At 46.4% G+C, this 143,364-nt stretch overlaps 2 protein-coding genes across 2 annotated transcripts; both read left to right on the forward strand.

The window, feature by feature from the left end:
• The first annotated feature begins 11,971 nt into the window (after positions 1–11,971).
• On the forward strand, positions 11,972–91,401 carry OTOA (otoancorin). Its single transcript, XM_060260942.1, has 28 exons — positions 11,972–12,058; positions 12,848–12,876; positions 12,969–12,999; positions 13,091–13,118; positions 16,086–16,173; positions 16,921–17,052; positions 18,190–18,425; positions 19,867–19,970; positions 22,817–22,923; positions 28,034–28,173; positions 29,623–29,746; positions 29,987–30,202; positions 32,234–32,401; positions 34,595–34,735; positions 35,808–35,863; positions 41,135–41,252; positions 43,937–44,010; positions 44,247–44,382; positions 44,755–44,945; positions 46,736–46,829; positions 55,806–55,929; positions 59,780–59,967; positions 70,324–70,479; positions 71,899–72,041; positions 74,278–74,414; positions 76,115–76,212; positions 85,322–85,514; positions 91,300–91,401. Exons 1-28 carry the CDS (start codon positions 11,977–11,979, stop codon positions 91,365–91,367), a joined length of 3,402 nt encoding a protein of 1,133 aa, XP_060116925.1. The 5' UTR covers positions 11,972–11,976; the 3' UTR covers positions 91,368–91,401.
• An 18,611-nt stretch (positions 91,402–110,012) lies between these two features.
• KDELR2 (KDEL endoplasmic reticulum protein retention receptor 2) lies at positions 110,013–139,418 on the forward strand. The gene is made up of 5 exons (XM_060260484.1): positions 110,013–110,278; positions 115,934–116,034; positions 124,201–124,359; positions 133,245–133,497; positions 138,273–139,418. The coding sequence occupies exons 1-5, from the start codon at positions 110,188–110,190 to the stop codon at positions 138,305–138,307; spliced, it is 639 nt and encodes a 212-aa protein (XP_060116467.1). The 5' UTR covers positions 110,013–110,187; the 3' UTR covers positions 138,308–139,418.
• The last annotated feature ends 3,946 nt before the right edge of the window (positions 139,419–143,364 follow it).

The following is a 143,364-nucleotide window of genomic DNA, read 5'->3' on the forward strand; positions in this document are numbered from 1 at the left end:
CAAGACTATTGCCCAAATCTAGCGTCCAGACCTTACTTCCCTTTAAAAAGAAAGTAGTATGATGAACAGCGACTGCATCCTTTTTACATGGTGTTCCCACCCCATTACAAACTGTTTGTACCCTTTTGCAGCTATAACTGAAAATCTAGTTTCCTACACAGGATCACCTCTCTAAGCAGGGAAGATTTGTAAAAAGACTTTGAGAGAGCTGGTCACAAACAATGGGTGATGCACTTCTTAGGCTGGTCTACAGCAAAAAATTCTCCTAGTATTTTACCCCTTTCAAGAAAGGATATGTGAACTGATTTTAACACTCCCACTTCTGTACACGAAAGAATTCGTGGTCTCATGTTGGAACTCAGTCGTTCGTTTACAAAAGGATGGCAAGAAGCCACAACTGGTGCAGGGAATGACACGAGAGCTGCTTTTGCAGCACTGTGGAACCACCTGCCACTAGATACAAATCAAAATAAGTTTCAGAGGGTAGCCATGTTGATCTGCGGAAGAAACGTTAGATTCAAGTCCAGTAGCACCTAGTAGCCCACAACGAGACTTGGGGGGATGAGCTTTCGACACTCAAGGCTCCGTTGGTCTGATATAACAACGAAGGCAGCTTTGATTCTCAAAAGCTCATACCCTGGAAATCTTGTTAGTTCATTAAGGTGTTACTAGACTGGGAATTGATAGATCACGCCCATAGGCATATGTTACTGATGAAGCTTTGTGGAAGACACTCCCACAAAGTTTTAAAAGTTAGGTGTGATTTCTGTTAGCCCCATAGGTTCAGAAATGGCTCTAGGACTTCATAATGACCTGACACTGTTGCCGGACTTTCGTTTCACAGGGGTTCTGGAATCCGTTCCAGCAGTTCTGCTTCAGCATATCCTCCCCAAAAGTGCCAAGTGGTCCTCTCCTGTCTCCCCAACCCGCAGAATGACAAGGTGGAACGTTGAGGTAGCTATGCTGCTTCAGAGGATAAATAGGGATCACATTTTTAATGCTCCTCTGTGTCAAACCTGAAAAACCAAAACTAGTACATCCAGCTGCAAAGTGTGCTGTGCCAATAGGGCTGCCGGCTCCAGTTTGGGAAATTCCTGGAAATTTGGGGGTGAAGTCTGAGGAGGATGGCAGGGGCCTTCAGCAAGGCATAATGCCATCAAGCCTACCCTCCAGAACAGCCATTTTCTCTGGGGGACTGCTCTCTTTAGTCTAGAGACTATCAGTTGTAATTCTAGATCAGTCATAATTCCAGGAGCTGCCCAGGCCCCTGCCCAGAGGTCACCAACCTTAAGTCCTGCCTATCCACCTATAGAGCATTGAAACTTCCAGGAACTTTGAAAAATGAAAGCTATTCTAGTGTGAAGTTCCTCAGCCCTTTCGACCCCCTCTACACTGTCTGCAGCCTCATTACCCCCAGGCCTTGGGTTCAGGTGACTGATTTGCTTGGGATGGAGCTGGCAAAGTATTATGTTGCAGAGCACAGAGACGGCTCAAATGGTGTGTGTGTGTGCACGCACCTCATAAACCCCCCAGCCCAGGTCTTTATTTTCCAGACATCAGTTGGTTTCACATTCATCCTCTTTCTCCTCCCTGCACCCCTCCCTCCCCTCTCCCCCCCCCCCCCCGCTTTTACTTTTCTCTCAGTATTAGACGACATTCACTTCTGGAGCCCTCCTAGTTCTGCCTTCATCTCCCACATAGAAAGCCAGGTGGAGAACTGGCAAACTTCTCTTTCAGAAAAAAAGCAAACCCAGTAGCAGCTTCCAGGACTCTGCTGACTTTTTGCATGGGGTGAGTTAAAAGAGGTTATCTCTCTTTTCGTCTTTCCATGCTTTACTTGGGGTGTGTTTTATTTTCCCTTTTTAAAAGAAAACGTCTGCTTTTCAGTTTTGTATAACAATTTTTTTTTCTGTTCTGATCAAAGGAAATTGATATCCACAGTCTATACTTGTTAAATACGTGACTAGTGCTTCAGAAGAAAATGATTACTGATAATAATTCATAAAATAATCTGCTTTCTGAAACTCTAGCTGAGGCCCAATCTGCTGTACCAATTTATCTATGATGTAGAGTCAGTGTGTGTCACATTCTCATTTGGCAATTGATTCTTTTTTATATTTATAGCTATAGATATGCAGGAGATAGGAGAAGTACTTTTTTGAATGCATTTGTAGTTATGAAACTACTGACAATGTGGGTTTCATTGTTTCGCATTCTCCAGTTTTATTTAGTGAAAGTTTCCGGAGAATAACAGCTGTTTGTTTTGCTGATGCTGCTGAAAGGGAACTGATTCAGTGTCTCCCGTTTTAGTTTTGACTCTTGACGACAATGAAGAAAGAGGGACTTGACAACATAAAAAGAGACAAACTGATTCCGAGCAGTAACACAGATATCATTTATTCTGCATTGTGCTTCTTTCGGAAGGGGGACAAAAAAAAATTAAATAATGCCTGTAGCCACCGGCCCCTCCACACACACACACATACACACCATGAGCCTGCGTGCAGGAAGGGTGGGATAGAAATTAAACAAATAAATGTCCAAAATAAAAGGATTATTTCAAGTGCACTTTTCAGACACAACCAAAATACAGTGATTGTTTACACGTCTGGTATATAGAAGTAAGATTTACCCAGATATTTCTTATGTGAAGTAATATCTGTCTTCTGTTTGTCACTGAACCCGAGGACTTGCCATTATAACTGTGTATGGACAACTGAAAAGATGAGCTGGTTTTGTTAAGCGGTTAAGAAAATGGGCCCCTAATTCAGCATGTCATGTTGAATCTCAGCTCCATCATGAATTCCCAAGGTGACCTTAAGAAAAACCCCTTCTCTTTCAACCTCCTGTTGCTTCTACCATCTGCCTGCCTTACAAGGTTGTTGTATTATCTATTTATTTCATCTGTATCCTGTGCGTCCACCGTTGGTTCAGGGCAGTCGATACATAGGGTTGTCCCTTCTTCCTTCTCATATTTTTTTTTCCTGGGGAAAATCTAAGTAGTCAGTATTAGACGCTCTTTCTATTAAGAGACCCAGTGTGATGTAGTGGTTAAGAGTGTCAAACTAACGTTTAAAAGGTTTGAACCCCCCCTTGGAAGCTCGCTGGGTGACCCCGGGCCAGTCACACCCTCTCAGCCAAATCTACCTCACAGGGTTCTTGTGAGGATAAGATGGAGGAGAGAAAAATGATGGAAGCCACTTTGGGTCCCCGCTGGGGAGAAAAGCAGAGTATAAATAAAGTAAATAAAAAAAATAAACAGTCAAGCTGGGCCAGGGTGGAGATAGTGGTGCCTGGTGGTCCTAGAAAAGTTTGACTTGCCGTAAGCTTTAAAAAAGACCCTGATTTTGCTAATGGCTGCCACCTATAAATCAGAAATTAACATCTCCTAAAAAGGTTTGAATTCTGGCTTTTATTTTTGAAGAAAATATTGGATTTATATCCCACCCTATACTCTGAATCTCAGAGTCTCAGAGCCGTCACAATCTTCTTTGCCTCCCGCCCCCCACAACAAAACCCTGTGAGGGCTAAGAGAGCTCTCACAGCAGCTGCCCTTTCAAGGACAACCTCTGCCAGAGCTATGGCTGACCCAAGGCCATTCCAGCAGCTGCAAGTGGAGGAGTGGGGAATCAAACCCAGTCCTCCCAGATAAGAGTCTGCACACTTAACCACTACACCAAACTGGCTTTGAAGCTTGAAGGCTGTTTTTTTAATTTTTAAAAAATCAGTTTATTGTAATTTATCACGCTGTCATAAACCACTAAGAATCTGTGATGGACTCATAGACTCATAGAGTTGGGAGGGACCATCTGGGCCACCTAGTCCTGCTCAATGCAGGATCAGCCTACAGCATCCCCGACAAGTCTCCATCCAGCTGCTGCTTTAGGGGGGGGGGAGCTCTGTTGAACAACTCTTCCTGTAAAAAAGTCCTTCCTCATATCCAGCTGGTACCTTCCCACCCTTAATTTAAACACCTTATTATGAGTTAGGTTTCCCAACCCTCCCGCCCTGGCGGGGGACCCCAGGATTTCCACCCTCTTCCCCCGCTCCCCCAAAAAAGGAAGCGGGGGGAGGGGGAAACGGCGCCAGGGAGCATGGAGAGCCGCCCGATCCTGGAGCGGGCGAGGCCACCGTGCCGTGCCGCTGCCGCCCCCTCCCCGCCCACCGCAGCTGCTCCTCCGAGATGGGCCCAGGCTGAGCCCATCTCGGAGGAGCAGCCAAGAGCAGCGCAGGCAAAACCAGAGAAGGGGAGGGTGAGGCAGGCCAGGAGCATGGTGAGCCGCGAATCCGGGCCCTTCTAGGACCCGGACTCGCAGCTCGCCACGCCCCCGGCCCGCCTCCACCCCCCCTCCAATTCCACCCCAGAGGCGGAGCGGGCGAGGCCACCGCGCCGCTGCCGCCTCTTCTCCGCTCACCGTGGCTGCTTCTCCGAGATGGGCTCAGGCTGAGCCCATCTTGGAGGAGCAGCCACGGCGAGCGGAGAAGAGGCAGCAGCGGCGCAGCGGCATTGCCCGCTTCGAGATGGGGCGGCTCGCCGTTTCCCCCCCTCCCCCCTAGCTCCACCCCAGTGTCTCCTGGCTCCACCCCCAAAGTCCCCAGATATTTCTGGGGTTGGACTTGGCAACCCTATTATGAGTCCTCTCTTCAGCTCCCTGCCCTTCTCTAAGTGACAGCCCTTCAAATTCTTATGTAGAGAGCAATCATGTCTTCCCTCAACCTCCTCTTCTCCAGACTGAACATTCCCAAGTCCCTCAGCATCTCCTCACAGGGCTTGGTCTCCAGGCCCCTGATCATCCTCCTCAGTCTCCTTTACACCTGCTCCATTCTGCCCACGTCCTTCTTGAAGGTGAGGCCTCCAGAACTGCACACAGGATGTGGCCTGACCAATGCAGTGTACAGCAGAACTATGACATCTTCTTGGGATCTGGATGTTATGCCTCTGTTGATACATCCCAAGATGGCATTTGCCTTACGTTGTCGCTGCATCACACTGGCTGCTCACGTTTAATTTATGATCCACCCTTACCCCAAGATCTTGTTCACACACACTGCTACCTTTGTGGGAAGTTTTTTAGTGAACTATATGAATGAATAAAATTGTGTGACGTCCACGTGAGACCCATTAAATATGGCAATATCAATAGCAGCAGGCCTTTAGCTGAACTGTGGGCCTCGGCAACTGCCCGATGCCGATTTCAGATGCCAGCCTTGGATCTCCCTGTTCCTCACAGGAACTGGCATTCCTATGCCAGGGATGTTGAAGTTATCTTTCTGTATCCACTGCTATCATTAATCAAGCCTTCTGGGTGCTGAGCATAGTTGTGGGGGTCAGCTCCAAGGGCACTGTTTCTCCTCAAACAGTCCAATGATAAAGCTGGGAATACATTACCACTGCTGCCACATGGAAAATAAGAACATAAGAGAAGCCATGTTGGATCAGGCCAATGGCCCATCCAGTCCAACACTTTGTATCACACAGTGGCCAATATATATATATACACATACACACATACACAGTGGCTAATAGCCACTGATGGACCTCTGCTCCATATTTTTATCCAATCCCCTCTTGAAGCTGGCTATGCTTGTAGCCGCCACCACCTCCTGTGGCAGTGAATTCCACATGTTAATCACCCTTTTGGTGAAGAAGGACTTCCTTTTATCCGTTCTAACCTGACTGCTCAGCAATTTCATTGAATGCCCACGAGTTCTTGTATTGTGAGAAAGGGAGAAAAGGAATTCTTGCTCTGCTTTCTCCATCCCATGCATATTCTTGTAAACCTCTATCATGTCACCCCACAGTCAACGTTTCTCCAAGCTAAAGAGCCCCAAGCGTTTTAACCTTTCTTCATAGGGAAAGTGTTCCAAACCTTTAATCATTCTAGTTGCCCTTTTTTGGACTTTTTCCAATGCTATAATATCCTTTTTGAGGTGTGGTGACCAGAATTGCACACAGTACTCCAAATGAGACTGCACCATTGATTTATACTGGGGGATTATGATACTGGATGATTTGTTTTCAATTCCCTTCCTAATACGGTAATTCCCAGCATGGCATTGGCCTTTTTTATTGCAATTGCACACTGTCTTGACATTTTCAGTGAGTTATCTACCACGACCCCAAGATCTCTTTCTTGGTCAGTCTCTGCCAGTTCACAACCCATCAACTTGTATTTGTAGCTGGGATTCTTGGCCCCAATGTGCATTACTTTGCACTTGGCCACATTAAAATGTAACTTAAATAAAGAAGAATAAAAAGAATTGTAGAGTTATATCCCGCCCTTCTCCCTGAATCAGAGACTCAGAGCGGCTTACAATCTCTTATGTCTTCTCCACCCACAACAGACACCCTGTGAGGTGGGTGAGACTGAGAGGGCTCTCACAGCAGCTGCCGTTTCAAGGACAACCTCTTCCAGAGCTGTGGCTGACCCAAGGCCATTGCAGCAGGTGCAGGTGGAGGAGTGGGCAATCAAACCCAGTTCTCCCGGATAAGAGTCCACACATTTAACCACTACACCAAACTGGCTCTCTCTATGTGTAATAAAAGCTTTCTGTTATTCACCTTCTGGGCTCAGAATCCAATATCAAAAAATCATGGAAAGGGAACTTTATAGGTCTCAATGCAAGATAATTTCTCCTTAAACGATATCCTTTTGTGAGTGAAAATATTCTACTGGCCCTGTGTATTCTGTGAATCAGCACAAGCTCAGAAATTGTTCCTGAATACAGAAATTCAGCACCTGGAGAATTCCCTAAAAAAAAAAAAAAAAGGTTTCTAACTCAGTACTTATGATATTTCCATGGCAGAGGCATCCACAGTGGCAACAGAACCCATGTCATTCTGTGGTGGTTGGTTTTTTGTCCAAAGGGTGTAGTGCTTTCTAAGGCAAAGGGGTTTGCAGTGCTGTATATATCAGACCTTTGCTTGACACCAATTCTAACGTTCCTTTTCAGCCTAGGTTTTTGGAGAGCTTCAAAAACACCTTCCTTCCATGCTGTGGCGGTCTTGGGCTGCCTTTTCTGTTTCCCTTTCCCCCTTGATATATAAGGAAGTGAAGAGAGACAAAAAGACCACTGTGCAGCTTAGATTAATCAGTATTTTCTCTAACCTCTGCCCTTTAACCCCTTTGGATCTGTCCCTAGACTCACAGGCTCTGACCTTGGACCCAACTGGTCATTCCACTGGATTGGCGGAGTTTAGGCTGTGCTCTGTCCCTGGTTGGGCCCCATTCCTTGCTAGATCTGTGACTTTGAAGACTTGGCACCCCTAGCTAAGTTTGACCTTTCAAGCTGTAAATGTCTTGGGTCCAAAGTTCCTAAAGGACTATCTTGACTAGGGCTGCCATCCTCCAGAGAGGGCCTCTAGTTCTCACAGGCGAATAGTTCCCTTGGAGGAAATGGCTGCTTCAGAGGATAAATTCTATGAAACCGCATACCTGCTGAGCTCCCTCTTCTCCCCAAAGTCCACCTCCCCAGGCTCTGCCCCCAAATCTCCAGGAATATCCAAAGCCAGAGTTGGCAACTCTACCATCCACCCTATGGCCAGCCGGGAGAGCCTTTTTGTGGGAACCTGTTGTGTCCTAGGCTCAAATGGGAGAACTGTTACTTTTGGAGGGAACTGTTACTTTTGGAGGGAAGCTGAACAAGCCAAAGCTTGTACTCCACACCAGGGTTCCAGAGAAGGCCTAAGCGTGCCCAATCAGGGGAAGGATTGAAACATAAGTAGCCAATCAACATCTAGGCTCATACTGTACCCTGATAGGCCCTTAGGGCCCTGTAAATAGCCAATCCATGTACATAGTTAAGGACCAATCAGAAGGGGGCAAGAATTGTATAAAGGAGCGGGAAGTTTGAATAGAGCTCAGTCTGTGTGTGTGTTCCTAAAGTAAAGCTTCCTGAAATCACTCTCTGACTCTGGTCTCTTACTGCGCCGACCCCAGTACTTTACAGAACCTACTTTGTCTGGGATACAGTTAGAAGAGACGTAGGGGAGGACTTTCTCAGAAGGCGTGACAAGGGCCTTCTCTGCAGGCATTCCGTCATAATTAGAAGCCATGTCTATTCCAAAAACCCTTTGAATGCAAACCGTACTTGGTGCCCTGGGCTTTTAATGTTGTGTTACAGGTATTTGTATGTATACGTACCTTGCTTTTCTCCTCAATTGAAACCAAATGCAGGCTTATAACATCGTTTCTCCCTCTCATTTTATCCTCACAGCAATGACCTGGTGAGGTAAGTTAGGCTGGGAGAGAATAACTGGTAGCACAGTGAAGTTCTAGGGCAGGGGTGACAAACATGTGGCCCATGGGCCAAATCAGGCCCCCAAGCAACTGGCTGTCATCTGCTTCCTTCTCCCTCTCTCTTGCTTCCTTCTGCATAACAGCTTGCTTTGCAAGGCTTGCTCAATCGCACAGGAGCTACAGAGCAAAACCTCTTATTTTCTCCATTGAATGAGGCTCCTCCCTTGGGGATGAAGGGGAGGAGGCAGAGCTTGCTTTGCTAGGCTCTCTCAATTGCACAGCAAAGCTACTGAGTCTCTCTTCCTTCTATTGGCTGAGGCTCCTCCCCTCCCTGGTCCCCTGGGGAAGGAAGGAAAGAGCCAGAGTTTCCTTTGCCTAGTTCCCTGGATCCCACAAGAGAAATACAAAGAAAGTACCTTTAAGATCGAGTGCTAGTGTTTTAAGCATGTTTTATTTTTAAGTTTTTAAAAAATCTTTAATTGTGTTTATGTCCTTTGTAAAGTTTATATTTCTGCTACCTAATATTAAATAGGAACACACATGGCCCAACCCATTATGGCCCAGCCCAACAAGGTCTCATGTATGTCATATTCGGCCCTCATAACAAATGAGTTTGACACCCCTGTTCTAGGGCATACTTGGGATCTGCACCTCAATCCTCTTGCCTTAGGGCAGGGTTTCCCAAACTTTTCTTTCCCATGGCTCGATTATTTTTACACTTCTCCTTCGTGGCCCACTAAAATTTGGGGGTGGAGCCAGGAGACTTTGGGGGTGGAGCCGGGAGACAGGAATTATGTCATTTCCTGTGGTGTCAAGTACCGAGTGATGTCACTTCCGGGTCACACTGAACCAAAACTCCGCCTTTTCCTGTGATGTCACTTCCAGGGCACTCCCCCAAACCTGCCTCTTCTTTGGAAGTAAATTCATTTTCAGAAAAATCTCTCTGAAACTCATGCTGAGCCAAAATGGGGGTGGAAAGTGGGCAGTCCTCTCTTTTCACCCCCATACCTGCATGAACCTATCTGTTTGTGTATTCTTCTCCAGCTTGCAAGCACTCCTAATGCCCATGTTCAGTTGCCTGCACCACCTATACATCCCTTCCTCAACAGCACCGGCCAGTGTATGCAATTGGGAGTGCTGTTGCCATTGTCATCAGGAATGCCAGCACTATGTACCACCCACACTGGGCCCTGGCAGCTGCCCTACCTCAAAATATGCTGACACATTTAGTAGGCCCTTCCTTCAGCTGCTACTACTGGAACCTGCCTCAAGCTACAACCAAGCTTGCTTGGTTTCAAGAAAATCTTTCAACAGCTATTTTTCATACTTTTCTTTGGTTGAATCACGGGGAAATTGCTGTGAAAGGTAGCAGAGAATTGTATTGCAATTAATGAATTAATTTCAAGTTATATGAAGTTCATATAAGCTTTTCTGCAGTTATCCCAAAAAGGATATTTATGAGGGGCTTGCAGCTTTTTACCGGCTGTGTTTCCCATGCCTTCAAAAGCAATCTGTTGTGCAGATACTTAGCCAGTGAACTACTTTCATCCTTTTTAATATCTACAGGAGGAATTTAATTTTGGTGTCAGACAGCTGTTAAAAGCAGGACCAGTAAAATGGTGCCAAGTTCATAGTACCATCGCTTCCAGTGCTGTTGAGATATACCGCAGTAAACTCCAATAATCTCTTTCTGCCACCTCTTTCGCTGACTCACTCACACAGAAATCTCATAGAAGGCCACCTGGCTACAACTGGGGGCGCCAACTTTTCATTGGCAGAGCTCCTATGCGTGTAGCAACAGTATGAGGAACAGAAAAGTTTCATCCAGTAAAAATGGAAGAAAAGAGAAAGGGAAGGGAAGGGAAGGAAAGGAAAGGAAAGGAAAGGAAAGGAAAGGAAAGGAAAGGAAAGGAAAGGAGAGCCACGTTGGATCAGGCCAGTGGACTATCCAGTCCAAAATTCCCTCAAACAATGCCCAAAAAGCACCAGAATGTCCACCAGTGGGGCCAGGGCACTAGAAGCCCTCCCACTGTTGTTTCCCCCCCTCTCAGCACCAAGAATACAGACAGAGCATCACTTGTAGGGAAAGAAAGAAAGAAAGAAAGAAAGAAAGAAAGAAAGAAAGAAAGAAAGAAAGAAAGAAAGAAAGAAAGAAAGGAAGGAAGGAAGGAAGGAAGGAAGGAAGGAAGGAAGGAAGGAAGGAAGGAAGGGCAAAGAAAAAAAAGCCTTCCTCACCATCAGATGACCCAAGCCAGCAACAATTCTGCCCAGGGGTCATTTGATTAAAAAAAATAGCTACTGGAATGCCCACTCCCCGCCCCTCCTGGCTGAAAACACACACCTTCTTTGCCGCCCAGGCCTCCCGGGGAAATATCCCCAAAAGAACATACCGCAAGGCACATGAAAGCTCATACCTTGAAGAACACTTAATGAGTCTAAAGTGCCAATGGATGCCAGCTTTTCCCTCAAACACTGGGAGCGGGGGAGAAGGAAGGAGAGGCAGCCCAGCTCCTCTCTGCACAACACAGAGACAGGGTGGGACTAGCTTTGCTGGGGACGGGGTTAGCTTTGGCTTTTCTTGTGACCCTGTAGTGAGGCTTCTGTGGCCCAGTACCGGGTCACGACCCTGCAAATGGGATGATGCAGAAATTAACTTGCTTGCTAAAGATTAATCAACATTTATTATGACTGAAAAATCAGCCAACAGTAGTTTACCAGCGCAATTTACATACAAATATAAAATTTATACAAGGATAGAAACTCATCAGTTTATAGGTATCATTAATGACACATAAAAAGTTATTAAAAGGTTTCTACCTTCTTAAGGTCAAAGCCTCAGAACCAAATTTGTCCACCTTAGATTGATCTGCAAGGAGAGATGAATAGAATTTAACAGGTCTTCCTGTGAGCGTGGATAGAACAGGGGTGAGATATGTGGAACAAATGTCCCCATAAAATAGGCAGTATAATAGCAAGCTGTGATCTATGGACAACCGAACAATGGGATTGGGAACGGCAGAGAGTAGAGGCCTGGATTTGTTAAAGCTGCGCTGCGGTAATCACAAACCTCACTGTAAAATTAATAGGGCAAAGGAAGGAAATAAACACAAGCCCATTCATTGTTTGGGAAACAGGATCCTTATGAATGGCATCGATGTACTGTAGAAATCCCCAAGGAAGCTCTGAAAGAGGAGCCCAGCTTGTTTTTCAGAGTGCTGAGGATGGATGGGTCTAATCAACTAAGCCGGTTCCCAAGATCAGATGTTCATCATGTTCAGTCACACTGTTGTTAATGCTACAGACTCCAACTTTCATTATTGCATCATTTGTGAGCCCTACACATAAATGGGGGGCGAGGGGGGGGGGGAGAGAATTGTATGGTTAGCACAAGTTCTAAATGTTTGCCGATGTATTGGTTGAACTGATCGACTGACAAGCTTTTTAGTAGCAATAGACACCCCCTCCCCGCAAAAGAGCAACGACTATTTCTAGCTTCGATCAAATGCAAAAAAAAAAAAGTTTAGGAATAGTTTTAACAGAATGAGTCTATTGATTTTAAAAAGATAATAAATCCAAACTCTGTAGTTACAGGTTTTTTTAAAAAACAACCTGAACATTTTTTGCATCAAGCAAAGCAAATTTATAGATTTAAAATTTCAGAGAAAACTATTCGTTCTCCCTCCCCCATGCCGCTTTTCTAATCCGACTGTTTTAACTTCAGTAACCAAGAGCAGCCATGCCCCCAAGCCTAAGGATATTTCTCTTTTTGATGTTCACAAATCATGCTGAGACTGGAAGTCACCAGGACGTCAGCCAGGGTAAGACGATTTTATTTTCTGAGTTCAGAAATATTGGGGAGGGGGGAGTATATTAAAATCCAGGGATATTAAAATAGTGATACTTAGGTTGGCATTCCCAGGTGGGGGCAGGGGAACCCCCGGTTTGGAGGCCCCCCCACCCCGCTTCAGGATCATCAGAAAGTGGGGGGGGGGGGAATGTCTGCTGGGCATTCCATTATTCCCTATAGAGACCAATTCCCATAGGGTATCAGGGGCTCTGAGGGAGGCTGTATTTTGAGGTAGAGGCACCTAATTTTCAGCATAGCATCCAGTGCCTCTCCCCAAAATACCCTCCCAAGTTTCAAAAGGATTGGACCAGGGGATCCAGTTCTATGAGCCCCAAAAGAAGGTGCCCCTATCCCTCATTATTTCTAAAGGAGGGAAGGCATTAAAAGGTGTGCAGTCCCTTTAAATGTGATGGCCAGAACTCCCTTTGGAGTTCAATGATGCTTGTCACAACCTTGCTCCTGGCTCCACCCCCAGATATTTCTTGAATTGGACTTGGCAACCCTAAACCAGGCCCGACTCTGCTTAGCTTCCAAGATCTGATGAGATCAGCCTAACCTGCTCCATACAAAGACTTAAGATGTACTTGTAATATTGTATTCACAAGCAAATGAGTACAAGTGGCAGTCAATAGGCAGTCCTCAAATCTGCAACCCTCAATTCACTCCAATTTATACAGAACATTATTAGCCCCCCCCCCCAATATATTCCACTTTGTTTTGTGCATTTGTAAGTTGACTTTTGTTTACTTTCCGTCCCTAGATCTGCCTCCACAACTACAAAAGACTGTGGTTAGTGTCCGTATTCAATTATTTTCAAGCCATATTTCATCCTCTTTCTGCTTTTATTATTGCATTGATTTGTCTGTTTGATTTGCTCTTAGGAAGATGTCATTGCCGGAAAGTATCTTAATGGTAATTGCACAATGTTTAGTTTTGGGTTTTTTAAAAAATTCTCCTTAAGTGGTACAAAATTTAACTTTTGGTTATGTCTCTTTTTGTTTAGCTTTCCTGGACATACTTCATTTCCAAAGGTAAATGCATAAAGGGTTCTACATATTAGAGTTAAACAGTAATAAGCAGAAAAGTGTCCTAAGGGCATAGATTTCTCTAAAGCTTGTTATAATAAAAGTCTCCTCATCACACTGTAGCCCACAATGGAATCGGGTTGTCATTGCTGGGCAGGTGTGTGGAGAAACACCATTTTAGGCCTGTGCTTGTCTGGGAGTTGGCTGGAGCAGTCTATTAAACTCTAGGCAAGGCTTTGGCCTAGTCTCATCCTCCTCCCCCCTCCCCTCCTGTCTGGAACCTGCAATTCTGAGGAGGCCTCCTCGAGAGACAGGAAGTCTTTCAGGCTGGTTTCCCAGAAGGAATTGCTGAGCAGTCAGGTTAAAAAGGATAAAAGGAAGTACTTCTAAACCCAAAGGGTGATTAACATGTGGAATTCACTGCCACAGGAGGTGGTGGCGGCTTCAAACATAGCCAGCTTCAAGAGGGGATTGGATAAAAATATGGAGCAGAGGTCCATCAGTGGCTATTAGCCACAGTATATATACATATATGTGTATGTGTGTGTATACACACACACACACACACATACATTGGCCACTGTGTGATACGGAGTGTTGGACTGGATGGGCCATTGGCCTGATCCAACATGGCTTCTCTTATGTTCAAAGGCTGCAGCAGGGTAAACCGGTTCCTGGGTGGGAACTGGGTTTTATGTTGGAGATTTGGGGCAGGAAGCCTTCAGTTTGAGTTTGAGTTCAGTCTTGGAGATCACTTAGTTGAGAAGGTATGGTCAGGCTTGCAACAGCCCAAGTAAGGTGCCTGCCCAGTAGGTCATCTAGTGAGGCCAAATAGTATAATAGAGAGAGAGAAGCGTTTTCTCTTCCTACTATGATTTGTTGCTTCTGTTCACTTTTTAAAAATGCCTGTAAATAGTTGTATGTTGGAAATAAATGTTACGTTTGTTTAGAGTGGATTCCACATAGTTTCCCCAACTGCCTTAGACCACGCTACTGCAAGAGGAGAGTCCAGGGAAGGGGGAAGGCATGCAGTTGGCAAGGGTGCCAATCCTCCAGGGGGTTTCCCAAAGAAGGACTTTGGTCTCTGTGATAACCAGGTGCTGGGTTGGCAGAGAACCTTGAGGCCGGACCTCAGAACTGGCAAGGGGGATTGGAAGCCCTGTTCCTCTCAGTCAGGAACCCCTAAATTGAGCAGGTGATGGCAGCGCACCCAAGTAGCAGGGAAAAGATTAGCTCCCTCCAGGAGTTGGCAACCCAAAAGGGAATTGAAGGGACTGTGTCTGAAGGCCGAATCGGGTTGGGTTCCATTACAAGGTGTCTGAGCCTTCAGAGAGTCCACCAGCAGTCCCCTAACTCACCAGGGCACAACAGCCGCATCCTGCACTGCCTGCTCTTTTGACCTAGGTGGTGGAGGCAGGATGGAGCCTTCTGAGCCCCTTTTGGGCAAAAGCAAGGAGTGACAGCAGCTACGAAGAGGAACTGTCACCTGCAAGTCCAGAATCTGACCACCACATTCTGGAGAATGTCTCAAACAACTCTGAGGCAAAGCTCAATACTTCATATTGCCAGAGAGGATTTTTAAACCTGTAGATAGGATCTGGGCCTCAGTATAAACCCACCCAGGGATGCCAGCCTCCAGGTGGGACCTGGGGGTCCCCCTGGAATTACAGGTCATCTCAGATTACAGAGATCGGGCCCCCTGGAGAAAATGGCTACTTTGGAGGGTGGACTCTAAGGCAGGGGTGGCCAATGGTAGCTCTCCAGATGTTTTTTTGCCTACAACTCCCATCAGCCCCAGCCAGCATGGCCAGTGGCTGGGGCTGATGGGAGTTGTAGGGAAAAACATCTGGAGAGCTACCGTTGGCCACCCCTGCTCTATGGCATTGTGCCCCACTGAGGTCCCTGCCGTCCCCAGGCTCCGCCACCCCCAAATCTTCATGAGTTCCCCAATCTGGATCTGGCAACCCTATTTCCTCATCCCTTGCCAGTGGCTAAAGGGGGACCTGGCAACCCTAGCCTGATCACTGAGGTAAAACTGACATGAATAAGGGCAAAATTTATTTTGAAAGCATACGTATAAACTGAGGTCAATATTAACAATGTGTATTGTTGGGCTCTGCTTTGTACGTACCTCTCCTAAGCAGGCTAATATCAAGCAGGTTAATACCACAACACTCTGCTGCCTCTTAGGTATGTCCCAGGCTCTTTAAAATCCTTCTGTTCTCCTGCAACACTTAGTTCCCTCAACAAAGAAATTGAACCACAGATTTTTTTATCCCCTCAGATATTTGCATTCCTGTCAGCCTGTCTCCAACTCAAACTTTCTGTAGGGTGAGATCAAGGCCTTAGCATCCTAACTTCCCCCCATCAGCATCTAAGTCCACCAGGACAGCTCCTGTAGGAGATTGGCGTCTATGTCTCTTGGACACCTTTCTTAGTTCTACCTGTTGCAACAACTAACAGGTGTTGTCCAATAGACACTATCCATTTTAGGCCCACAACATGCTCATCAAGGTTGTTTGATAACTCTTTGGTGTTAAAGGTGAACAGTATCTAATGATAACAAAACTGCTGAGTTAGCATGAGAATTTCTGGTTGGAATACTAACCACCTTTGTGGGAAGGGCGGGATATAAATCATAAATAAATAAAATAAATAAAAAACACCTTAAAAGCATATTCAGAAACTGAAAAGATTATATTTCTGTTATCTGACAATGATGCTCATGTATCCTATGGCGTCTTTGTTCGCCCTTGCAACTAAGATAAGAGTGATATCGAACGTTGTAACTTCTTGAGGTCGGTCCTTTTGGGAACTTTTAAGACGTTATCTGGGAATTTTTGTGCTTATGTTCTTTTTTGTAATGGTCAATGGCTATATACAATAAAATTTCTGACTAACTATATATTTTATTTTCTATGTGAATAATCTAATATACTATTTTCCTTTTTTGGCCTCTGTTTTCTTCTACAGCACTAATATCTGGACCACAGATATGCTTAACAAAATCATGGCATATTTCCACTCTCGGAATATTGTAATTACTTACAGCAGTTTACAGGTGTGTCTACATATAACAGCATTTTTCCAGGGGTTCAAATCAATTAGTATATCAAACATTACAACAACCTGAAAGATGGATCAGGCTTTTTATCCCCATATTACAGCAAAGGCTGGAGACTGGAGTTAAAGAACAGCATCGCACCCTAGGCTTCCTTCCACTGAGAGTTTGTGAAGGAGTCAAGATCTGAACCCAGGACATCCTGGTGTGGAGCTTGGCCACTTTGCAGAATCAGCTCTATAGCAGCATGTAAAAAAATTGAAAGAAATATTAATAATTTGTTTAAAATGTCTGTATTTCTTTATTACAAAGCTTATAGCCTGCACTTCAGCCCAATCAGGGCTACCGAGGTGGCTTAACAATTAAACATTGTGAAGCTGTGGCATGTGTTGTTAGAAGTAGTTGGAATTAAGACCTAGTGGTTTGGATCTTGCAGATTTGTTCTGCTAATGGATGTGTTTTCCACTAGCCGCCTCTGCATAGGAAGGAATGAACCAAGTGTTCTTGCTGTGCTATTCATTTCAGCTCAGTGTGCACGGGAAACCTGGTGGGTAGGGTTTTTCTGCCCTTTAAGGACTATGAATTTAAGATTGGTGAACAGTGAACTGCATCCCAGGGTTTGAGTATTCACTGCTTGTCATGACCTCGCTTGTCAGTATGGGAATATCAGTAAGTTAGTGTAACCAGTCGTGAACATATAACCTAATATGATATGTCCTCTCCAACATCTCCTTCTTATCTATTCAGGTGTCCATAAGGAATTACTTGGAGAGACTCTTATACCACCCCAAAGTGCTGCTATCAGAGTTCCGTCAGATGGGTCATCAGCATTTTCAAACGGCAATGAAATATCTATTTGAAAGCAAGCAGGTCCACTTGGTGAGTCTGGACCAGGTGTCCCCAGTGTCGTGCCTGGGGGGTGCCATGGCATCCATTGACAGCTTTTCTGGTGCCTGCCAAGTGTTTTTAGGAAGTGGGTGGGGCCACGTAGGGCTTTTGCCTACTTCTGATTGTCTTTTGGAGATTTTATTGCCTGTGCAATTAAAAAAAAATAACATTGGCCACTTTGGCACCAGCTGCCACCATAGTTCAACTATACTGTGTTACTGATCTTAAACTGTGGCTATAATGTTGAGGCTGGCTCCACCTCCTATGGCAGCCATTTTGTTGCTGCACCCACCATGCCACAGGCTCAAAAAGATTGGGGACCTCTGGTCTAGCCCATGAAAAGTGGTAACAAACTGCTGTCTTGGATAATAAGAAGACTAATCCAGATTCTCTTTTGCCTTACTCTTCAGGATCCAACTAACAAGGACAAAAATTGTTTGTCATTGTTTGTCCAAGGTCACCCACTGAGCCATATGAGCATGAGGGTATCCTGGTCTTCTGAGTCCCAGCAGTCAAATAGATGAGAATGAAGATCCTACATCTCATTCCATCCATCCAGTGCAAACCTTCTCCTTTCTTTGGAGAATGTGATCAAACAGCATCTCTTCCCCAATACAGAATACCAATCCTGGCTTTCCTCTGCCCCTTCAATATGGATGATGCTTCAGAAGGGCCCAGGAGGCATTACCTTCATGCCTTCAGAGAGCAGCCATTCAGAAACAGCTGCCTGTGTCATAAGAGGATGCTGGGCTTGCAGTTTTCTGATGTTTTGTGGAGCATGATTGGCCCTGTCCCTGTGGCAGCCATTTTATAATGGTGCCCATTACTCTTATCACAAAAATTTCAAAATTCACAGCAGGCCCAACAAGATTGGGAACCATGAGTATAGTCACTATACTACGCTGCTGCTTTTCACAGCAGCTGACTTCAGATTGTCGTCTCAGAGGCTCTGTTGTATAAATGGGGGGATAGCCTCTAGAAGGGAATTGTGGCTGTATACTGAACACAAACATCTGCCCTGAGCTATGTGAATCTCAAAACAAATGCACTGTATTTCTACATTCATTGGTACCAGTCCTTCCTAAATAATTTTTTTTAAGTACAGTGAAACATATTCTGTGTTTACAGGAATTGGGAAATATAATCCTTGATTTAGCTGGGATAAGAGAGAAGATTTTCCAAAGTCCTGGAGGAAACAGGACTTTGTTCCTTATTACACTGGAGAGGTGCTTTATGACATTGAACCCCATGGAATGTGTGGATATATTAAGCCAAGTCTTGCGAGCTTCTTCCATGTCTTATCTCCAGCTCCATACCATAGCAAGCCTCCCCCAAGATCTTCAGGGAGATGCATTTCGGAACCTGTAAGAATTTCAGCCGCTGATTCTTTTGCTGCATTTGTTGCTCAGGGTATTGAACTCGTTTGTTAAGAGGGCCAGATCTGACATAAATGGGACCATGTCAGGACTTCCCATGTATGTCATAAAACGTAACACCAGGTAGTAGAGATATAAACTTTATAAAGGACACAGACGAACACAAATATATATTTTTAAAAAAACTAAAATAAAACATGCTTCAAGTATTAGCACTCCTGCAATATTGTGGTCAGTATCAAAGCAAACTCTCCCTCCCCTCACTTCCTCCCTAAGAGAGTTGCCTCAACCAATGCGGAAAATACAGGCTTTGCTCTGTAGCTCCTGTGTGATTGAGAAATCCTGGCAAAGCAAACTGTGACACAGAAAGAAGCAAGAGAGAGGGAGAAAGAAGCAGACTTGCTCACAAGCCTGATACCCTCTGGGCCGCATGTTTGACATCCCTGCTTAACAGCACAACCTGGGGGGCGGGGCTGAAAGTGTTCTGGGAGCAGACTTGCTGCTATATGGGTGCCAGAAGCATTTGCGTCGGCATACGACCAGCGCCACCACAGTGAAGGGGAGTTTCATGGGTGGGGGGCCGCCCTAGTGCCGCTCTGTCCGAGAACAGCAGCGCCTGAAGGCTGTGCTCGAGCATAGGCGGAAGTCAGGTGGAGTGCGGCGCTCAGGAGGAGGAGGGGGGTGGAGTTGGGGGTGCGGCCAGGCTTAGGCAGCTTCCTGAGCAGTTTGGGCCATGACGCGCCCCCACCAAAAGGCACAACGTTATGCCTGCAAAAACAGCGGTGTGTCCATAGGCACTCGTTGAAACCAAAAACAAAGGTTGCCTCCGCCGCTGCAGAAGCTTGTAAGCTTGTAAATCCCTTAGGGAGTGGCATGATTGCCTCACCAATCCCCTCGGCCTGGTGAGCCCCCTCCCCGGCGCCCAATTGCGGTCTCCCCCTCCTAGAAATACTTCCGCTCTGCCTCGCACAACTCAGTTGTTAGGGAGAGGAGCGCATGTTGGAAAGCTCTGCCGGCGAGCTCCCTGCCATATGGACTTAGAGCAAGGGACAGGCAAGCACGTTGGTGACAGGTTTTGCACTGCTCCGTAGCTTTGACAGTATCTTTGACTTGCACTGGGGAGAGTGGAATCACCATGGCGACGTGTTCTCTCTCGCTCATCGGGTCACTCTTCCCCCTCCAAGCATAGCGTAACGTCTCCCCTTTGCGAGCTGACTGCGGCCGCCAACGCTGGTTCTGTACTCGAGCGCAGCTACAAGGTGGTTCTCTGGATTGGGCTGCCTGACTTTGTAACATGAGGCCTAGGAAGCCATTCTCGTATCCCTTTTGTTTGTTTTCAAAGACCCTGAAGACTTTTGGCTAAACTAGTGCTAGTGAAAGAAAGGAACAGGAGTAATGCATCTGTCAATTGCCGCTTTTGTCTTTTTAGGTCAACAGTATTCAAAGACCTGTATGACAGAATAACAGCAAATGCACAACGAGCTCTTTATGAATGGATGACACCGATCCTGCAAAAATCCTATAATGCCAGTGGTAGGTTCAACAGAAGTAAACAACGGGGACACACTCGGGTTGGGGTTTTCCTGGGATTAGGGATTGTCCTAGATATCAGCTTCATACAAGGGGTGGATTGATCCTACCCAGCTGGGCAGCCAGGACAAAAATATGAAAGGGAATACTGTGTTCTTCATGTTTAGTGTCCAGCAGTTGGATTCTGTAGGGTGAGATAAAGATCTCTTCAAGCCTTGCTGGTAGCAAAGATGGTGTATAGATGGCATGTACATTATTGGTGTTGGGAGTGGGGAGACCCAAATTCAAATCTCTGCTCTGCCATGATGTTCACTGGATGATGGTGCCTAACCTCTCTCGCAGGGTTCTCAGCCACCCTGCAGAGGGCCAGCTGCTAGGGCTCAGGGCTTCTGGTAGGGCCAGCTGCTGCTAAGCCCTCTACTTGGTCCTTTGCTTGTGCTCCGCCATGCTGCCTGCTACACACTGCCCCATGCCACTAGGGCAAACCTGCATGCGGCAGTGAGCATAGGCAGTGGGAGAGCTCACAAGCAGCCAGCAGAAGGGTATCCAGGCAGGTGGCAGGCATGGTGTGGGGGCCTGGTTGTGGTGGTAGAAGAGGGGGGAGCCCTAGGAACTCTCTGCTCAGGGCATCTCAAATCCTGCAACTGGCCTTGCTCTCAGCAGTTGGGATGAAACTGAGGTTCTTTCCTCCAAACAAACTACCCGTATTGGGCAGTAAAAGTCATCTTAAAATTTACACCTGTTTTATGCATGAGAGGTTTTGTATAAATACCATTAAAATGGGCATTAGTACTGTAAAAGAAACAAACAAAACTGGAAAAATGGTTGAAGAAAATGGGCAGGATGAGAATGCTTGCAGTGAATAGATACGGAAATCAAAAGAAACTTTAAAATAGGACACATTTGTATATCCTAGATTCAACATCACAAGCAAAATTACATTATCCAGCAAAGAGCTCCAAAGCAGAAGCAGTAAACCAACCGATGAAGCAGGGGTTTGGAAATTCCAGTTTTCCTGCTCCCGAAGAAATCAGTACAGTTGTGCTACTGGGGCCAAATCACGCTTTTCCTCCTGCACCCTTTTGTCCATGGAGCTGCCATTTGGCTCTGCTGGGGAAACTGGTGCCTTTCATGAAAGCAGTGAGACTGGCTCCCCTCCCCACCCCCCACGCTAAGACAGGGGTTTCTGCAGGCTCTGTGGATTCTGCAGCTAGGCAGAAAAAATACACCTCATAAATTAACCAGAAGGAAAGGACTGAGTGTACTCCAGGAGGCATGGGGGATCAGTAGAGAGAAAAGTTAAATGGAGGTGACATAGAGCAGAGGTGGCCAATGGTAGCTCTCCAGATGTTTTTTGCCTACAACTCCCATCAGCCTCAGCCATTGGCCATGCTGGCTGGGGCTGATGGGAGTTGTAGGCAAAAAACTTCTGGAGAGCTACACTCGGCCACCCCTGGTTTATACTTTTGCTTTTCTCCCCAAAGGGGGACCCACGTGGCACGGTGAATTATTAATATTGTTCTCCCTCCCACTCCTCCTTTCTAGCCTTCCCACGACCACCTTGTGAGGTAGCTTAGGCTCAGATTCTGTGACTGGCTCAAGGTCATCCAGCGAGCTCCTAGGGGGTAGGGAACATTGGCTCTCCAGATGTTGTTTGCCTACAACTCCCATCAGCCCCTACAACTCCCATCAGCCCCAGCAAAAAAACATCTGAAGAGCTACCATTGGCCACCCCTGACATAGAGGAAACCATGAGGAGATGGCAAAATGAAAGACCCCTCATAGTTTAAAGAATCCTGTAAGGGGGAGACTCCAATATGTGCAGGAACTTCCAGATTGTTTAGGTTTGCCAAGTCCCCCCAGCCACCATTGGGGGCGGGTAGGATTACCACATCCAGGTTGGGAAACTCCTGGAGATTTGAGGACAGAGCCTGGAGAGGACAGGAATCACCCTCTAAAACAGCTGTTTTCTCTAGGGAATTGATCTCTGTAGTTTGGAGACATGTTATAATTATGGGGGATCCCCAGATTCCACCTGGAGGCTGGCATGGGATCCCTGTTATCTTTATTGGTACCCCAACTTAATTCTGTCTAATGACAAACTTCATGACTCACAGTTATCTGTTAAAAAAAAACAGTAAGGAGGGGGGGCAGATAGAGAAAAAGGCAGAGTTTCTACGTTCTTGGGGGACTTAAAATCCTACAAAAGGATATTTGTAATTTTTTAAAATGAAATGCCACAAGCTGGATGGCCCAAGCTCACCGGATCTCTTTCAGAACCTAGGCAGGGTTGGCCCTGGTTAGTACCGGGATGGGAAACCACCAAGGCGATGAAGCCCAGGGTTACAATGTGGAGGCGGGCAACGGCAGACCACCTCTGAATGTTCCTTGCCTCGAAAACCTGATGGGATCACCCGAAGTCGGCTGTGAACGGACACCATTTTCCACCTCCAAGTTAAAAGCAAAAACAAAACTATATACAGCTGCAACCTGATTGCAGTGTACACACACACACACACACACGGGACTCTGTAAACTAACCGAGGGATGCCCCTCCCTGGAAAACTGGCCTGATGCAAACTGAGGGTGCTCATAATCATTGTTACATTGAGAACAGTTGACAGTCAAAGAGGAATGGAGATGGGGTAGTTTGCTTGCTCAGCTTCCAAATAACCTCCAGTACACTGTAGGGACAAATTTATATCAGGAAAGGGGGGGGGGATTTCCCAGTTTCCCTCAACCTCTCCCCAGTCATGACTCTTCATGGGGCCCTAACTTGTTTTGTTCATAAGTACAGTTAACACTGCCTTGCTTGGTGATGAGGTTTTTTATTTTCTGTGGCACCCCAGAGACAGAGAATTCCACCTCGTGGGTCACTGCAGAAAACCTGGGGATTTTGGGAAGGTACATGGTTCACCTCCCATTAGAAGAAATCAGGAAAATTAACTCTAACGAAGTAAGTAAAAAAAAAAGTGTGTCTAAATAATGTTTATGAAATTTATGTTTATGAAGTTTGCAACATCATTGCAACATGGTTTCCAAGAGGGCTGCAAGTTAACCACGTGGATGACAAGTTTGGAACCACATGTTGGGGCAGGGGTGATAGTTACCTTTTAACTTTCATGAGTGCTGAAAGAGTCATCAGGTTCATAGACAGTGACTCGTTGTCCTAAACAGAGTTGCATCCTCCTAAGTACATTGACTTCATTGGACTTACAAAGTATAAACTCTTCTTAGGGCTGTGTGGTCAGTGTCAGTGTGGAGAGAGATAGTGGTTATAGAGTTGGACAAGAATTATCCCCTATAAAGTGATCTCCATTTGTCTGTTTGTCTCTTAGCTCCATGCTCCTTGGAAGAAAATAAGAAAGGGGGGGATGGTGGCGCAGTGGTAGAGCATCTGCTTGGTAAGCAGAAGGTCCCAGGTTCAATCCCTGGCATCTCCAACTAAAAAGGGTCCAGGCAAGTAGGCGTGAAAAACCTCAGCTTGAGACCCTGGAGATCCACTGCCAGTCTGAGTAGACAATACTGACTTTGATGAACCGAGGGTCTGATTCAGTAAAAGGCAGCTTCATATGTTCATATGAGATAGAGACACAAACTCACTCCAGGCAAATGTAATTTTAGGCTGTATCAATAGAAGTATAGTATTCAGATCAAGCAAAGTGATGGTATCGCTTTGCTCTGTATATGCGATCTTGAAGCTATTTACCCTGATGCACAATTAATTTTGCTTGGGGATTTTAATGCTCGTATTGGCACTGGGCGTAATAGCGAATTTTACTATGGTAAGAGGCAGTCGAAAGACCTTGTTGTGAACAGACATGGTCGGTTTTTTAATCGATTGGTTGATAAGTTGGGTCTTTCGATAGTAAATGATAACTCTGAAGGTGATAAATTTGGTGAATTACTTATTTTAGTTGTATGGGGGCCAGTGTGATTGACTATTTATTAATTTCTCCATTTCTTTGGAGTAAGTTGGTTCACTTCGAAGTTGGATCGCTCCCGGAGAGTGACCACCAACCTCTCCTATTTTCCTTTTTGTCTCGAGACCCAATATGTCTCCTGAAATTGAGATTACGACCACTGTACATTTGAGATGGTCAGAGGTACTCCAAAACGAATTACAGCAAGTGCTTGATAGAGATCCACTTCTGGAAATCAAAAGGAAAATTTTGGCTGAAGAAGATGGGGAGGCTACCCTGTCACTTTATGAAGAATTAACTATTACCTGGTAAAGAAAGGCAAACCATTAATTGGAAGTCAACATATTAATAACAAATGGTTTGATAGAGAGTGTACTGATATGAAAAAACAGCTTAGGCATGCCATCAGAACCTATAAACAAAAGGAGGTAATTTTTTTACCTAAATCTTTTTTCGAGCTTCGTAGTAGTTATAAGTCTCTAATTAGGAAGAAAAGAGTCGCCTCACCGACGCAGGGATTCAGGGGTTGGCCTTACAGTGGCTTTCCTCTTTCCTGGAAGGTCGGGGACAAAGGGTTGCAGTTGGGGGGGAGCTGTCCCGGAGGTGCACACTTGACTGTGGTGTACCACAAGGGGCGGTTCTCTCCCCGATGTTATTTAACATCTATATGCAGCCTCTTGCCCAGATTGCCCGAAGGCACGGGCTAGGGTGTCACCAGTACGCTGATGACACCCAGCTCTATCTACTGATGGACGGCCAGCCGACCTGCGCCCCGGAAAATCTAGATCGGGCATTACATGCCGTGGCTGGGTGGCTCAGACTGAGCGGGCTGAAGCTTAATCCTGCGAAGACAGAGGTCCTTTGCTTGGGTCGCCACAGCCCGGGAGGGGGAATCCCCCTGCCAGCCTTTGAGGGTGCGCCGCTGATAGCGGCGGACAGGGTCCGGAGCTTGGGGGTGTTATTGGAGCCTTCTTTAAAGATGGAGGCTCAGATAGCAGCCGCTGCCAAGTCCGCATTTTTTCATCTTAGGCGGGCAAGGCAGTTGGCCCCCTTCCTGGAGCGCGACGACCTAGCAACAATGATCCATGCTACGGTCACCTCGAGGTTAGACTACTGCAATGCCCTCTACATGGGGCTGCCCCTGTCCCGAACTCGGAAATTGCAGCTGGTGCAGAACGCCACGGCCCGGCTGTTATTGGGTCTTCCAAAGTGGGGACACATTCAGCCGGGTCTTTGGACCCTGCACTGGCTTCCAGTGATATACCGAGTCCGGTACAAGGTGCTGGTTATCACCTTTAAAGCCCTATATGGCTTGGGACCTGTCTACCTGAAGGACCGTCTTTCCCCGCATGTTCCCCAGAGAGTACTGAGGTTGGGAACACAAAATCTCCTTACTGTCCCTGGGCCGAAAGAAGCCCGCTTGAAATCCACCAGAGAAAGGGCTTTCTCCGTTATGGCCCCTACATGGTGGAATCAGCTGCCGGAGGAGGTGAGGGCCCTGCGGGACCTTGTTCAGTTCCGCAGGGCCTGTAAGACGACCCTCTTCCGGCTAGCCCATACCTAGCTTGAGAACCTAATGCAACTTGCCAGATTTCCTTTATATATACTTGAATATTTATTAATTTTTAGAGTTTTATCTGTTTTATCTGTTTTAATTGTCTATTCCCTCACATGTTTAAATATTGCTTATTGTTATGTGGGATCTATTGTTGGAAGCTGCCCTGAGCCATTCGTGGGAAGGGCGGGATATAAATTCTAAATAAATAAAATAAAATAAAAAAGCAAAGTCAATAAGAGAATCTTGGCAAGAACTTGCTCTGGCTCTGAACCAGAGAGATATGTCAAAGTTTTGGAGAATTCTAGCAGCCTTAGAAGGGAGGGCTCAGTGTGACTCAGATTCTTATATTTCCAAGCAACAATGGGAGCATTATTTTGTAAATCTGTTTAATGACCTGCTCGAGGATAACACAACAACAAATTGTGTATCCCCCTCCCTGACAACTGGTTTGCCTGAGTGGCCACCTGTAACTCTGTGTGAAATTAGATCTCTTATCTCCTCTATGAGGAGAAATAAAGCCCCAGGTGAAAATTTCACCCCGCCAGATATGTTTAAGGTTTTTCAATCTTGGTGGGCGCCCGCACTAGCCACTCTCTTCACTACTATTGACAAGACTGGAAGATTTCCTAGGGAATGGTCCTCTATTGTGGTCCCAATCTATAAGAAGGATGACCGTTCCAACCTGCAAATTATAGGCCAATAAGCTTGTTAGATGTTGCTGGAAAATTGTATGCTAGACATCTTTTATCCAAATTGGAACCATGGGTCTTTGATAACGAATTGTTAGCACCATATCAAGCAGGATTTAGACAGGGTCATTCCACCCTGGACCATTGTATATTGCTACAACACCTGGTTAACAAATACACAACTTGCCCCTTTAAAAAATTGTTTGTGGCATTTGTTGACCTTAAAGCAGCGTTTGATTCAATCTCGAGAACCTGCCTATGGGCAAAGTTAAGTAAATTGCGCATTGACCCAAGGCTTCTTGCACAGATAATAGGCCTGTATTCCAACACAAGCCTGAGGATCCGATTTGGCCCGTATGGCCAATTGTCCAGCCCAGTTAAAACAACAAAAGGTGTTCGCCAAGGGTGTATTTTAAGCAGCCTGTCGGTCACTTCCAAGTTCCTGTCCTGCATCTCGACCTGTGTTATTAGTGACAGGCTGCTTCGGCGTGCCGCTGCGCCGGCCCCCTGGGTCCCACAACGATGGGACTGATGCCACAGGGACGGGCTCGAAACACTCTATAACCCCTCAAAAGAACAGCAGTCTAGCTCGCTTCCCCCGAGCCCTGCCGCCATAAGCCTCAAGGGGGCTCATTTTGCGGCATCTCCTGGCGGGAGGGTGGCACCCGCACGGGACACATATCAAATGAAAGAGGGGGCGCAGGGCTATCAGAAACAGCCGGCGGAGGGAGTCGGGAGACCACCCCACTGGGGGATCCACACCCCGAAAGTGATGAAGGTGGCGCAGATAGAGCCAACAGAGCAAACAGGACAAAATAAATAGGCTGCATTATGCAGCACAGTTGAGAAAGTGCCTTATCCCATATACTGATGAAGTATATACAGGATTTGAGAACAAAATTGTTTCCGGCGGTGATATTTGGGGTATTTTTGGGGACGTCACAGGAAGTGCTGTGAAGTCACTTCCTGTTTCCGGCAGTGGCATTTGGGGGAAATGATGTCATTTGGGGGAAAGTGATGTCACAGGAAGAGATGTCACTTCCCGTTTCCGGCAGGTGCCGTGGGGGAAATGATGTCATAGGAAGTGGCGTCACTTCCTGTTTCCGGCGGTGGCGTGACATCACCGGAAGCGCCGTCGCCGGAAGTGACGTCACTTCCTGTTTCCGGCTGTGGCGTGACATCACCGGAAGTGCCGTCGCCGGAAGTGACGTCACTTCCTGTTTCCGCCGGTGGCATGACATCGCCGGAAGTGACGTCACCGGAAGTGACGTCACTTCCTGTTTCTGGCGGTGGCATGACATCGCCGGAAGTGACGTCGCCGGAAGTGACGTCACTTCCTGTTTCCTACCTACCCCTACCTTCCCCCCCCCCAAGGTGTCCCTGGCTGGCCTTCAGACATTACGGTCACCCTACCCATGGAGAGCTACCGTTGACCATCCCTGATATAAAGGATGGTGTGGTTTTCTGTGGCCCCAGAAGGTAGGACCAGAATCAAGGGGTTGAAATTAAATCAGAAGAGTTTCTGGCTCAACATTAGGAAGAACTTAATGACCATTAAAGTGGTTCCTCAGTGGAACAGGCTTCCTCAGGAGGTGGTGGGCTCTCTTTCCTTGGAGGTTTTTCAACAGAGGCTAGATGGCCATCTGACAGCAATGCTGATCCTGTGAATTTAGGGGGGGGTGTTTATGAATTTCCTGCATTTGCAGGGCTGTTGGACTAGATAATGATCCTGGAGGTCCCTTCCAACTCTGTGATTTTATGATTCTATGGTTCTAAAAGGCTATACCAGAACTAAAAGTGTTTCATTTGTAGGAATTGTGCTTAATATAAATATGATTATATTTTGTTAATCTCAGTTTCTTGTAACACCCACCTTCCCTTCTCTACGCTAATTAGATGAGGCTGTTCATTGGTTATGACAACGCAACAAAGCAACTAGATACCGTGTATGACATCACACCGGGTGTTGCGCAGGCCTTTTTGGAAAGAATCAGTGCCTCAGGATTTGACATGAGGAACACATCAACTCTCTACAGGCAAGAAGATGTTTGGCACTTTGGGCCAACTCAGACTGTTCTGAAATTGAGCCAAAAAATCCTTCTACACACAAACATCCCGAACTCGCCCCATCCTCCGGCTTCCACAGGCTGGCTCAAAAATTGTATTAATAATCTTAAACTGTTTTATACTGTTTTAATTATTTAATTGATAATAGATTATTGTTAACTGTTTTATTATCTTATTGTTGATGTTGAAATGTTGTTAGCCGCCCTGAGCCTGCCTCGGCAGGGAGGGCGGGATATAAATACGAAATAAATAATTAAAAAGCTACCACTTCCGAAGTGGTAGCAAATTTCTGAACCAACAGCCAGTCTCCCCGTCACCATCTGGAAGCAGCAGGGCGGATGCAAGGTAACCTGACTGCGTGAAAGTGCCAAGCCGCCCCAAGACGCTTCCACCCTTTTCCCCCCCTTAAAAACTGTTGGGAGCTCATGAGCGCTTAACTTGTTTGGGGAAGAAAGAGTGGTCCAGCTTCTGAGGTGCCTCCACATCTGGAGATGCCTGGCCACCTGGCAGACGGGATGCAAATGCTTTGCTGGGGAGTGTGGGGGGGCTCTGGGGCAGCTCTTTTTGAGCCGGCCCAATTTGAGATGCCTCCCAACTGCCCCAAACTGCCCACCTGTTATCACCCACAGTGACCCTAAATGACCTCCAGAACATCAGTTTCAAAATTGAGGGCTGTGGCTTCCTTTAATGAGTTACTCTGTCTTACAATGGATCTTCCTCTTTTTACATATGCTCCTTCCCCAGTATTCAGAAGGCTACACATGAGACATTTGAATAATTTTTGGGGAGAATTTGTATACTGCCTCTCTTGAGTCCATTACTCGTGTCCATATACTGCCTCTCTCAAGTCCATTTTCAACACAGAAAATGGACACAATAGTGAGGTTACTATCCAGCTATAAAAACAGCATAAAGCCACATTCATCAACCTATAATCATATCATTAAAACAAGATGTGACGGACTGTTTAGAGTTAATTCGTAATTCCATTTGAACAGCATGTTACTCAAAGGTTCTCTGTTGAGGCATTAACCCTTGACAGTCTGTCACCCAAGCCTCCAGTTAGAAAGAGGCCATAAAAACAACTTTAAAAAATGGAATCTCTCAGTTAAAACTGGATTACTGTTCTCCAGAGGCATCTAGCCCAGCTCCTGGAAAAGCTTTTTCAAGCTTTTCCTATCACAGGGAGGGAGTCCGCACATGCATACTTCCTAAGTGCATAGACTCTATGCTTGTAAACCAGCAATAATAGCCCCATGGCATTCATATCCATTCCCCCTATTGCACACGGATACCTATGCATGTAATGTCCATTCTTGGTATCATGGTATTGCTATCGTTTTGCTGAAAAACATTTGGCAGCTCACCTGCAACATTTGCAGGTGAAAAACTGCTGATTTCTATGTTCTCTCATGCAGGTTAGGTTTGCTTGTTTGTTTTTATGATGACCTAGAGCAGATGGATGCTGCTGTGGCCCGTGTTTTACTTCATCAGATGATTAAATGTAATCAGCTGCGAGGCTTTCAAGCCGGACACCAGAAGGTGAGGATAGAGCTCGGTTCTTTTTGACCTGACCACATCACGTTTTATCTTGCTGGAAGAGGAAGGATGATTCCTTTTCGGTTTGAGCCTTTGCGCCCATCAAAGCAGGCGATTGGCTCAAAGTTGGTGCAAATGTCTTTTTTTTTTTTAAATATGGCTGCTGATCAGAGAAACAATGGAAAGCCAAGCTTAGAAAACATGCCTTGGTTTACTACCTTCAATGTGCTTTTGCTGTTTCAGCTCAAATCTCAACTTCTCGATATTGCCATGGGAAACCAGACCTTGAATGACACCCTTGGGTTGCTCTCAGACGCAGTCGTGGGGTTGACATCCAGCCAGCTGGAATCTCTCTCGCCCATGGCTGTGCACAAGGCAATTTCGACGTTAAACCAAGTCTCCGGATGGGCCAAGAGTCAATTGGTGATTTTAGCCAGCAAATACCTTGAATATGAAAAGGTTTGTTTAAAGGATTTTGTCATAAGGGAGTAAAAACCAGGTTGCAGCATTGACTCTTCGGAGCAAAATTGCCTGGGATAACCAAATGCATTAAGAGCAGCCTTAAGTCTTTAGTGTGCCATAGCCGATTGTGAATTATTCCTCAAGTTAAAGTGAGATAATAATTTTGTTTTTGTTTTTCCCATGTCTGTACAATGAATGTAAATATCTATGTTGCCTGGAATGAACGTTGAATACAAAAGGTTTCTCCCTTTTAATCTGCATTGAAAATATCCATGTCTCAAATGCATCTACATTTGTGGGAGAAAGCACTTGTGAAAGCTTGCTGGTAGAAAGTGCTGTCAAATTACAGCTAACTTATGGCAACCTTTAAGTTTCCAAGGCAAGAGATGAACAGAGGTAGCACCCCTAGATATCCTTGGTGGTTCTTACAAGGTCCAACCCTGTTTGCTGTCTGAGATCTCATAAGGTCAGTCTAGCTTGACCCACCTTGGAGATTTCCACATGCGTAATGCACAATTACCAGTAATGGGTTGGCTCCAAAGCACTGTGAAGGAGATGGATCCTTGTGTGAGGACATCGTTGGCATTAGTTTCATTTCTTCCCACACATGAGGGATGAAGCAGCGTTTCCTAGAGTGAAAGATGCCTACATGAAAAAGGGACAAAATGGTTTGTGCATCAGAATCTAGGATGAGAAAAACCAGGGTTCAAATCCTCATTCTAACACAAAGCTCACTACTTGACCTTTGGCCTCTCACCTTCTCTCAGTCTCCCCTACCTTAAAGGGCTAAAAAACGGGGAGAATCATTGAGCTCTTTGCAGGAAGAGTGGGGCGAGGGGGGGATGTGATGATAAACAAAAGGGTTCCCATTGGATCCAGCCAGTTTTTAAAGCTTGTGTCTGTAACTATCCTTAATTCCAGGGAAGACAAAAGGGAACACTTCTTTACTCAATAACTTATTGAATTGTGGAAGTCACTGAAGTGCTGATAGTGATGGCCACAAGCATATGTATGTATGGAGCCCCATGGCTCAAAGTGGTAAGCTGTAGTACTGCCAATCCTCAGCTCTGCTCATGACCTGAGTTCGATCCTGGCGGAAGCTGGGTTCAGATAGTCTGCTCAAGGTTGACTCAGCCTTCCATCCTTCCGAGGTTGGTAAAATGAGTACCCAGCTTGCTGGGAGAAAAGTGTAGATGACTGGGGAAGACAATGGCAACCACCCTGTAAAAAGTCTGCTGTGAAAACGTGACGCGACGTCACCCCAGAGTTGGAAACTACTGAAGCTTGCACAGGGGACTACCTTTATCTTTAAGTGCCATCAAGTCATAATAACCAACTTATGGCAACCCCAGCAATGGGCTTTCGAGAAGCAGAGGTTGTTTGCCCTTACCTTCCTCTGCAGAGTCTTCTTTGGTGGTCTCCCCTCCAAGGACTGACCCTGTCTGGTTTTTGAGATCTGAACTCCATATTGTGATCACAAACATTTTTTGTCATCAAGTTGGAGCCAACTTATGACAGCCTCATGGGGTTTACAAGGCAAGAGATGTTCAGAGGTTGTTTGCCATTGCCTGCTTCTGTGTAGTGACCCTGGTCTTCGTTGGTGGTCTCCCATTCCAACACCAACCATTCTTAGCTTCCGAGATCTGACAAGATGGGACTATGGGCAGTCCAGGTAGTGATGGCATTAAATGGGGGTTAGACAGATGGATGGAGGGAAGCCCTAGGCATGGTGAGCAACCTCCATATTCAGAGGCATTAGTACTCATAGGCACTATCAAGGGAGGGTGTTGGCATTTATGACCTGTTGAGTGGCCCTCCAGGGCAATTGCTCAGCCACTTTGTGAAAACAGTTGCAGGTGGGCCTGCAGCAGAAGACCAAGATTCAAGTCCAGTAGCATCTTAGTGACGAAGAAGATTTCCAGGGTGAAACGGGATTCTTGGTTAGATTTCCAGGGTGAAACGGGATGCTGATCTGCTCCAGCAGGACTGTCCTTATGCTGTTTTGCATGAGGTTTGCTCTTCTCGTAGGCATTATCGTTTCATAACATCAGTCAAATGGGTGCTTTGGTGACGGGGATCGCCGCTGAGTCTTTCCACAGCATGAACCCCAAAGAGCTTTCCCAGGTGATCAGAGGCACACTGGCTCAACATGCATCTGATCTGTCTCCAGCACAACAACAAGGGATCCTCCGGAAGGTAATGGATTTTCTGTCTCTGATCCCAGCCCCTGATAGGAATGAATGGGATTAAGTAGTCTCCTAGCATACAAAGTCTTGCATTTGCTCAACCACTTTTGTCATTGGCTCATCACAGGAAGGGGCTTGCACCACTTGGTGCTTTTAGTTTTATCTGCCAAAAATGCAGAAACCCTTGACAGTGTAACGGATGGCTTCCCCAGGAAAGCAAACAGATGGGAAAGAAACCAACCTGGAACAGAAGCTGCCCTCAGCTCATTAGTCTATTGTGACTGGGCCATGAGAGCCAGTTTGGTGTAGTGGTTAAGTGTACAGGCTCTTATCTGGGAGAACCGGGTTTGATTCTCCACTCCTCCACTTGCAGCTGCTGGAATGGCCTTGAAAGGGCAGCTTCTGTGAGAGCTCTCTCAGCCCCACCCACCTCACAGGGTGTCTTTTGTGGAGGAGGAAGATAGAGGAGATTGTGAGCCGCTCTGAGACTCTGAGATTTGGAGTGGAGGGCAGGATATAAATCCAATATCATAATAATAATAATCATTGTCCGGAGGGCTTGCCTCCGGCCTCTTGCCGGCTGCCACCGTCACCGGAAGAGTCACCGGGAGACGCCCCACAAGCCACCAGCCCGAGGGCTGATGAGTCCAGCATCAAAGAGGTCTCCAGTGGCTGGCTGGAAAGCCCTCGGATGCCCTCTGGCGCCGCAGGCGTTGTCAGTGGCCAACCGCACACAGCTGGGCTTAATAAAAGTGGGGAAGTTCAGCTGGAGGGGGGTCGCGGGCTCACAAGGAACGAGATTTAAAGGGAGCCTTTCAAGCACGCTGGGGAGGAAGAGCTCGGTGTTGTCGTTTCGGATGGTACAGAGAGAGAGAGAGGGGAACGAATGACAGGAGCAAGAGCGGTCGGAGGTGCCTAGGTGACGTTAATCTTCAACCTCCCCTGCTCAGTCTGAGGCGTGTCTGGTTCCTGGCTTAATCCGTCCTGGAGCGGTTGCCCGGCCCCTCCTAGGTTCCGACAGAGGGAGATCCTGACAATCATCATCATGATTCAGTGGCAGAGTATCTGCTTTGCATGTAGAAACTCCCCCACATTTGCAATCTGAAGGATCAAGTAGCCCATGATGGAAAAGACCTCCACTTGAGACCTTGGAGGGCCACTGCCATTCAGAGTAGCCAAGACTGACCAAGAGTATGAGTCAGCAGAAGGGAGAATCCTTTGGGGATTGGTCATGGTTCAGTGGAAGAATATCTGTTTTATTTGCAGGAAGTTCTAGGTTCAAACACTGGGATGGATTTCGCACTAGGGCTTGTTCTGAGTGGAGAGCCCTTTTGATCCCAGCGCTTCTCTCCATTTCCACACAAGTTGCTCCAGAGCTGTGAATTGGTGCACCTTTCTCCTGCGGCAAGCAGAAACCGCTTGGAAGAGGATCCTGCTTTCTGCGGAAGAGCACTGTGCCAACTCGCAGCTCCGGGGCAACTTGTGCGAAAATGGAGAGAAGCCCCGGGAGCAAAAGGGCTCTCCACCCGAAATATGCCTTGCGCAAAATAGGTCTGGCATTTCCAGTCAGAAGGAAAAACATTGCCAGAGTAGACACGGCAGATCTTGACAGATTAAGAATCCACCTCAGTAGAAGGCAGCACCACTTAGAGATCAACCGTGGCTCACTGATAGAACATCTGCTTTGAATGCAGAAAGGTCCAGGTTCAGTCCCCAGCATCTTCAGTTAAACAGATCAGGTGATACGAAAGACTTCCACCAGAGACTCTGGAGAGCCACTGCCAGTCAAAGTAGACAATGCTGACCTTGATAGACCAATGGTATGACTCAGTACAAGTTGTGGGACAAGACTTGCATTCACATGCTTTGTATAAATGCATGTGTTGCTAATGCAGCGCATTGATGGATTTTCTAAGCTGTTTTGAGGGCTATAAATGGTGGAAAAGAAATTAAGTCAATAACGAGAGAATTGTAGCATTACAAAGGACGCAACACCCAAAAGTGCTTAGAGATGAACCGACACAGTTGCCTTCACATTGTCATGAAGTCTTTCAGAGTTATTTGAGATGTCTTTGAACAGGAGTCCTTTGTTGAACAGCTGCACAGTTCTTCTTGCAGAAATGAAAGGGAGCTGCACAAGATCAATAAATTATGACATATGCTGGGATATCCCCTGAATTTCCTCCTTATGAATCTTCTCTAGATGATTGCAACCGCAGAACTGCCATTGGTGATTGCTGACATCCAAGGAGCCTTTTTCAAGGAAGTGTCTCTTTTCAATTTATGGAAGGAAGAAGGCTTCAACTCTTCACTGGTGAAAGACAAAGAATTAAAGCCCAGTCAGGTACTGAATGCTGATGGTATATTGCCTGTGGATTTGAAGACATAAGGATAGCCAGCTTAAACCTAAATTTGGTGTGGATTGATCTCATGGCAACCTGGTGAGTGGCCTGTCCAGTCTAGCAAGCTGAAGGATTCTCCCAGACAGGCCATCTGAAAGCAGCTCTGTTACACCAGGTCTAAGTAGAACCAGAACCAGAACAATCAGTTGTATAGAACCCAATGGCTCACTGAGTCACCTGACCTATTGAACTGTAATATTACCTTTGGCCATCTGCAGTGGTAGCTGTCGAGCCCTGATATTCCAAATAATAAATTCCTTTGTTATTTCAAATAGAAGCATTTATTTCAGAACTCGAGGTGCTCCACTAAAGACAGTTAGTGGAAAAACTGAGGTACAGAAAGCTGCATGCATAAGAGTATCATAAACAGTTATCCACTGAGACCTTCCCCCTCCCAAAGGTCACAGGTTACAGAAATAACCTAATAATTCTTCTACAGAGGATTTCTCACAGGAACTCTATAAGGAATTGGTGAATTAGGGAGTATAACATTCACATACAACAGACCATTGAGTACCATAAACAACTCCCTCCCAGATAGCCAGGCCTACGTGTTAACTCGCCTGTGAGTAATGGGGAAGGAGTGAAGGACTTGAGCATCAGACAGGCCACTAGGTTACAGAAAACAGTGAGGGGCTTGACAGTAGCACTGCAGAGCCATAGAGAACAGCCAAGCAGTTCTCTCATTTAGCAAGCTATCACAGTGGTGCTGGGGTCTTAAGCTCATAGTCCCCCCCCCCCCCCCTCAATCAATACCATATGTGCCTCCTCCCCACCTACCTAAGAAATGGTTCAAGCTGACCTTATTAATTTTGGGCTGTGTGGTCCATGCTCTTGTTTGGCTTAATTTGTGCATGGTTTGTCTTTAGATTTTAACTGTTTGATGTTTTGTGGTTCATACTTTCTATAAAGCTGTATGCCTCTTTAGAAACTGGTACTTGAGGAATGGTGCAAAAAATTAACAAATATATTTAACAAGCTCTTCCTATCATTGGTCCTGTATCTTAATTTCAGGCCTTGTTTCTGTATGAATTGTTGTCCAGGAAGACTCCTCCTTCTGACTTATTAAGGTAAGAAAGCTAGTTTATTCTGTGTTTTTTAGTCCATACATGGTCAGAGTATCATAATAACAAGCATTGGGTTGGATCCTATTGGACCCTTCTTCCAGCAGAGATGTTTTAAGACTGGCAAAAGGAGCCTTCCCTGAGGCATCAAGGAAAAACTTCTGCTGCTAGTGGCAAGCACCTCCACCAGTCAAATGATATGCAAGACCAAACCTGATTTTTTAATAGATCTGGCTCAGGTATCTGAAATTCCTCTATGGATGTTTTTACACTGGCAGTTTGCGACTGTATCTCCGCATTGTAAACTCACCTTTAACATACATAACGTTCTCATAACTGATTCACATAGTTGCTTCTCGAGGCATTTACATTTGTTTCAGTGAGATGGGTTTCGATGACGACGCCAAAGCGTTTTTCTCGAGACTAGTTTTGGTCTGGTCTTTTCTCTACGGGCATTTCAAACTTATATTGTAAAACTTTTCCTGCATTTTAAAAGACTCCTCCAAAAGCCACCACAAGGTGCAGTAATTTGCATGAGAACTGACAGCACTTGAAAGTTTTACATATAATTGCTTGCCTCATCTAGTGATTTAAATTGGTGTTGTTTTTGCAGTGTTGACAGGATTTCCAAACAAACGTATACATTTAACTAAGCACTGGCTGCCCTCTGATCAGAGACACCCCCCCACCCCAAATTGAAACGCTTAAATGTAGAAGGAAAATAATTAAAGCGGAACAGTGGCAGGTGATTTGAAGACTCTAAAAACTCTGGATCAAACTGAATGCAAAAACACCCTATGACAAGCAGCCCTGTGCACCTAGGTGTTTGAAGAAAGTCATGTATTGGGAGGGGGAGGCTGTGGCTTCATGGAGCATCTGCTTGACCTACATAAGGTTCCAGGTTCAATCCCCATATATTCAGTTAAAAAGAGCATGTTGTGGATGATGTGAAAGACCACTGCCTGAGACACTGGAGAACTGCTGCCAATCCAGGTAGATAATACTTGCTGACCTTCATGGTCTGATTCAGTATAAAGCAGCTTCATGTGTCCATGTGGCCTTCTTGTCTTTGCTGGCACATATGCAGCTGGATGTGTAAAAATGCCACATGCTAACTCTGTGAGACAGAATGGTGGACTAGATGGACCATTGAGAGCCAGTTTGGTGTAGTGGTTAAGTGTGCGGACTCTTATCTGGGAGAACCGGGTTTGATTCCCCACTCATCCACTTGCACCTGCTGGAATGGCCTTGGGTCAGCCATAGCTCTGGCAGAGGTTGTCCTTGAAAGGGCAGCTGCTGTGAGAGCCCTCTCCAGCCCCACCCACCTCACAGGGTGTCTGTTGTGGGGGAGGAAGGGAAAGGAGATTGTGAGCCGCTCTGAGACTCTGTCCTTGAAAGGGCAGCTGTTGTGAGAGCCCTCTGCAGCCCCACCCACCTCACAGGGTGTCTGTTGTGGGGGAGGAAGGTAAAGGAGATTGTGAGCCACTCTTGAGACTCTGTCCTTGAAAGGGCAGCTGTTGTGAGAGCCCTCTGCAGCCCCACCCACCTCACAGGGTGTCTGTTGTGGGGGAGGAAGGTAAAGGAGATTGTGAGCCGCTCTAAGACTCCTCGGAGTGGAGGGTGGGATATAAATCCAATATCTTCTTCTTCTTCTTCTTCTTCTTCTTCTTCTTCTTCTTCTTCTGCTGCTGCTGCTGCTGCTGCTGCTGCTGCTGCTGCTGCTGCTGCTGCTGTAAAAGCACTCTCAGCCCCACCTACCTCACAAGGTGTTTGTTGTGGGGAGGGGGAAGGTAGAGGAGATTGTGACCGCTCCGAGACTCTGAGATTCAGAGTTTAGGGTGAGATATAAATCCAAAATCTTCTTCATTGGTCTAATCCAGCAGGGCTCTTCTTATGTTCTTAAATCAAACCACAGGTCTATGTAGATTCAGTCATGGCCATATTTAGGCAGCCAAATGTTCACGACGGCCACAAACATCACTTCTTTGCTATCTTCATGCAAAACTCCTTCCTCCCTTTTTTGTGATTGAAATGCTGCTGGTTTGGGAAGCCTTCCATCCAAACTCCAGTTTGCTGTGACATCCAAACTCAGGCACATGGGCAAAATTGCTATTTTCCCCCTTGCAAATCTGGGGTTCTAAATGGATCCCAGTTTCAGAATCCTGGTTTGGTGGGAGAAAACATGCTCTAGCAAACTGGGTATGTTGGGATGGAACCGAAGACAGTTCTGTGTGCAAAGTATGTGATCTACCATCGAGCCAAGGCTCCTTTTGCCTCAGTTATTGGTGCCATTAACTCAGCAGCCATTCCTATGAATGTAGAGAAACCTTTTTTTTATGCATGGGATAAGTGGACCTCAGGCTTCAAAGCTTATGAAGCTCCAGGGCCAGTTCTAGGTTTTGGGGGCCCTGGGCAGAGTTCTTGGGGGATCCCTTCCCACCCACTCACCCATGTGTCCCCTTTCCTGTCTGTGCATCCTTCCCCTGCCACACTTGCAAGTCCTCCCAATGCCCATGCTTACAGCCACTTGCATGGCTCTTAGCATTTCTCCTGGTGATTCTGATCAGAGTGCGCAGCTGGGAGCTCTCACAGGTGATCAGTCAGGCAAAGGGCATGTGGGGCAGCTGCCCCACCTGGTGGCATGCTGATGCTGGACCTGTTTGAGTCCTATACTTTCTTTAGCCGTTAGGCCAGAGAGAGTGTGTCAACAATGCAGAAAGTTTGTGCTCTAAATGCAGGTAGAAAAATGAACACTGTTGGTTCACACCAGGGGATCATAAACTGCCCTACCAATGAAGTTGTTGTGGGCTGTTCACTGATAGAATTAGACAAACAGAAGCACTGTATATGTCCTCTCTCCGGTCTGAGCAATCAGGTTTGTTTGCTTTTAACTTCACAGAACCATCAGCTGATTCAAATCACACAATGATACATTCCTAAAAACACAACTCTGTTGAGGATATTGTGGGTATTACAATATGCTCCTCTTATGTTTTTCTTCTGCCTCCTGAATACATCTTATGACACTTCCCCAAGAGAAAGGGAAAGAGGTTGTAAAGCTTGTAATATGTCAGCGAGCTTGTTATGGGACTTTAAAAGAAAGAAAATGTGTCTGTTTCTTTAATAGTGTCTGCCACAGGGATGGGATTTTGTGGTTTCCCCATTGCAGTGGTGCAGCTGCAGATGGCAACGGGACTTCCACACTGCTGGATTCCCTGTAGTTTCCCTGCCCCGACCCCCTGGAAGTGGCCACCCCTCCCCAGGCACCAGGGCTTTTGCTGTTTGTTCTTAAAATCAGTCCTCAGATATCATTATCTGAGGGACGGGGAGGGACGGTGGCTCAGTGGTAGAGCATCTGCTTGGGAAGCAGAAGGTCCCAGGTTCAATCCCTGGCATCTCCAAAAAAGGGTCCAGGCAAAAAGGCGTGAAAAACCTCAGCTTGAGACCCTGGAGAGCCGCTGCCAGTCTGAGTAGACAATACTGACTTTGATGGACCCAGGGTCTGATTCAGTAGAAGGCAGCTTCATATGTCCATGTCCATTATAAGGATATACTGTTGTCCCAATAGGCGTTGCAGTTTCTCTGCATTCCCAGCTTTCTTTCTTCTTTTTTTAAAGAGTCAGACCGATTTCCCACTAGCCTTATGCTGCTCTCACGCACCTCTTCTCCTTGGGGCTTCCCTTGGATTTCACACTATCTGCCCCGGGGCTGCAGCTAGCTTCGCCTTTTCCATCCGGCAAACAGAAACTGGTATTTAGAGGATCTTGTTTGCTGCGCGAAAGAAACGGAGCGAGTTGCAGCCTCGGGGCAGCTTGTGCGAAATCCAACGGAAGCCCCGTTGAGAAGAGGAGAGCGAGAGTGAGGTAAGGCTAGTGGGAAATCGGTTTAAGTTTCTAGCCCCTGGGAGGAGTTGTGGCTGTGTGGTAGAACATCTAGTTGGCATTAGGGTTGCCAAGTCCAATTCAAGAAATATCTGGGGACTTTGTGGGTGGAGCCAGGAGATGTTGGGGGTGGAGCCAGGAGACATTGGGGGCGGAGCCAGGAGCAAGGGTGTGACAAGCATAATTGAACTCCAAGGGAGTTCTGGCCATTGCATTTAAAGGGACCGCACACCTTTTAAAATGCCTTCCTTCCATAGAAAATAATGAAGGATAGGGGCACCTTCTTTGGGGGCTCATAGAATTGGACCCCCTGGTCCAATCCTTTTGAAACTTGGGAGGTATTTTGGGGAGAGGCACTAGATGCTATACTGAAAATTTGGCAACTCTACCTCAAAAAACAGCCCCCCCCAGAGCCCCCCATACCTGTAGATCAATTCCCCATCATTCCCTATGGGAATCGTTCATGGAGGTGCAAAATGGCTGTGGGGGTGGGGCTTCCCCCGCCAGCCAGATGGCTGGGGGAGGGGGGAAGCCTGTAAAACCGGGGGATCCCCTGCTAGGACCTGGGGATTGGGAAGCCTAGTTGGCATGCAGTAGGTCCCAGCTTCGAACCCTGTGAGGAGTTGGGAAAAGGTCGGGGCTACTTGAACGGCAAAAACTCTATGGGTTTTTTTGCTGCAAAACCATAGAGTTTGCCCAAAACCCAGAGTGTCGTTGCATGATGTCAGCAACACATTGGTGTCACTTCCAAGTCACATTATTGTGCCAGGGATGTCGTGAGATGATGTCCCTGTCTGGGGGTGCGGTTTCCCCTGCCAGCCAGCTGGGGGCAGCAGATTAGATCTCCCCAGACTGGGGAATCCCCTACTGCACTGGGGGTCTGGCAACCCTAACAATGGTGTATCGATATTCTACAGCAGATTTAAAAAATAATAAGCTTCCTGGTGGGTGGGAGAGAAAATTGCTGCTGTGGGAACAGGATCAGGTAAAATGGTTGCCAAGTGGGCTAGAAGATCCAAATTTTCGTACACAGCAACCATAGGCTTTACTGGGATCTTTCCCAAAGCTTTGAAGCAAAGCCGGTTTGAGAAAGAGTGGAGAAAAGCCATGGAAAACCTCAGAGGAGACAAGTGCACCAGAATACTGTGGAGAATCAAGAAAAATATCTGCTTCCCAAAATTATTGAACACAGGGCAGACAACCCAGGTGGAAGACACCAATATAAATCCTTTTCCAAGTTTAGTAGTGGCGTATGTGTCTTTTGCTCTCTTTGGCCTCAAGTCGTGTTGTCATTTTAGCAATTATTAAATGATCCCATACTCTTCCTTGAGCTCTTGTGCTAGATCATATCAATGTTTTCTTTGTATGTATATATCTTTCTTTCTTTTTAAATCAGCATTGTCCAGTTAGTGAAAGGAGTAACCTGTCGGCAGGTTGAAAGTATGAGCACCATCTCTTTTCTAAACATTTTCAACATTTTTGAAAAGAATCTACATTTACTTTCACCATACCAGGTAAAAACCCAAACATTTTGTCTATTTCATTGTAAGGTGATTAGGACAAAAAAAATTTCCCAACTTCAAGTATAGGCTAATGGGGTCTGAACTATGTAGTCTGGGGTTGAGCTGTAATTTCAAGGGATCCCCAGGTTCCATCTGGAGGCCGGCATCCCTATTTGAAGAGAAATCCAGAAGAAAACCCAGTAGCACCTTAAAGACGGACAAGGTTTCCAGGATATAAGCTTTGGAGAGTCAAAGCTCTCTTTGTTAGATACTGCCAGCTTTCTTATACTCTGGAAATCTTGTTGGTCTTTAAGGTGCTCCTGAACTTGAATATTGTTCTTCTATAGATATATTGAGCACAGTCTTTACTTTACACACACACACACACACATGTACGTACGCACATACATACATACATGAAACTGTTTCTCTCAACTTAGGGCTCTGGTCCTGCCAAGGACTGTATTTAAAGAATGTGAGCCAAGGCCCCACAAGTTTTCCAGTTTACGAATATATACTGTGCATTTTCTGTTGCTTCTATCTTAGATTAAGTCAATTCAGAAAGCTGACAGGAACAGGAGTTTATTCAACAAAATTTCTGTACAGTCCACTATTAGGTGACGATCACTTCCATATATAGTGGGAAAGTACCCACTTAAACAAAACAAAAAAAGATGCCCTACCCAGTCAGAGAGGTGTTTGGTTACAGAGGCAATCAGTCAATGCTATAGAGAGGTCTTGTTATCTTGTTGACAAGCAGTGAGCAATCCAAGAGCTCAATTTACAACTACCTTGCCATAAATGCTTAGACCCTGGTCGTTTTGAGTGAAATTGCTGAGGATGGAAATATCTGGTGCTGTAGGAGAACAAAATAACAGAAAAACCTGCAAATAAGCTATCCAAATTTACAACCTTTGTTTCCCAGAGAGCCAGTTTGGTGTAGTGGTTAAGTGTGCAGACTCTTATCTGGGAGAACCAGGTTTGATTCCCCACTCCTCCACTTGCAGCTGCTGAGATGGCCTTGGGTCAGCCATAGCTTTCATAGAAGCTGTCCTTGAAAGGGCAGCTGCTGTAAAAGCACTCTCAGTCCCACCTACCTCACAGGGTGTTTGTTGTGTGTGTGTGGGGGGGAAGGTAGAGGAGATTGTGACCGCTCTGAGACTCTGAGATTCAGAGTATAGGGCATGATATAAATCCAAAATCATCTTCTTCTTCAGTCTGATGCCAAAATGATTAAGAAAAAGAGAACAAACTAAACCCGGTTTAAAAATAGTACTAATTCTTTCCCCATTAAGAACAGATGGCACACATTTATTTTCACTCACAAAAGGCTATCGTTTAAGAAGAAATTATCTTGCATTGAGACCTATAAAGTTTCCTTTCCATGATTTTTTGATATTGGATTCTGAGCCCAGAAGGTGACTAACAGAAAGTTTTTATTACACACGGGGCGTTTTCGCACTTACCTTACGCCGGAGCAACGTCCCTCTTCACCGCGCAGCGTCTGCGCGGATTTCGCACTAATTGCTCCGCAAAACCTGGAAGAGCCGCAAAGTCCCGCGGCTTTTGTGTCGCAAATGTAAACCGCCAAAAACCAGTTTACATTTGCGATGCAAAAGCCGTGGGACTTTGCGGCTCTTCCGAGTTCTGCGGAGCAATTAGTGCGAAATCCGTGCAGACGCTGCGCGGTGAAGAGGGACGTCGCTCCGGCGTAAGGTAAGTGCGAAAACGCCCATAGAGAGAGCCAGCTTGGTGTAGTGGTTAAGTGTGCGGACTCTTATCCGGGAGAACCGGGTTTGATTCCCCACTCCTCCACTTGCAGCTGCTGGAATGGCCTTGGGTCAGCCCTAGCTCTGGCAGAGGTTGTCCTTGAAAGGGCAGCTGCTGTGAGAGCCCTCTCCAGCCCCACCCAGCTCACAGGGTGTCTGTTGTGGGGGAGGAAGGTAAAGGAGATTGTGAGCCGCTCTGAGACTCTTCGGAGTGGAGGGCGGGATATAAATCTGACATCATCTTCTTCTTTTTCTTCTTTCTTTGTTCCTATAATTTCAGGTGGGTGGCCATCAGTGTTCCCTCTAAGCTGAGTTACCGTGAGCTAGCTCACAGATTTTTAGCCTCCAGCTCACACATCTTTGTCTTAGCTCAGGAAGGATGACCACAGAGCACACTAATTTATGTAGTAGTTCACAACTTTAATGCCAGTAGCTCACCATGTAGAATTTTTGCTCACAAGACTTTGCAGCTTAGAGGGAATGTTGGTGGCCATGCTAGTCTGCAGTAAAAGAGCAAGATTTGTGTCCGGTAGCATTTTAAAGACATTTGAATTGAGTCTGGTAGCACTTTAAAAATTACATTTCCAGGCGTTTGAAAATCAAAGCTCCCTTTGTCAGATGGGATTTGAACCTTGCTCTTCTATCGACCAACAGGCAGGCAGGCAGACAGGCAGATAGAAATTGCCCTTCCGCAAGTCAGTCCTCTAGTCCTGTCAAAGTTTGAAGTTCTATATATGTAAGAAATGTGTATGACAATGATAATGCCAATGATAATCTAAGCCTCTGCATTTCATGTTCAGTTTCTTACAAAGGGAGTCTTGACTTTTGAAAGTTTATAACCTGGAAATCTCATTGGTCTTTAAGGCACTACTGGACTTAAATCTAGTTCCTGTCATTTGGCAAAATACCTTGATTTTTTTTTTCCAGATAAATTGTTTGGCGTGGAAATTTTGGCTTATCTCCAACATATCCATTCCTCCTTACCTCTTATCTGTGCTCCCGTAAGTTATTCTTTTTGACTGCATTTCATACATAACTGTTTTTCCCTGAGCCATTTTAGTGGCGGGAAAATGTGGAACTGAAGCATGGTATAAAACTAATGTGCTATTGTACATTTTTATTCTACTTAAAGAGCTTGATTCCTTTCTTCATGCATTCTGCATGCAGTAAATTCTCAAATTTGCCTTATCACTCTATTTCACAAGTTCACCTTTCTCATTTTAAATCTTTCCTTTAGTGCTGAATATCTGGACTCTCTTACGGGATCGCTTTGCACACCTTTTGTGAACAGCCTGGGGAAAGTCGAACTGGATCATCTTATTGTAAATGAGCACAAAAAGAAAACGATCCTGCAGAAAGTCCAGGAATGCCTAGTAAGTGTTGGGGGTGGGTATGAAGCTAATCTACATTCCTGGAAGGGTGGGGGGCCCGGGATGAGTGATTTAAAAGAGACTCGATCCAACGCAGACATGCATCAGAAGTTCCATATTGTAAAACTCAGCTTTCAGAAACATGAGAGCCCCTCCCCCTGGACCAGGAGAGGAAGGCTTTAAGCATCCTCCCTGTGACATTTTCCCAAAGTGAAAAGATAGCAGAGAGAAGCTGTTCATCCTGTTGGACGAACAAAACATGTATGGACACAAGTTTACCCCAATATCAGTGCCCAGAGGCCATTAAAGACCTTTGTTTCAACAGTAATTTGTGACCCAATAAAATACACCTAATCTGTGACATCGTTATTTCAGAATGGTTCACTGGTTGACGAATACGACATTGACTTCCTGGGAAATCTCATCTGCCATTTACCACCAGCGTTAATTTGTGATGGAATCTCACTGGAAACCATGACGACAGTTCTTCACCAGTTCAGGCAGTGCCGGCAGCTTAACCATGAGCAGAAGATGGAAATTAAACACAGACTGATTGAGATATATGGGTAAGATATTAACACACACACACCTTTCCCTGATTTATAGTCCTCCTTTCCCAATGAGACTCAAGGCAGATTACACAGAGTGAGTCAAGACAATCAACAATATAAATAATAATAGTGTTGGGTGCAACCAAGAGCCTTGAGGTACCACACAAATCAGGATGATAGCATCATAGTGATGTAATCAAGCATAGTGTAGTGCAGGGGTGTCCAATGTGCAGCCCAAGGGCTGTATCAGGCCCCTGGAGGGCTCTTATCAGGCCCGTGAACAACTCACTGCCATCTACTTCCTTCCCTCTCTCTTGCTTCCTTCTGCATCACAGCTTGCTTTGTCAGGTTTGCTCAGTTGCACAAGAGCTACAGGGCAAAGCCTCTATTTTCTCCATTGGCTGACCAGTACATGAAGCAACTTATGTACAAAAGCTCACAATGCCCAGCCATTTCAGGTTTTCCCCTGCGTCTTAGGCTCAAAGCATTGACCATGAGATTTTTGTAATGAATGTCAATAAATGTTTGCAACTTACACAACAGTACTTGAATAGAATACTCAAGATTGCTACACCAGAGACATCGTCTCCAGATGTTGATGCAATAATTCAGAGCAAGAGGTGTCAGTTATCAGAGACTGTTAAATAAGCAAAATATTGCAAGAATGCTAATCTTTTAAGTTTTTAAAAAACTCTGTGCGTTTATCTGTGTCCATTATAAAGTTTATATCTCCGCTACTTAACATTACATGTTGACATACACAGCCTGGCCCAACAAGGTCTCGTTTATGTCAGATCCAGCTGTCAGAACAAATGAGTTTGACACCCCTGGTGTAGTGGTTTGAGTGTCAGACTAGGATCTGAGAGATCCAGGTTCAAATCCCTGCTCTGCCCTGGAAGTGTGCTGGGTGACCTTGGGCCAGTCACATACTTTCGTAGCCTATCCTACCTCACAGGACTGTTATGAGGAGAAAAAGGAGGCAGGGAGAATGCTGTAAGCCATTTTGGGTCCCCACTGGGAAGAAAAGTGGGGTATAAAAGTGGGTTCTGCTGTCTTCTATTTTGAAAATATTGGAACCAGTGGAGAGCATCTTCTGAGATATAAAAACCCTGCAGTTGCATCATCAGCCGTATCCAAGGCCCCTGTCTATGTAAAGCAGCCACTCTACTGCTGAGCTGTTTAAGTTTGCTGCCATGTCTATTAGTACAGCAAATTATGATTGAGTCTTGCATCTCCTCAGGTGGATAGTCTGTGTCTTTACATTTTAAAAAGTGCTGTTTGCAGTTTTTTCCAATTTAATATTTGTTTGGCACCTTCTTTAAGCATGCACACCAAAAGAGTTGAAAAAATGCTGCAGGGGATACTGGTTCATAACATCACAAGTCTCCAGCCAATTGGCTCAGTACTCCCAAAGATGCTCAACTCATTTCCCCCTGGTTTGATCCCTGGGGAGATCATGTGATGAACAAATTGTGCAGTGTGTACCTTGGTTGTTGCTCCAGGTCCACAAGACTATACATTTTGACACATTCAATCTAGTTTGCATCCTGAGGCTCTAGTTTAGCTGGTTTGTCTGAAAGCCCTGAAAAATACCCTAAGGAGCAGTCCAGTGTATGATCACCTATGAAAACAACGCTGTTTATATAGCCGCTATCCCTGTGGCTCCAGACATGACTCTCTCTCTACATAAATTCATATTCTGAGCATTGTGGCATATTGTAGGATTTTTAAAAAAGTGTAGAACGTTTTAAAATGTTTAGTAGGATGTACTTTCTTTAATATTTACATTTAATTAATATTTTCAGCTCCCCCAGAAACTGGACAGTTGAAACGATGCAAGATAGCAGGCCTTTTGTAGGCCTTTTGTCCAAAGCTGAATTAAACATCCTCGTTGAAAAGGTATTGCTGGGGTTTTGCTGGAGTGAGGGTGATTCTCCTTAATCCTGTAAACTGTCTAGTTAATGAATTTGCTGCGTGAGGTACAATCTCTGTCTCAAAAGAAAAAAAAAACCTGCCTAGATTTCAGTGCCAGCATAATTCCTTACGAAGATAGTTTCAGGTAATAACAGGAGGGAATTCAAGTCTGGTAGCACCTTAAAAGCCAACGGATTTTTCCAAAGGCTAACTTTTCTTGTGTCCAAGCTCACTTGCCAGATATAGTATCTGATGAAGTGAGCTTTGAGTAATGAAAACTTATACACTGGAGAATTTTGTTGGTCTCTGGAGAATTTTGTTGGTCTCTGCATTATCCTGCCACAGTCTTGGTAAACAACTGCATTTTAACAGAGGCTGTGTTTTGAGCCTGTGGCGGAACCGGCCCGATTCTGCCTTCAGACCCGGTCCCGTCAGCTCCCTACGGAGTCGCCAACTCCTGGAGGGAGCTATGTCTCCTCCTGCCCCTTGGGCGCGCTGCCACCACCTGCTCAGTCCCGGGGTTCAGATTGAGAGGAACAGGACTCCCAATCCCCCTCTCCAGCTGTGAGGCCAGGCCTCAAGGTCCGCTGCCACCCTGCACTTGGGTTTCACAGAGACCTCAGCGCTTCTTTGGGGCACCCCTGGAGGATTGGCACCTTATCCAACTGCATGCCTTCCTCCTTCCCCGGGGCCCCCTTCTCAAAAACAGCGTGGTCTAAAGCGGTCTGGGGATCTAGGTGGTACAGAGATGAACTGCCAGCATTTAAAACAGAAAAAACATTTATTTAAAAGAGAAAAATATAGGAAAAGAAAAACACAAAACAAAAACAGTTGCCTTTAAAAAGTTAGCACAGCACAGCACCGCACAGCAAAGCACAGCAAACAGCATAACAAAATAAAGGTGGTTTTTAAACGCATCGTACTGTCCCTGGTCTATACTTGATCTGCCTAAGAGAATGACTTACTTTGTCTTACTGCCTGGAGGCCTCATTTTCCTGAGCAGGCCTCCCCCACAGGCCGGAGCCCACAGGCCAGCAGCCTCCCTTCCCGAGCGCCTGCTGCAAACTGAGAAAAACTCTTCCTGCCTAGCACATGGCAAGAACAACAGCCCTTCCTGCCTCTCTAGGAGACTTTCCCCCTAGCGTTGTTGGTTTGGCTCTGGAAGGGAGGGGGGGAGTGAGGGGAAGGCTACAAAGCCGTTAGGCATGCAGTTGGATAAGGTGCCAATCCTCCAGGGGTGCCCCAAAGAAGCGCTGAGGTCTCTGTGAAACCCAAGTGCAGGGTGGCAGCGGACCTTGAGGCCTGGCCTCACAGCTGGAGAGGGGGATTGGGAGTCCTGTTCCTCTCAATCTGAACCCCGGGACTGAGCAGGTGGTGGCAGCGCGCCCAAGGGGCAGGAGGAGACATAGCTCCCTCCAGGAGTTGGCGACTCCGTAGGGAGCTGACGGGACCGGGTCTGAAGGCAGAATCGGGCCGGTTCCGCCACAGAGCCGTAGCTTGGAGGCTGGTCTTGATCCTGACTCACTCCCAGTGCCTTCAGCTGAAGGATCACAGTTAGTAAAAGACCTTCCATGGAGCAAAATCTTGGAGAGTCTGTGCTAGTCAGAGCTGACAAGGCTGACCTTCACCAGTGGTTTGGAATTGGTATGGAGCAGCTTCATAACTCAAGAAAAGGAATCACGGATCAGTGGTTGAGTGGATGATCTGTAGATATGCCTGCAGAAGCCCTCTGGTTCAGACCCTGGCATCTCTAGTCAAAGCAACTCAGGGAGCAGGAACTGGGAAAGGACCTTTTCCACCTGACAGTTACTGAGAATAAAGGTATGGTAGAAAGTACTGATAGGGTTACCAGGCTGAGGCTGGCAACTGGTAGAAGAGATGGGGATGAGGACTTGCAGGAGTATAGAAATCAATCCATCTGAGAAATTAGCTGCTTTGGAAGGTGGACTCTATGGCATTATACTCCCCAAACCTCGATCTCCTTAGGCTCCAACCCCAAATCTCAAGTATTTCCCAAACTGGAGCTAGCAACTAGGGGTGTGCAAAGAAAAAAAAAAATTCTGAATTAATCGGATTCGAAAATATATGGGGCCAAAATATTCGGAATACTGTATATTCCGGTATTTGGAATAACCGCATATACTGGATACACAGCTATTTTCGAATATACGGCCCCATTATACCTTATGGGCCATTGAAATCAATGGCAAAATATTAGAAGCCGCCTGGAGGGGAGGGGGTTTGAGGGAGAGCCCCCATATTTGCAGGGGACCTGCAGGGGACTCTCCCAAAAAGATTGGGCCAGGGGATCCCATTCCAGGGGCACCCAAAGAGGGTGCCCCTATCCCACCATTATACCCTATGGACCATTGAACTCAATGGCAACATAGGGCATAATCAGAGGCTACTGGGGGACAGGGGGTTTGAGGGAGAGCCCCCAAAACTGCATGGAACCCGCAGGGGACTCTCCCCTACAAAACCCCCAAGTTCCAAAAAGATTGAGCCAGGGGGTCCCTGTCTTTGGGCTCCCCAGAAGGCCCATTGCCACCAATTCTGGGGAAAGCCCAATTAGCCACTTCCTCCACTATAATTGCTGTGGGGAAAGCGGGGTTTGAGGGAGAGGCCCCAAAACTGAAGGGCAGCTTCAGGGGACTCCCCTGCATGCAACCCCCCTGGCCCAAAAAGACTGCACCCATCTGTGGGCACCCCAAAAGGAACACTGCTCCCAATGGTGAGAAAAAACCAATTAGAGCCACTTCCTCACTGTAATTATTGTGGGAAAAGTGGCTCTGCGGAGCAGGGGGTTTTGAGGAGAGCCCCCCAAACTGCTGTGCAGCTTCAGGGCACTGTCCCACTCAAAACCCACAAGGCCAAAAAAAAAAAATTGGACCAGGGAGTCCAATTCCTGGGGCACCCAAAGCCAAACCTAACTTCACATCAGAGAATCTCTATAGGACCCAACTGCACTACAACCATCTATCTACTCTTTGAACCCTGCTGGCCTGAAACCAATATAAACCCAGTTGCCAACATCACTGCCACACAAAACACAATCTGCTCAAGGTCTGCTCTGCAGACCTGGCTGCAGCAAACCCAGATGCCAGCTCTCCAGCCCTGCCCCAAACAACGCGGGGAGAGCTGGCCAAGCACAACAGGCACTCTGCTTCTGGGTCTCTCACCCAAATGCCAGCTTCCCTGCCACAGAACACGCAATCCACAGATGCCAGCTCTCCAGCCCTGCCCCAAACAACACAACTCTCAAACAAGAAAAGCGGTGGACCACACCTAGCTCCACATCATTCTGTATCTGACACAAAGCAAGAAGCATTTAGACTTACCTTGAGTGATGGATGGTTGGCTGGTCCAGGCTCTTTTGCGTTACCCAGGGTGCACCATGAGGAGGTGAGCCAGAGGTGCACCCCAAATGAGGAGATCACTGGGAGGGCCTCAGATTGTGTGAGAGGAAGGGAACCATTACTTCTCTCTCATCTCAGCAGCAACACACCAGCTATCACTGTCCCCATTAGAGGGACCTCAGCATTGGTATGGCTGCTGGCTGCCTGTCATCATCACTGGCACCTCCCTCTTTCTTCCTTCTGCCCCTGAAAAAAACCCTGCGTTATCCTGGCTAGGCCTGTGATTGCTGTCAGTTACAGTTGCGGGCTGCAATGGCCCTTTCAGTATTATTAGGCATGTGTGGATGGGGACTGGGGAAATTTGAATTGTTTTGCAGATTTTAAATCAGCATTCACATCCCCATTGGTTTGGGGGTGGATGATGGGTGCATTGCCAATCAATTTTTGAGTAAGTTTTTGGGCTGTCTTTGAACTCTAGTCTATGTTTAGTGGGAGAGCGTTTTACAACCACCTTCCAAGCGCGGACCAAGAGAGGATGCAGGCACAAGTAGGTGCTCACTTAATTCACTCTCAAAGTCTACGTTTGGGGAGCCAAACAGAGGCAAGTTGACCTTCAGGAAGACCAACTGCTCAACTGTCCAGGGTTGCTGGCGATTGCAATATGGGCAGACAGTGTTGCCCATATGTGAAAAGACATGCTCGCTTTGCACGCTCGTCAGTGGGCATGAGAGGAACACCTTGGCAACGGAGGAGAGGGCCGGCCAGACCGCCTCCTTCGCGACCCAGTAGTCCAAAGGAGACGTTTCCTGCTCCGAAAGATAGTCCCTCACCATCGTAGCACCCGTCTCCGCTCTCAGAGGCCTACCGCTCCCAGAGGGGCCAATGAGCTGCCCAATGAGTGTCATCTCGGCACTTTTCTTGGCGTGAGTCCGGTGGGAAACACTGCCTAGCCGGGGAGGTTAGGGATGAACAGCAGTGGAAGTGGCAGATGAGCTGCTTCCACCCCCCTCCTCAGCTACCGGCACTGGGCCCACCCTGACTCTGCAGTGCTTGACCTTCTGGGAGAACTCGTCTCGCCAGTGATCAAGCTCATTGGCCCGCTCGGCAATTGTGCCCTTAAGACGCGGGTCTAACATGGTCGCCATCATGTAGACCTTATCCTGGGTGAAAGTCTGAAAGCGGGCCTCATGCCCTTCCTGCAGCCTAACAACCAGGGTGCACACGGCTGGAAGAACATCTGCACGGCCTTGAGCTGACACTAGAAATGAGGCCAGGTCCTCATGGGTTATGTGGACCATGGGGACGACCAGTGCAATGCTTGCTGTATCAGATGAGAGCATTTCTGTGTGGGTCTTGAAGGGCCCAAGAATGTCCACAGTCTGAGAAATGACCACCCAATCCTCTTGGGTGAGACGGTTCTCATCCCGAAAGACTCTCATCTCAGAGACAAAGGCATCCAGGGCTGCTCTCTACTCCAGTATGCGCTCCAGCATGGCACAGGTGGAGTTGCAGCATGTGCTGACGTCACCAATCAGGCAATGCCTTGGCACGCCTGTCAGTGTCTGTTTCTCCCACAGCAGATACGAGTCCGTATTGCTGCATGAGAAGTGACCCGTGATGTGCCGACATTTCTGGAGCAGAAGCTGGTACTCATGGGTTGCAGCTAGATACTGACGATCCTGGCTTTTCGTCTGCCCCAATGCGTCCTTAACCACGAGGTGGAGAAGGTGGGCCATGCAAAGAAGGTGTTTTAGGCCCTGACGCTGGACAGCTGCCTTGATATTGGAGCCACCATCAGTCACCACGAAGCCTGTGGCAATGTCCACGTCTACCCAGCCCTCTGACTGCCGTGAGAGGATGACTCCGAGAGTGTCCGCCGTGTGTGGCAGTCGACTGCTTCGACGTTCAGCAAGGGCCCAGCGATAGCTGGCCTGGTGGCCGTGACCCTGCCTGCTACTACTGCCACACCCACCAATGCGCCGTCAGGGAGAGATACCCCTCAAACGCATGTTGGGAGCTCCAGATATCTGAGATGAAATGAACAGTCCCCCCAGCAGCACAGGACAAATGCTCCTTCACCACAGATCTGGTTGCCCTGTAAACAGATGGCACAATGGTCCTGCTAATGGTGGTTCTAGCAGGAACTCTGTACCAGGGCGCCAGGTACTCGAGCAACCCTAGCACCCCAGGATTCTCGACCACTGAAAATGGAAGCCCATGGGCGACTGACCTGGCAAGGTTCCAGGCGATCCCCCTCCTGCCATACCTGATTCCCCCTCTTGGCACACAGGTGCCACCCCCACCAAACATCTCAGGCAGAGATGCCTGGCATCCCGTCCCTGTCACGGAACTCTCCTGGAGAGCTCTGGAAGTAGTCGCGGTGGGACAGACCTCCTGGTTGGGTGCTGTTGGCCACTTGGGCACCCCAGCACCAGCCTGCTTCTCCCCCTTCTCCGCAGGTGGTTCCGCATCCCCCCCAGAGTCAGGTGAGCAGGGTTCTGCCCACAACTGATCCAGGCCCTGCACAGCTGGCACTGTCCATAGTGTGGATCCTCCGTAAGTCAGAAATGCTTCCAGGCTTTGGAGGTGTACGGATGCCCAAGCTGACCAGCAGCTTGGGTGTCCAGAGCCACCTCCTTTGAGGTGCTTGGGGCAGACACACCATGTCTCGGGGTGGCAGGAGGGGCTGGACACCGGGGGGAAGTGGGCGGAGATGGAGGCACCTCGTGTGTCTCAATTTCTTCCCCCTCCACCCCATGTGGCCTCCCCTCCTGGCCATCCCCTGAAGGACTGCTGGTGCCCGAAGGAACCGAAGTAGGGGGCTGCTCCTCCTCAACCAGCTTCTCCTCCAGCTCCTGCACGACACTCTGCACCCTCCTTGGGGTGATCATTTTGGACAGAAAACTGTCCCCAAAGCTCATCTCCAAGGAGGACTGCTCTTGCTGTGCCTCCTCCGGCTGCTGAAACCGAGCGACATCAGCTGGAGGAGAGACTGCCTGAGCAGCAGTCCCTTGCTCAGTGCCAGCACCTAATGGCACCTCTGCTGGGGGTGCCCAAGCAGCAGCCTCGATGAAGGGCCCAAGGTGGTGGGGCCAGAGGTTGGAGTGCTGGAAGGCAGCTATGGAGTGGCCCTACGTACAGGTGGTGGTGGGGGAACCTGGGTCCTCCTCTTCTCCACCCCTCTAGTCTTCTCCTTGTTCTTGCACCCAGGGCCCCTCTTCTGCTGCCTGTCACTCATGTCACCCTTTGCCAGTCTCACACAACCTGAACTGAGAGTGGGATTTTTTACAAACCTAACTCACTACACTGTAACCTGAACCAACAGGTACCCTGATTTCTTTTTAAAAACCCTCCCACCAAAACTTGTTTGGTTGGTTTTTTGGTCCCTAACCTGTCCTTCTTTGGGTTGGGGTAGTCTGGTAAAGTTTAGGAGACTAGGTGATCCTGCCTCTACATGGCTACGGTTTTTAAATGCTACCTTGAGATGAAGGCAATCCTTGTTATATCCTCCTAGTTAAACTTCCCCTAACTAGATCCTGGGACAAACCAGATTTCCTTGCAATTTAGAAATCAGGTGTCCCCTATAACTAGAGAGAAGCTGTGGTTTACCCTATGGAAATCTAAGGATGCACCAGCTTTCAGTGGCTGAAAGCAAGATGCACTGCAACTCCAGTCTCTTTAAAAGGGAGCCTGATGTGGCCTAGTAGTCACGCTGCCTTTTATGAGAAACTTAAAATCTTTTTAAATTGCCCCTATCTGGCCTAGTTGAATTTTGAAAGAAGATAAAGCCCTAAACTGGATTAATTTTTTTTTAATTTCAAAAAACACAATTCCTAAAAACACCCTTATTAGTGGGGCAGCCTATTTAGTGGCCCTAGCCAAACCAAAAGCACCCTCAGACTCCAAAAGTAGCTCTATAAAAACATGAAAGTGACCCCACACAGCCCACACACCAACCCCCTCACACCAACCGGAGGTAATTAAAAAAACCCCAAATGTGATAGAAAGAAACTTAACTTTTAACCCCCCCCCTCCCAAAAAAACAGAACCAGGAAAAGGGACAACAGGACAGGATGCAAAACCAACAGCAACAGATCCAAACAAATCCAACTGAGAAAAGGCCAACAAACTCAACTGTTAAAAAACTGAACTTTTTAACAATAAAAATTAGGCCAAACAGCCCCCCCCCCCCCAGAACCAGAAGAGAAAAGGAACAACAGCAGCACAACACAGCAGCAACAAATCAAACACAGAATCCTTTTAAAACAGAAAAAAAAACAATACAGGAACTTAACCAACCCCTCCCCCCCCAAAAACCTTCATCCTAACCCCAAGAAATCCAAGCCACCCAAATCAGGAAAAGTAAAAGAACACTGCACTTTTAAAAGTCCTCTCACTAAAGTAAGATATAGGCAAATTGGCTACTCCTAGAGCTACCCTATATTACTTCCTGGTTTTCCTTGTATGTGACACAGAGATATAGCCAATGAGAGTGCTTTTTTGTGTGGAAAAAGAGGTGCTGGAACTCTCAAGAGGGAAATGAAGAAGTAACACATAGGAGCCCCTGATGAACTTTTAAACATTTTGAGGATTTTGTTTTCACTAAGAGGTTCCAGAACTCCATTCCACTGTGTTCCCCCAGAAGAAAAAAACTGTCCTGCCTCGCCTGAGCCAGGACTCAGGGGGGGGGGGGGCTCCCCGCCCTGATGACCACCAGCAGAGCCCAGCCAAACCCGCAGAAGACCCCCGCCAGCTGACGCTGGGTCCGCCCGACGCACCCCGCCCTACCTGGCCACCAGGGCAGAGAAGGCAGCCGACGAGGGAGTCCGGGGAGCAGGGAGGCGGCCACGCCAGGCCCCGAGCATGCCTGGGGTGGCGCGGCTCTGCCCCCATCACCAGTGGGCTGAGGCCGGAGCAGCCGCAAGGTCTGGAGGCCCGCGAGGAAACATGCCCCACCCAATGTAGAGGCGACCCAGCAGCCCTGGGGGGAAATGCCTTAGGACGCCCCTGCTCAGCGTCAGGCCTTATGAAGGCGGCCGGAGCTAGCCCGGGGTGGGCATTGAGAGGGAAGGGAGGAGCCGGGGGATGGATAAAAGGCAGCCACACAGTGAGGTCAGGGAGGAAGCAGGCAGGTGCTACGGAAGGGCTGCCAGACCAGAGAGAGGTTTCGAAGCCCAAAGCACCGCCGGGGAGAAGAGGTTTTGGGTGGCGCAACCCAGACCCTTCTTGATTCTGAGACCAAGACAACAGGGGTGCCCAGAACCCGGGGGGCTTTGGGAGGTCCTGAACGAGCCAGGACCCCCAAGGGGGCAGCAGGGGCATGACAAAAACCTACAGCCATTTCCCACATTCTAGTGCCATTCAGCACTAGGGGTGCCAGGAGGAGGTCTCCATCATAGCAGGAGGCCTGGCAGCCTTAGAGATGAACCAAAGGTTAAACATGGGAGAAGGCATACATTTTCACGTCTCTGAAGCCCTCTATAAAAGAAGAGACTTCTCCCTGATCCTTTTGGTTTCCATCTTTACTAAGTTTCAAGTGCCATTTTGCCAAATCAGTAATGTTCTAAAATGATCTTTCTCTTTCTCTGTGTCCAACCCATCAAAGTTTCCAGATATCATCATACAAATAACATCAAAGACGACTGGGCCAGTTCCTCCTACTGAGGATCTCCTGTTGGTTCAATTTGAATCTCTTCATAGCTCAGTCAGAGCTTCTGATCAATCTCCTGGTGAGTAACCCATTGCCGTTTGCGTGCTCTAGGCAAAGACCCCACTCTCTTGTTTTCTTGAATGTGCTTTGAGATGGGGAGCATGTCACAAAACAAAATAGGGAAGCCATTTAGGAAGAATAATGCTTATTTGTGAAACTGTTTGTGAAACTGCCAAGCATCTGCTGAACTACATTAAGGAAAGCTCAGACAAATGGTGAAGAAGAAGAAGATATTGGATTTATATCCCGCCCTCCACTCCAAAGAGTCTCAGAGCGGCTCACAATCTCCTTTACCTTCCTCCCCCACAACAGACACCCTGTGAGGTGGGTGGGGCTGGAGAGGGCTCTCACAGCAGCTGCCCTTTCAAGGACAACCTCTGCCAAAGCTATGACTGACCCAAGGCCATGCTAGCGTCAAGCATGCAGTTGCTATGACAAGTCAAAGTTGATACAAAACTACGTTTATTGATAAACCGATACTTTCAGTGTAACAGATTCTTGAGAGTGATGCTGCAAATACATTGATACAATACTTTTAAGGCTTACTTCAAAAGGATTCCAAAAGGTGGGGGCGAGGGATAGCTCTGACACATAAACTATCATAAATGTCTACATTCTCATAGCGTTATCAGGACTCTGTCCTTGCTTTCCCCAGATGTGTCGCACTCCCTAACAGGAATGTATGGGAAGGTGCTGATTACTTCTTCTCAAGTTATATTTCGTTTCTCTCTACTTCTACTTTGCAAGCAATAAAGCAGGAAGGGGAAGGGGAAAGAATAACAGAGCTAACAGACCTTGGTCCTCCAAGATACTTCACAGACCAGTGTTAGGACCCTAAAACAATCAATTATCAATGGAATTTTACCATGCTTGACAGCTAGCAGGTGCAAGAGGAGGAGTGGGGAATCAAACCCGGTTCTCCCAGATAAGCGTCTGTACACTTAACCACTACACCAAACCGGCTCTCCGAGAGAAAAACAGAAAGCATGCATAAGATTGAGCCCAAGAATGATCTTCCATCTAATCTGTAAACATTGTGCATAATTCTATATATCACACCTACCATTCACATCAAGACCTTTTTATTTACTTGTAGTGTTTTGTTAATGCTCACATGTACATTGTTAGTGCAGAGAAGGGGGCAGAGACACAAAGGAAGTGATGGAGCAAATTGCACATGCAACAGCTCTATTCAAAATTCAGGAGTAAAAAGCCAATAAATGCTTCATTAATATAGCAGTTCCAGGTAGTATGGAATTTTGGGAAGACATTCTGATGAATGTAGAAAGGATCTTTGCTGCAGAACTCCTGAAATGCCAGAAGGTGGGAGATAGGACCAAATCTCCCTGAAGTTTATCTGTAATGTGGAATGAAATGGCAGGGCAAAATAACAATGTAATTTTCCAGGCCAAAATAAAATGGGATTTCTGCAGGGAAGAGCATTCCATCGCACTGTTCTCTGCATAAATTATTTTTTGGTGGCAGTGGGGAAACCCCAACAACTCCACCTGCCCTTTCTGCTTCTAGAAATGTGAAGCTACTTCATTTTGACTGTTGACAAATGGATTCTGCCGGTACAATATAAGGTTGACTGCTTTCTTCCTGGGCTCTCCTCTGCCTCCCGTCAGCCTGGCAGATACAATCTTCTTAGAATGTTTTTGCTGGCTTCTGCAGTTTTATTTGATTGCGGTAAATCCTCCCCCTGCTTCCGTTCAGAGTACAAATCTGCCTGGTACATCTATAGTTTAATTTATTAAGCTCATCTCATTGGCAGCAAGCAGCCTCTGAGATGCTCCACTTTATTACAGGAGATGGTCAAAATCCAAGGTTGTTTTTATTGGTACAGAACAACATTTTTCGCTAAAGCATTTTGAACAGACTGTTCAGATTTTTCAGAGCACTGGCCAAGACTTCCTATTTAGCTCTGATGCTAGCAACTAGCATGGCACAGTGATTAAGAGAATGATTTGTGAGCCAGAAAGACCTGAGTTAAGTTCTAGTCTTATACAAATCTCCCTCAGCATCCTTTGGTCCGTTTGCAAGACAGGAAAGTTGCAGTGAGCCTTCCTTGTAGGGCTGGAGCTGCAACTCCGTGGGGATAATACTGTCCTGTAGGAAGAATTATAAGAAAGGAATGTATGTGAGCACTAAAAGCTATAGAGATGCCAAGTATTCGTTAGAAAACAGAGGTAATACTATGCAAATATAAGTCTGCTCCAATGTAGAACAGCAGCAATGGGGTTTCCACAGGACAGATTTCCTCATGATTTCTCTGTTCCACTCTCTTCAACCATAGGGGCACCTAGGGCTTTTTTTTTTTAACAGGAACTCCTTTGCATATTAGGCCACACACCCCTGATGGAGCCAATTCTCCTGGAGCTTACAGTAGGCCCTGTAAGAAGAGCCCTGTAAGCTCTTGGAGGATTGGCTACATCAGGGGAGTGTGACCTAATATGCAAAGGAGTTCCTGCTACAAAAAAGCCCTAGGGGCACCAGGTCTCCTGCTGTCATGGAACATCTCCCATCCACCCCCTGCCTCCATTGGCCAGTACTGCAGCAGAAGAAATTGGGGGCAGGAGTGCTGCCACTGCAATGTTGTGTGTCGCTGAGACATTCCAGCAATCCTCCCAAGTCTCTATAGAGATTGCCATAGAGACTGGGGAATTGCTAGAATGTCACAGCAATACACAACGTCACTTGCAGTTATGCAGTCAAAAGTGACATTGCACAATGCTGCACAGTTCTGCAGCAGTGGAAAGAGGCTTTTTCAAGATGTTGGTTTTTAAGTAACAATTGACTTACTGATATATTATATTGGTGTATTCAGGGCTTGAATTCAGTAGGAGCTCACAGGAGCGCAACTCCTGATCCTCCAGCCAGGGCCTGCAGGCAGTAGGGAGTTCTCTCCCCGCTGCACATAGATCCTGGACCGTATGCAAATGAGATATGCTACTGAGCTCCTGCACCTTTTTCCCCTACAAAACGACCCCTGGGTGTATTGATATCTAAATTACCAGGTTAAAAACTTTAAAAAGCTCCCCCAAGTTGCATGGGAAGAGAGTGGCTATTTTGAGGACTGGAGTGTGGGAAATGTCACCCATGTGACTGGGGAAATGCTGAATTTTTCTACCAACATGGCAGCCATCCCAACTTTGCTGATCCTTTCCTAAATATCATGGGAAAGATCACAGAGAAGACACATGAAACCCAGGAGGTGCATGAAAGTACCACAATGCTGTGAGGAAGCAGAAAAAGAAACCCTCCAACAATACTCATCCTGGGTAGTGTTGCCAGCACGAGACTGGCAAGCAGTGGGGTGGGGTGGGCTTCGTCAATGTCATTAGATTGCTGGCAACACATCAACATTTCTTCTGGCACACCAGAAGTCATGTGAGCATGTTGCTGGCAAAGCTCAAGGATTTGCCCAAAACTATAGTTGTAACCAAATCCTAGAGTGTCTCAAGGGATGTGCCAAAATCATTTCTGGCCTAGCTGGAAGTGACATCAGCTAATCAAGATGCTGCAATCCTTCCCATTCCATCCTTATTTTGACTGCTGAGCCGTGGAAGGAAGGGCCTCCAGGGATATCTCCCATCCATCCCCAATGTGGAAATGGCAGCCCTCATTGTGGGGCCAACAAGGCTTGCGTTAGTGACCAACATGTACACTGTAGTGGTACACTGGAGGCAGATACTCCTTCCCTGTGGCAGTATCCTGCCAACAGTTCAAACAAAGCATTTGCCCATGCTTTGCATTCTGTTCAAAGAGATTAAAGAGGTGGGTTTTTTTAAATATGTATTTTTTTTAAACCAAAGCTTTCCTTCTGCACAACAAAAATGTTTGCTTGGACATACGGTGTTTCATTCCAGATTGTACAGACGTCCCAGAGCCTTCCTTTGATGAGATTGTCAGGTTATCAGAAGCCAATGTGTTTTGGTCAGTTCAGGAGCTCGGCTGCATGAATTCCGACACTTTCGCTCAGACTGTGGAACTCCTTGGCTCTCTCCGTGGTTTCCATGCTTCTCAGCTGACTGTGTTGAAAGAGAAAGCTAAGCAGGTAGATGTGGAGGCCAAGAAGGCGAAAATGAAGCCCAAGAGCCACTTGGACCTTTTGGACGTTTGTGCATTTTTTTTTTCTTGCAGGATTCAACCTCTTTTGCCCTCGTCAGCTTTAAAAGGGATTTATTGTGTGATAATGGGGTGGGGGATTGAGGGCAACTGAGCGACCTTGGCCAGTCAGGTTCTTTCAGCCTAGATCTGACAGTTCTTTGGCGGGGTGAGAGGATCTCCTATCCCTAGCTCTCATTCCCATCACCTCTGGCATGCTTTTATTTCCAGCAAAACCCTGGAGGTGACATCAAGCCTCTCTAAGAATTGTCAGAAATGCTATGCTAAAACCACAGAGTTGTCAGGGATTCCTAGAGAGGACTGACATTACTTTTGGGTTTTTCCCAGAAGTGACATTATGCCATTGTCTCCCAGTGGTTGCCATGCTGGGTTTGGCAGCCCTGTTTTAGATTAAGAACATAAGAGAAGCCATGTTGGATCAGGCCAATGGCCCATCCAGTCCAACACTCTGTGTCACACAGTGGACAATATATGTGTGTGTGTGTATATATACACACACACATACACACACACACACACACACACACATATATATACTGTGGCTAATAGCCACTGATGAACCTCTGCTCCATATTTTTATCCAAGCCCCTCTTAAAGCTTGCTATGCTTGTAGTCGCCACCACCTCCACCATTAACCTCCCTTGCAGAATTGTTGTGAGGGAAAATTGGGAAAGAACCGTGTACATCCTCCTGAGATCCTATAAAATTGACCATTACAACATATGTTTGTTTCATTTACAGAAAGCCCTTCCTCCCTCCCGTCCCTCCCCATCTACTCTTAATCTTTCCCCCTCAGCCACGGGCACAAAGTCTTGATCTTCCACTGAATGTCCTTCCTTCTTTGTTCCGACATGCATTCTAAATAGAGCTTCCATCTGGACTCGATTTCCTTGGCTTTATCTTCCCACGTTGAGTCCTTGTTGATTGATGCCACGATGTCAGACTGTATGAAATCAAACAAATAATTGTGCCAGATTTCTATTGACCATTTACTTTTATCTTTCCAACCCATAGCAATAACCGCCTTCCCCGCTAATATCATCGCCTTGGCAAGGTTTTGAGTGAGTCTATTTAGTACCGGACTTCCTGTAGTTAACAACATCAGGTTAAAGCCGATGGTTAATGTTGCATTACAGACTTTTCTGACGATTTCAATAATTTCCCCCCAGAAGGGCTTAACCTCTTCGCATTCCCACCACATATGTGCGAACCAACCCTTAGTTTGTTTGCAATGCCAGCACTTGGAACTCATTCCTGGGAATATATTGGCTAATTGTGCGGGTGTCCTATACCATTTTGTAAGGAATTTATATTCCAGTTCTTTAAATTTGATTACTTTAATCCCTTCTAGTCCTTCCAGGATTTTCCCAGCCAACCTCTCTGTTAACTGGCCTTCATGACTCCAATCCTTTTGTAAATATTCTATTATTTCATCTTTATTTGATAACATTTTTCTATATAATAACCCCACTAGTCCCTTCCTTTGTTTGGCCAATACTTTGTATGTGAATTTCACATGTTAATCACCATTTGGGTGAAGAAGTACCTCCTTTTATCTGTTCTAACCCGACTGCTCAGCAATTTCATTGAATGCCCACGAGTTCTTGTATTGTGAGAAAGGGAGAAAAGGACTTCTTTGTCTACCTTCTCCATCCCATGCATAATCTTGTAAACCTCTATCATGTCACCCCACAGTCGACGTTTCTCCAAGCTAAAGAGCCCCAAGCGTTTTAACCTTTCTTCATAGGGAAAGTGTTCCAAACCTGTAATCTTTCTAGTTGCCCTTTTCTGCACTTTTTCCAGTGCTATAATATCCTTTTTGAGGTGCGGTGATCAGAATTGCACACAGTATTCCAAATGAGACCGCACCATCGATTTATACAGGGGCATAATTATGATACTGGCTGATTTGTTTTCAATTCCCTTCCTAATAATTCCCAGCATGGCGTTGGCCTTTTTTATTGCAATCGCACACTGTCTTGACATTTTCAGTGAGTTATCTACCACGACCTCAAGATCTCTCTCTTGGTCAGTCTCTGCCAGTTTACACCCTTTCAACTTGTATTTGTAGCTGGGATTCTTGGCCCCAATGTGCATTACTTTGCACTTGGCCACATTGAACCTCATCTGCCACGTTGACGCCATAGTGTTATCAGGTCGGCATCGGTCCCATCGTTGTGGGGCCCAGGGGGCCGGCGCAGCGGCACGCCGAAGCAGCCTGTCACTAATAACACAGGTCGAGATGCAGGACAGGAACCCGGAAGTGACCGACAGGCTGCTTTAGCGTGCCGCTGCGCCGGCCCCCTGGGCCCCACAACGATGGGACCGATGCCACAGGGACGGGCTCGAAACACTCTATAACCCCTCAAAAGAACAGCAGTCTAGCTCGCTTCCCCCGAGCCCTGCCGCCATAAGCCTCAAGGGGGCTCATTTTGCGGCATCTCCCGGCGGGAGGGTGGCACCCGCACGGGACACATATCAAATGAAAGAGGGGGCGCAGGGCTATCAGAAACAGCCGGCGGAGGGAGTCACGAGACCACCCCACTGGGGGATCCACACCCCGAAAGTGATGAAGGTGGCGCAGATAGAGCCAACAGAGCCAACAGGACAAAATAAATAGGCTGCATTATGCAGCACAGTTGAGAAAGTGCCTTATCCCATATACTGATGAAGTAAATACAGGATCTGAGAACAAAATTGCACCAGAAGACACAAACACAAAGCTCCCTTACACTGAATCAGTGCTTGGGTCCACCAAAGTCAGTATTATCTACTCCAGTCACAAACACAAAGCTCCCTTACACTGAATCAGTGCTTGGGTCCACCAAAGTCAGTATTGTCACATAAGAACATAAGAGAAGCCCTGTTGGATCAGGCCAGTGGCCCATCCAGTCCAACACTCTGCGTCACATAAGAACATAAGAGAAGCCCTGTTGCTTCAGGCCAGTGGCCCCTCCAGTCCAACACTCTGTGTAACATAAGAATATAAGAGAAGCCCTGTTGCATCAGGCCAGTGGCCCCTCCAGTCCAACACTCTGTGCCACATAAAAATATAAGAGAAGCCCTGTTGCATCAGACCAATGGCCCCTCCAGTCCAACACTCTGTGCCACATAAAAATATAAGAGAAGCCCTGTTGCATCAGACCAATGGCTCATCCACTCCACCACTCTGGTCACATAAGAACATAAGAGAAGCCCTGTTAGATCAGGCCAGTGGCCCCTCCAGTCCAACACTCTGTGTCACATAAGAACATAAGAGAAGCCCTGTTAGATCAGGCCAGTGGCCCCTCCAGTCCAACACTCTGTGTCACATAAGAACATAAGAGAAGCCCTGTTAGATCAGGCCAGTGGCCCCTCCAGTCCAACACTCTGTGTCACATAAGAACATAAGAGAAGCCCTGTTAGATCAGGCCAGTGGCCCCTCCAGTCCAACACTCTGTGTCACATAAGAACATAAGGAGGGAAGGAAGGGAGGAGGGAGGGAAGGGAAGGGAAGGGAAGGGAAGGGAAGGGAAGGAAGGAAGGAAGGAAGGAAGGAAGGAAGGAAGGAAGGAAGGAAGGAAGGAAGGAAGGAAGGAAGGAAGGAAGGAAGGAAGGAAGGAAGGAAGGGGGAGGGAAGGAAGGAAGGAAGGGGGGAGGGAGGGAAGGAAGGAAGGAAGGGGGGAGGGAGGGAGGGAAGGAAGAAAGGAAGGAAGGGAGGAGGGAGGGAAGGAAGGAAGGGAAGGGAGTGAGGGAAGGAAGGGAAGGAAGGAAGGAAGAAAGGAAGGAAGGGAGGAGGGAGGGAAGGAAGGAAGGGAAGGGAGTGAGGGAAGGAAGGAAGGAAGGAAGGGAGGAGGGAGGGGAGGGAGGAGGGAGGGAAGAAAGGAAGGCCGCCCCCCCCCCGCTTTCGGCCCCCTTACCTGTTTCCAGGGCGGCGGCGGCGTAGAGTCCAGCGGCGGCGGCGGCGAGTCCTGCGGCGGCGGCCTCGCGGCGAGGGAGGGAGGGAGCTGCCGGCGCTGGCCTCTGGAGGCCTCCAGGGACCAGCGCCGGCTGCTCTGCGGCCTCTCCGCGGCCTCCGCTGGTCCCTGGAGGCCCTCCAGAGACTCTGGAGGGCCTCCAGGGACCAGCGGAGGCCGCGGGGAGGCCTTCGCTGGTCGGCGCTGGTCCCGGAAGGCCTTCCAGAGGCTCTGGAAGGCCTTCCGGGACCAGCGCCGGGTGCTCCGCGGCGTCCCCGCGGCCTCCGCTGGTCCCTGGAGGCCCTCCAGAGCCTCTGGAGGGCCTCCAGGGACCAGCGGAGGCCGCGGGGAGGCCTTCGCTGGTCGGCGCTGGTCCCGGAAGGCCTTCCAGAGGCTCTGGAAGGCCTTCCGGGACCAGCGCCGGGTGCTCCGCGGCGTCCCCGCGGCCTCCGCTGGTCCCTGGAGGCCCTCCAGAGACTCTGGAGGGCCTCCAGGGACCAGCGGAGGCCGCGGGGAGGCCTTCGCTGGTCGGCGCTGGTCCCAGAAGGCCTTCCAGAGGCTCTGGAAGGCCTTCCGGGACCAGCGCCGGGTGCTCCGCGGCGTCCCCCGCGGCCTCCGCTGGTCCCTGGAGGCCCTCCAGAGCCTCTGGAGGGCCTCCAGGGACCAGCAGAGGCCGCGAGGACCCCTTCGCTGGTCGGCGCTGATCCCGGAAGGCCTTCCAGAGGCTCTGGAAGGCCTTCCGGGACCAGCGCCGGGTGCTCCGCGGCGTCCCCGTGGCCTCCGCTGGTCCCTGGAGGCCCTCCAGAGCCTCTGGAGGGCCTCCAGGGACCAGCGGAGGCCGCGGGGACGCTTTCGCTGGTTGGCGCTGGTCCCGGAAGGCCTTCCAGAGGCTCTGGAAGGCCTTCCGGGACCAGCGCCGGGTGCTCCGCGGCGTCCCCGCGGCCTCCGCTGGTCCCTGGAGGCCCTCCAGAGACTCTGGAGGGCCTCCAGGGACCAGCGGAGGCCGCGGGGAGGCCTCCACCACCGCCGCCGGGCCCCGCGCGCAGGCGGGGAAGGCGGCGAGTGAGGGAGGGAGCGTCCCTGCGCGTGCGCAGGGGCCCTGCGCAGGCGCAGGGATGCTCCCTCCCTCACTCCCCGCCTTCCCCGCCGGCGCCCGCGGCCCACCGCCTCCGGGGCTGGCTAAACCGGGACCTTTAATGGTCCCGGTATAGGCAGCCCGGGAGGCGGGATTGGGTGGCCAGAACCGGGACATTCCCGGGCTCCCGGGACGGTCTGGCCACCCTAGGGGATTGGCAACCCTACCTCCTTTCCCCCTTCTTCCCAAGCAGAAAACTGGCAACAAACGGAAACATACGCTGGGGCCTAGCACTCTAAACATGATGCCGCCCTCCCTAACTCCCATCTCCCAAAAGCCCTTCTCCCCCGCCACAGTTGGCTGCCAGTTCTTATGCAGGGCTTCACACGAAAGCCGCGAAGCAAAATTCAGCAGCCTCAGTCTTAACAGCAAGACTGATCGGCCCTTTTGCCATTATGCGATAGAAAGCCGCTTTTTAAAATTCCTCGGTGAGTGCCGAGTGACCTCCAGCCTAGAGAGAAATCATCCTCAAGATTAACGTGGCCCCAGCTGTGCTCAACTGGGAGAGAGTGTCCTTCTATAATATATTAAAGCCCTTGTCATCCTTCGGCCAGGCAGCAGGATATTTAAAGGAAAAAAATCTCCTCATATGAAAACCTCCGGCCAGGATTCTGAAGCAATTTTTTTAGGAATAGCAAAAAGCCTTATCCCACCTTTTGGTTGGAAAGACCTGCCTGCAAAATTGATGGACTCTGCCGCTAAATTATTTCCTGTCCTGTCCAACTCGTACGAAAAAGGCACTCTAAACATGATACAGCCCTTTTCTTGTACCAGTGCTGAACTTCCATCAGGTTCTGAGGCTTAAATCCCTGATGGGCCTTTGGCTGTGTTGTCTGTGTTGAAGCTTAGAGGATGGGGTTGTTTCTCAGTGGGAGAGTATCTCTTGGCTTGCAGAATAGAGTTGCCAATCCCCAGGTGGGGGCAGGGGATCCCCCGGTTTGGAGGCCCTCCCCCCACTTCAGGGTCGTCAGAAAGCGGGGGGAGGGGAGGGAAATGTCTGCTGGGAACTCTGTTATTCTCTATGGAGATTTATTCCCATAGAAAATCATGGAGAATTGATCCGCGGGTATCTGGGGCTCTGGGGGGGGGCTGTTTTTTGGGGTAGAGGCACCAAATTTTCAGTATAGCATCTAGTGCCTCTCGCCAAAATACCCCCCAAGTTTCAAAAAGATTTGACCAGGGGGTCCAATTCTATGATCCCCCAAAGAAGGTGCCTCTATCCTTCATTATTTCCTATGGAAGGAAGGAATTGAAAAGGTGTGCCGTCCCTTTAAATGTGATGGCCAGAACTCCCTTTGGAGTTCAATGATGCTTCTCACAGCCTTGCTCTTGGCTCCACCCCTAATGTCTCCTGGCTCCACCTCCAAAGTCCCCAGATATTTCTTGAATTGGACTTGGCAACCCTAGCATTAGGGTTGCCAATCCCCAGGTGGGGGCAGGGGATCCCCCGGTTTGGAGGCCCTCCCCCCACTTCAGGGTCGTCAGAAAGCGGGGGGAGGGGAGGGAAATGTCTGCTGGGAACTCTGTTATTCCCTATGGAGATTTATTCCCATAGAAAATCATGGAGAATTGACCCGCGGGTATCTGGGGCTCTGAGGGGGCTGTTTTTTGGGGTAGAGGCACCAAATTTTCAGTACAGCTTCTAGAGCCAATCCCCAAAATACCTGCCAAGTTTCAAAATGATTGGACAAGGGGGTCCAATTCTATGAGCCCCAAAGAAGGTGCCTCTATCCTTCATTATTTCCTATGGAAGGAAGGCATTGAAAAGGTGTGCCGTCCCTTTAAATGTGATGGCCAGAACTCCCTTTGGAGTTCAATGATGCTTGTCACACCCTTGATCTTGGCTCCACCCCAATGTCTCCTGGCTCCACCCCCAAAGTCCCCAGATATTTCTTGAATTGGACTTGGCAACCCTATTGCAGAAGGCCCTGGGTTCAATCCCCAGCACCTCAGGTTAAATGAACAAGCAGGCGGTGATGCCCTGAACTAAATGGCCCAGGCTAGACCCAGTCTCATCTGATCTCAGAAGCTAAGCAGGGCTGGCACTGTTTATTACCTGCAAGGGAGACCACCAAGGAAGCCCAGAGTTAACACATAGAATCAAGCCTCTGTTTGCCTTGAAACCCCTGCATGGTTGCCATAAATGAGCTGTGACTTGATGGTGCTTTCCTCTGCAGGAGATGGTGTGAATGATCTTTAGCCTGAGACCTTGGAGAGCCACTGCCAATCAGTGTGGTCAGTATTGACCTAGATAGACCAATGGTTGGCCTGGGTATAAGGAAGCCTCAATCTGTTCTACACTAGCTCCAGTGATAAGCAGGCTGTACAAGGCCTCTGGACTGGCCGTGCTGAGACTTGATACCAGCAGCATCCCTAGCATAGGATTGTTGTAAGGAGGATCAGACTAAAGACTGCAAACCACAAGCAACAAGTGTCATAAGAAGGACTCTGCTGAATTGGATCAGTGGTCCATCTAGTCCAGCGTTCTATCCCACACAGTGGCCAACCAGTACCTCCTGACTTTGCTTCCTGGCCCTGGGTTTCAGAAGTTGACAGAAAATGGAGGTTTCCTTTAGTCACTATGGCTAGTAACATAATCCTTTTATAATAATAAAATAGTAGTGGTATTGGCCAAATGGAGCTCTCCCGTTGGTTGACGCCTGAGCTCCATAAACCATTGGCCCATAATGCGTTAGTCAAAACCTCTGGGTTCCCATTGGCTGACTCCCCTGTTCCCTGCCTACTGTAGGCTCAGGAACACTGAACAATCCACCAAAATAGTCTTACCTCAGAGACAGACACATCTCCGACACTTCTCTGTGTCCTCTCTGTCAACCAGCCTCAGAAAGGGCTGCTGTTCTAATGCAGCCTCACAGAGCATTTCCTTAGAGGCAATGGCAGCCCCCTCTTTCTGTTACTCCCCTCAGCCTCACCCCAGGCGGGCTGCTTTGGTTCTCCCCCACTGTGGAGAAAGACTGTACTTTTCCTAGGTAGAACCTGCAGGAAACGGAGGAGATGGAAAGCTGAAGTCAGAGGGGCAAATAAAGGGAAGGAGTTAGGGTTGCCAACTCCAGGTTAGGAAATTCCTGGATATTTGAGGAGTGGAGCCTGGAGAGGGTGGGGTTTGAGAAGGGATGGGACCTCAGAGAGGTACAATGCTATACACTCCACCCTCCAAACCAGCTATTTCCTTCTGGGGAACCACTGTTGCCGATCTCCAGGTGAGGGCTGGAGACTACTCAAAATTACAACTGCTCTCCAGATGGCGGAGATCAGTTCCCCTTGAGGTGCAGGGGAGTGAATGCCTTCACTTGTGTGGGTGGGAAGACAGCGGTGGGGGGGGGGGCACTCGCCCAGAGCCTCTTTCTAGAGTCCATTGTATTTTTCTTCACAACAGGCCTTAATCCTAATAACAGTATAATATTCAAGGTAGGGTAGAGTGGGAGATAGTGAATCTACAATTCACTCAAAATTGCATGGCAGCCTGGAAATGCTTGTTAATAATATTGGTTTCTTTTTAAAGCACCACAATCTAAATGTTTTTTATTTCAGAGAAAACAAACTTAGGACAAGCATCTAATTAAATGTGTGCCATCTGTTCTTAATGGGAAAAGAATTAGTACTATTTTTAAACCGGGTTTAGTTTGTTCTCTTTTTCTTAATCATTTTGGAATCAGACTGAAGAAGAAGATGATTTTGGATTTATATCACGCCCTATACTCTGAATCTCAGAGTCTCAGAGCGGTCACAATCTCCTCTACCTTCCCCCCCACACACACACACAACAAACACCCTGTGAGGTAGGTGGGGCTGAGAGTGCTTTTAGTGGCTGAGAGTGGTAGGCTAAACTGCAAGAGAAAACAGAAAACATTTAATAAACTCTAAACATTAAGAGTGCACCACAGCGCCCCCTAGGGTACATGTGGACTAAACGATTCTTTCAGCAGTATTTACATGAACTAGACCAGGGGTGTCGAACTAATTTGTTATGAGGGCTAGATCTGACCTAAATGAGATCTTGTCAGGACAGGCCATGTGTGTACATATTTAAGATTAGGTAGCAGAAATATAAACTGTTTAAAGGGCACAGACAAGCACGACTAAAGATTTTTTTAAACAACTTAAAACATGCTTAAAACATTAGCACTTGTTGGTCTTAAAGTTGCTTTCTTTGTATCTCTCCCATGGGATCCAGGGAACTGGGCAAAGGAAGCTCTGGCTCTTTCCCTCCCTCCCTCCCCAGTGGACCAGGAGGGAGACGAGCCTTAACCAAAGGAGAAAATCTAGGTTTTGCTCTGTAGATCCTGTGTGATTGAGCAAGCCTGGCAAAGCAAGCTGAGATGCAGAAGGAAGCAAGAGAGAGGGATGCATGTTTGATACCCTTGAACTAGATTCTTACAGGCTGTTGCTTCTCCAATGGAAATTATGGTGGCAGCAGAGGCAACTGATAGATATCTTTCCCCAAGCAGCAAGAGACAAGGGAGCAAGCGTTTCTATTGTCTGATTCTTCCTCGGCCTTGTTTCCTACCTCCTCTCTCACCTGTTGTAAGAACCAGGTAAAGCAGGTGAGAAAGGATGCTTTGCTGAATTGTTGGATTTAAAGACATCTGTTTGGTGGCCTGGCTGCAGAGTGGCTATCCTACATGGAATTCCTCTGACTATGTGAGCATATCCTTGACCTGGATGGCCCAGGCTGGGCTGATTTTGTCAGCTTTCAAAGCTAAGCAGGGTCATTCCCGGTTAGTGCTTGGATGGGAGACCAGCAAGGAAGTCGAGTGCTGCTTTGCAGAAACAGGCAATGGAAAACCATCTCTGAATGTCTCTTGCCTTCTCCAATAGAGATTATAGCGGCAGCAGAGGTTTAGGGTTGCCAGGTCCCCCGTGGTCACTTGTGGTGGATAGGGGGGTAGGGTTGCCAGATCCTGGAGATTTGTGGGTGGAGCCTAGGAAGGACAGGGACCTCAGTGGGGTATAATGCCATAGAACCCACGCTCCAAAGCCTCCATTTCCTCCATGGGAACCAATCTCTAGCCTGGAGATGAGCTGTAATTCTGGGGGCTCCCCAGGTCCCACCTGGAGGCTGGCATTCCTAAAAACCCTGCCGGGTTGCCATAAATTGGCTGCACTTTGACAGCACTTCCCACCCCCATACGATCCTTTCTGGATGGCTGAGTTTTAAGGCTCTGTGAACTAACAGCAGATTTTTGTTTCAAAGGTCTGGGGGCCGTTGCTCAGCTGGAAAAGTTTTCAGGTTGTTTCCTTGGGGCGAATCGCCACAGCACTCAACGAGACTGAAATCAGAGAGCTGGATTTGAGTTCTGTTGACACGGTGGCTGCGCTTAGTCAGCAAACGGAGTGGAACCCTCTGCAGGTCAGTATGTCTGCCTGGTGAGTCTGTTAATAATAATAATAGTAATAATAATAATATAATGTTATTCCGCCAAAGGAGTCGCTTCTGAGTTGTCGAACTTTGCATAAATTTGCTGCCCTCTTGTCAGGAAGACAACTGCTAAATCCCTTTCCTCAGACCCCTCAAAAGATTTCTTTTTCTTTTGGCACAGCAGTGAATATCTGCATGGTGGTGGGAAGTGTTGTCAAGTCACAGCCAACTTACAGCAACCCCACAGTGTTTTCTAGGCAGGGGCTGTTCAGACGTGGTTTGCCATTCCCTGCCTCTGCATAGGAACCCTGGCCTTGTGTGGTGGTCTCTCTAAGCAAGGCCAACCTTGCATAACTTCCAAGTTCTGATGAGATTGGGCTAGCCTAGACCATTCAGGTCAGGGCAATACACGTCATCAGCATATGTCAGACGTACACAGTACACAATTATCTTCTTCATTGATGGGATTGGTTAAAAAGCGCTGGCTGTTATGGACATGAAACTCCCAGTTTCTCATCTGATTTCTCCCTCCAAACAGGAAACATGGACACCTGTTCTGTTCAATTGGGGAGGGACGGTGGCTCAGTGGTAGAGCATCTGCTTGGTAAGCAGAAAGTCCCAGGTTCAATCCCCGGCATCTTCAACTAAAAAGGGTCCAGGCAGGGAGGCATGAAAAACCTCAGCTTGAGACCCTGGAGAGCTGCTGCCGGTCAGGGGAGGGATGGTGGCTCAGTGGTAGAGCATCTGTTTGGTAAGCAGAAGGTCCCAGGTTCAGTCCCCGGCATCTCCAACTAAAAAGGGTCCAGGCAAATAGGTGTGAAAAACCTCAGCTTGAGACCCTGGAGAGCCACTGCCAGTCAGGGGAGGGATGGTGGCTCAGTGGTAGAGCATCTGTTTGGTAAGCAGAAGGTCCCAGGTTCAATCCCCAGCATCTCCAACTAAAAAAAAAAAAAAGTCCAGGCAAATAGGCATGAAAACCCTCAGTTTGAGACCCTGGAGAGCCGCTGCCAGTCAAGGGAGGGATGGTGGCTCAGTGGTAGAGCATCTGCTTGGTAAGCAGAAGGTCCCAGGTTTAATCCCCAACTAAAAAGGGTCCAGGCAAATAGGTGTGAAAAACCTCAGCTTGAGACCCTGGAGAGCAGCTGCCAGTCTGAGTAGACAAGACTGACTTTGGTGGACCAAAGAGGGTCTGATTCTGTAGAAGGCAGCTTCATACGTTCATATGTTCACCTCTGCTAGTCTCTCATCCTCCTGCTTAGCTTCCATGATCTAATTGGATTGCATGCCTTCGTGTGGCCAGGGGAAGCTAGCGCTTCTGTATGTCACCCGTTATGGGAGTGCTTCAGCTGCCGTGCTTGCTGGCCGTGGGCCTCAGTTGGGGATCAGTCAGTCTCACTGCTTTTTTTCCAGGCAAAATCCATCTTACAGGGGTTTCTAGAAGACTCGGGGCAAGCGATGGACACTCTGAAAAGCTTTGAGCTGGCTGGTTTAGGTGCCACTCTTTGCACTTTGAACTCCACAGAGATTGCAGCCATCAAGCCTCTGGAATTTGGGTATGACACTACACTTTCCCATTCATTAAGGCCTTTTAAAAGTGACATGCAAATGGCATTAAATGTGTGGTGTGTTCCCCATCAGTTATGTCTGCGTGCGTCATAGCTTCCCCCCCCCTCCCTCCCCAGAAGTGTCACATTGATCTTAAATACGTTTCTTGGAAGAAGGACTCAATTTTATTTCCCTAGTGACACTGTCATTTTTTAAAAGGTGCATTGAGCATATGTATAGTTACAATCGGGTGGCTTTGAAGAAATGAACTGATTGCTGCGTGTAGAAAATTTTTAAAAACGGCAATTAGCGGCGCATCAAGCATAAAATGTAATTGATTTATTTAAATGTTTATATTCTGCCTTTCCCTGTGGTTCAAGGTGACTTAGAATAATAGTTAAAATATTTTCAGTTAGAAGCAACAATGAAGTAGCAACCCCTCGTTGAGTTGTTTCTGCCAAATTATTGCATCCCTGGTGAAACATCATCACAGTCACAATCAGGCATGTTTTGAAGTTAAGAACATAAGAGAAGCCATGTTGGATCAGGCCAATCCAGTCCAACACTCTGTGTCACACAGTGGCCAAAATACACACACACACACACACACACACTGTGGCTAATAGCCACTGATGGACCTGTGCTCCATATTTTTATCCAATCCCCTCTTGAAGCTGGCTATGCTTGTAGCCGCTGCCACCTTCTGTGGGAGTGAATTCTACAGGTTAATCACCCTTTTATCCGTTTTAACCTGACTGCTCAGCAATTTCATTGAATGCCCACGAGTTCTTGTATTGTGAGAAAGGGAGAAAAGGACTTCTTTCTCTACTTTCTCCATCCCCTGCATAATCTTGTAAACCTCTATCATGTCACCCCGCAGTCGACATTTCTCCAAGCTAAAGAGCCCCAAGCATCTTAACCTTTCTTCATAGGAAAAGTGTTCCAACCCTTTAATCATTCTAGTTGCCCTTTTCTGGACTTTCTCCAATGCTATAATATCTTTTTTGAGGTGTGGTGACCAGAATTGCACACAGTACTCCAAATGAGACCGCACCATCAATTTATACAGGGGCATTATGATACTGGCTGATTTGTTTTCAATTCCCTTCCTAATAATTCCCAGCATGGCATTGGTCTTTTTTATTGCAATCGCACACTGTCTTGACATTTTCAGTGAGTTATCTACCACGACCCCAAGATCTCTCTCTTGGTCAGTCTCTGCCAAGTTATAAAAGAGCCATTGAATGTTTGTGGGTGGGTAGCTGTAGGGTTGCCAGCTTTGGGTGGGGAAATACCTGGTGACTTTGGGGAGGGAGCCTGGGGAGGACAGGACTTGAGGAGGGGAGGGACCTCAGCAGGGTACAATGCTATACATCCCATGCTTCAAAGCAGCCATTTTTTTTCTGGGGGAGCTGATCTCCACCTGGAGACTGACAGCCCTAAGTAGCCAGCAGTTCTGAGGTTTCAGATATCCCCTCAGAGGCCTAAAGCCTGAAGGGCCAGATCCTGACACAGGGAAGCCCTTAGACTGAGGGAACAAGAAACTAATGATCTTGGATTTTTCAGATTCTGTAAATTTACAGGCCATGATATTCTAAATGGTATTGATAGGCCATGGAGAGCCAGTTTGGTGTAGTGGTTAAGTGCGTGGACTGTTATCTGGGAGAACCAGGCTTGATTTCCCCACTCCTCCACTTGCACCTGCTAGCATGGCCTTGGGTCAGCCATAGCTCTGGCAGAGGTTGTCCTTGAAAGGGCAGCTGCTGTGAGAGCCCTCTCCAGCCCCACCCACCTCACAGGGTGTCTGTTGTGGGGGAGGAAGGTAAAGGAGATTGTGAGCCGCTCTGAGACTCTGCCCTTGAAAGGGCAGCTGCTGTGAGAGCCCTCTCCAACCCCACCCACCTCACAGGGTGTCTGTTGTGGGGGAGGAAGGTAAAGGAGATTGTGAGCTGCTCTGAGACTCTGTCCTTGAAAGGGCAGCTGCTGTGAGAGCCCTCTCAGCCCCACCCACCTCACAGGGTGTCTGTTGTGGGGGAGGAAGGTAAAGGAGATTGTAGTCCGCTCGGAGACTCTGTCCTTGAAAGGGCAGCTGCTGTGAGAGCCCTCTCCAGCCCCACCCACCTCACAGGGTGTCTGTTGTGGGGGAGGAAGGTAAAGGAGATTGTGAACCGCTCTGAGACTCTTTGGAGTGGATGGCGGGATATAAATCCAATATATTCTTCTCCTGTGTTGTCATTTCTACAGGGCGGTTGTGGCCAGGATTGGCTCTTTCCCATGCAGCATAAGCGTTCTGAAAGAATTTAAAAAGAAGGCTGAGTCCGTATTTGGAGGCACTGCCAGATGGAACGGAGCCGTCTTACAAGAGATTGGTACCATTGCAGGTAATACCCACAGGAATGATTTTTTTTTGCCTGTAGTCATGTATCTCCGAATCAGGGCATCCAAGTAAAACAAGTCTTGTCCAGTCAGATGTGCACTGGGAGTTCCAAGCTAAAACATATTTCCTAGCTGTGGGCGGAGTCTTCTTTCCCCCTGCCTTTTCCCAACCTGAAATGTAGTGATGGCCACAAGCATAAACAGCTACAAAAGAAGATTAGGCAGATTCATGGAGGATAGGTCTATAAGTGGCTACTAGCCATGGTGCCTAAATGACCCTCCATGTTCAGAGGCAGTAAGTTTCTGGATCCCAGAGCCAGGAGGCAAAATCAGTGGAAGGCTTCAGCCTCTGTGCCCTGTTGTTGGCCATCCAGAGGAACTGGTTGACCACTGTGTGAGACGGGATGCTGGACTAGATGGACCCTCACTGGTCTGATCCAGCAGGACTCTTCTGATGTTCTTAGGAAGGCCTTGGCCTCTCTGCCTTGTTGGCCATCCAAAGGAACTGGTTGACCACCGTGTGAGACAGGATGCTGGACTAGATGGACCCTCACTGGTCTGATCCAGCAGGACTCTTCTGATGTTCTTAGAAAGGCCTTGGCCTCTCTGCCTTGTTCTTGGCCATCCAGAGGAACTGGTTGACCACTGTGTGAGACAGGATGCTGCACTAGATGGACCCCTGGTCTGATCCAGCAAGGCTTTTCTTACATTCTTTCATCTTCAGGAATCTGTTAGCAAACTGGGCCTCTGGAAATTAAGTATCAACACAGAACTCCCAGCGCAGATCTGTTATAACAGGATCCAGGGCAGGCGTGAGGTAGATTCATAAACTATGCAACGCATGGATCCAGGTGGGTAGTCTGAAGTCTGAAGAAATGTGGGTGCACACGAAACCTCATACCCCGAAAAACTTTTGTTGGTCTAAAAGGTGCCGCTGGACTGTGTTTTTTACAACACGGTGAAATTCTGAGGTGAAATCCTGAGCTTTCCAGTGTCTAACTATAATTTGATCTCTGTTAAAAGATCTCAGACTTTGTGAGTGGCATATTTTGCCTTGATATCCACAATATTAACCAAATATAACTTGGGGCTTCCTGGTCATATGTTTTACAAGCATCCTGTTGGTCTGGATTTGTTCTGACTATGCTTGACAAAGATTTCTTATTGTACTGGATTTTAGCCCTCTATTCATCCATCCGTTTTCTGTTGTTGCGCTGTCACAGTGACACAGAGAGATACATTCTCTTGAATGTATAGAAATCAGACTTAAGCAAGCTCTTAACTTTGCCTAAAGTCAGTCCATAAAATATGTGCCTCTTTGTTGTTTAATAGGTAGCATATAGATATTTGGGTGAAAGAAGGTCTAGGGAGAATACTCGGCGAACAGATATATTGGTAGGTGGTCACAGAAAACAAGGAGATATTGTTTCTGTGCCTTTTACAGACATAGAGTTCCTTAATAGAAAATTAGATTAATCAAGTGTGCTTTTACAAGGCTATGCTCTTACATGAAGCATGCACTCCACTGCAAAAAAACCCCTCTATATTCTGAGAGGCCTGATTTCCCAGCGGTGCCTGAAAACATTCGAGAAGCAACTATTGATCAGGGGAAGCATAAGGAGGCTCTAAAATGCACATTAGCCCCACATAAGAGTCTAAATCGAAACTGTGAATGAATCTGTGCTGTGATCTTTTCTCTCTTTAGCTGGTTTGAGCAAGGGAGAATTAAAAGCTCTTGATAAAGAATTGATGCCTTACTTCCAAGCGGCGGCAATAAAATGCATCCCTGAAGAAATGTTCAAAGTAAGTGTGTGGATATTTTGACATTTCTTCCTCTTCATTAGTTTCAGTTAGCTTTTAAAACCATGGGGGCTGTAAACTTGTACCTTAGTTTGGGAGGCGGATACCCCTTCTCTAGTGTATATGAATCACCATGAATGTTGAGAAGGAGAATTTCTGTGGTTCAACATTCTTAGGAGACAAATGGATATGAGCGTAGGAAAATTTTTTATATCAGGTCTGGCCATTGGCCCATCTAGTTCTGTATTGCCAGTTCTCTAAGGCCTCAGGCTAAGCAAGTTATTTCTCAGTCCCTGTTGTTTGAGGGCCAGACCAGCCATCACAATGCTCATAGTTCTGGCCAATGGAGCCAACACCATTTTAGAGCTGAACTCCACCATTTAAAAATGCCATTCAAGCCTGATCTTGATTGAGCCTGCATTAGGGTTGCCAGGTCCCCTCATCAATCCTGTGAGGTGATCTGCAGGACATTCTGGGGGGGGTGGATGGGGAGGCCATTCAAAAGTGATATTATCACATCAGGGACATTATGTAGGGATGCTCTGGTTTTTGGGCAAACTCTGTAGTAAAATTGTGCTCAAACAATAGAGTTTTGCCCAAAAACCAGAGCATCCTCACATGATGTCTCTAATATAATGATGTCACTTCCAGGTGATATCATGGAGTTGGGGAAGTGGCATGGTGATATCCCTGTTTAGGGGCAGGGTTTCCCCTGCTGGCCAGCTAGTTTGCGGTGGGGAGAAGGCCCCAAAACTGGGAGGTCCCCTACTGGGAGCTGGGGGCTGGCAACCCTAGGCTGCAGTGTGGTAGAACCAGGCAATCTTGTGTCCCACAGTGGGTCACAAGATTGCCTGGCCCTACCACACTATAGGCTGATCAGGACTGGGCCCTCACAGAATTTTAAAATGACTACCTTCGGCTCTAAAATGATGATGGCTTCCACAGGGCAGGCTGTAGACACCATAAGGTCTAGTTTTTCCCTGACAACCTTAAAACTGGAGGCGCCAGGGACTGAACCTGGGGCCTTCTGCATACAAAACAGGGGCTCAGACGCTGCTCTCCCCAGTGTTTTGATACAGCAACTATTATTAATTTTATGCCATTCTTTCCCTCAAGTGGTTCAGCATATGTGGTGCTCCTCCCTGGTCTTATGCTATTCTCAAAACAACTCTTACTAAGTGAAAATAGTTTAAAGATAGTGCCACATTCTACTGTAGAACCAGATTCAAGTTCAGGTACGCTTTAGAGACCAATAAGCATTTTCAAGTTTTAAACTTTCAAGAGTCAAAGCTCCCTTCATCAGAAGTGGGGGTGTGGCAACGCTGTGCAACATGGTGGTTGTCTCATTCTTCAGCTCTTCTACCCTTCCTCCTCCCGAGCTCTTTTTCACGCAATAACCGCTTCCCAGCTTTTCAGATGATGGGCGAAAATAATGGGGCTCCTTGTTCTCTTCCAAAACTGTTGCCCAAGATGCCACTGGCATTCTTTACCCCAAGGGGAACTCATTTGGAGTTGAAGGCCTCAGGCACTGAAAAATCCATCATGGCAGATGAGACTTCCATTACACAGCTTTTAGAGACAGTACTGAACAAGCAGGACTTAAACATCTTCATTCAAAAAAAATGGAAAAGGGTCTTAAAGAACAGATCAGAGGCGGCCTTGTCACGAGGCAAATTGGGTCCTCCCCTGTGGCTCGGTGCCCTAGACCAGGGGTGGCCAATGGTAGCTCTCCAGATGTTTTTTTGCCTACAACTCCCATCAGCCCCAGCCAGCATGGCCAATGGCTGGGGCTGATGGGAGTTGTAGGCAAAAAACATCTGGAGAGCCACTGTTGGCCACCCCTGCCCTAGACAAATGCCCTGCCGCCCTCCTCCACGGCTCTTGCCACACCATGCCACACCTCCACACTCTTCCCCCAAGGCTGCTGGTGCTGCAGAGGCCACCTGCACCCTTCAACCCCCCTGTGGGCAAAGCTGGAGAGCAGGGAAGGCACCAGGCCTGAGCATGACTTCCCTTTGAGCACCGCAGGGAGGCTGTGCACAGGCTGGCATCACTCAGAGAGAGCACTGCAGAAGTTGCACGCAGGCCAGGCACCCTGTGGGGCAGGGCCAGGAAGAGGCATGGCTGTCTGGGTGTCTAGCCTCCTGTGGGGGGGCAATGGAGAAAGCTAGCTGGGAGACTGGGAGGGATGTAAGGAGGGGAAGCAGCAAGGATATATATATATATACATACATACAATACAAAGAACCTAATTTCTTCTGCTGAATGTCCTGCCTGCTCATAGTGATCCACCATTGGAGCTAAGCTGACTCGTTTAGAGACCCAAGATCTGTGTTCTAACACTCAGTTCCTAATTGATCTAGTTGATATACCCGCATGGACAGAATGAAAGGTAGACAGTGTTTTCGGTGGAACATGTGGAGAAGCTAGAAAAACTTAGACGTGTTCCCTGAGCTTGATTTTCAAAAGTCTCACCTTCAGTCATAAATTAGCACGCTGCACATCTGCAGCACCTATGAAATCCACTTGCAGGTTTAGGAGTCTCATCTTTTGAAGCTGCAATGATTGCTTTCAGTAAAAGGTTTCTGAGATTACAGTCCCTCCTAAAACCGACACGTGGTGTTTATCACAGCCGGGAATGTGCCCTATAATATGCCAGTTTTTGTTAATAACTTGCTTAATGCCACCAGCTAGCTCAGAATATTGGAAAGTGCATGAAATCCCCTATCTGTCTTCTCTGTCCCTATATTTCAATAAGTGTTGTCTGTTTGCCTCATCAGCTTTGTTTCAAGCCGTTTTAATAACATTACTGGGATATCCCCTAGAAAATAATTTCTCAATTTTGTTAGCTTCCATTCTGTAGTCTGGTCACTGTCTGCAGATGAATTTCTTTTGGCCCCTAAAAACTGGCCATAAGGGATGTTAGATTTCGAATGATATGGATGGTTTGATTCCATTGGAGACATGAGCTGTGGCTAGAGTAGTGTAGAAACCAGGGTGAGTACAATATGTGATTGTATGATATGATATTCTCATAGATGCACTGAGATGTATTTCGAATCTCTCTTTGGTTTCTCTCTTCCCAGTAATATTATTAAAAGGGCTTGAAACAAAGCCATTTCGAGCTGTGCTAGGCCCCACATCAGGAAGAACACTGGCTCCCAGTTCAGACTCGGGGACAGGAGGGAAGCCAGGGCTATGGTACCCAGGGCTGGTCCGTGGCTGTAGCTCACCCCACCAGGCTAGAAGCAAACTGGTGGGGTCAGTGGGAGGAGGAGCCAACTTGGCATCCTCCAAGATATATAGGGGGGGTCAATGTTCCTTCTAAGCTGCAGAGTCTTGTGAGCAAAAATTCCACTTTGTGTGCTACTGGCATTAAAGTTGTGAGCCACTGGCATTAAACTGCATAAATTATCATGCTCTGGTGTCATCCTTCCTGAGCTATGACAAAAATGTGTGAGCTAGAAACTAAGAATGTGAGCTAGCTCATGCTAACTCAGCTTAGAGGGAACACTGATGGGGGTAGAGCCAAGTCCAGGAGTGGGTGAGCCAGGGAGAGGGAGAGGGAGGGACGGTGGCTCAGTGGTAGAGCATCTGCTTGGGAAGCAGAAGTTCCCAGGTTCAGTCCCTGGCATCTCCAAAAAAGGGTCCAGGCAAATAGGTGTGAAAAACCTCAGCTTGAGACCCTGGAGAGCCGCTGCCAGTCTGAGAAGACAATACTGACTTTGATGGACCAAAGGTCTGATTCAGTATAAGGCATCTTCATATGTTCATATGTTCAAAGTGAGCAAGCGGAGCCTGAGCACCCAGATGACTGCGAGAGAGAGAGTGCACCCAACTGGGTCCAGGGAGTGAATGGGGGGAGGTGACATAACCACCTCCCCTTCACTCAAGTCTGAGGTTACTCCGACTCCCGCCTCACAGAGAAGAGGAAGGGTGACAAGCATCGAAAATGTCTGATGCTGAGTGGGCACTGTGGTGATGGGTGGCAAGGAGACCTGTGACCATCCCCATGACTGTTCTGTGAGACAGGTCAGAAGGAGACTGGCTCAGAGTCATGCAGTGATCCTCAGGGCCAGGAGGGGGCATTAAGCCCTGTACTCATTGATTCAAACCTGATGCGCTGTTCACTGCACCAGGCTGCATACGTGAACATGTGAAGTATTGCAAAGCGAGTGCATTAAAGCAGAAAGCTTTTCTTCCTCCCAGTGGTGAATAATTAGAATCCACCCCCACATAATCTGGGATTTTGAAGGGCATGGCACCCTGAGAAGGCTTCAATCTTGCTACTTTTTACAAATTAAGCCTTGGAAATCTCAGTGAAAAGCAAAATTTAAAAAAGGTGGCAGGAGTTCAGACCTTTAGTAATTTGTGATGAAGACGGTGCCAAGAGCAGTTCTAAATCTTCAGCAAAATCAAGTGTGCTGCAGAAAAGCTATGTAGGGTCATTTATCACAAATGGATGTCATTGTTCTATACAGAAAGATAATTACTGTATAGTTATAATAACAGTGTTTGGATTTCTAAAAAGGCTTAATAATAGCTCTGCTTAGCAGATTATTTTGCACTGGATGGAGAGATCCGGTTGCAAAGCAGGTCTTGACGTCCTTTCACTTTAGTGTCACTTGCATAACACCGCACTTTGCAAGCGAGAATGAAGACAGATGGCTTTGACTCTGAAAGCCAGGCAAGAGGAGTAAGGAAGGGAATGCATGAGAAGGATAAATTATCAGGAACTGGGGACTGTGTGGTATAGTGGTTAAGTGCACGGACTCTTATCTGGGAGAACTGGGTTTGATTTCCCACTCCTCCACTTGCAGCTGCTGGCATGGCCTTAGGTAAGCCCTAGGTCTCGCAGAGTTGTCCTTGAAAGGACAACTTCTGTCAGAGCTCTCTCAGCCCCACCTACCTCACAGGATGTCTGTTGTGGGGGAGGAACGTAAAAGGAGATTGTAGGCCACTCTGAGATTCAGAGTGAAGGGTGGGGTATAAATCCAATATCATCTTCTCCTATAAAGCCCATCTGTTTCCCTTTCTGCCCTCCTAATTGACAGGCAAGGTAGATGTAGAAAACTGGGAATCTGTGACTGGATTCCCCCTCCCAGGGGGCTGGGGGGTTGCAGCCGTGATGCTGGGGAAAGGATTTTACTCTTCACCCCTCCCATGCTGTTTTTCTCTACAGAGAGAGGCACATGGTCAGCTCTGCCCAAAAATTTAACAAGCCTGAGCAGAACTGGGTCGGTGTGGGACAAGGAGGCGGCGGCAGTGAAATTGGTGCTAGAGACAGGGCGGCAATGGCTGGAGGGGGCGAAGGAGCCATTTGAAATTTGGACAGAAAACAAGTTTAGAAGCACTAAATGGTTGCCAAGTAGGTCTGGCAGGCGCAATTATTTTCAGGGTTCTGGTTTACTCTTAAGCACCTCCCTGACAAGCACAACTTCCTGGCCAGTGCCTTGTCCCACCTCCCGTTAGGGTTGCCAAGTCCAATTCAAGAAATATCTGGGGACTTTGGGGGTGGAGCCAGGAGACATTAGGGGTGGAGCCAAGATCAAGGCTGTGACAAGCATAATTGAACTCCAAAGGGAGTTCTGGCCATCACATTTAAAGGGACGGCACACCTTTTCAATTCCTTCCTTCCATAGGAAATAATGAAGGATAGGGGCACCTTCTTTTGGGGCTCATAGAATTGAACCCCTGGTCCAATGTTTTTGAAACTTGGTGGGTATTTTGGGGAGAGGCACTAGATGCTATACTGAAAATTTGGTGTCTCTACTCCAAAAAACAGCCCCCCTCCCCAGAGCCCCAGATACCTACAGATCAATTCTCCATGATTTTCTATGGGAATACATCTCCTTAGGAAATAACAGAGTTCCCAGCAGGCATTTCCCTCCCCCACTTTCTGACAACCCTGAAGCGGGGGGAGGGCCTCCAAACTGGGAGATCCCCTGCCTCCACCTGGGGATTGGCAACCCTACCTCCAGTCAACACAAGAGTAAACAGGAGGAGGTGATTGACTCCTTGTTCACGCCCACTCAGCTGGAAGGGGCAGTAATCACTCAAAGCCAGGTTAAGTTGAAGCCAGGACCCCCTGTTAACCCTTGGGTGGAACAGATAAGGGAAACTTCAGAGAGGGAGGAGAAGGCTGAGCTTGAGTGCCAGGTGGATGGCTGCTTATATAAAGACAATCATTTATATGTCTCAGAGGTGCTCAGAGGAGAAATCCTTAAACACTGCCGTCTTAATAAAATTGCTGGACATTTTGGGTATGTGAAAATACTGCATTTAGTGCAACAACAATCTTGGTGGTCTAAGATGAGAAGAGACATTTCACAGTATGTTACATCATGCCCCACATGCCTCATGGCCAAGAAATGGGGGGGGGGGGAGGCTGCCAGTCTGCTACGCCCCTTGGAGACGGTCTCGAGGCCATGGGCAATAGTCACAATTACAGACCTACCCTCCCAGCCAGGGGGAAATTGTGATATTGGTGGACACAAAGCAGGCCCATTTTATTCCCTGTACCTAGGTGCCAACAGCTAAAAAAATTGGCTAAGCTGTTTTGACAACATATGGTACATCTACACTCTTTCCCCAAGAAGGTTATCTCAGACTGGGGCACACAGCTTGTTGCCAAGTTCTGGAGGGAATTCTTAAAGCTCACCAGTATTGAACAGGAACTGAGCTCAGGTTATCACCCAGAAACTGACAGGCAATCAGAACAGGTCAATCAAGTCCTTGAGCAGTTCCTCATGTGTTACATGAAATAAGCAGGATAATTGAGTGGAGCTCCTCACCTTTGCTGAATATTGTTGTAACAACACTATGAACACCACTACCAGAGTCACCTCATTTCATGAAGCACAAGGGTATGAGGGGAAGCCCATGCCAGGTCTGCCGGGGGCGGGGCAACCAAAAGCGGAGGTGTTTTTGAGTGGCGGTCAAGTCTGGTGTTGCAGTGGGGAGTTCTCAAAGAGGAACTAGACAAGAAGGTGAAAGAGGACTATAAAGCCCAAGCTGATAAGAAATGGGTACCCCTGCAGGACATAAAAGTGGGTGACTCAGTTTATGCGTCAACCAAGAACTTGAAAGGACTACACATCCCACCAGAAAGCTGTGCTGGAAGTTTATTGGACCGTTCAAAGTGAAACACCTGATTAATGAGGTGACTGCGGAGGTAGCCCTGCCCAAGAATTTTAGAGATATTCACCCTGTGTTTCATTCCAGTTTGCTAAAACAGGACCCTGAATTTGAGGTATGGCACTCCCCCCCACAAGCCCCCTCCTATCATGAGGGATGGACAGAAACACCACAAGGCGGAAGACATCCTGGACTCCAAACGGAAGAAGGGAGCACTATACTCTCTCGTTAAGTGGCCACATTTCCCAGTGTCACACAATGAGTGGGTCAGAAGTGATCACGTCAGGGCCCCCAAATTGATCAAGTGGTTTCATGCCCAATACTCAGACAGTTTGGTGTAGTGGTTTGGTGCAGTTGGAGAGCCAGTTTGGTGTAGTGGTTAAGTGTGCGGACTCTTATCTGGGAGAACCGGGTTTGATTCCCCACTCCTCCACTTGTACCTGCTGGAATGGCCTTGGGCCAGCCATAGCTCTGGCAGAGGTTGTCCTTGAAGGGGCAGCTGCTGTGAGAGCCCTCTCCAGACCCACCCACCTCACAGGGTGTCTGTTGTGGGGGAGGAAGGGAAAGGAGATTGTGAGCCGCTCTGAGACTCTGTCCTTGAAAGGGCAGCTGCTGCAAGAGCCCTCTCAGCCCCACCCACCTCACAGGGTGTCTGTTGTGGGGGAGGGAAGGAAAGGAGATTGTGAGCCGCTCTGAGACTCTGTCCTTGAAAGGGCACCTGCTGCGAGAGCCCTCTCAGCCCCACCCACCTCACAGGGTGTCTGTTGTGGGGGAGGAAGGTAAAGGAGATTGTGAGCCACTCTGAGACTCTGTCCTTGAAAGGGCAGCTGCTGCAAGAGCCCTCTCCAGCCCCACCCACCTCACAGGGTGTCTGTTGTGGGGGAGGAAGGTAAAGGAGATTGTAGGCCGTTCTGAGACTCTGTCCTTGAAAGGGCAGCTGCTGTGAGAGTCCTCTCCAGCCCCACCCTCCTCACAGGGTGTCTGTTGTGGGGGAAGAAGGTAAAGGAGATTGTGAGCCGCTCTGAGACTCTTCGGAGTGGAGGGCGGGATATAAATCCAATACCTTCTTCAAAAAGCCGGGTGAGGGAGTTAGATTTTTGGGGTGGCAGAATATCAGGAACAGGTACCTGACAAGTATCGCTGGGGATGGCACTATTCCTTGTTTGCCGGTATGGTTGGCTTTGCTCATTAAAAACTTATCATTTTGCAGATGTATTTGTATCCATGTGATGTATTAACCCCATATTACAAATGTATTCACAACTACTAGCATCCATTGTATTTCTTAAACATTCAGTGCTTGTGTGTAACAGGATGTTCCCAGTTTGCAGGTGGGAAGGGAGCTCTTATCTGGTCTCCCCGGGCAACACTGATATGGACCAACTGAACTGGGTTGAGCCTGTGGAATGTGACTTTGATGGAAGCAACACTGAGGCCTGAGAAAAGACTTTATAATGATTAATTCAAATGACTTTGGCAGCCGCAGGAAAAAAGGGAGCCATTATTTCAGGGGTTATAATTATTGGGGACAGACCATCTGTGTTAGTCTGGCAAGACACAATCTTGCTCTCGCGTAGCAGACTGGCAGCCTTATGCTTCTTTTCCATAAGCTTATTTGGGCAAAACCTTACAGCTACACTCCAAGCCCAAGTAAGAGAGAGAAGAGAGCTCCTGTATAAGATGAAACAGAAGACAAGCAAATGTATGAAGAGGCTTAACATTAAACCCATGGAGTGGGGCCAACTGCCAGGTATATCTGAGAGAGAGGTAATTCTCTTAAACCTTTACTTCCCAGATCCTCTCGCATGGAGAGTTACAATATCCAACAGCTGCTGCCTGCTATTTTCTATATACTGTTTTAATGCTTTTGGTATTTGCCACTGTCCCATCTATTTGGGTGGCAAGGTGACAGAATTTTTAAAAAATAAAACAGTCTTAAAAATTAATTTTACGATTATTTCTTTTGCTTCTTCAGGAACTCTCCCCAGAACAAATAGCAAGCCTGGGCCCAGAAAATGCAGCCATGGTTACAGAGTCCCAACGTCAATGGCTCAACGATTCGCAGCTCCAGAGCCTGCATCTGGCCCTAGACGGAGCCCGAGCGATTATCCACGATGCTCCCCTTGGGGAAAGCACAGCTAGGCCCACCTACACATCAGTTCTGAGCAGTGAGTAAATCTTGCTCCTGGATCAGGTTGCTACATTAACATCCATTTTTTGATGAGTCTGGGTTCAGAAGGAAACACCAGTCCACCTTTCTTAGCATGGCTGTCTCTTCAAGGACCCCTGGGAATAACTGAGCTCTGTGCAGAAAAGTTGTTTTTCTCTCTGCAGCCATCAAGCACATACACAGACAGCTCCTCGACATCGCATGCGAGTCATAATTTTTTCCCTTATTTGTGTTTGCCTTATTATGCGGAACCCATATGGTGAAAATGCTCTTAATTAATACAACGGCAGTGGCTTAGAGCTAGAAAACAACTGGTACGAACAATTTATGGTATATAGCAGAAAATAATTCCTCTGCCACAAATGGGTGTTTCTTGAGGAATAAACTAGACCGGAGATGCTGGAAAATCTATAATAATATCTTCCCAGTTTTTTAAAAAGATCTATTACATTTTTTATTCTGTCTCTTCTCCGGGGAGCTCAGAGTTTGTGGTTCTTTTCGTCCAACAACCCTGTGAGGTTAGGTTAGGCTGAGGATATGTGATTGACCCAAGGTCACCCAGGGTAAACTGATGCTGTATGCAGATTTGATCTGGGTATCCCAGATCCTGGTCTGCAACTCTTAACCACTAAGCTCACATTGGTGTAGCCATGAGGAAATTGTGGTTTCTAATCAGACCACAGTACAGAGGAGACCACAGTATACACACACAACTATGCGTGGTTTCATTTGTTGACACAGGCCTTCCTCTGGGGTTTTATTCACCCCAGAAGAAGAAGAAGATATTGCATTCATATCCTGCCCTCCACTCCGAAGAGTCTCAGAGCAGCTCACAATCTCCTTTACTTTCCTCGCCCACAACAAACACCCTGTGAGCTGGGTGGGGTGGAGAGGGCTCTCACAGCAGCTGCCCTTTCAAGGACAGAGTCTCAGAGCGGCCTACAATCTCCTTTACCTTCCTCCCCCACAACAAACACCCTGTGAGGTGGGTGGGGCTGAGAGGGCTCTCACAGCAGCTGCCCTTTCAAGGACAGAGTCTCAGAGCGGCTCACAATGTCCTTTACCTTCCTCCTCCACAACAGACACCCTGTGAGGTGGGTAGGGCTGGAGAGGGCTCTCACAGCAGCTGCCCTTTCAAGGACAGTGTCTCAGAGTGGCTCACAATCTCCTTTCCCTTCCTCCCCCACAACAGACACCCTGTGAGGTGGGTGGGGCTGGAGAGGGCTCTCACAGCAGCTGCCCTTTCAAGGACAGCGTCTCAGAGCAGCCTACAATCTCCTTTACTTCCTCCCCCACAACAGACACCCTGTGAGGTGGGTGGGGCTGAGAGGGCTCTCACAGCAGCTGCCCTTTCAAGGACAGAGTCTCAGAGCGGCCTACAATCTCCTTTCCCTTCCTCCCCCACAACAGACACCCTGTGAGGTGGGTGGGGCTGAGAGGGCTCTCACAGCAGCTGCCCTTTCAAGGACAGAGTCTCAGAGCGGCCTACAATCTCCTTTCCCTTCCTCCCCCACAACAGACACCCTGTGAGGTGGGTGGGGCTGAGAGGGCTCTCACAGCAGCTGCCCTTTCAAGGACAGAGTCTCAGAGCGGCCTACAATCTCCTTTCCCTTCCTCCCCCACAACAGACACCCTGTGAGGTGGGTGGGGCTGAGAGGGCTCTCACAGCAACTGCCCTTTCAAGGACAGAGTCTCAGAGCGGCTTACAATCTCCTTTCCCTTCCTCCCCCACAACAGACACCCTGTGAGGTGGGTGGGGCTGAGAGGGCTCTCACAGCAGCTGCCCTTTCAAGGACAGAGTCTCAGAGCGGCTCACAATCTCCTTTCCCTTCCTCCCCCACAACAGACACCCTGTGAGGTGGGTGGGGCTGAGAGGGCTCTCACAGCAGCTGCCCTTTCAAGGACAGAGTCTCAGAGCGGCCTACAATCTCCTTTCCCTTCCTCCCCCACAACAGACACCCTGTGAGGTGGGTGGGGCTGAGAGGGCTCTCACAGCAGCTGCCCTTTCAAGGACAACCTCTGCCAGAGCTATGGCTGACCCAAGGCCATGCTAGCAGGTGCAAGTGGAGGAGTGGGGAATCATACCCGGTTCTCCCAGATAAGAATTCCCACACTTCACCACTACACCAAACTATTTAAAAAGTTAAATAAAGAGCTCTTCCAGGGATAACTGCAACCTGAGGGGGGTTCTATGTTAATCTGTATGGAAAGATCCCGTGGGAGGGAAAGGCTCAGCATCTGCCCCCAGTGTCATAGTCACAGTTGGGGGGGGGGGGGGCGAGGGTTGGGGACACAGAACAGAATGGAAACTTCTTTTTAAAAGTTGCTGGGAAGATTCAGTCACAGTTCTCCCAGAATTCCTTCTGCTTTGGCCCTTCGCTTCATTGCGCTGAGCATGATGATTAAACCCACCCCCAGTAAAGTCATTGTAAAGCCACCCTTTCCTTTGAGGCACTGTGCTTCCTTGGGTGGGGAAGGGGGGGCCACAGTGATCAGGGATCGATGGTACAGTCCTTGGGACTCACATTACTCATCTTGAGATTTTTATCTGGCTTGGACAGAGGGAGCTTTGGTTCTCAACAGCTTATACCCCAAAAATCTTGGTTCTTCTCTAAGATGCTATGGGACTCTAGTCTAGCTGTTCTATTGCAGACCAACACAGCTACCCCCTGAAATGTCTCTTTCTTGGGGGGCAGCATTCTGGTTGCTAGAAAGTTATATCACCACAGAGAACCATTGGCAAGCTAGTACAAATGGAATGCAAAGCAGATTTCCATGAACACTTCTGTTCCAGTCACTCCCCAAGGGTATTATCTTGAGAGGCTGCAGGTGCCACTACTGGCGGTTCTCCCTTTGGGTTTCTCTAGAGCGAAAACAGCTGTCAACTAATGGTTGAATTTCATTATCCTCGATTCAGGAGCACGCCGAGGAAGCTCTCATTTCCCAGCTGAGCTGGTCTTCTTAATGTCACGTCAACGGCATCTTTTCTACAAAGCCAAGTGATTTTCCGCTCTTTTGATCACACGGTCTGGTTGCTTTGCCCTTTCACCTTCCAGGTGGGAGGTAGATGCTGCGCAGATTTTCACAGGGCAGCCATTTCACATTTGTAGCAGAGCAAGAGGGAACAAGTAAGGAGTACTAGGAAAATACTGGCAGGTAGATCCTGGGTTGGAGCGGTGACTCCATTAGGACTCGGGAGGTGGACCTGGATTCAGATCCTTGCTCTGCCACACAGTTTAGCGTGTAACTTGGGGGCAATCATTTTCTGTCAGGGGACCACATACACTGTTTTGAGCTTCTTGGAGAAATCTAATAAATAAAGCTAATAAATAACATTCTTAAATATGTTCATGAGAGCCAGTTTGGTGTAGTGGTTAAGTGTGCGGACTTTTATCTGAGAGAACCAGGTTTGATTCTCCGCTCCTCCACTTACAGCTGCTGCAATGGCCTTGCGTTAGCTATAGCTATTGCAGGAGTTGTCTTTGAAAGGGCAGCTGCTGTGAGAACCCTCTCAGCCCCACCCACTTTACAGGGTGTCTGTTGTGGAGGGAGAAGATATAGGAGGTTATAAGCTGCTCTGAGTCTCTGATTCAGAGAGAAGGGCGGGGTATAAATCTGCAGTCGTCGTCTTCTTCATGTTTGGCCTGCTCTAAACAGGCAGCAGAAGGAGGTGGCAGAGCCCCAAGGTGATAGAACAGACTATACCACTACAATGTGCAGGTGAGGTATGCCACATTGGAACATTTCCCCGACATGAAAGCAACCCTGCAGGTAAAAACACTTGCATCAGGGAGAAGACTCTAGCCCAGCCTGTCCCTGTTTAACTAGTTGGCAAAAGCTGTTCCTTCCCATCCTTATGAGCATTTGATTTAAGGTGTGTGTGTGTGTGAAATATGCACAATATTATACATATAATGGTTGTAGCTGAAATATCAATATCCCATAATAATTACTTGATCCTCTGTGCCTGTTCACTCTTGCTCTTGGTTCACGCTAGCATATCTTTGTCAACAGTGAAACATGGATGCACACCAAAATACTGACCAAAAGACAACACCCACCTCCACATTGTGCATTTTCCCCTAGCAAAGGGTGAGCCTAGCCTCCTCCTATGTTCACAGCGGAAATGGCAGTCAGCAAATAGAATGCTGATTCAACCAGCTATCACACCACTTTCCTCTTGAGTTGGGTGGCTTGTCTGCTTTTTAAAAAAATTAAAGCTGTGTATGTACATTTATTAAATCAAACATAAGTTCCTCCACTTATTTCCAACAAGAAAATGAAAGCATGCTCATTTTAAAAATAGCTGGGGGAAATTACTCCAGAAATAAGGCAGTGAGGCTTTTATAGAGCGTTTTCACACTGACCTTAATCGGGAGCGACGTCCCTCTTCTCCGCGCAGCGTCTGTGCGGATTTCGCACTAATTGCTCCACAGAACCCGGAAGAGCCGCAAAGTCCCGTGGCTTTTGCGTCGCAAATGTAAACTGTTTTTTGGCTAGTTTACATTTGCGACGCAAAAGCCGCGGGACTTTGCGGCTCTTCCGGGTTCTGCGGAGCAATTAGTGCGAAATCCGCGCAGACGCTGCGCGGTGAAGAGGGACGTCGCTCCCGATTAAGGTCAGTGCAAAAACGCCCATAGAATCATAGTGTTGAATGGGACCTCTGGGTCATCTAGTCCAACCCCTTGCACAATACAGGAAACTCACAGACACCTCCCCCTAAATTCACGGGATCTTCATTGCTGTCAGATGGCCATCTAGCCTCTGTTTAAAAACCTCCAAGGAAGGACAGCCCACCACCTCCCGAGAAAGCCTGTTCCACTGAGGAATCGCTCTAACGGTCAGGAGGTTCTTCCTAATGTTGAGCAGGAAACTCTTTGGATTTAATTTCAACCCACTGGTTCTGGTCCTACTTTCCAGGGCCACAGAAAACAATTCCACACCCTCCTCTATATGACAGCCCTTCAAGTACTTGAAGATGGTGATCATATCACCTCTCAGCTGCCTCCTCTCCAGGCTAAACAGGCCCAGCTCCTTCAACCTTTCCTCATAGGACTTGATCTCCAGACCCCTCACCATCTTTGTTGCCCTCCTCTGGACCTGTTCCAGCTTGTCTATATCCTTCTTAAAATGTGGTGCCCAAAACTGAACACAGTACTCCAGGTGAGGTTTTACCAGAGCAGAGTAAAGCGATACCATCACATCACGTGATCTGGACACTATACTTCTGTTGATACAGCCCAAAATTGCATTTTAGCCACCGCATCACACTGTTGACTCATGATTCAGCGTATGATCCACTAAGACCTCTAGATCATTTTCGCACATACTACTGCTAAGACAAGTCTCCCCCATCCTATAACCATGCATTGGATTTTTCCTATCTAAATGCAGATTTTTCCTACCTACATGCAGAACTTTACTTTTTGCGCATTGCTGGTACTAGCCAATCAGAGCTATGCCTAGCCTTGCTAAAGCTGCATAACTTGTTCTCCTGAAGCTGACTGGAGAGTGAAGATGGTAAGTTTGAACATATTGCAGGGAGATAAAAGGCATGTTTTGTAGAGGACACTAAGTAAAGGCTGAAGGTTTAAAGTTTAAAACTCCTGTCCCTTGCCTGCATGACCCCAAGGCAGCATGAGGCAGCAATTCAGATTCAGTTGGACAGACCTGAGAGGCAGGATCTTCCATGTTGTCTGCTTGAGCCTTTAGGTGGCTTCAGTCACTAAGATATAATGTGTAAAAACTGAAGATGCTAATTCACAATGCTTTGTGCTTTTCAGGTTCACCCTTCTCCTACAGCTTCAGTTTCTTGGTGTGCACTCTCTTCACCCTCTGTGCTGCTTCCTGAATCTGCTGACCACTGTTGCAGTTTACAGTAAGCATTTTGTAATGTACTTAGTTCTGAGACATTTAGAAGGCAACATGCTTTTATTGGCAAGTACATCACAAAGACAACATGGCGGGGCTGGGTCCCCGATTATATATATCTCCCAGAACAACCCCCTTTCCTGGCCAGGTCCAATCCTGGCCAGTTAAACTTCCCGCAACAGATCTTCATAGGCGGAGTGCATTTTCATCCTTACATCCGGCGACCTGCAGTTTCCCACTGGTCACCTCTGCGTGTGTGCACTCACACTGTGTTGTAATTTCAGGGACCGAATTGCAAGACACAACACATTTTTTCCACTTAAAAGATCCTCTGTGTTAACAGTGCTGGACAATTCACTTGCAAATGGTATGGTTTGCAAGGGGAAACACTTTGTTAGGAGACTGCAGCCTAACGATTTGCATGATGGAAGAGCAGCTGCGAGCAACTGTTGTGACAGAGATCATGGCAGTGGAATCACAGATTTCATGGCAATGATGTCACTGCTGTGATGAAATTATGACAATGTCAGTGTTACAACAAAAACTGTAAACTGTAGCAGAAGACTCTAGAATTGTGTTTGATCCTTTAGCCAAATCCAGTCTCGCTTTCAAGAATCCCGGAAGTAGTCAGCGTAATGGTGTTTGGCTTGTAAATAGAGCTAGGGTTGCCAACCACCTGGTGGGGCCTGGAAATCTGGAATTGCAGCTAATCTCCCAACTGCAGAAATCAGTTACCCTGGAGAAAAAGGCTGCTTCGGAGGGTGGCATCATACCTTTCTAGGTCTCTCCCTTTGCCAAACCCTGCCCTGCCCAGGCCCCACCCCCAAAATCTCCAGGTATTTCCCAACCCAGAGCTGACATCCCTACGTAGTCTTGATTTTCCAAATGGCATTAATCACTCTCCTGTGTATTCTATCCAGTACATCAGGGGTGGCCAACGGTAGCTCTCCAGATTTTTTTTGCCTACAACTCCCATCAGCCCCAGCCAGCATGGCCAGTGGCTGGGGCTGATGGGAGTTGTAGGCAAAAAAAAATATCTGGAGAGCTACCGTTGGCCACCCCTGCAGTACATAACAGCCATACAGGGTATTATACCCTTTTAAGTCCACTGAGGTCAATGGGCTTAGAAAGGCCAAACTGTGCTTAGGAATGCAGTTGGTTTGCTTGCCAGGCATCTACCCAGGTGAAATGAAAGGTTCTACTGCCATTTCTTCTGTCTTCAGACTCCCTTCTAATGATTGCGTAGGAGAAATAAGGGATGTGACTTATCTTTGGGATATATTTACATTGTGAACTCAATACTACTATGTACTGTCTGTTGCTGTGTGTTCCGATATGAATTTTTGTATCCTTAAATGTGTCACATTTAAATGCTTAGCCTCTTTCAGATTTCTGCTTGGTTTCAGATTTCCACAATCCCAAACTGTATTGCTTTGTTTATTGGATGTCTCATCCCGTTGGTCGTATTTGACTTACATTGTGTAATCCATCTTGACTCTCAGTGAGAAAGGTGGACTATCGATAACATAAATGGATAACTTTAAAAATCAGTTTGGTACCAGTTTAGCCATCCTGGCTGTCCTTGAAGAGCTGTTGGGTGATTTATTTATTTTATTTATTTATTTATATTAAGATTTATACCCCGCCCTTCTCACCTAGGTGTCTCAGGGCGGCTTACAACACAATAATTAAAACAATTTCAGTTTAAACAATTAAAATACCATTAAACCATAATTTAGTAAAAACAAGATAGAGTAAAAACCGGCGGCCTATAGATACATTTTTTCATCCAGGATATTTTGCATTGTCAGTTAATATCATAGGCCTGCCGGAAGAGGACTGTCTTACAGGCCCTGCGGAATTGCCCTAGATCCCGCACCTCCTCCGGCAGTTGGTTCCACCAATAAGGTGCCGTTATTGAGTAGGCCCGATCCCTGGTGGATTTTAGGCGGGCCTCCTTTGGCCCGGGGACTACCAACAGGTTTTGTGAACCTGAACGTAGTACTCTCTGGGGAACGTGTGGGAAGAGACGGTCCCTAAGGTAGGCAGGTCCTAGGCCATATAGGGCTTTAAAGGTCATAACCAACACCTTGTACCGGACTCAGAATATTACTGGCAGCCAGTGCAGACCCTGGAGCCCCGGTCGAATGTGCTCCCATCTTGGGAGCCCTAATAACAGCCGGGCAGCAGCGTTCTGCACCAACTGCAGTTTCCGGGTTCGGCACAGGGGTAGCCCCATGTAGAGGGCATTACAGTAGTCCAGCCTCGAGGTGACCGTAGCATGAATCACTGTTGCCAGGTCGTCACGTTCCAGGAAGGGGGCCAACTGCCTCGCCCGCCTAAGATGAAAAAAAGCGGACTTGGCAGTGGCTGCTATCTGAGCCTCCATCGTCAATGAAGGCTCCAACAGCACCCCCAGGCTCTTAACCCTGCCCGACGCTGTTAATGGAGCGCCGTCAAAAACTGGCAGGGGGAGTTCCCTTCCCGGGCCGCAGCGACCTAAGCAAAGGACCTCTGTCTTCGCCGGGTTCAGTTTCAGCCCACTCAGCCTAAGCCACCTAGCCACTGCCTGTAACGCCCGGTCCAGATTTTCTGGGGCGCAGGCGGGCCGGCCGTCCATAAGCAGATAGAGCTGGGTGTCATCAGCATGAGAATTCTGTTAAGGATCTCTAATGCCCCACGCAGAATCCCAGTTCCTAGAAAGAGGCATGAGTTTTAAATTGGTATATGTTCTGTCACGTAGGTCACAGCCTCAGAGTTTCCAGCTTAAAGCTGCCCTAATTTTCACATTAACTTTTAGAAATTTAAAGAATGGTAACTTAGTCAAGTCCTAATTTGTTGTACATTTTCTTCCCTCCCTCCCTCCCTGATACCCTCTACCTTGGTTCATTATTCTACAGGTCTGCGGCTCACAAAGGGAAAATTTGCGGGAAACCTATCAAACCATCAACATCAAGAAAATAAAATGCTACAGCTCTCCAAGAGGTACCCAGAGATACTCTAAAGTGACTTTTTTTCATTTACCTGCTCGTAGAGCTGCCAGACTTGGTAGCTTTTGATGGCGGACAAAGCATTGCAAAAGCAGAGTTTAGATTAATAAGAGAATATTGATTATCCTTTAGATAAAATAATCTGGGTCATACATTCTCACGTTACAGGTTTTGAGACTTAAAACTGCCTCATTTTTATTATTTAACAATTTCTAAATTTAGACGAGCATAAATGTTAGGGTGATGTAATGCTTTTAACTCAGCCAAAATGACAGGATGATTTAAAAATATTCCTTCAGAAAAGAGCAGATGCCTTTTTTGTTCTTTCCTACCAGATTGCATATTTCATACTTTTTAATATAGTTGCCATTTTTAAAGGTCCTGTGATAAATATATTACTCCTTGGACTGGACACTTGGTAAGCCTTCCTGCTGTTCAGAAATTGAAAATTGTATTTTCCTGCAAACTAAAAAATTGCATGGTGGACGTTGCTCTGTATTTTTATATTATTTCTGTACATCTGACAAAATGAGTTTATTTTAAGGAAGCATGGCTGTTAAATCCAAGGAAAGGAAACTTAAATTGCTCAATTCAGTGTGATCTGTGAGGAACAGAATAATCATATCACTCCTTAGGCAATCAAGAATGTTTAAAGCATATAGATCTCTAAGCTTCTAGGACACTGTTTCCCATTTGCAGGGTCGGGACCCAGTACCAGGCCACGGAAGCCTCACTACCAGGTCACAAGAAACGCCAAAGCAAGCCCCGTCCCCAGCAAAGCATGACCTCTGTTCTGCTTCCTTCCTTCCACCATCTCTCCGTTGTGCAGAGAAAAGCTAGCCTTGAAGACTGACACAGGCTGCAAAGCCTGAGCTTCATTTGGCTTCCTTCAGTTTGGTGTAGCCAGTTTGGTGTAGTAGTTAAGTGCGCAGACTCTTGTCTGGGAGAACTGGGTTTGATTCCCCACTCCTCCACTTGCACCTGCTAGCATGGCCTTGGGTCAGCCATAGCTCTGGCAGAGGTTGTCCTTGAAAGGGCAGCTGCTGTGAGAGCCTTCTCCAGCCCCACCCACCTCACAGGGTGTCTGTTGTGGGGGAGGAAGATAAAGGATATTGTGAACCGCTCTGAGACTCTTCGGAGTGGAGGGCGGGATATAAATCCAATATCTTCTTCTGTCTCTGTGTTGTGCAGAGAAAAGCTAGCCTTGAAGACTGACACAGGCTGCAAAGCCTGAGCTCTGTTTGGCTTCCTTCCTTCCCCCGTCTCTGTGTTGTGCAGAGAGGAGCTGGGCTGCCTCTCCTTCCTTCTCCCCCTCTCCCAGTGTTTGAGAGAAAAGCTGGTATCCACTGGCACTTTAGATCCATGAAGTGTTCTTCAAGGTATGAGCTTTCATGTGCCTTGCTGTATGTTCTTTTGGGGAGATTTCCCTGGAGGCCTGGACGGCAAAGAAGGAGTGTGGGTTTTTTTCAGCTGGGAGGGGTGGGGAGTGGGCATTCCAGTAGCTATTTTTTTTACCAAACAACCCCTGGGCAGAATTGTTGCTGGCTGGGGTAATCTGATGGTGAGTAAGGCATTTCCCCCCTTTGTCCCCCTTTCTTTCTTTTTCTGTCTGCAAGGGATGCTCTGTCTGTATTCTTGGTGCTGGGGGTGGGGGGAAGCAACAGTGGGAGGGCTTCTAGTACCCTGTCCTCACTGGTGGACATTCTGGTGCTTTTTGGGCATTGTATGAGAGAATTTTGGACTGGATGGTCCACTGGTCTGATCCAACATGGCTTCTCTTATGTTCTTATGTTCTTTCTTTCCCTTTCCTTCCATTTCATTCTTTCACTTTCTTTCTTTCCTTCCATTTTTACTGGATGAAACTTTTCTGTTCATCATACTGTTGTTGCAGACATAGGAGCTCTGCCAATGAAAAAATGGCACCCCCAATTGTAGCCAGCTGGTCTTACTATGAGATTTCTGTGAGAGTGAGAGGTATGGGGCAGAAAAAGATTATTGGAGATTACGCTGTATATCTCAACAGTACTGGAAGTGATGGTACTATGAACTTGGTACCATTTTACTGGTCCTGCTTTTAACAGCTGTCTGACACCAAAATTAAACTCCTCTTGTAGATATTAAAAAGGATGAAAGTTCACTGGCTAAATATCTGCAAAACAGGTTGCTTTTAAAGGCATGGGAAACATAGCCAGTAAAAAACTGCAAGCCCCTCATAAATATCCTTTTTTGGGATAACTGCAGAAAAGCTTGTATGAACTTAACTTGAAATTAATTCATTAATTGCAGTACAATTCTCTGCTACCTTTCACAGCAATTTCCCAGTGTTTCAGTCAAGGAAAAGTATGAAAAATAGCTGTTGAAAGATTTTCTTAAAACCAAGCAAGTTTGGTTGTTGCTTGAGACAGGGTTCCAGTAGTAGCAGCTGAAGGAAGGTGTCATCATATTTTGAGGTACAGCAGCTGCCAGGGCCCAGTGTGGGTGGTACACATCACTGGCATTCCTGATGGCAATAGCAACAGCACTTCCAACTGCATACACTGTCCAGTGCTGTTGAGGAAGGGGTGTGTAGGTGGTGCAGGCAATTGAACATGGGCTTGCAAGCTGGAGAAGAACACACAAACAGATAGGTGCATGCAGGTGAGAGGGTGGAAAGAGAGGTCCCTGGGAATGTATGAAAAAGTTGCAGACCACCCACTTTTCACCCCCATTTTGGCTCAGCATGAGTTTCAGAGAGATTTTTCTGAAAACGAAGTTACTTCAGAAGAGGCGGGTTTGGGGGAGTGCCCTGGAAGTGACATCACAGGAAAATGTGGAGTTTTGGTTTTGGTGGTGTTTTGGTTCAGTGTGTTCTGGAAGTGACATCACTTGGCCCTTGACCTGGAAGTGACACCACAGGAAATGACATAATTCCTGTTTCCTGGCTCCACCCCCGAATTTTAGTGGGCCATGAAGGAGAAGTGTAAAAATAACCAGGCCATGGGAAAGAAAAGTTTGGGAAACCCTGTTCTAGGAGATACACACAATCCTTAGTTTCAATGGACCATTGGTGTGACTGGCAAATTTTCTCACACTCATATTCTATGCAGTTATTTATACCCAACTGTGTACAATGGGGCTCATTTCCAGGTAAGCATGCATAGTGGTGAAACTTGAAAGTGCTATAGCACTATGGTACATTATGTAAAACCTGCATGCTGTACAGATTACGTTGTTGCTATTGTCTTAATACGATCACTAAAGCCAAGAAAAGAAGGAGCAAACCTCTTCTGTTTTGGGTGTTCCTTTTCTGGCTTTTCCTAAACCAGGTGGCTGGCTCAAAGTTAACTCAGCCTTCCATCCTTCTGAGGTCAGTAAAATTAGTACCCGGCTTGCTGGAGGTAAGGTGTAGATGACTGGGGAAAGCAATGGCAAACCATCCTGTAAAAAGTCTGCCAAGAAAATGTCATGATGTGACATCAGTGTGTCCCTCTAAGCTGAGTTAGCATGAGCTAGCGCACAGATTTTTTTGGGCTCCAGCTCACACATTTTTGTCTTAGCTCAGGAAGGATGACCTGCGAGCACACTAATTTATGCAGTAGCTCACAGCTTTAATGCCAGTAGCTCACAAAATAGGATTTCTGCTCACAAGACTGCAGCTTAGAGGGAACATCACCCCATGGGTCGGTAACAACTTGGTGCTTATCTTTAAAAACATCTCCTCTGACCATAAGGTAGTTCTTCTCTGCCGCCACTGCTCCCACCTCCCTCTGCAGCGCCTCTCCCTCCCCTCCGTCCCACTCACCCACCCGGTGAAGCGCCAGCTCCTGGGGCTCCCCCCCCCCCATGAAGCGCTGACTCCTGGGCTCTTTAAAGGCACCCCCCTGCAGATCAGCTGATTGGTGGCAAAAGCTCCTTCAAGGCCGGCAGCTGGCTTTTTGGCCCGCTCAGCACATTCAGCCAGCGCTGAAAGTGCTGAGTACGCCAGAAAGCTGGCGTAACCAGCGCTTCACCAGGTGGGTGGGAGGGAAGGAGGGGGAGGTGCTGTGGAGTGGGGCAGGGGCCACCAGAGCGGCAGGGAGATCGGGGGCCGTCAGAGAAGTGGCAGCAGAGAGAGTAGGGGCTGCCAAAGCGGCAGGGAAAGGAGGGGCCATAACGGTCGAAGGGGGGGTTGCGTGGAGAGGCCGAGCCCCCCCAGCCCCTCTCATGGCTATGGGCCTGCTGCCTTGAGATCCTGGAGAGCTGCTGCCAGTCAGAGTAGGCAAGATTGATCTTGATAGGCCAATGGATAAGGCCAGGGCTTTTTTTGAGCAGGAAAGCACAGAAACGCAGTTCCAGCTGGCTTGGTGTCAGGGGGTGTGGCCTAATATACAAATGAGTTCCTGCAGGGCTTTTTCTTTAAAAAAAAGCCCTGCATGAAATAATGGTGATGTCAGGGTGTGTGGTTTAATATGCAAATGAGTTCCTGCTGGGCTTTTCTACCAAAAAAGGCCTGGATAAGGCAGCTTTGTACATCCATTGTAGTCCAGTGCAGATCAATTCCAAGCCTGCAATCCAACATACACTAACTTGAAAGAAGCCCCAATTTAATTTACTTGGGGGCAAGATTGTGTTAGGACTGTTTTTTTCACAGTCTGTTTTCATTAATCTGCTTTTTTTTAGGAGCTCAGCTATGAGTCTCTTGTTTAAAGGTGCCCTGTCACAGGTTGGTGTCAGGGTGTGTGGCTTAATGTGCAAATGAGTTCCTGCCGGGCTTTTTCTACAAAAAACCCTGTGTGAAACAATGGCAATGTCAGGGGGTGTGGCCTAATATGTAAATAAGTGCCTGCTGGGCTTTTTCTACAAAAAAAGCCCTGATGAACAATTTCAAATGAACAAAAAAAAATATTCAGATTTCTGCAGAGTCTCAGTGTCTTAAGAACATAAGAGAAGCCATGTTGGATCAGGCCAATGGCCCATCCAGTCCAACACTCTGTGTCACACAGTGGCCAAAAAAAACCCCAAGTGCATCAAGAGGTCCAGCAGTGGGGCTAGAAGCCTTCCCACTGTGCCCCCCCGGAAGCACAAGAATACAGAGCATCACTGCCCCAGAGTTCCAACAATACACTGTAGCTAATAGCCACTGATGGACCTCAGCTCCATATGCTTATCCAATCCCCTGTTGAATCTGGCTATGCTTGTAGCCACCACCACCTCCTGTGGCAGTGAATTCCACATGTTAATCACCCTTTGGGTGAAGAAGGACTTTCTTTTATTCGTTCTAACCCGACTGCTTCGCAATTTCATTGAATGCCCAAAATGTTCCTGCCTGGGGAATTAAAATCAGAGGAAGAGGCCCTCCTGACCCCCCCCCCCCGCCAATCAAAGAAGCCCACCTGGTGGCTACACAAGACTGGGCATTTTCGGTGGCAGCCCCACAATTCCAGAGCAACTTCCCATGGATGTGCCCACGGCCTCCTCGCTTTCGCTCTTTGGGAGGCAGCTGAAGACAGGCTTATTCAGGACTGAGTTTGTGATTGTGAATTGTGATTTTAAATGTTGCAGTTTACATTTTTAAAATATTTTCCTCTTTGCTATTCTCCAGTTCGGAAGATAATAAAATGATCAGTTGATGCTTTTCTTTATTTAGCTACACAAACCCTATCCCTGTTTTAGTTTGAGATGGGCTTCTTTTGATGCTGGCCTTATTTTTTTGATTCCAGGAGCATGCAAAGACTATTGCTGAGAGTTCTGCCTCTATCTGGGGTCATCAAGAGGCAGAAAATTATGTGGGCTGTGGTTAAGGTTGCCAGTTCTGGGCTTGGAAATACCTGGAGATTTGGGGGGGGCAGGGTTTGGGGAGGGGACAGCCCTCCACAGAGTATAATGCCTTAGAGCAGTGGTGTGGCTCATGGGATAGATCAGGCCCCCAGAAGGCTCTTAGCAGGCCTGCAAGCAACTCACTGTTGCCTGCGTCCTTCTCTCTCTCTCGCTTCCTTATGCATCTCAGCTTGTTTTCCCAGGCTTGCTCGATCATACAGAAGCTACAGAGCAAAGCATCTATTTTCTCCATTGGATGAGGCTCCTTCCCCTCCTGGTCTCGTGGGGAAGGAGGGAAAGAACCAGAGCTTCCTTTGCCCAGTTCTAAGGTTGCTGGGTCCGATTCAGGAAATATCTGGGGACTTTGGGGTGGAGCCAGGAGACTTTGGGGGTGTGACAAACATGACTGAACAACAAAGGGAGTTCTGGTCATCACATTTAAGGGGACAACATTCCTTTTAAATGAATGCATTTTTTTGCCTCCGTCTTCACTGTGGAAGATGAGAAGTGCTTGCCCACTCCAAAACTGCTAATTTTGGAAGGGGTGTTGAAAGACCTGAGTCAGATTGAGGTGACAAGACAGGAGGTCCTACAACTGATAGACAAATTAAAAACTAATAAGTCACCAGGTCCGGATGGCAAACATCCAAGAGTTCTGAAAGAACTCAAAGTTGAACTTGTGGGTCTCCTGACAAAAATATGTAATCTTTAATTGAAATCTGCCTCTGTTCCTGAGGACTAGAAGGTAGCAAATGTCACCCCCACCTTTAAAAAGGGTTCCAGAGGAGATCTGGGAAATTATAGGCCAGTCAGCCTGACTTCAATACCGGGAAAGTTGATAGAAAGCATTATCAAGGACAGAATGAGTAGGCACATTGACGAACACAAGTTATTGAGGAAGACGCAGCATGGGTTCTGTAAGGGAAGATCTTGCCTCACTAACCTGTTACAGTTCTTTGAGGGAGTGAACAAACATGTGGACAAAGGGGACCCAATAGATGTTGTTTACCTTGACTTCCAGAAAGCTTCTGAAAAAGCTCCTCATCAAAAGCTCCTTAGTAAGCTCGAGAGACATGGAGTAAAAGGACAAGTCCTCCTGTAGATCAAAAACTGGCTAATTAATAGGAAACAGAGAGTGAGTATAAATGGGCAGTCTTCGCAGTGGAAGATGGTAAGCAGTGGGGTGCCGCAGGGCTCAGTACTGGGTCCCATGCTCTTTAACTTGTTCATTAATGATTTGGAGTTGGGAGTAAGCAGTGAAGTGGCCATGTTTGCAGATGACACTAAATTGTTCAGGGTGTGAGAACCAGAGAGGATTGTGAGGCACTCTAAAGGGATCTGTTGAGGCTAGGTGAGTAGGCGTCAACGTGGCAGATGAGGTTCAATGTGGCCAAGTGCAAAGTGATGCACATTGGGGCCAAGAATCCCAGCTACAAATACAAGTTGATGGGGTGTGAACTGGCAGAGATTGACCAAGAGAGAGATCTTGGGGTCGTTGTAAACTCACTGAAAATGTCAAGACAGTGTGCGATTGCAATAAAAAAGGCCAATGCCATGCTGGGAATTATTAGGAAGGGAACTGAAAACAAATCAGCCAATATCATAATTCCCCTGTATAAATCGATGCTACAGTCTCATTTGGAATATTGTGTACAATTCTGGTCACTGCACCTCAAAAAGGATATTATAGCATTGGAAAAAGTCCAGAAAAGGGCAACTAGAATGATTAAAGGTTTGGAACACTTTCCCTTTGAAGAAAGGTTAAAATGCTTGGGGCTCTGTAGCTTGGAGAAACGTCAACTGCGGGGTGACATGATAGAGGTTTACAAGATTATTCATGGGATGGACAAAGTAAAGAAGTCCTTTTTTTCCTTTCTCACAATACAAGAACTCGTGGGCATTCAATGAAATTGCTGAGCAGTTGGGTTAGAATGGATAAAAGGAAGTACTTCTTCACCCAAAGGGTGATTAACATGTGGAATTCACTGCCACAGGAGGTGGTGGCGGCTACAAGCATAGCCAGCTTCAAGAGGGGATTGGATAAAAATATGGAGCAGAGGTCCATCAGTGTCTATTAGCCACAGCATATTGTTGGAACTGTCTGGGGCAGTGATGCTCTGTCTTTTTGGTGCTTGGGGGAGGGCAAAGTGGAAGGGCTTCTAGACCCACTTGTGAACCTCCTTATGGCAGTTGGGGGTTTTCTGGCCACTTTGTGACACAGAGTGTTGGACTGGATGGGCCATTGGTCTGATCCAACATGGCTTCTCTTACGTTCTTATGTTAAATGCCTTCCCTCCATTGGAAATAATGGCACCTTCCTTGGGGGCTAATAGAATTAGACCACATGGTCCAACCTTTTTGAAACTTGAGGGGGTTTTTGGGGAGAAGCACCAGATGCTATGCTGAAAATGTGATGCCTCTTATCTCCAAAAACAGCCCCACAGAAACCCACAGATTGATTCTCCATTATACCCTATGGGGACCAGTCTCCACAGAGTATAATGGAGTACCCAGCAGATACTTTCTGCTCACCCTAAAGCGGGAGAAGGGCCTCCAGTCCAGAGGATCACCTGCCACCAACTGGGGATTGGCAACCCTACCCAGTTCCTTCAATCCCACTAGAGAAATAGAAAAAAGCACCTTTAAGATAAAGTTTCATTCAAGGTATGAGCTTTTTGCCTTGCTACACAGAGAGTTTTGTTGGCTCGTTATGCCAGTGCTCTCCTGGGTGCAACTGGGTTTGCTTTCCCCTTTTCTTTGTATTCATGCCTTCATGATCCAGTCTTTCTCAGTAGGAAAGCAATGTGAACTATTTAGATGAGGAATAACAACAAGCCAGTTAGGTGGATTAGGCTGAGAGTGTGTGTCCAGACCGGGTGGGGGGTGGGGAGGAGGTGTAGAAAAAGCCCAACAAGTTTCCAGGTTATGTTGCCTTGAGCTCAGGGGTGTCTGTGGATCGTCCTCCTGTGGCACCTCTGAATCAGGCGGTTGGAGGGGTGCCACAGATGTGGCACCCCCATAGGGAGACCCTGGGGGGGGGGGTTTCCTTCAGCATGAGACTTTTGCAGGAAGCCAGGGGCATAGCGGTGGCTGTTCCTGGCCTTCTTGCATGCCCCGAGGCTCCGCCGCCATGATTGCTGACACAGCAGAAAAAGGTGATCGCCCAACCACTTGCTTTTTCTCCTTTCAATAAGCTTTTAATGTATCGCTTCTCTACCCCAAGCATGGCAATTCTACTTGGCAAGTAAGTGTGCTTTCAATACCACTGGCTAATGGGTCGTTTTACATAACAAACGGGTAGCTCAAAGGAAGGGAAAGAGGTCGACTACACGCCTACTTTTCCTGTGAACGAGGCTTCGAAAAGTTAAAGAGCAACTTTAAGTATTGGTAACTGGGAGGGACCTGGGAGGGACCTTATACCATCGCCCATAAGGTCTCCAACGTGAACTATGTTGTGAATTTAAGTGAAGATGGTGAACAATGTAAAGTGTTCCATGTAAACATGCTAAAACCTTATTTTGACAGGGGTAATTTGGTTTTAATTGCAAAGAAGGGAGAGTGTGCGGGAACTGAATTGTCGGGTTGGGGGAAAATATCCCAGGAAGAAACCATTAATGAGGTTCAGTTCGCCCCTTCTCTTAATGGAGAACAAAGAGGCCAATTACAAACGATAGTGGACTTATAGCAGCGCCCACCTCACGGCCTCACTGGATCTCTATATTTTCGTCTCTTCGGGGTATTTTTACTTGTTCTGTTGATGGGACCCCAGCAGCTTTGTTTATTCTTCCCACAAAATATATAGGCTCACGAGAACTTTAACTTAAACCACAGATTTATTATAACAAAAAGTCTTAACTGGGGATATGGGAGATATTTACACAGGCTTATTCTTTGTTCAGTTGTTTCAAGCTTACAGTCACTTTTACTTTCTTGGATCTTTCACAGTTACACGGTTCACAGTTTCCCTTCAACTCACTCTCCACCTCTAGCCAAGGTCTGGCCTCTTGGGATCAATGTGTCTAGTCTCACCCCTCAACTGGAGTCTCTCCTCTCAGCCCTTCTTGGTGTCTCAGACCCACATCCACTCCCTCAGCCTCCTCACTAGATCTTTAGAGTAGTTTCCCGGTGTCTGTGACCATTCTGGTCTTAACTGACTCACACACACACAGCCCTCTTGGCTGGTTTTGTCCAGCTGGCAGTCTCTGGAAGACTTCCCCGTCTCCGTCTCCAGCTTCTTCACAGGATCAACTGCCCTCTTAGCCCTTCTGGCCGGCACTAACTGACCCTCTCAGTCTCTGTCAGGTCCCCACTGACAGACTTCTCTGACAGGCCTCCACTCTGTCAGACTCCAACTGACTGAACTCCTGCCTCAGCAGTTTCTCTCACTAAACTAACTTTTTTTCCCTCCCTGAGAGCTCAGAGCACTTTGCCCCCACCCTCAGGTCACCTGACGCAGCCCTGTGCGTCTTCAGCTTATGCTTAACCCATTGCTTTCCGTCACAGTAACGATCTGAATTGGACTGAATACAAATACCTAAATTGACCCGGATTATAATTGGATATATGTTAAAGAGACTATTATTTGCCTGCAATATGGTCTGAACAAAACCGAGATATATTTTAGAGAGATTTGTTTCTGTTGTCCGACTGTAACTGAAATGATAACATTCAAAATCACAGCTGGAGGAGATTTGGAATTACAGACTAACTGGGTCTTTAAGCTACTTTTCAACTTGGATTAAGAGACTGAGTTTGCTACAGAGAAAAATGGCACTGCCAAGTGAAATGTTTTATAAAAAAAGACATACTACGGAGTATTACTTCTCTGAAACAGGATCTTGGTTCATTAATGGAGTTGATTAAAAAACAAATGGGAGCCTTTATGCTGAAAGCTAGCGAAATCTCAAATCTACATGAGCAGAGTGCTAAAGAGATTCTGGTGACATCTGTGGAATTAGAAGGGGAGAGTGATCCGCTGTGAAATAAACAAAAGAAAACGAAAATGGATCCTTATGGTGCAGTTAAAAAACAAGACCGGAAATCGAGACTGATTGAAGTTCTGCTGAGAGGAACAAATGACGTGGAATTCTTCCTACCGTTACCAAGAGGGATGATTGCATTAAGGAGAAAGAAGGTGTATCTTAGCCAACAAATCAAGATGTGGAAACTTTTCAGAAAGGATTTTTGAACTCTCTCTCTCTTTGTGGATAGTCGGATGTGGAACTTTCAACAAGAACTGACATGTGATTTTAAAAGGCAAAGTGTGACGTTTGGGTGATATTAAATTGGGGTTTTTTTAGAGTAATATGGATATAAGAGCTAAAGGAATGAAAAGTTTTGAAAAAAGTTTTAAGTAAATAAATAATTAATTTGGATTAAATTTTAAGAAGGTAGATAACGAAATTAACTTGCAATTCGCCAGACTTTGCGGGTAGTCGGATATGGAACTCACAATAAGAACTTATATTTTAAAAGGCTATGTGAGATTTTTGGGCTATATTCTTAAGAAGGTAGATAACATAATTATCTTCCAATTTAGTAGATTTGCATTTAATAAAGATATTTGTTTCTTATGTTCACTGTAATGATGATATTGTTAAACTAATAAGCGAGTTTGTATTTTCAATATGGTTGAGTTAAGTAGTAAAAATCAAGATGTGAAAATTTTCTCAGGAAGAAGGGTTTCTGAGTTGTTGTTTCCTCTGTGGTTAATTAAATATGGAATTGTTAATAAGAACTGATATGCGATTTTAAAAGTTCAAGTGAGATTTTAAGGATGGAAAGGTTTTGTAAAAACGTTAGATAAATAAACAGTTAATTTGGATCAATTGTTAAGAGGGCAGACAACACAATTATTTTTTATCTGGTAGATCTGCTCTTAGTATGTTTGTTTGGAGAAACTGTTCATACTGAGACAGATAAACTATTATATTTTATTTTTAGTTTGTTAAGGATAAGGACATTGGTTTCATATGTTTATTCTAGGATGATATTGTTAAATTAACAAGTCTGTTTGTGCCTTCATGATATTTCATATGATTACTCTAATGTTGATATTGCTAAATTAACAAGTTAGTCTGTGCTTTCAATATGGTTAAGTTTAGCCAGCCAGCTCAGTGTTGAGACTGCTCTGACTGTGCTGAAGAAGAACTGTTTAGACTTATATTTTAAGTAATAGTTTAGTAAAAAAAGCTATAATGAAAGATAAAGATGGTAAAATATATGGGGAGAATTTTATACTTGCGGGTAGAAAGAGTTGGGTATTTCATCTGGAAGTAGATCTGTAATTGATATATTTGTATTTTCCTCTGTTTCTGTCTTTCCCATTTTGTATCCACCCTTCCCCCTTTATAATGTATCTGTGCTCACGCTTCTTTTCTCTGTAGTTAAAATCAATAAAAATTATAAAAATTGAAAAAGCCCAGCAGGAACTCATTTGCACATTAGGCCACCCCCCCTGACATCACCATTGTTTTGCAAAGGCTTTTTTTGTAAAAAAAGCCCAGCAGGAATTCATTTCCATATTAGGCCACACACCCTGACTCCAAGCCAGCCAGAATTGCGTTCCTGTGCATTCTTGCTAAAAGAAAAAAGAAAAGAAAAAAAAGTCCTGATCCCATCCAAGTTTACCCAGCACATTTCCTTTGCAGACTGGGGATTTTTAACCTAGACTTCCCAGATAAGTAGGCTGATACTTACCACTATAAATTGCTGTCTCTGTATTCCTGCACTGCCTCATAGGAGTTGTAGTTATTTATCTGCAGACTATAGTTTTGTAGAGAAACACATGGCCCTGAGTGTGTCATGGTGCCTTTACATATTCTTGACCAGCACATGAAGTGACTTACGTCCAAAAGCTCACAATGCCCAGCCATTTCATGTTTTCCTCTGGGTCTTAAGCTCAAAGCATTGACCATGAGATTTCTGTAATGGATGTCAATAAATCAAAAGTAGGTTTGCAACTTACAGATACACACCTGAACAACACCTGAACAGCATACTCAAGATTGCTACAGCGCAGACATTGTCTCCAGATTTTGATGCAATAATTCAGAGCAAGAGGTGTCAGTTATCAGAGACTGTTAAATAAACAAAATTTGCAAGAGTGCTAATCTTTTGAGCATGTTTTATTTTAAAAGGTTTTTTTAAAAAAATATTTAATTGTGTTTGTCTGTATCCTTTATAAAGTTTATATCTCCACTACCTGGCATTACATTTTATGACATACATGGCCTGATCCAACAAGGTCACATTTATGTCAGATCCGGCCCCCATAACAGATGAGTTCAACGTCTTAAGGTGCCCTTTCCCACCACTCCGCTGCTCTTGACTTCCTGAGTCGCAGACCCAGGAAGCTGAGAGTGGCGGGACTGTGCTCCAGTGTGTGCTCTCCTAGCTGGGCTTGGAGTGTGCTCCAGTGTGTGGTTCCTAGCTGGGCTTGGAGGAGAGCAGCCTTGCTCTGAGGCTGCCTTCTCTTGCAGGGGAGGCAGCCAGGAGCGAGGCCACGCTGACCCGGGTGGACAAAGGAGGTGCCGCAGCCTCACTCCCGGCTGCCTCCCCTGGAAAGGGAGATAGCCTTGGAGCGAGGCACAGCAACCCCACCGCCCCTTTCATCCACCCAGCACCCGGGCAGGGAATTATGGCCCCAGAACAAACTAATTTATGTAGTAGCCAAATCCTTCACTCACAACTTTAAAGACAGTAGCTCACAAAGTAGAATTTTTTTCTCACAAGACTCCACAGCTTAGAGGGAGCATTCACCTCAATTAATTACTCTCAGTGTTCTACAATTAAAAATACTACAATCTCCAATTTTGACATTTATTTATTTCACTATTTTTGCCCCAGAATTGAGTCCAAACAAAGGGTTACCATATAAACTAAGCTTCTTATTCCTGTTTGATCATTGAATCTGTTAAACATCTTCATTATGCTGTATGATAATTTGCTGCTCACCCTCTACCTGTATGTATGGACTGGTCATTTTCAATTTTGTTTCTGTCTCTGTTTTGACTCTTAATTGGTCCTTCCTGGCAACTAAACTACCCTTTTCCTGTATGTAATGGTTTATGAGATTTTGCTTCAATATATCTGGAGAAGTGTGCTTGCACAGGAAAGCTTATACCTTGAATAAACTTTGTTGGTCTTAAAGGTGTCATTGAACTCAATTCCCCCCCCACACTACTTCAAAGCTACCCACCTAAATCTATCCCTGTAGCAATGTCACTAATATGACAATGCAAAACCTTTTCTACACTACTTCTTCTGTTAGTGCCAGTGCAGCAAAAGCAGTGTGTTGGATCCTAAATCCATGGGATACTTTTCTCCGTCTCAAGGAGTCATCACGAAGCAAAAGCCTCTTCTGTCAGTAGAAAAGCTGCCTGCATCAGAAGAAGGCTCCTTTTACTAAAGGAAAGCACTGCTGACAGCAGAATGGATGCACAGATTCAGCCTCCCAAGATGGGCAGCATTCTCTCTAAATCATCAGTTTATTCCAAGATGGTCAGAAAGGCAGATTGCTGCAATTCCTTTGCTTGCTTCTCCCATAATGGATTCTCATGTGATTATTTTTGACCTGGTGTACAAAAGAATGTCATGTGAAAATTACATTATTGTATTCTACATGATAGAAAGTCATTGCCTGCAACGGTTTTGAGATGCATCTGCTTGACAAGCAGAAGATCCCAGGTTCAATCCCCGCCATCTCCAAAAAAGGGTCCAGGCAAAAAGGTGTGAAAAACCTGATGGGAAACACACCACACATTTAATGCTATTTGCATATCACTTTTAAAAGGCCTTAATAAATGGGAAAGTGTAGTGTCATACCCAAATTCCTGAGGCTTGATGGCTGCAATCTCTGTGGAGTTCAAAGTGCAAAGAGTGGCGCCTAAACCAGCCAGCTCAAAGCTTTTCAGAGTGTCCATTGCTTGCCCCGAGTCTTCTAGAAACCCCTGTAAGATGGATTTTGCCTGGAAAAAAAGCAGTGAGACTGACTGATCCCCAACTGAGGTCCACCGCCAGCAAGCACGGCAGCTGAAGCACTCCCATAACGGGTGACATACAGAAGCGCTAGCTTCCCCTGGCCACACGAAGGCATGCAATCCAATTAGATCATGGAAGCTAAGCAGGAGGATGAGAGACTAGCAGAGGTGAACATATGAACGTATGAAGCTGCCTTCTACAGAATCAGACCCTGGGACCACCAAAGTCAGTCTTGTCTACTCAGACTGGCAGCTGCTCTCCAGGGTCTCAAGCTGAGATTTTTCACGCCTATTTGCCTGGACCCTTTTTAGTTGGAGATGCCGGGGATTGAACCTGGGACCTTCTGTTTACCAAGCAGATGCTCTGCCACTGAGCCACCGTTCCTCCCTATCATTCTTTCTCTCATTCTGTTTATCTTCCTTCCTGCCACCTACACATTCATCATCCCACCCCACCCTGACATTTTTCTAGGACCCGTTGTATTTCTTCCTACTACAACAGGCTTTACTGTAAGTAGGAGATAAATGTGTAAAATTGGTTGTAACGTTATATGCTACCCACCCTAAGACCATTCTTGGGGAGGGGAGGTTATCAATCGAAAAAAATAAATAAATAATAAATAAAATAAAAGATGCCTTTCTAACTGTGCAGAATTTACTGAGGCATCTCTGGTGCCGCTGGACACTTCTTAACTTCGCTCTATCGCCTCCTACCAACAGGCCGCCCACCTCGAACTATCGCTACAGTAAAGCGGCAGGCAGAAAGAACGAGGAAGATCGACGCCCGTGCGCTTGCGCACATGCGGCTCTCCCTTTTCTGCTCCCCGCGTCCGCCAGGGCGTCCAAGAGGGGAGGGCGTGGCTTCCTCTGCTTCACCGCCCCCTCCTCCGCTGCTCGCGCGCCCTCTTTTCCCGGCGTGCCCCGCGCCCGCGCTGTCTGTCTCTGGCCACGTCTCCGGGCCACGTCGCTCGGTGCCCGCTGAGCTCTCGCCATCTTCGGTTGGCTCCCCGGCGCTGCCTTTCTCCCCCCCCCACCCCAGTCCCGCTCCGCCGCCATGAACGTCTTCCGCCTCACCGGGGACCTGTCCCACTTGGCGGCCATCATCATCCTGCTCCTCAAGATCTGGAAGACCCGCTCCTGCGCCGGTGCGTTGCGGGGTGGGGGGCGAGGCCTCCTTGCACCGCTTTCCCTCACGCCTTTCCTGAGGAATTACAATCCCGCCTTTGGGGGGGGGGAGATTTTGAACTGGTTATTTGGGGGTGGGGCAGGGATAATCTAGGTCTGTCCCCTGTTCTTGAAGGGGGGCTTGTTTGAAGCTCTTGGGAGTAGGGGGGGCTCTGGGGCCGGGGGGGCGCTCAACTCTCGTGGGGAGAGAGAGGGGGGGGCCGTGGTATTTCCCACGGTGAGGGATGGTGTCAGGCCCGTAGTCAAGACTTTAAAAGTCGGGGGGGGGGATATAATCAGTTCCTGTGCGTTTGTAATTGTGGTTCTTTCCCCCTGAAGTTCAAAGCTCAAACCTTCAGTTCAGGGGAGTTGTTGTTAAGGTCTGACCTGCTCCACGTATACTTAAATCAGAGGGGTGGTGGTATCTTTTGAAGCTTTAGGGGTTATTAGAGGGGGGGGGGGAGGGAGGTAGAGCTTTTGGATGGGGAGTGGGTGGACAGTTCTTTCTAAGCTGGCCCCGTTTTCTCGAAAGGTGGATGTTAAGTCAGGGGGCACTTAACAGCTCCCCTCCCCTGGCCACCATGGCTCTGACCCAGGGCACCCGACTCAGTGACCTTCCCTTCTGCCCCCTCCCCACCACTGCAACCACCTGGGGGCTAGCAGAGGTGGGAGCTGGGGGCTATCCCCTCCTTCCTCAGTGATTTAAATTGCATGGGAGAGGTACCCAGTGGTAGCTACTGCTCCTCCACTCCGTTTAAAGGTCTGGGGAGAGCAGCGGCTGCTCCTAGGTACCTCTCCCATGCAATTTAAATCATGGGGAGAAGGAGGGGGAGCCCCCAGTCTCTCAGCTTTTACACCCATGAGGGGGGAGGGGGAAGGTCAGGGGCACCCAACAGGAAGTCGGAGCAGGGCCCTCACGGGCTCCCCTGTAGCTACAGGCCTGGATGGTGTCAATTGTGAAGCATGGGAGATTTTTAGGGGGAGGGGAGTTATTGTTAAGGTATGACCTTCTCCACGTATACTTAAATCAGAGAGGTGGTGGTATCTTTTGAAGCTTTAGGGGTTATTAGAGGGGGGGAGGGAGGTAGAGCTTTTGAATGGGGAGTGGGTGGACAGTTCTTTCTAAGTTGGCCCCGTTTTCTCGAAAGGTGGATGTTTTATTTGAAGCTCCTGGTATTATTGGGGGGGGGGGGGAGGACGTTCCACCATGGGGTGCTGTCAGTTTTGAAGCATCCGATTTTTTTGGAGGGGGGCCTTTTGTACTAGGGGGGTCTGATGGAGGAAAGTGAGGGGGCTCTCTGTGGGGGGGGAGGTCTGTTCTGTGTTTTTGTAACTTTGGGGGTTATGGAAATAGAGCCCTCATATTCTCTGTCGTGAGCCTGGATGTTGCAGAGGCATTTCTCATTCTGGTCTCTGTTTCCTTGTGAGGAGGAGTGATGTCACTTTTGAAGCATCAAGGATACAGTTTTATGTGTGGTGTGGTTTGGGGGGTGCTGCTTTTTTGGGGAGGGGAAGTATTCCTCAAGTTGTTCTGGGTGTTCTCTTTGTTTAAAAAGCAGTGTGATGCTTTGTTCTCACGGTCAGCCTTGGAGTGCTATTTTTAAAAAAATAAAAGCTGAAATGCCAGGAGGTTGAATTTAATGTGAGAGGGATTTGTAGGGCTCACTTAGGCCATTCTGTTTGGAGGCAGTGCAATCCTTTTGGTGGACTGGGAACTGATCTGAAGAAAAGGCATTCCTGAGGCAGCTCACTGCTCTCCAGAGTAAGGGCAAGTTTGCATGCATGAGGCACTTCCAAAGTTCATTTTGAACCACAGCCTGATAGTGTGTGTGTATAAAAGAATTAACACAAGCTAGGTCATTCTTTCTCCATGGTGCTGTAAGAGACGAGGATTCCGTAGGGTGGAGAAATATATTTTTAGTAATTAAGTGGCACAGATACAGAGAGGTGCAGGTGAAATTGAAACTGAGACAATTGGAGTCTTGGGAAAAGGTCAAAATCGAGGCAGTCTCACTCTGCAGTAATGAGGCATGTACAGTTCAAATAAGCTTGCCCTCCTTCCTGCCATCAAAAGACTCAGCAATGTGGTGTAACTGTGGAGATGCCATAGGAGGAATTTCCTGGTGCCCCACAGACAGTTGTGTGTCTGATATAATGGAACTGCAGGAAGCGTGAAACGGTTTTCTACACTTATTCTATATGAAGGTGATATGAATTAACTTACAAGTGAGTGAAAGGGAATTGCATTCTACAGCCTACAGCTTTTCCTAGAGATTGGGAGTGGGGAAAAAATATTGCTGTGGACAAGAAATAGGTCTGAAATACCTGAAGCTGTTTTTTCACCTCTCTTTACCAAATACACTTTCCTTTTTTATCTAACAGAAATATTGCACAGAGATCAGCTTTTCATACAAAATAACAGTTGTTGCAAGCTCCAAAAGTTATGCTCTTTGGTTGATGGAATTCTTTTTGTTTTTAGATTTGGTTGTGATGATTTGCAGTCGTTATGTTTGTCTTCCTTTGAAAGGGTTAAGTGGTGACCCAGCAGGATTTTTGAACACTTGGCAGAACTTTCTTACTTGCATTGCCAAGTGCAGTTGAAAATTGGGAGCAAATGACTGAATCAAGACTGAAGAGAATAGGCTCTCAATTGGGATTCCTGGCCTAGTCTGACGTGGCAGCTAACGGAAGGTGTGGCAAACAGAGCTGCCTGGGAGAGAGATGTCAGTTATATTCTCGCTCCATTTTTTGTGCTGGTTTCTTAAAAGCAAATCATATTTCTTGTGGCTTAGCTAGTATGTTTTGGGAAGTCTGTTATGCCAGAAGGTTGTTACTGTCAGAATTACCTTGAGGAGTCTTGGGGAAAGGAAGGTAATTCTGTGCTGCAATCTGATATATTTGTTTAAACCAGCAAGTGATTTAAAAAAAAAATTGGTATGTCTAGACTACCTTTTGTTTTGAGTATTATTATGATCATGGTGCAATTTATAACCAAATATCATAAAAGTAGAAATTGTTCAAACAATAAATATTGTTCAAAAAATAAATGTTTCCCCACCTTCAGCATTTTAGCATAGGCCACATTTTATGTGAAATGTTTATATACCACTTTTTCTGATACACTCCCAAGTGGTAACAAGTTTTCACTTGAAAGTCGAAGGTTTTCAGTTTGGAAGGTCACCAGGGATCTTGTGGTTACTCTTAGCTCCTGGGAGAACATGTTCCATAGGTATGGAAAGCAGTACAAAGGGCCCTACCTCAGAACCTGGCCATTCAAGTTATCTTAAGGCTGATTTTTTAAGGGAGATGCCACATGTGGCTCTCATGTCTTGGACTGGGCATACAGTTGAAGGCAGTCCCTCAGGTTCTTATGATCCAGACTGTTCAGTGTTTAGAGGTCAGTGTATCAGGGCCCTGAAAACAATTTGGGAGTCAATGTGACATAAGAAAAATGGAAAAAATGGTCACAGCAGTGCATCCCAGAAAGGTCCCCAGCTTGTACCAGTTGCTGTTTCTGAACTATCGTCAAGGGCAGCCATCATAAAATCTATCACAGAAGTCTAAGGCATGTGTAAATTGTGACATAGTCAGTTTGGAAAAAAATGCTTTCTGGAATTGTTATCATGCAATTACAGTGTAGAGTCCAAAAGCACCTTCTTGCTGTATGTCAGTCAGACACCTTGTGGAGTGCAGCCCACGTCTGAACCATGTATTAATCTGGTACTGTGGTGGTTATTTTTTATTTGCATTTCTATGTTCAAGCTTGTTCCTTACAAACAGTATGCGCTACAAAGAGAAGAGAATGTTGTCTTGTGGCAAGATGAATCAGTCACAGTTGACTAATCATCTGGTATTTTACTGGAGCCAATTTTTAAAACTGCAGAGTCCAGTAGATAAGTAATTGGGAATTTGAAAAATCTGTGAGTATCCTTACATTCAGAGTGAATGAGAACTGTTGTTTGTTAGTTTGCTGTGCGTTTAATAGGCAGAACTAGCATCCTAACAGCCCAATCCTGTGCATGTTTACCTGGGAATAAGCCCTGCTGAACTGATTGTGGCTTTTGAGGAAGGAGGGGTAGGCTTTCTGCTCCACACCAGCTGATGTGGTCTGCAGCAGGATGCCAGTGGCTTCAGGGATAATTTTTAAAATGGAGATTTAGGGCCAGTCTGTTGCTGTGACACAGACTTCCAATTATTTCTCCTCTGCCTTTGAACCTTATGTCAACTAGCATGAAGCAAAATTTTCAATGAAAAGACCATGCAGAAGCCAATAAATAGCTAGTGTCCACAGAGAAATTGGTAAAAGGAATCGGTAAAAGCTCAGCATTCAATGCCTCATTAATCAATTTACCCCCAAAGCCCTCTGGGACAGAAGTGTCATAATATAAAAGCCGCCAGGTTCACTTATGCGGAGAGTTTCACACTCTAGACTCCCATAGACAGGGCTGGCCCTTGGGCGCATTGCGCCCTAGGCAGGCCCCCCTGCGCGATGCTTCTCCGCTCCATAGCACCACCTTGTGGCAGTGCGCCCACTGACTCGCTCAGTGAGGCAGGAGAGATGGAGGTGAGGAAGGCAGCGTGAGAGCGGGGAAGGTGGCAGGAGAGTGAGAAAGCTGGCACAAGAGTGGGGAAGGCAGTGAACTTGCCTAGTGGAAGGGCAGGCCCTGCCCATAGAAACAGCTCTTTGTCCACCACAACTGTGATGGGAGGAATTCTGGGACTTGGTGTAATAATTTCTATAAATAAACTTGCTTTTAGTTAGATTCTTGTGATTGAGTTCTGTGTTCTACTTTTCATCCCTTGTAATAACTTCAAACACCTAGGCGTTATCTGCTTTTATTTTATTTGTATAGCATTTGAAGGCCTGTTACTTAGAGGAGGGCAGGGATTTGTTCTTGTTGGCAGCAGAGGAGAGGACTCAAAATAATGGGTTTAAATTAAGGGTGGGAAGTTACCAGCTAGATATTAGGAAAAACTTGTACAGTAAGAGTTGTTCAAAAGTGGAATCAGCTCCCTAGAGGGTTGGTGAGCTCCCCCTCACTGGCCATCTTTAAGGAGCAGCAGGACAAGCACTTGTCAGGGATGTTCTAGGGGTTGGACTAGATGGCCTTTATGGCTCCTCCAACTCCGATTCTATTAAATTTTGTTAGTCCTTAAGGTGTTTCTGGACTTTTATTCTTTTCTACTGAAATTGCATTAGTCTGTGTATTGCTATTCTATCATGTCCACTGCTTTTAATTTGCCATCCTGACTACTATTATTTTTTTTAATCAGTGTCTCTCTTTTCTTGGTTGTTAATCAAAGGATGTATGATTTGCCTTGCTGTTTTGTTCTCTGTGGCACTTTTTAGTAGCTGTCTCTGAATAAGAACAGTGGAACAGCCCTGCTGGATCAGACTGGTGGTCCATCTAGTCCAGCATCCTGTTTAATAAAAATTAATAATAAGAGGAACAAATAGATGTCATTTAATTGGGTGTATTATGGGGTTCCAACAAGCTTATACAAGTGAACTTTTTTCATGGATCCTATTCAGGGGCATCTAGGGAATCTGGATAGCTTAGTCTTTTGGATAGAAGGGATTTTTATACTTTGAGCTTGTGAAGACCTTTCCTGACACCTATTTTCCTTTTTCTTAGGTATATCTGGGAAAAGCCAGCTTCTCTTTGCACTGGTCTTCACTACTCGTTACCTGGATCTCTTCACTTCATTCATTTCATTTTATAACACTTCTATGAAGGTATGGTATGTTTAGTACATGGTAGAGGCTACTGAATTTTTGGCATGCATGTTCTTCAGTGAGCTGGCCTTCACAGGAACACAGATAAAGGCTTATAGCCTACATATAGCCCCATCTGGCTCCCATTAAAATTCATGCTGTTGTACAATGTGGAGACAGTGTGTGCAGCTGTAGGGAAGGGACAGGCTAGCAGGCAGTATAATAAGTTGCCTTTGTACCATCTTGGAGCCTCATGTATATATGAGCCATCTTGGGGCCTCATATGTATAGGCCCTGTAAGACAGGGCACTCTTCACTTTACACAAGGGCAACCAATTGGCAGTGAGATCAAGCTGTTTGGAGAAGATTGTTGAGGCAGCCTGGTTATTCTCTGACAGTGGAACCAGACCTCCACATCCACTGCACTCTTGCCGTGACTCTGTGGTCCTGTAAATGTACTGCTGCTTAAAACAACGCCTCCTTTCTACTATGGAAGAAGAAAAGTTGGATTTATACCTCGCCCTTCACTTGGAGCCTCTGAGCAGCTTACAGTCTCCTTCCCTTCCTCTCCTACAACAGACACCCTGTGAAGTAAGTGGGGCTGAGAAAGCTCTGAGAGAACAGATCTTTCGTTTAACTGTGGCTGACTCAAGGTGACATGACTGCATGTGGAGGAGTGGAGAATCAAACCTGGGTCTCCTGATCAGAGTCTGCCGTTCTTGACCACTACACCAAACTATCTGCCCCTGTCAGATTAACTATTGAATGTTACTGAACCCTGGCTGTTATTTTTGAGGTCACTCTTGCTTAGAATAAAAACAGCTTGTGTGTGTGTACACACATGAAAAAGAATGAGAATGAATCTCTATCCAGTCATGGTTTCCGGCTCAAAATTAGGAAGAACTTCCTGACAGAGCGGTTCCTCAGTGGAACAGGCTTCTTCGAGAGGTGATGGGCTCTTCTTCCCTGGAAACTTTTAAACAGAGGCTTAGATGGCCATCTGACAGCAATGCGGATCCTGTGAATTTAGAGGGAGGTATTTGTGTTTCCTGCATTGTTCAGGGGGTTGGACTAGATGACCCTGGGGGGTCTCTTCCAACTCTGTTTTTATGGTAAAAATTCATATTGAATGTGTTCTGTGCCTCCTTGTCACTGGGTTTGAGTGCATTCAGATGTGTACCTGGCTGCATTATAAAAGCTTTATATGCGTATCGGTTCTCAATTGGGTAAAACAACTTGGAGTAAAGTGGGGAGTCTAATATGGTGTCGTAACAGTAAATACTTTGAGGCAGGCCCAGAGAGCAGTGTGAGCGCTCACGATGTTGCCAAGCTGCTGAAGCTGAACAAATATGGATCTGATTCTTCTGTTATATGGGGAACCCCTTGTAAGAGGAGGGTAGAGGTTTTATATATAAAATCTCAATATATCTAATTCTTAACAGGCGGAAATTGTGAATACTTAAATTCAGAGTCTGGAGCCAAGACAGCTCTTTTTGCAATCCTGAGAAAAAGCCCCAGGTTTACAGAAAAATGTGAACTTAAAAAAAACACAAGCTAATGGAAGTAGTGTCTGGAGCTTAAAGAAACGAGTGCCTCAATCACCATTGGTAGGCAACCATAACAACATTGCCAGCTTTGGTTTCTGTCAGTAAAAGGTAGGGAACGGGGACAGGACCTTTTTCAGGGCTCTTTTGGCCTTTGAACGAGGACTTACGTGGCCAGGCCCAAGAGCAGCCATCAGATGTCTTGCTATCAAGCAAATTGTAGGACTCACCCAGACCTAGCTGCTTGCGCCTGTTAGTCTTTGTGGGCACACATTCAGCTGGTGTTGTGCAGACTGCACTGGCTGCCAGTAGAGTTCTGCATCCATCTCAAGGTGTTTGTTCTAACCTTTGAGGTTGTGAGCAGCCAAGGGACGAACATACCTGCGGGACTGCTTCTTCCCTTATGTACCCTGAGGGGCCTTATGGTTGGCTGACTGACATTTGCTGGTAATGAATAGCCCAGAAGACATCCGTCTAGCCTCAGCCAGGTGAAATCAGCTTCCGTTAAAGATCAGGGCCCTGTGGGACCTGCTACAGTTCTGCAGGGCCTGTAAAAGAGAGCTGTTCTGCCAGGCTTTAGTTGAGGCAGTGGACATCCAATATGCTTGACCCCTCCTGCTCAAGCTGCCTGTCCCAACGATTGGCTTAAACTACCATGAGAATTGCTTTGCTCTCTGGCTCTGACGACCTGGAAACCCACTCATCAGACCTGACTTACAAAAATTTAAATGGGGGCAGGACCCTTTTCAGGACTACTGTTAGTCTTTGTGTAATGTGATACCATCTCACTGTGTTCACTAAAGTTTTCATTGATGTAATTTTAGATGTGGTTCTTTTTATGAATCCTTACATTGTAACCAGTGTCACCTCTCAGCTGAGTTAGCGTGAGTTAGCCCACAGATTTTTAGCTCCTAGCTCACATATTTTTGTCTTAGCTCAGGAAGGATGACCCCAGAGCACAATAATTTATGCAGTAGCTCACAACTTTAATACCAGTAGCTCACAAAGTAGAATTTTTGCTCATAAGATGCTGCATCTTACAGGGAACATTAATTGTAACCCACCCTGAGTCGGCTTCGGTGGGAAGTGCTTGATAGAAATATAAATAAATAAATAATAAAACAGCAGCTACCCCACACACCATGTAGTCACTGATTAAAGTTTCAGAGTAGGATCTGGAGACCCAGGTTTAGATCCTCATTCTGCCATGGAATCTTAATTGGGCGACCTTGGACCAATCACACTCTGTCTACCTAACCTGCCTCATGTGGCTTTTGTGAGGATAAGATGGAAGAGAATGATGTCAGCTGCTTTAAAAGCTTATTGTGGAGAAAGGTGGAGTGTAAATTTAATAAATATACTTGAAGATGGAGGGCAGATGCAGGTTAGCTGATGTATGAGGAGAAGAGCAGGGAAAGGTGAGGATAGGAGGGCTGCCAGGAGGAGGGAAAGAGAAAGCAATGTGGGAAAAGGGATATGGGAAAAACTGAGGTGCCCCTTAACAGTCCTTGTAGATTGTACACTACACCTCTGGGCCTGTCTTCCATTAAGAGTTGATCCTCTAAAATTTAGTTTTAATTTGTTTTACCAAATGATTACTGGGTTTGATTTTCAATATTCAACACGTGTAAACATGCCACAAGCCTTTCAAATGTTATTCAGAGCCAGTTTGGTGTAGTGGTTAAGTGTGCGGACTCTTATTTGGGAGAACCGGGTTTGATTCCCCACTCCTGCACTTGCAGCTGCTGGAATGGCCTTGGGTCAGCCATAACTCTTGCAGGAGTTGTCCTTGAAAGGGCAGCTGCTGTGAGAGCCCTCTCAGCCACACCCACCTCACAGGGTGTCTGTTGTGGGGGGAGAAGATATAGGAAATTGTAAGCCACTGATTCAGTCTCTGTAGGTCTCTGATTCAGAGAGAGATGGGGTATAAATCTGCAGTCTTCTTCATTTCAGCTAAACTTGCATGGAGCTGTGCTTTTGTCTATAGCCACAATGAAAGTTCTTTTTTATATCTTGCAAGGCAAAGATGAATCCATGTAGCAGCTTGCAGGTTGAAAAGTTAGAGAGACCTAGATCTTTTTTTTTCTTCTTCACATAACTACTGCCAATATGTGTTTTGGTCTCTACTAGCAGAGAGAAGTACACAGAATCTCAAGTTCCACACCATTTGGTATTGACATGAGACTGGAGTTCTGCAGTGTTTCCTTTTTCACTCAAAATTCTAGAGTAGATTAAGAGAAAACTGATGTTCACTGATGTACTAAGCTTTGCATGTTTGTACAAACAAATATGGAATAAGAAGGTAGAGTATGAGGACTGGAAAGGTAGAAAGAGGGGAGCAGAGTAAAGTGGGAGTTAAGCAAGGAAAGATGCCTAGGAAGGTGGTATAAGATGTTGTTTCCTGTTGCCACTGTTATGCCACTGTGCAGGTGCCAAGGATAAGTTGTTTGCATCTTGCCTGTACCATGAGCTTGATGAAGCTGGCTGGGGGATCATCTCCTGGGGTCATGCTAGACAGAATGGGTCAGTCGTAGGTTATTGTCAAGGAGTCCCAGACTGAACCCTATGGGTCCTGAAGGCAGTTGTTCCCAGGTATCCAGACCAGTGTTTATTTTTTTTAAAAAGATTTGTAAAGTTTATTTCAATTTCTGTCAATGTGAAAACTTCTGTTATAGCCAGCACGTTACTCTAAAACCATTCATCAAGGAAAATAACTTAACTATATCTAACACTATCCAGAATTTGCATTAGATGGCACAAACCTTAAATTCAAAGATCAAAGACCAAATATTAGGCATCCCCAACATTACTATCAATTGCAATTCAAAGTTCAGGCCTTGTGTCTGTCTAAATCCCAGCAGTCTCTCTTCTTCAGGGCCTTAGCTCAATTATAATTTTTGGGCCCAGCCACAACAGCTGAGGATGACATCCAATCAGGATGTGTTTTCAGGAGAAGCCTCTAGAACGGCATTTCCCATCTGCAGAGTTGTGACCCAACACCGGGCCACGGAAGCCTCAATACCGGGTTGCGGAGACCTCCTTGTGACATCCCGCTGCCCAGTGGGGCTCAGCGGGCCCTGCCACATTTGCCCAGCGACCTCTAGGCTTCTTGCTGCCGGGCGGGGCTCAGTAGGCCCTGCCACGTTCGCCCAGCAGCCTCTGGGCTTCCCACTGCTGGGTGGCACTCAGCGGGCCAAGCTGCGTGGCGCAGAAAGTCAGCAGTTAAAGGTGAGTTACTCCCATCACCTTTCTTTCCATTTTTCTTTTCTTTTCTTTTCTTTTCTTTTCTTTTCTTTTCTTTTCTTTTCTTTTTCTTTCTTTCTTTTTTGCTTCCTTTTACTCCTTCTCTCCTGTTTTCTTCCTTCCTATTTTCTTTCTCTTTTTTCTTTTTTCCTCTGTTTGTTTCCAACTCTCTTCCCCTCCCTTTCTCCCTTTCTCTGTCTGTCTGTCAGTCAGTCAGTCTTTTTCCCTGTCTATTTGCTTTATTTCTCACTCCCCTTCTCTCTTTCTCTCTTTCTGTCAACCTTCCTTCCTTCCTTCCTTCCTTCCTTCCTTCCTTCCTTCCTTCCTTCCTTCCTTCCTTCCTTCCTTCCTTCCTTCCTTCCTTCCTTCCTTCCTTCCTTCCTTCCTTCCTTCCTTCCTTCCTTCCTTCCCATTACTAATCTGAGTAGACTTTGGTGGGGGGAAAAGCTTGAAATGCCCTCCCATTTCATGTTTTCCCAGGCTGAGAGCATTTTATATTTTCAGTTTTCTGCTGTGTGATCCTTGTGCTTTTTCTTGAAGTTTTATTTTTAAAATTGCATTGCAAAATCCCACTATTCTCCTACCTTTTCTAAATAAAGTATTGCAAGTTTTAAGCATGTTTGTACGTCATTTCCTGTCCCCTGGCTCCACTCCCAAAGTCTCCTGGCTCCACCCCCAAATTTTAGTGGGCCATGAAAGAGAAGTGTAAAAATAACCGGGCCACGGGGAAAAAAAGTTTGGGAAACCCTCCTCTAGAAGATTACCTTGTCTCCCCCTCCCATCACAGGAAGCTCATGGGAAGCTAATCACCACACTTCCAATTTAGCCTCAAAGATAAGACCTGCTGGATGGACCAGGCCTGTTGCTGTTTACATTAACTCTTGAGGGGAGGCTAGGGGTGCTTTGCCTTACAGTTATGTATTAACTTTTCTCCCCCATCCTTATACAAAGTCAGGAGTGTGGAAGTCTTTGAAAAGAGCTGATGGGTAAAGTGAACTGGAACCTTTCCTGACTTTCTGTGCTGCTTCTCTGTGGCTTGAAAAAAATTTGCCTAGCTGTAATAGTGGGAAGAGGGCTGGACAAGAAGTACTGAAGAACAGAAGATTAGATCAGACACTAAAAGCAGAAGATTGATAGTTTTTGTGGTTTAGCCGGTTGTTCGTACCTCATTTCAGTTTCCTATCCGTATTGTTGTCGGCCATTACATCTTTATGTATTATTTATATGCTGCCATTTTCCCCAATAGAGGCCTAACGCAGTTTACATGCTTCTCTGCTTTATTTTATCATTACAACCAATGCTTCCTCTAAGCTGTGGAGTCTTGTGAACAAAAATTCTACTTTGTGAGCTACTGGAATTAAAGTTGTGAGCTACTGCATAAATTAGTTTGCTCTGGGGCCATTTTTCTTGAGCTAAGACAAAAATCTAAAAAACTGCGAGCTAGCTCAGACTAATTCAGCTTAGGGGGAACACTGATTACAACAACCCTGTGAAGTAGGTTAAGCTGAGGGAGAGTGGCTGACCAGGGTCACCCAGCCACCTTCCATAGCAGAGTCAGAATTTGAACCTGGGTCTCTCAGATCCTGGTTGGATACTCTACCACACTGCAATTTTTTCTCACATGACTAAACCAGAACCACAAGGTTTGCTTGGAATGATGTTTAAGAACATTTGTGACCTGTAATGAGCTGACTTTAAGTTCCACTGAATTCTGTGCTACTTCCAATTAGGTTTCAACATTAGAGCTAATGCAAACATTTAAAAACTTCTTATCTGTTAGTGGCAGAGTTCATCACACAAGCAGCAGTTCATCACACAAGCAGCAGTTTTTCTATTCATAGTTGTTTCAGTCTCTTACTGCTCACAAGAATATGGCATGTGCATAGTCAGTTACTTGTAAACATCATCAACTACACAAATGCCTTTACTGGCTCCTGGTTGGGCAAGTGGACAGGAATCAATGGGATGCAAACAGAGTAGGCATTGTTTTTAGTGAATTTCAAATGGTGATATTTTTGGATTGATAGGTCATGAGGTCACATCAATCAATAGGTAATTTTAGGAAGCAGGTAATTTGATCTCTTCAAAGGCTCCTTAGAAAGCTCGAGAGTCATGGAGTAAAAGGACAGGTCCTCTTGTGGATCAAAAACTGGCTAATTAATAGGGAGCAGAGAGTGAGTATAAATGGGCAGTCTTCGCAGTGGAGGACGGTATGCAGTGGGGTGCCGCAGGGCTCAGTACTGGGTCCCATGCTCTTTAACCTGTTCATAAATGATTTGGAGTTGGGAGTAAGCAGTGAAGTGGCCAAGTTTGCAGATGACACTAAATTGTTCAGGGTGGTGAGAACCAGAGAGGATTGTGTGGCACTCCAAAGGGATCTGTTGAGGCTGGGTGAGTGGGCGTCAATGTGGCAGATGAGGTTCAATGTGGCCAAGTGCAAAGTAATGCACATTGGGGCCAAGAATCCCAGCTACAAATACAAGTTGATGGGGGTGTGAACTGGCAGAGACTGACCAAGAGAGAGATCTTGGGGTAGTGGTAGATAACTCACTGAAAATGTCAAGACAGTGTGCATTTGCAATAAAAAAGGCCAACGCCATGCTGGGAATTATTAGGAAGGGAATTGAAAACAAATCAGCCAGTATCATAATGCCCCTGTATAAATTGATGGTGCGGTCTCATTTGGAATACTGTGTGCAGTTCTGGTCACCGCACCTCAAAAAAGGATATTAGAGCATTGGAAAAAGTCCAGAAAAGGGCAACTAGAATGATTAAAGGGTTGGAACACTTTCCCTATGAAGAAAGGTTAAAACGCTTGGGGCTCTTTAGCTTGGAGAAACGTCTACTGCGTGGTGACATGATAGAGGTTTACAAGATAATGCATGGGATGAAGAAAGTAGAGAAAGAAGTACTTTTCTCCCTTTCTCACAATACAAGAACTCGTGGGCATTCAGTGAAATTGCTGAGCAGTCAGGTTAAAACGGATAAAAGGAAGCACATCTTCACCCAAAGGGTGATTAACATGTGGAATTCACTGTCACAGGAGGTGGTGGCGGCTACAAGCATAGACAGCTTCAAGAGGGGGTTAGATAAAAATATGGAGCAGAGGTCCATCAGTGGCTATTAGCCACAGTGTGTGTATATATGTGTGTATATAATTTTTTTGGGCCATTGTGTGACACAGAGCGTTGGACTGGATGGGCCATTGGCCTGATCCAACATGGCTTCTCATGTTCTACATTCTAATATAATATATTCTAGTATTGAACAAGCAACAAAGATCCTTTCAGTCTCTTATTGTGTATGCTAATGTTTCTGTTTAAATGGTAGAAGTCCAGACTAAAAGCCTGATAAACACGTTATGATATTCTCCTTACCTTTTAATTTATTTTATTTTAAGCTCATCTACATTGCTTGTTCGTATGCCACAGTCTACCTGATCTACATGAAATTTAAGGCTACCTACGATGGAAACCATGATACTTTCAGAGTGGAGTTCCTTGTGGTTCCAGTTGGTGGGCTGTCATTCCTCGTCAATCATGACTTCTCTCCTCTGGAGGTCAGTGTCTTTATTTTCCTTAGGTTGCTATGGGTTCTGGTGTGACATAAAAAACTGAAAAAACTGAAAGGAACAGAATGTTTGTATGTTATAATTAAGATCCATTCAATACTGAGTTGCTTGGCTTAGAATTGAATAAAATTGCGCCTGGGAGGTGGGTGGAAAGGAAGCCAGGTATTTGTCATTGGTTACTGGCTGGATTGTTTGCTGGGTTGTGGGGAAAGCTCTTAATAGGCCCTGTTTGTTTGTCAGGGTCTGGCGAGCTACAAGGCAGGAAGCAGAAGAGAGGAGGGACTTATAAAATAAGGAATTATACAGACACAGGAGTGGCTAGATTATTAAACTGCATGCTTTTTAAATGTTTGGCACTGTGGCTTGAGAATTACTTTTTGCAGGTTTCCTGCATTCCTATTTAGGGTTTTGGACTGTTCAGCCTGTGCAGTCAGGTTAAGGTGTGAGCAACATTAAGCAAGCTTCTTTGCTTCTCCTTCTCTGAGGTTCTTACCCTAAAACGGTGCTTTTATGTGCACCTTTAATATGTCCATGCTGCTGGTCATAATTTTTTTTTTAAAAAACAGGGCTCTCCTGGATTCCAGAAAGGAGGTGCATGCAGGGATGCTTCTTTGCAGTCCCAAGGGTGATACTTGAAATTGCCAGATTTTTTTTGGGGGGGGGGGGGTGGAGAGAACCTGAACTTCTTAGGGGAGAGGGAGGGCCTGACCAATGTAGTCAAAAGTAGCAGAGAGCAAATGTGTAGATCATTCAGTTGGAACAACAGACAGGCTCACTTTGACTATCAGGCACAAAACTTGTTTTCCCTGAATGGCAGAGGCTAAAGGCACTTTCAATCCACAGGAGCCAGCCCAAGGCTAGTGTACCCAAATGGGATGGGGGGGCTGCAAAAAATAAACCATACAAAGAGAGACAGTATTATAAAAATATAATGAATACACTGAATGAAATCCAGAAGTTTGTGTGTGCTAATATATTTATTTTATTTATTTATAAATCCCGAATAAATAAATAAATATATGTAAATTTAAAGAAATGTGCAAAATTATGAATAAAATCTAAATAATACAGCATGAGAAAAAGGTAACAAAATTGCCGTTTTCAAGGTAGCTGAATTTCAGTTATTGTCACATAGGCAAGGTTGAATTTTGTCTTTATAGGACAGGACTTGGATTTCAGACTCTGACTTTAAAAAAATTTGATTGGCTGAAATAATGTGGAAGAGAACGAACAATTCTGTCCTGCTAGGAGTCTAATCTTTACAGCTATTTTTCTGGTGAGTCGCTCTCTGTGTTTACATTATAATTAATGTAACCACACAATCAGTAACTCTCAGCCATGATCTTAAACCACAGAATATGTGGCTTTGGGAGAGGCCATAGGTACAATGATCCTATTTGACAAGACAGTGTTGGGACCCCAGAATCTTACCAAGAACCTGCTTATTGGTGTTCTAGAGCAGCCATGATCCCAGTTACTTTAAACTGTATTGATTCTTCTGTTGTTCACAGTGTATTCAGTTAGGTTCCCATTCCCCAGGTGGGGGCAGGGAATCCCCTGATTTTTGGAGCTTCTGTTTGTTTCTGTCACTGTGCAACATCCCCAACATGGTGACATCACATGGAAGTGATGGCAACATGTCAGAGATGTTGCTGTTTGGGGGCTGAGCCCAGCCCCACTCCCAGAACACTCCGTTCCTCCCTCCCGGTGATTTGCAGGGACCTGGCAACCCTGTGTTTAGTTCATAAAACAAGAGTGGTGAGAAATTTCATCTGGCTCTCTAGTCTTTTGTTTCCTTTTAATTTAACTTCCTCAGATGGCACCTGAAATGTTTGTTGCCATTATAATTAATGTAACCATTAACCATTGAGAGGACCTACAGTCTTTTTAAGGAACCCCATGGTGCAGAGTGGTAAGCTGCAGTAATGCAGTCCAAGCTCTGCTCACAACCTGAGTTCCATCCAGGCGGAAGCTGGGCTCAGGTAGCTGGCTCAAGCCTTCCATCCTTTCAAGGTTGGTAAATTGGGTACCTAGCTCTCTGGGGGTAAAGCGTATGTGACTGGGGAAGGCAATGGCAAACCACCTCGTAAAAGTCTGCCAAGAAAACGTCCTGATGTGACGTCACCAATAACTACCTGGTGCTTGCATTCCCTTTACAATTTTTTTTGTAGTGTTCTGTTAAAAATGAGGGGAATGGTGATAGACGTGGTATATTTTAGTTAACCCACTGATATTGTGTGTGATAGCTGTTGTATTTTGGGGGCAATCTACTGCCATGAAAGATTTATACTGCTTTATATTGTATATGGCAAGTGGTCTGGAGATTTGTTTTAAGGAACTAAATGAGGAAGGTATGGATTCCTCTGTTCAAGGTAAGTTGAGGTAGCCCAGGCTGGGGGAGGGGGAGGAATAGAGGTTGTGATGACTTTTTCTGCTTTGCTACATCCCTTGCTGATATCGGTGTTTCAGCCCCTCAAGAGAGTTGCTCCTGCTTTTCCTGTTCTGAATCACTAGGGAGAGTCAACTACTGAAAGGCCAGATCAGCAGAGATAAAAAACAATCCATAGAAAAGTTGGCCTGTGATTGACAGTCCCTTCTTAGCCTTTCCCTGAAGGAGTTTCAAGATTCTCAGTAGTCAAGAATTTGCATTAAGGTGCATTGGGCTGGATCCCCCAGATCAGTTCCCCTGTCAGTTCCAGGACAAGGAGCCTCTTGCAACAGGGGAAGGCTCCGGATGGCTTGCAAAAAGCACCAGTGTTAGGAAAAATAGAGTCCACCCAGTGCGTCCTCATGCTTTCTCTCCTCCTGCATGTCATTTGGCAATCAATCACCTCCTCGGTAATGAAAAACTGTAGCTTGGTGTTACATCAGGGATTGCAAATTGTAGTGTGGTTCTCCTTCCTCCAAGGAAATCCTAATCTGGGGGCAAGAGAACAAATCACTTGGATGACAAGTTTTATCATTTTCAAATCCTGAGGCTTTGCCATGTTACAGCATTTTTCTAGAAATTGTGATGATCGTAGCTGACTCATGGCTATTTTTGCCACAGTGAATATATCAGGTAGCTAGATGCCAAATGGCAAAACCATCAGTAGCACTGAATACTTTGATTTTGCTGGGGAGCATTACCTAGGGTTGCTGTGGGAGGGACTGTGTGAGTGCTTGGTGCCTGCTGGAGAGGGGTTTCTGATTGCTTTTGTGTAGTTGTTGCTGAGTGAGGAGAGCTTGTTTGCCTGGGGGTAATTGCTGGACCCACCCTCTGCTGTTGCTCTGGCTGCTGTGTCAGAGGTGGGTGGGGGCTTGAGCCTTTAATTTGCAAGGCTCATCCTTGCCAGAGGCAGAAGTGGCTCAGCTGCAGTAGAGGAAGATGCTTTCCAGAGCTAGAACAGAGCTGCTGGTAACGTGAGTGAGCATGATTTGCTTTTCTAAAACTGCTGGGGAGCATTACCTAGAGTTTATTTTATTATTATTTATTTTTCGCATCTATATCCCGCCCTCCCCGCCGAAGCAGGCTCAGGGTGGCTAACAACATCATTAAATATCCACAATAAAACCATAAAGCAATAAAAACAATTACAGTAAGATCAATTAAAATTAACAATTACACTTTAAATATTGAACAGATTTTAAAAACAGTTTTGGTGCTAAGTTCCATACCATGATGTTAAGCAGCTCTGTACTTTAGTTGAAGGCCATTCGAAAAAGTGTTGTTTTACAAGCCTTGCGGAATTGGGCAAGGTCCCGCAAGGCTCTAACATCATCAGGGAGTTGGTTCCACCAGTGGGGGGCAGCAATAGAGAAGGCTCGTTCTCTGGTAGCCTTCAATCTCGCCTCCCTTGGCCCGGGAATTTCTAATAGATTTTGTGATCCAGATCTCAGTACCCTCTGGGGAATATGTGGGGAGAGACAGTCCCTAAGGTAGACAGGACCTCGGCCATATAGGGCTTTAAAGGTAATAACCAGCACATTGTAGCAAATCCGGAATACTATTGGCAGCTCCGGCTGCACATGATCCCGAATAGAGAGACCCAGTAACAGCCTGGCTGCAGCATTCTGCACCAGCTGCAGCTTCCGGATTCAAGATATGGGCAGCCCCTTGTAGAGGGCATTACAGTAGTCTAGTCTCGAGGTGACTGTGGCATGAATCACTGTTGCTAAGTCGCTGTGCTCTAGGAAGGGTGCCAGCTGTCGTGCCCACCTAAGATGGAAAAAGGCGGATTTCGCAGTGGCTGCTATCTGGGCCTCCATAGCCAATTTGGGCTCCAGTAGCACCCCCAAGCTTTTGACTTTAGGCGCCGATATCAGTGGCGCCCCATCAAAGGCTTGTAAAGGGATTTCCCTTCCCAGGCCACCACGACTCAGACAAAGGACTTCTGTTTTCGTTGGGTTCAGCTTCTGCTCCCCAATATAGGAAGAGAAAGGTGGTGGTGATTGGAGACTCCTTGCTCAGAGGGGTGGAGCCCAAGTGTGCCGACCAGACTTGTCATTCCGAGAGGTCTGCTGTCTGCCGAGTGCACACATTCAGCAGGTGACAGAAAGGATTGGAAGACTTATCAAGCCCATGGATTACTATCCTTTCTTGCTGATTCACGTGGGAATGAAAGATACTGCCCGTCATAGCCCTGAACGTATTAGAAAAGACTATGTGGCTTTGGGTCAGAAGATGAAGGAGCTGGGTGCACAGGTTGTGTTCTTGTCAGTTCTTCCTGTTGAAGGCTGTGGCTTAGGACGATAAAGAAGAATACTGCAAACAAACGACTGGTTACGGCGATTGTGTCGTCAGGAAAGATACGGATTTCTGGACCATAGCTTACGCTTTTGAGATGGTGGTCTTCTATCGGGAGATGCTTTGCACCTTACGGTGGTAGGGGAAAGGGTGTTTGGTAACAGCATTGCTAACCTAGTAAGGAGGGCTTTAAACTAAATTGTATGGGGGAACAATAATTCAAAGCCTCGTATGATGCCAGAAACTGGGGATAAGAACATTAAAGATTTGCAGAGAGTGGTGCATACGATAGGTAATGTGAACTTGCAGGTTTGTATGGAAACAAAACCCTCAGGATGCATAAAATGTGGATTCTGATGTCTCTACACTAATGCACAGAGTATGGGAAACAGGAAGAACTAGAAGACCTAATACAGGAAGGAGACTATAACATAATAGGCCTTACTGAAACTTGGTGGGATGACACTCACAACTGGAATATTAGGATTCAGGGGTATAACTTATTTAAAAGGGACAGGCAAATGAGAAAGGGCGGAGGTGTAGCAGTAAAGGAGGTATATACTTGTGAGGAAATATGTGAATCTGAGCTTGGCAGCTCAGTTGAGAGTCTCTGGGTAAAAACAGGAGTAAGAAAAAGTGATATTATTGTGGGGGTCTGCTATAGACCACCAAGCCACGCAGAGGACTTGGATGAGATACTCCTACAACAGATTGCAAAGTTTTCCAAGAGAAGGGATACAGTGATCATGGAAGATTTCAATTACCCGGACATCTGTTGGAAGTCCAACTCTGCTAAAAATGAAAAGTCAAATAGGTTTTAGAACAAATCATCAAACAGTCAGTCCTGGAATGTTTAGAAAGAATGAATGTGATTACTAAGAGCCAGCAAGGGTTTCTTAAGTCATGTCAAACTAACCTGATCTCTTTTTTTGAGAAAGTGACTACCTTGCTGGATCAGGAGTTTGCTGCAGACATCGTTTATCTTGATTTCAGTAAGGCTTTTGATAAGGTTCCACATACTATCCTTGTTGACAAGTTGGTAAAATGTGGTTTGGATCCTGTTACCGTTAGGTGGATCTGTAACTGGTTGACAGAGTGCTTGTGAATGGTTCCTCATCCTCTTGGAAAGGAGTGACAAGTGGAGTGCCTCAAGGACCTGTCCTGGGACCTGTTTTGTTCAACATCTTTATAAACGATTTGGATGAAGGAATAGAGGGAATGCTTATTAATTTGCCAATACTAAATTGGGAGGGGTTGCAAATACAGTAGAAGACAGAAACAGGATACAGGATGACCTTGACAGGCTGGAAAACTGGGCTAAAACCAATAAAATGAATTTTAACAGGGATAAATGTAAAGTTCTGCAATTCGGTAGGAAAAATCCAATGCATAGTTATAGGATGGGAGAGACTTGTCTTATCAGTAGTATGTGCAAAAAGGATCTCGGGGTCTTAGTGGATCATATGCTAAACTTGAGTCAACAGTGTGATGCGGTGGCTAAAAGGCAAATGGGCTGTATCAACAGAAGTATAGTGTCCAGATCACGTGATATGATGGTATCGCTTTACTCTGCTCTGATAAGACCTCACTTGGAGTATTATGTTCAGTTTTGGGCACCACATTTTAAGAAGGATATAGACAAGCTGGAACAGGCCCAGAGGAGGGCAACAAAGATGGTGAGGGGTCTGGAGACCAAGTCCTATGAGGAAAGGTTGAAGGAGCTGGGGATGTTTAGCCTGGAGAGGAGGCGGCTGACAGGTGATATGATGACCATCTTCAAGTACTTGAAGGGCTGTCCTATAGAGGATGGTGTGGAATTGTTTTCTGTGGCCCCAGAAGATAGGACCAGAACCAATGGGTTGAGATTAAATCAAAAGAGTTTCTGGCTCATCATTTGGAAGAACTTCCTGACCTTTAGAGCGGTTCCTCAGTGGAACAAGTTTCCTTGGGGAGGTGGTGGGTTTGCCTTCCTTGGAGGTTTTTAAACAGAGGCTAGATGGCCATCTGACAGCAATGAAGATCCTGTGAATTCGAGGGTTTTGTGGGAATATTTGTGGGTTTCCTGCATTGTGCAGGGGGTTGGACTAGATGACCCTGGAGGTCCCTTTCAACTCTATGGTTCTATGAATTTTCTTAGCAGCCTTTTGGCATTGAGTGCTTTAAGAAAACTTTCAGGGTCACATGCTCTTGCTTGAGAGGACTTTTACTGAAGATAGTTCATTTTGTTCATTTTTTAGCTATCGCATCCTTTCCAGAGAATGCAAGTGCATTGCAAATGCATTAGTACATGAGTGCGAAGATGTTTCTTTGACAGCTGTTTTACATGTATAGGGGTGAAAGCTGCAGAATGATTGCAACCCATTAAAACGGGTATGAAATATGCAGCCAGCAGGCTGGAAACGACCCCTGCAAGGCTGTTATTCAGCCCACGATCAACTGGCTCTCTCCTGCTTTGTCTTCCCGGGCTGCTGCGTTGTCAAGCTTCTCTTCACTGCAATGGCTGAGAGCTCCTTCCTCCTTTGGAGGGGGGAAGGAAAGAGAGAAAGTGTGCATGTGCCAGAAAAAAGCTTCCTCAGTCCCTCTCTCCTGCCTTGTCTTCTGGGGCTGCTTCTCTGTTGCCAAGCCTCTCTTCCCTCCATTGGCTAAGATCTCCCCCTCCTTTGGGGAGGAAGGGGAAAGGAGAGAGAGAGCACCTGAGAAAGCGATAGAGTCCCATGACACCTTTATGACCAACGAAGTTTTATTCCAGGTATAAGCTTTCATGTGCATGCACACTTCTTCAGAGAGAGGGAGATTCTTCTGACAAGCACAATTGTCTGGCTCTGCGGTTTACTTTGAGACTTGATCACACATGCACATTTAAAAAGGAAGAGGGGCATCTGGAATAAGAGGAATTAAAGGAAAATTGTTTTGGTTTATTCTGAAAATTTCAGATTAGATTTCTGTGTGCCTATCTGAGATTTTATTTTCATTTTAAAAGAGCCTGATTAGGAATTTCAACACTGGCGTTACACCCATGGTTCCATATATTCTAGTTCAACACGTGATCTCCCTCTCTCCCCTCCCACCTCACTGGTTGCCTTTCTTCACATCAACCCCCCCCCCTTCACACACACACACACTTTTAAACTGCTTTGTTATCATCGCAAGCACTGAGTGGATTTTGTCCAGTCTGAAATCCACACATTATTTCACTTGGAGAGTTCCCCCCTTCCAGTTCTAGCAGATGGAAAAAGAAAAAGAAAACTAACAGTGCAGTTTGCAGTCTTTATTAATGTAAGGGAGTAAGAGGCGAGTAGCATTTTGGACTAACAAAACTGGTAGCAGGGGAGGAATTTTCATGGGTCTCCACTCACTTCTTTAAATACAGCTAGAATGTGAGTCCATCTTGGAGAGTGAAGTGATTTCAGATGCCAAACAGCAGCAGCAGGCATTGGTAATGAGAGAAGAAACCTTTTTCTCAATTCAGTCCAGGAGGATTAATTGTCTTGAGCTTCATTATCCATTGCAATTCAGCAGTCTCTCTAATCTCCCTTTGACATCCCTTTGTAAGAGAACTACTACTCTTGGATTAGGCTGAATGTCCTGGAAGGTTAAAATGTTCCCTACTGGTTTTTCAACACTGTGGTTTCCAATAGCAGTAGAAATAGTAGCAGCACCTTAAGGACTAACAAAATGTGTAGTAGGGTATGAGCTCTCATGAATTTCCTTAGCAGCCTTTTGGCTTCAGACTTATGTCCATTTATTCTTTGCATCATCCTGGACTGAATCCTCCTGGAGCAAATTGAGACCTTGATTTCGTGTCTCATTACCAAGGCTGATATCTCCATGCCTACTATTCCTCTGCATATCACATCTAATCCAATCAAGCCTGCTGTTGCCATTCAGCATCTGAAATCATTTTTATAAAGTTTATGTCTCTAGTACCTCATGCTACATTTCTGGTACGCATGGCAAAAATTTTCCACCGCATTCATGTCAGATCTGGCCCTTGTAACAAATGAGTGTGATACCTCTGTGTTAAAAGATCTTGGGTAGCAGGCCTCAAAGATCTGGTGTTGGTCCAAATTAATGCTGGGCTATGTGGACCAGTGGTTTGACTGGCAATGGTGCAGTTTCAGCATCTTTCCTGCCTCTTTCCTTGCAGATCTTGTGGACCTTCTCCATCTACCTGGAGTCAGTTGCTATCCTCCCTCAACTTTTCATGATCAGTAAAACCGGAGAAGCAGAGACCATCACCACCCACTACCTTTTCTTCTTGGGCCTCTACCGTGCCTTGTACCTTATCAACTGGATTTGGCGCTACTACTTTGAGGGGTTTTTCGATCTCATAGCCGTGGTGGCTGGCGTAGTCCAGACTATTCTGTACTGTGACTTCTTCTATTTGTATGTTACAAAAGGTAAGATGTGGCCAGGGTGGATGTGTGGCTAATCCCATTCTTGTAAATTTGAGAATATAAACTGTGTGATCTCATAGATTCTTTGCAGTTTGGTGTAGCGGTTAAGTGTGCAGATTCTTATCTGGAAGAACCAGGTTTGATTCCCCACTCCTCCACATGCACCTGCTGATGTGACCTGGGGTCAGCCACATGTTCTCTCAAGGCTGTTCTGCTCAAGAGCAGTTCTGGGAGAGCTCTCTCAGCCCCACCTACCCCACAGAGTGTCTGTTGTGGGGAGGGGAAGGGAAAGGAAAGGAGATTTGTATGCCGCTTTGAGACTCCTTTGGGTAGCAAAGGGCGGGGTATAAATCCAATCTCTTCTTCTGCTTTCATCAGTATGAGGAACTGTGCCGTAATAACAGGGTACACTCAGTTTGCTGTTCAGTATTTTTGGGACTCCAATAAAATAAATAACTGCTGAGAAACGATTGTCAAAGTATCTTACACATAACTTTTATTCCCAAAATTTTATAGATATAAAGAAATAATTATATAATAGTAAACTGAGCCGGTGGTCTCGGCTCTGGCACACAGGAAACGCCCACAGGCATATTAAGTCAGTTGCAGTTTACAGCTTTAGCCAACAGCATTTTAAAATACATAGGTTCCTTTAAAGACATAAGACATCCTATAGTCAACACAAGGTTGTGTTCCAGCTGTAAGTTTAAAAAGTCCCAATTGTAGAAAATTCCATACTGGACCTGGATGATTGAAAAGCTGCATAGTCCATAGTAAAGGATGAGATGCATAGTCATGGTCCAATCTATTCTGTATTGTGACTTCTTCTTCAGGTAAGACGTGGCTGTTTCGTTGAACTGTGTCAGATCAAATGGCAATTGAAATAGAAACCAAAAAAATCCTATCAAAATATTAACGGGCATGTTACATCTTCTTCTATCAGTATGAGGACCTATGCTGTAATAACAGTCAATTAGGGGAGGGACGGTGGCTCAGTGGTAGAGTATCTGCTTGGGGAGCAGAAGGTCCCAGGTTCAATCCCTGGCATCTCCAACTAAAAAGGGTCCAGACAAAAAGGCGTGAAAAACCTCAGCTTGAGACCCTGGAGAGTCGCTGCCAGACTGAGAAGACAATACGGACTTTGATGGACCAAGGGTCTGATTCAGTATAAGGCAGCGTCATATGTTCATATATGTTCAACAATGTACACTCAATTTGCTGTTCAGCATTTTTGGAAGGCAGATATTTTGGATGCCTGGAGGGGGTTTTTGTTGCCCAGACAAGTGTGGCCAGCACCTGAATCCAGTGATTCACCATAGTTTCTTCCAGGACTTTTTTTTGTAGAAAAAGCCCAGCAGGAACTCATTTGCATATTAGGTCCCACCCCCTGACACCAAGCCAACTAGAACCATGTTCCTGCTCAAAAAAAGCCCTGGTTTCTGCCACAAAGAGACACAAAAATATCTGGACAGACACTTGTTGTGGGTGCTTTAGGCTGATACTGCATTGAGTAGGGGTTGGACTAGATGGCCTGTATGGCCCTTCCAACTCTGATTATTTCTGGGTATCTTAGTCTGGGAGTGAAGCAAGCAACATTTCCTAAATGGGGATGTCCTTGTGTGCCTGGCACAATCTTTGCAGATTTTGATTTCCTCAAGTCTTCCTTGGGATAGCAGCTCCCCTGGCAATTTAGGATGCCATTATTTAACACATGGAATTCCAGTTGTTCCCCACTACAATATGGTGTTATTGGGGCTTTATTATACTCATAATTTCAAGTTTATTTATATCCCGCCCTTCCCACTAAAGTGGCTCAGGGCGGCTCACAACACATAAAAATCTAACATAATTTGAATTTAAAACATCTTACACAATTAAAACAGTAGAATAATAAAACATATAAAACATATAACGGCGGTCTATCAGAACTACACTCAGCTTCCAATGCCAGTTAATTATAAGCCAGCCAGAAGAGGGCTGTCTTACAGGCCCTGCGGAACTGACCAAGGTCCCGCAGGGCCCTCACCTCCTCTGGCAGTTGGTTCCACCAGAAAGGAGATGTTATGGAGAAGGCCCTGTCCCTGGTGGATTGCAGGCGGGCCTCCTTTAGCCCGGGGATAACAAGCAGATTTTGAGATCCCGATCTCAGTACTCTCTGGGGAACATGTGGGGAGAGATGGTCCCTAAGGTAGGCAGGTCCTAGGCCATATAGGGCTTTAAAGGTAATAACCAGCACCTTGTACCGAACTCGGTATATTATTGGCAGCCAGTGCAGAGTCCGGAGCCCTGGCCGAATGTGCTCCCATCTTGGGAGCCCCAATAACCGGGCTGCGGCATTCTGTACTAACTGCAACTTCCAGGTTCGGCACAAGGGCAGCCCCATGTAGAGGGCATTACAGTAGTCCAACCTCGAGGTAATTAAAACATGAAACTGTATTTTCCATTTTGTATCCAAATGACTTGGTACACATATAAGCAGGAGTAAATCCCATTGAGAGAATTTGGAATTGTTAACCTTTCTAATATTCCCTTCAGGAATTAGCTAAATTTATTGTTCCATCTTTCCAAACATCTCAAACATGTACAGCTTTGGATTGGACAAATGGGACCTGCAAGGATTCGCAGGGAGCATCTTGTTTTCCCTTCCCTGTTTCTTCTTCCTCTCCCCTGAGAGCCCCATAACCTTCCCCCTTTTCTTGGCTTTTTCTCTCCTTCCCAGCTACCTGCTGACCTACCTTTATCTGCCCATCTTCAGTTTTTCTTTCTTCCTTCCTGTCCCCCTTGTAGCTAATTATGGCTCAGTTGTGCAGCAGAGGCTGCTGGGCCCAGTTGCACAGTAGGTAATGTGCAAGAACTTGTGGAAGTCACCTTGCTTTCCTGTATCCCTTTTCCCCTTTTTAACCCCTGTATTCTCATTTTCCCCTGCTTCTTTTTTCTCCTTCCCACCCATCAACTGGCCTACCTTTTTATCTCCCTGCCCCCCTTTAGGGAATATATACATTCATACCCTGCCTTTCTCCCGAGTGGGGGCCCAGATAGGCTTACACCATTCTCCGCTCCTGTTTTATCCTCACAACAACCTTGTGAGGCTGTGTGTGACTATCCCAAGGTCACCTAGCAAACTTCCATGGTAGACCAGGGATTCAAACCAGGGTCTCCCAGATCCTAGTCCAACACTTTAGCCACTACACCACACTGGCTGGCTGTTTGGTACAGTCTGCTTTGCACATGATCTGCATCTCACCTTGCACTTTTCCAATTTATGGGGAAAGAAACGCCAGAAAATAAGCATTGAAAGCAATGCATGCTGGTTATTTTTTTCATGCCTAACATTCATCATATAGCTCACTGTGGTTTCTGGGCCTTGGAAACCTTAGACATTTGTATGTCAAAAACTGGTAATGATCCATGTGATTAATCTGATCGGAATATGAAGCTGTTTGTCACTTTCCTGTTTCCTGTAGAAAGGAATGAAGTGGGAGGGAGTTCCTTTGGGGAGCATCCCAAATGGAAATTAATTCCTCCCCCCCTCCCCATGCACCAAATGATGGGAGCAATTTTGGGATGTTTTCTCAGGTGGCAAACCTGGAAGTTGGACTGGTTATCCCTGCTAAACTCGCATGTTATCAGTTTATGGAAATAACCATGTTAAGTAGAATTCATGTGCCTTGGTATATTTTTGCAGCACAAACGCTCAATCTGAGCTGGATTAAGATACAAACACAATATTGTACAATCACCATTTCTGCAGACCTGCTGAGGACTAGTTCATTTTGAGAGTTGACAGTCCTGTTTTGCTTCCAGAGCAGAGAATCTCATGGGCTAATGCAGATACTGGGGGACCTATTGTAGTTGTTTTGCTTTTATTTTATTATAGCCTTCCTTGAGAATGTCTGTGCTGAAGTGAATGTTGTAAACTTCTTTAAATAAGTGACAGGTCAAGGGAGCTAACAAACACATGATAAAATTAAGCACATTGACTTTTTAAAAAGCTTGTCTCAAAATAGAAACCTTTACAGCCCTTCCAAAGGGGGCACTCTTCCAAATGGCAGCCACTTTTTCATTGTGGGTCCATCATGGAAAATGTTCACTCACGCTGTAGTTGCCAACCTGATGGCTGCTTGCACCATGGAAGCAGTTTCAGGGCCTAAATTGGAAAGAGCAGGGAGGTATGTAGTTAATATTGGCATTCCTAGCACTTGCTTCAAAAAGAGAGCTGCCAACATTAAGAGCAGTTTGTGTTTTTGCTTTTCCAAGAGCAAGAGTTCAGAACAATTCACAAGTCCATAAAACCTGAACAGCTAAGAATCCAAATACAAAGCTGCTAACTTCAGCTGTATCTACCACTACCCTCACCTGCCAGATTGAAAGTATAGCAAGCAGAGTTTTCTCCCCCTAGTAATAATTGGCTCTTAGGCTGATATGGAAGATGCTGATGAGCACCATCTAAAAGCACTTGAAACATCCCATTCATCTTGGAGTTAAGTACATGTTTAACTAAGCCCCAGGATGTGCTTGGGTGATGTCATAAATGAGAAGTTCACCAGTCTTGAGCCTGGCCAGTGCCTGGATAAGAAAACTTTGTTGTGCAATCTTGAGTTTCCTAGAGGATTAAATGTTTCCACTGAATTCAGTGGGACCTAAAAGCTGTCTTAATGGGTTGGATCATGCGCTAGCGTATTCTACTTAAATCCGAATAACTTTTATGCTTTGGTTTCTCACTGTTCGTTCAGTTCCCATGTGATTTAATAACGCGTTCCTCTTCTTTTTTCCTTTAGTACTCAAAGGAAAGAAGCTCAGTTTGCCAGCGTAAGTGCCAAAATCCAGTCATCAGCATCTGTCATTCTGGATGCTTAGAACAATCCTGACCACAAGCAAAAGGTGAAGATGTTTGAGACAGAAAGTCCCCAAACCTTTTCTTGCAGAGGGTCATCGGTGGGCTCTGTAGGATCAGAGAACAGCCAGCTGACTTCTGTTTGATGCATCTTTGCCCTCTGTCTTTTTTTATTACTATGTATAAAGATTTTTTACATAAAGAAACTTAATACTGTGTGAATTAATTCAGTGTGTAGGTTCAATTGGGATAGTTCCAAAAGTGAGGATTTTTTTTTGTGCGTGGTTGTTTATGACCAGGAATAAGTGCAAATGCTTTTTATTTTCCAAGGATTCTTTTACAATTACTGACTTTTCTTTGGGGCACACAGATGTGTGCTGACCGATGGATGGTAACAATTTTGATTTCAGATTCCATTCCACTATATTTATTTTTCCTCCAAAAGCTGAACATTTTAGGTTGTCAAGAGAAGGGAAGACCAGAAATGGGAGAGAATGTTCATAGTTGGGATATTGCCATTTCATCAGTTTTCTTTCAGCTGAGATCCCCCCACCCCATTTTTCCAATAGGGAACTCCTCCTATAGGGTCTGCCAGCACATACCACCCTCTACCTCTGTTACCTTTTGAAGATATTCGCTTGGGAGTCTGCGGTGCCAATGCAGGGTTCTTGAATGTGGAGGGTTTATTTGTAAGGCTAGCAGCAGACCCTTCTGGGGGTTTTTTTACAAGATGAAACGGTTTCACATTTTGTGGTTGCTTGAAGCCTCTTTTTCTTAACAAACAACATTAACAACCATTAAGGATGAATGCTGTGATAGTTGTCCAACTTGAAGTACTCTAGAGATGGCAGGTTTTTAAAACAATGTCTGCAACTTTTTAAAAATGAATAACTTCATGAGCAATGTCCCTGTTTAGCTTCAAGTGTGAGTTTTGAATGATTTAGTGTAATTTTTTTTATAAACCTTATTCCTGAAACAACAGCACCAAGTACTATTCTTTCTCACCTTTGCATTGATTCTTTTTTATTGAGCTGATGCATGACAACTTCTCGTGTGTTACCATCCTAAATAAACATTTTATGAAGTGGTATGCATTGCGGTGGTGTTCTGGGACTTGAGCCTCTATGGCAGCCTGTTTCAGTGAATAGCTGCAATGTCTGTGTTGGCTGATAATTAGTTGGATAATTAGCAAAAGACTGAAAAGCACAAATAACTTAAAATGTCTTGGCGCAAATGGGTCTCTTACTGTTCAGTCTTGGCTGTAAGGAGAAGTTAGAATACAATAAGGCAGAAAGAGTTCCTGTGAAATACTTTACAAGTCACATAATCTCCACCCTTAACCTGACCATTTATACATACACACAGTCACATTACCCAAGGAGGGAATCAGTTGCTTGATTCAAGCATAAAATCCCTTAATTAGTAAGTTGCTCAGTTATAGTTAGCTGCATCAGGTTTTTGACTCACTTGCTGGAAAGCCTTGAAGGGGGAGGTTCAAGATACTCTTCTTCCCTCCATTTTTCCCCCCCCTCCCCTTTTTTCTTTCTTTTTTCCAGTTTGGTGTAGTGGTTAAGTGCACAGACTCTTATCTGGGAGAACCGGGTTTGATTCCCCATTCCTCCACTTGCAGCTGCTGGAATGGCCTTGGGTCGGCCATAGCTCTCCTAGGAGTTGTCCTTGAAAGGGAAGCTGCTGTAAGAGCTCTCTCAGCCTCACCTACCTCACAGGGTGTTTGTTGTGGGGGGTGGGGGGAGGTAAAGGAGATTGTGACCACTCTGTGGCTCTGAGATTCGGAGTATATGGCGGGATATAAACCCAGTATCTTCTTTCTTTCTTTTCTTCTTCCTCCACCTTTGGAGTTCAGCTGTGGTTGGGGTGGGAAGTATAGGGAAAGGTGATAAAGGACCTTGATTCAGAGTGGTGGCACAGTAAATTGCTTCATGATACATTTGGATGCATTTAACTCTGATCTGGAGAAATGCAGGAGACTGCCTCAATCTTTGCTTGTTGCTTGGATGAATGTGTAACCTGTTACAAATATATTTTCTCACTCTATTGCTTTGTCTCATTCATTGAATGTACAGTTTGCATAAAACCTTCTTGTCCCTCCTCCACAAGTGGTACACTGCTCAGGACAGAGTGAAGCCATCTCGCTGTGTGTATGGGAACCAAAGTTGTGGACATACTGAGCAGCAGCTTTCAGTCAGGTTTTTTTTATTTGTTGTTTCTTCTTGGCAGCAGGGGGCTCCATGTAAAGTGGGCCATGTGCCACGAGGGCTACTCATTAAATTTGCAGAGGACACCAAATTGGGAGGAGGAGCAGCAAACACACCAGAAGATTATAGAATTCAATGAAATCTGAACATGCTGGAAAAGGGGGCAGAAGTGGACAAGATGCAATTTGACAGGGATAAGTGCCGAGTTCTGCATCTGAGTTAACAAAAGTGAGGTACACACATACTGGATAGGGGACACACTCCTGGGCAGCAGTGTGTCTGAACAAGGATCTTGGGGTATGGGTGGACCTTTAAGTTAGCTATGAGCAGCCAGTGTGATGCGGTGACAAAAAAGATGAACACAATCTTGGGATGTATCAAGAGAGGCATAACATCCAAATTGCAAGATGTCCTAGTCCTGCAAGATGTCATAGTTCTGCATTGGTCAGGCTGCACCTGGAGTGTTATGTGCAGTTCTGGAGGCCTCACTTCAAGAAGGATGTGGACAGAAAGGAGCAGGTGCAGAGGAGAGCGACGAGGATGATCAGGGGCCTGGAGACCCAAGCCTGATGAAGAAAGGCTGAGGGACTTGGGAACGTTCGGTTGAAGGAGAGGAGGTGGAGACAGAACATGATTGCTAAGGGCTGTCACTTAGAGGAGGGTGGGGAGCTGTAGCAGAGGAGAGGACTCAGAATAATGGGTTTAAATTAAGGGTGGGAAGGTACTGGCTGAATATTAGCAAGAACTTTTTTACAGTATGGACATACGAAGCAGACTTATACTGAATCAGACCCTCGTTCCATCAAAGACAGTCTTGTCTACTCAGACTGGCAGTGGCTCTCTTGTCTTGTTTTCATGCCTACTTGCTTGGACCCTTTTTAGTCGGAGATGCCGGGGACTGAACCTGGGACCTTCTGCTTACCAAGCAGATGCTCTACCACTGAGCCACCGTCCCACCCCAGTAAGTCATTCAACAGTGGAATCAGCTACCTAGGGTGGTGGTGAGCTCCCCCTCCTTGGCAGTTTTTAAGCAGGCTGGATGAACACTTGTCAGGGATACTCTAGGCTGATCCTGCACTGAGCAGGAGGTTGGACTAGATGGTCTGAGGATGGCTGTAAAAACATTTATTTGTGTATGGCCTTGCCCCGCCCCAGATTTGCTATGGCAAAATAAAGGCGGGTTGCATATAGGGAGTAGATTTCATGAAAGCAGTTGAGGGGGAGGGGATTGAGTACATTGTGGACCTATTCATTTAAGGCTGCCCTATTGAGTTTGGTGGGGGAGGGTAGTGCCAGGGAAACTTTGAGGTTTTTTTCAATAAAACCATTGTATTGAAGCTAAACATAGAATCGTAGATTTGGAATGGACCTCCAGGGTCATCTAGTCCAATCCCCTGCACAATACAGGAAACTCACAAATAAAAAGGTGAGTTCCGACTCGGTTTCCAACTCTGGGGTGACGTTTCTGACTCTGACGTTTCCAGTCGTTTCTGACTCTGGGGTGATGTTGCTTTCACGTTTTTACCGCAGAATTTTTTATGGAGTGGTTTGCCATTGCCTTCCCCAGTCATCTACACTTTCCCCCCAACAAGCTGGGTACTCATTTTAGCGACCTTAGAAGGATGGAAGGCTGTGTCAACCTGGAGCTGGCTACCTGAATCCAGCTTCTGCCGGAATCGAACTCAGGTCGTGAGCAGAGCTTAGGACTGCAGTACTGCAGCTTTACCACTCTGCACCACGGGGCTCTTAACTCACAAATACCTCCCCCTAAATTCACAGGATCAGCATTGCTGTCAGATGGCCATCTAGCCTCTGTTTCAAAACCTCCAAGGAAGGAAAGCCCACCACCTCCCAAGGAAGCCTGTTCCACTGAGGAACCACTCTAACAATCAGGAAGTTCTTCCTAATGTTGAGCCGGAAACTTCTGATTTAATTTCAACCCGTCAGCTCTGGTCCTACCTTCCAAGGTCACAGAAAACAATTCCACACCATCCTCTAGATGACAGCCCTTCAAGTACTTGAAGATGGTGATCATATCACCTCTCAGCCACCTCCTCTCCAGGCTAAACATGCCCAGCTCCTTCAGCCTTTCTTCATAGGACTTGTTCTCCAGACCCCCACTATCTTCGTCGCTGTCCTCTGGACCTGGTCCAGCTTGTCTTATATCCTTAAAATGTGGTGCCCAAAATTGAACCCAATACTCCAAGTGAGGTCTTACCAGAGCAGAGTAAAGCGATATCATCACATCACGTGATCTGGACACTATACTTCTGTTGATACAGCCCAAAACTGCATTCGCCTTTTTAGCGACCACATCACACTGCTGACTCATGTTCAGCGTATGATCCACTAAGATCCCCTAGATGCTTTTCACACAGACTACTGCAAAGACAAGTCTCCCGCATCCTATAACCATGCATTGGATTTTTCCTACCTAAATGCAGAACTTTACATTAATCCCTGTTAAAATTCATTTTATTGGTTTTAGCCCAGTTTTCCAGCCCGTCAAGGTCATCCTGTATCCTATCTCTGTCTTCTGCTGTATTTGCAACCCCTCCCAATTTAGTATCGGCAAATTTAATAAGCATTCCCTCTATTCCTTCATCCAAATCGTTTATAAAGATGTTGAACAAAACAGGTCCCAGGACAGGTCCTTGAGGCACTCCACTTGTCACTCCTTTCCAAGAGGATGAGGAACCATTCACAAGCACTCTGTCAACCAGTTACAGATCCACCTAACGGTAACAGGATCCAAACCACATTTTACCAACTTGTCAACAAGGATAGTATGTGGAACCTTATCAAAAGCCTTACTGAAAT

This window comes from Heteronotia binoei, chromosome 20, assembly GCF_032191835.1.
Source record: "Heteronotia binoei isolate CCM8104 ecotype False Entrance Well chromosome 20, APGP_CSIRO_Hbin_v1, whole genome shotgun sequence".
NCBI classification, from domain to species: domain Eukaryota; kingdom Metazoa; phylum Chordata; class Lepidosauria; order Squamata; family Gekkonidae; genus Heteronotia; species Heteronotia binoei.

What these genes read in the sequence shown, in the direction of transcription:
- OTOA (XM_060260942.1), top strand. Translation starts at nt 11,977, where the DNA reads ATGCCCCCAAGCCTAAGGATATTTCTCTTTTTGATGTTCACAAATCAT. An exon ending in TACCTCTTATCTGTGCTCCC is followed by an intron (nt 44,011 to 44,246) that starts GTAAGTTATTCT and finishes TCTTTCCTTTAG; the next exon opens with TGCTGAATATCTGGACTCTC. An exon ending in CTACACATCAGTTCTGAGCA is followed by an intron (nt 85,515 to 91,299) that starts GTGAGTAAATCT and finishes TGTGCTTTTCAG; the next exon opens with GTTCACCCTTCTCCTACAGC.
- KDELR2 (XM_060260484.1), top strand. Translation starts at nt 110,188, where the DNA reads ATGAACGTCTTCCGCCTCACCGGGGACCTGTCCCACTTGGCGGCCATC. An exon ending in GAAGACCCGCTCCTGCGCCG is followed by an intron (nt 110,279 to 115,933) that starts GTGCGTTGCGGG and finishes CCTTTTTCTTAG; the next exon opens with GTATATCTGGGAAAAGCCAG. An exon ending in TTTATAACACTTCTATGAAG is followed by an intron (nt 116,035 to 124,200) that starts GTATGGTATGTT and finishes TTTTATTTTAAG; the next exon opens with CTCATCTACATTGCTTGTTC.